We start from the raw sequence: 144,179 nt of genomic DNA, 5'->3' as shown, positions 1-144,179 counted from the left end.
GCATTTGCCTAACATAGTAACATGTCATGCATTTTAAAGCACAATTTCAACCACAGTGTCCAATTATGAAGTTCTATTGCAGGCAATCTATTGTCTGTTTTGAACGTAAACATACAGATGGTAAAGAAAATGGTTAATAACACACTAGTGAACATGATTGTAAACGTTTCTTGTATTGTGTTGGTAAATTGGTAAAGCATTTCATTGTTTTTAAATGCACAAACAAGAGCACATTGGTGAAACTGTCCTATTAGTAAATACCAAATGAACAAGAGGTGTAGTGAACTAGGGTTAAGATTAGAAAACAGTTGCAAAGAACGAGAGGGCAGCCATCTTGGGAATAGAAATCGTGCAGTAGAATGCAGGAATGTGTGCTGGGGGACCCCTGTGAGGTGAGAGAGGTTGCCCACATGGTACGGCCTCGCTCAGCGACCCACAAGACAATAAAGACACACACAAACTTGGCTCAGTGGTATGGCCCTGAAGACCCTGTGCGGTCTTCCCCCATTTATTAAATAGCCTCCGGACACACCTTACTGGAGGGAGTTACAGGGTGTGTTTTCTGAGGTGCAGAGCCCCAATCAGACAGGTCCGGGTGGAACACGACAGAATGAAAAGTGGTAAAGACGGCCCAGTCCCCTCCCCAAACACAATGAAATGAAAGTGCAGATGAGAAGAAGGGAAAAGAGGAGTATGTGGTTGTCTCCCCTTCAGAGAGAAAAAATGAATCTATGTTTCTCAACAGAATACAGAGCTGCAGGGTTTTTTCTCAAATGATAGGTACAAACTAGGAGAAATTCACTGTTTTGGGTATGCCATTCTTTGGGAAAATTGCAAAGAAGCTGATGTATTGAAAAGGATTCTCTGGAAGTCACTTTTGGCCACAGTGACATGGAGGAATACTGTATCATGTTTCTAGTTCCAGGATTTCATTTGACAAATGAGTGTATTCTCAGTTTTCTCTCAGTCTTTTCATTCATAATTATCCCAATTTCAGTAACAAACTTTATTAACAATGATTTTTAAATGGAAATCCCAGTAAAACAAAAGAAAGCATTGACAATCCTAATGTGATGCATGTTAGTCCTAAGGACATTCCCATATTGATTTGATGTACAGTGTATATGAGTGTACATTATTGTTACCAGTGCTTAATTTGTAAAATATGAAGTGCAGGTGCTCAAATGTTTGTCGGAGGCCACACCTACTTTTATCTGGCTCCACCCACTTCCTTTACTGCCCCCACCCACTTCCTATATTAGCTACACCCACATCTTCAACTGGCACTGCTAAAAGTCAGATGTAATATATACCGGATCCGAATTTCAGCTAGGGAGCCATCCTCATAGTAAGGTTTTGATAGGAGGTTCCCCTGCCCTGTGAACATTTTGGAAAAGATTAACTGAAAAGTGCATTTAAAGCACAATTTTGGAATAAATTAGCTAAAATCACTAATGAATTGAAAAGGGACACTTTCAGTGCTGTATGTGCTGATTTGGGGAAAGGACACTACTGGGGTAGGGTATGCCATTTTTAACAGAGTCTATGAGTTCTAAGGTACAACTTTTACATAGCTTATGTGTCAAAATAAACCAAAGTGTTGTGAAAACACTCTAAACAGATAAACTGAATACCTTCATGCAAAATTCTTGAATGAGTCAGTCATGGCACTTCCAGTGGCTGAATGTGTATGTGGCTATTCAGTATAGTTGAGTATTCTGTTAGAGAAACAATTGAAAAAAGAGGATTCTCAATTGGGATTGTTACTATAACTTAGTCCCCTGCATCTATATGTGCATTTATTAGACATTCAGAATAGTTACAAAAACATGGAACTATGCAGTTCTGTATCACACAGACAAGACAGAGAATAGAAAAGAGGCTTATATTCCAAGTATGACTTTTTAATTAAAGACTTGTATCTTACCATAAAACTCAGAAAAATGTAATCTACACCAAAAAGTCCTAGAGCTACCTAGGCCAAAGGAATCGGTAATGGCGGGGCTGTTTGAATTTGACCGTATTTCAAGTAAGTCATACCTAGTATTAGTGCAAAATGGCCATAGTGCCATATAAAATATAAACATATGAAGACAAAATTATTTAAAATAAAATATGTAAATGCAAATAAATATGTTCTAAAATGAAAAACAAAAAAGCAAGTTAAGTCTTATAAAAATAAAATGAATGATATAAAATCGAATAAATATAACATCCAAACAAAGAAGAGACAACTATAACAACATATTAAAGAAATTGGCAACAAACAAATACAAATAAATAACCTATATATATATATATATATATATATATATATATATATATATATATATATATATATATATATATATATATATATAACGAAACCGTTATTCACAAATCTTTCCTCCCCAGAAAAGAATAGCGCCGAGTAAACCCAAATTTCGTGATAATTCCTCAGTGATTTATTTGTGCAAGTTGTTGGCAGCCATCCGCCATGGCGCGTTTCGCCTCCAAAACGAGGCTTGATCACATGACGTGACAGTGAAACAGACAAGGGTATAAATATTCCAAATAGGGGCGTGGCATATAAGGCTTCATTTAAAGTGAAAAGTTCATAATTAAATCATTTCACCTTATTCTAAATTTGAAACATGATTGACGGCAAAGTGCCCAATTGCTCTAATCCCACATAAATTGATACATAAAATTGAATGCATCCTAATTATATATACATAGTTATTTACACATAAATATGAATATCAAAAATATCAAAAATATATATCAACAATATCAAAAGTATATATACATTATTCCATAGAAAACATATAAATATATATATATATATAAATATCAAAAATATGTTACTCTATAAAAAACGCATAAACATATACATTAAAATTTCATGTATATACATCTTGTGGGAAAGATTTCAAACCGTTCAAATCAGTCGGCTAATGCACGATAATTTATAATTTTGTTAATCAATTTCCTGGAAGTGCTCAAGTGAGCAACTCATCCAAGAAACAAGGGAGAAGCCATCGCCTAATCCGCTTATATTCTTTTTACAAACAACCCATAATAATAGCTGTGAAATGTGAATAAAGTGTCTAAAATAAAGTGCTGGTGCAAAGGATAAAAAAAGGATTTCTAATGATAACATCATTATTATAAAATCATTTCACAGAAAAGATGGAAGTTTTAGATACCGGAATTTTGAAGGTTCATACTTTTCTATTATAGCTGAGCTAGATTGTTCTTAAGCATCAGCAGAGGTATGTCTAACTTCCCTAATCAGAACAGAGTCAAAGGTGACTATACGCACACAGCGAGGAGAAACACATGCAATCAGCTAGTAAACCTGTTATCAATTGTATCAGAGATAGACACATTATCATAAAGCAAGCATCATAATTCCTTTAAGCAAGTGTGTAAGTCTTCCCGGTCATTGAGTCCTGCTGGGCTCTTGCTGTTCATCTCTAGGATGTATCTAGTCTCCAAGAGGCGTAATTTGCCCTCTCTATCCCCTCCCCGTTTTAAGGGTAATACTGTGTCAATCAGATAGTATTGGAGACTGCTAGGGTCACTGTTATGCAATGATTCAAAGTGACGTGCTTCCGGGTAAGATTGATCCTTGCCAGTTATTGCTCTAATGTGTTGGAGTATACGTTTGTGTGCAGGGGGTCGCGTGCTACCTACGTAATTTAAGCCGCAGGGGCACTGCAAAACATAAATTACAAACTCCATCTTGCAGGTCAAGCGTTTAGTGATGGGTATGGGTTTTTCCCTGAATGGACTCATATAGTGAGTTTTATTCACTCCGAAGCGACAGGCTTTGCAATAAGCACATTTCCTGAAGCCCTTGTTCAGGGCCTCCCATGTGCCGGACAGGGCTGTCTCCAAGTTGTTGTTAACTAGGGCATCCGCCATAGTAGGAGACCTACGAAAGGTAATTTCTGGTCTTATGGAGACATCTCCTCCAATTATTGGATCCCCCTTTACTAGGTTCCAATTCTTGAGGAAGATCTTCTTAATTTCTGAGTGTTGCTGACTATACGGGACTATGATTCTGGAGTTAATGTTAGTGTTATCGGGGTTTGTTACTGGTTCTTTGGTTTTAGGAATTAGGGCCTCTTCTCTTGTTTTGGCTCTAGTCCGTCTGATGGCTTTATCCAGAATGTTTTCTTTATAACCCCTTTCTAGGAAGCGATGTTTGCTTGCTAGTTGTGCAATATCACAATCGCTGTCTGAGCTACAGATTCTCCTCAACCTAAGCATTTCCCCGTAGGGGATGCTGTTGATGAGGTGACACGGGTGTTGACTTGTAGTGTGAAGTACTGTGTTCCCCGCTGTCTTTTTCCTATGTAATCTAGTCCCTATTTTGTGATCTCTAACGAAGACCTCTACGTCCAAAAAGTTTACAGAGACATTGTCTATTTGAGAGGTAAATTGCAAATTTAAAGAGTTAACATTTATCAGTTTTACAAATTCCTCTGCACTGGATCTCGATCCCTTCCAAACTAAGAAGAGATCATTGATGTATCTCAGATACATCATAACATTTGTTCTCATCATTTGGCCATGTAACCCCATGAGGACCCGCTCCTCCCACAGCCCCATGTGCAAGCACGCGAAGCTGGGGGAAAAGCAGGCCCCCATGGCCACACCCCTCAATTGTTGGTATATCTGTCGATTGAAAACAAAATAATTCTGCTCCAAGCAAAGTTTCAGCATGCCTACAATCATCCGATTGTGACCGGAACAGTTCTCAGGACGTCTGGATAAATGGTGCTCAGCGGCTTTTATACCATCGCAATGTCTTATCGACGTATATAGGGAAGTAACGTCTAGAGTCATTAAAATGTAATTGTCATTCTAAATTACTCAGTTTGCAAATGAAGTCTGTTGTGTCTCTCACATAAGAAGGCAACATTTTTACCCATTCTTGTAAAAAGAAGTCAATGTACTTTGAAATGTTTTCTGTGGAGCTATTTATTGCCGATAAAATAGGTCTTCCGGGTGGTGTTAATGAATTCTTGTGAACTTTCGGCAATGAATATAAAGTCGGTATCACTGGACAGTCTTTCTTTAAATATCTGAATTCGTCATTTGAGATTAAACCCCCACTCCTCCATGCCATCAATTTCGAATTTTGTTCCGACCAAGCCTTTTTTATCGCTGTAAGATTACTTTTCTTATAACAATCCGGGTCTCCTAGTTGTGATTCAGCTTCTTTCACATAATCATCACGGTGCCAAAGGACAATATTCCCCCTTTGTCCGCCTGTTTCACAATTACATTTTTGTCGGATTTGAGTTTTTCAATCAAGTTATTGTAACATTGATTCTGTCGGCTTATGATGGTATGTTTTTTATTGGTAGTGGCATATACTTTCTTTAAATCTTTTATAACAAAATCCTGATATAAATCCAGACTGTCATGTGTCATGATTGGCAAAAAAGTTGATTTCTTTTTGAAGGAAGTGTAGCCTAAAGCATTGTCAGAATATGTGCCAGATATCAGGGGCTGTATCAAATCTTGACCCTCTTGTTGTAAATCCCATATGTCGTTCAGGGTTGTGTCTGCTCCAGTTGTGAGCAACGTGGGACTTTGTACAGCCTGATTCCTTTGTTTTCTATATGGTTGCAAACGATGGTACTTGCTTAGTTTTAGTTTCCTGATAAATCTGAAGGTATCCATCCTCAGATTCGCATAATTCATATTGCTCGGGGGACAGTATGATAGTCCAAGTCCCAAGATCTGTTTTTCCTTGGGAGTTAGAACAATGTCGGTCAAATTTATAATTGCTGTTGGGTTAAGGCTTGTGTTTGATTCTGAAATCTGTTCCATTTGCCTCTGTTTCCCCGATTGCCCCTCTTCCCTCCATTCATATTTCATCTGGTGGCACTTGCGTCGTTGGAGCCGCTTGTTGTTGGCCCTTTGCCGTTTTGTTTGGGGTCTCCTTTCGATTTTAATCTCAGTGTGTCCCGGCGACTTTCGCAGAGGAAATTTACCTCCTGCGCCATAGACAGTTTGGTAAACCCCGCCTGCATGTTTTCTCTTCGATCATTATCCGAGTCGCTTTCGGCAGCTGAACTGAGATCCGTCGAGGAAGCAGATGCAGTAGTGCCTTGCCTTACTTTTTGACCACCTTTGCTAACCTGCGCCTTAATGTTGTCATAACGGCGCGCAAAGGTAAAAATTTGTCCGTGAAGATAATCAAGTCTGTCCCGCTCAAATTTAAAAGTTTTTCTTTTCTTTATCACATCTTCCTCTTTTGCAAGTCTTGCCATCATTTCGTCCCTCATTTTGGTTGTTTGATCTGTATTGTCCATTATGGCAAATTCCGCTTCCACAGCCTCTATTTCAATTTGTAATTTCACCCTGTCACTGTCAGCATATTTGGCTAGAATGCCCATCAAGCGTGCAGAGTACTCCAAATTGGTCTCAGCCCATTCAGCCATCATAGCTGGGTCCGGGCTCTCATAGCTCGGAGCCAATGTGCTTCTGAGACCTCGTGGGACACGTTTAACTGATAGATAGCGAGTCAGGGATTTATGTTCCCACCACTTTGACTGCTCGCATTTCATGAGCTTTTCTAGCTTCCGAAATATTTCTCTCACGTTGGGGCCACTTTTACCGCTGACATCATGCTCCGAAATGGGTACAAGACTTGCCCCCTCCGGATTTTCCACAAACATGTGGCCCGCAACTTCCTCTCTGCGTTTCAGCATGTCAGCGGACATATTGGCTTTCAATGGCAGCGTTTTTTTGGCATACACTGAAGAAACAAGCAGTCTGCGCTCCTTTAAAGTATACAGCGCTGATTGCTAGACACTCTCTCCTCTGTGACTTTCATTCACTGTCCTACCTGGACTCGGCTGTCAGCAGCTTCCCCGTGAGTAACAGGTCGACTCGGACTCCTTTCGTCCCAATAGGTACGTGTGTTCTCCTCACAGGGGCTCGGGCAGCTTCCTCCTACCGGAGTACAGTTTCCGATTCCGGTTTACGGATCCCAGCTTCCTGCTGCTCGATATATATATAGTACACAGCAATAATTAAATATCCAAAAAACACAGTAAAGCCTAAATATTTTAAAACATTGCAATGACACGTTTTGTCAGTTGGACTGGGCTAGCATCGATTTTTCTAGAAAAGCCCACAAACAGTCTAAATTGCTTGCGCATTCCAAGTCCTCCTCTTTCCTTGCTTTACTCCTAGTGTCATCAGCTGCTCTATGCCCTTTTGCAAGCCATGACTGAACAGAGGGGATTGGATTGAATCTCTTAAATGGTGGACCAACAAGATTTAAAAACATTAAAGAAGATATTGTTTCAGTCAGCAATGATGCTCTTGTAGATGTGCAAATAAGATTCATTTGAGAAAAGCCCCGCTCACATTCTGCAGTACTGATAGCAATAGTGTGCAAAGCCATCAAAAGCTCCTTGAACTGCCTTTTAATTTCTTGTCCTCCAGATTTCTTATACTCTCTGTACGCATGTATGGTTTCCCGACTGGCAATGTTGAATCTTTTACACAGAGACTCAATATCCCTTTCACCATAAAGAACAGGTAGCTCATCAGGCCAGTACTGTTTGTATAAAACTTTCACTTCGCTAATCAGTGTATCATACTCAGCCTTTTTGTCAGCAGAATTAGTACCGCCTGTAAACAACAAACAATGTCTTAGATTTTCTGCAAGGCTATGAAAAAACTGTCCCTGTTCAATGATTTTGTCAGTGGTCATTCCTTTGTGCAGCATCACACCCTGGAATATGTTTTCTTCCATTGCCTTTTTACACTGCGAGAAATGGTTCCCTTGTCTGTCTACCATTGCCTCAAACACTGCTATTTGCCGACAAATAGCCCGATGAGCATCAATGATTGTAGAATCACATTTCTTTAACTCGAGTGATAACTCTGATAACTCGTCAAGGGCATCATACATGAGGCCAAGATTAGCAACAAACTGGATAGATGATAAGGCCTGTGTACATATTTCAATTGGAACTGTCACGGGAACTATCATCAGCTACACTAGTAAAATGCTTGTAGAGAGAAGTATAAGCATTCCAAACAGCCTCTACTGTTCTAGAGCTTGATGCAACCCAATGAGTATCTAACACTCTATTCTGCAAAGCTGAATGTCAAGAGCTTCTGCACACTCCTTTAGCGCCAAACGGTTTTTAACAGATGTGGCAAACAGAGAATATAGCTTATCGAGTATGTTTTTGAAGTGATTTGTAGCGCCAATATCTTTCATGACATCATGAACGGCAAGTTCCAGGCGATGTGCTGAGCAGTGCCAGGCTGTAATATTGGCTGAGATTTTTTCTTGCAACCTCTTTACAACACCACTGTGACGGCCAAACATCACTGAAGCTCCATCACAGGCAACTGAAGCCAGGCATTTGGAGAGAAAGTCCTCACTTATATTAACAGGATCTTTTTTTAGAGCAGATAGTAAACTGCTTACTATGCCGTCAGCTGACAAATCACTCAGCTCAATGAGGTCAACAAAAATATTAGCTGGGGAGTCCATGGCAGGCAGCGGCATTCGCATGTACACAATTGAAGAACTTTTTCTATTTAACGCAGTGGCATCATCTAGTAAAAGACATACTTTTGGGGAAAGTTCAATAATTTTGGCAAATATCTTCCTCTTCATTTCTGAGGATATGTGGCGTTGTATGTTTGAGCAAGCTACATTGGCGTGCAAAATTCAACCCATTTCCAGTCCATTTAACTGGTGGCAGTCTATCTCCGTGTCAAAACCATACGCTGACCTGTTCTGCTTTGCTTCCTTATAAGCTACACGGAATATTCCGGCTGTTGCTGACATTTGTAAAGATTGCGCTTTTGAAGTTACTTGCAATAAAGGAATTTTTTTTTGCATTTTCTAAGATTTGTAAAGTTGCAACATGAGCCTTGCTTTGCGCATGTTCTCCAATCTTTTTCCTCAATGATTTCTGCTGTTGTTCTATATTGGTGCCATATGCCTTCACAGTAGAGTCAGCCCATTCTTTGGACAATTTCATTCCCCTGGATTTCTCGGCACCAAGAACACGGACTTGGCGACACACAGAACAGCCAAGGTTAGGGCCTTTAACAATTAACCACGGATGCTTGTGTTGGAAATATATTTTTTGGTCATGTTTCCAACCTTTAGGAAGAATGCCTTTCCTAAAAACTCTGACTGAATGTGGTTTCAGTGATATTGTGTCACATTGTTTGCTAGTGCTTGGTGTTTCCTCTGTCTCAGCAGCAATCTCCTCAGCATGATGCTGCTGCTCATCTCTGAGAAGACTATCTTGTGTCTTTTCTTCTGTAGGGGTGAAAACACTGTTGCTAGTAGTGGTGTCACTCTCATCTAGTGCTTTTGCTTGCACTTCATCTTCCTTGTTGTTCCCTTCATCCACTGGAAGTACATGGTCTTTTTAGCTAGTTTATTAGTAGGCTCCTCATCATCTTTGGGCTTACATTTTGTGAAGTAGCTTGAAATCTTCTTCTGCCCAGTGTGTGACCTTCTAGGGAATCAAAGTGAAAGAAAACACGCTAGACATGTGTGAAGTGTGATGTCAAATCATCTCAGTAATAACATGCACAATTAATATTTTTTTGCAGTTTGCTCCAAAGACATTTCTGCATCTGCACATATATTACCATCTATGACTGACTACAAGTATAATCCAAATGGATCCTTCTTTGTCCACCCATCTTCGGACATTTTCCAGTTCATACGCCCGCCCGCCCTGCAGCGCTCACTGGAAAGAGACACAAAGTCTTTAAAGTTTGCCTCACTTTTAAGCTGTGGCTTCCTGCAGTATTAAAACAAAAGCAGGGTGAGGTGGAAGTGTGCAGAGTTAGTTACACACTGATTTACAAAAAGTGTTCATTCATTGACACTCAGGGCCAGGATGGGAACCCAAAGCAGGACTGGCAAGTTTTGTTAGACCAGCCCCCATACGGTGCATAGCAAGCGAGCACAGAGAGCTTAACGACTGCTAGAGATGTTTGCATTGGGGGAATTCTCCCCTCAAGAACATTTTGTATAGAGAAAAACCAAAATGGTGCACAACATATTTTCTTAACATATTTAGCTGTATCAACTTTCAAAGCATAGTAAATCGTAAACCGAAATGAGGACCTGACATAGGCACCAAGGCCAGAAAGCATGGAAATGTGTGTCACACATAAGCATCCATTCCAAGCCATAAGGTGTGAAAATGTCACACATAAGCACCCAGGCCAGAAAGCATGGAAATCTCACACATAAGTTATCAGACAAGGAAACCAAGAAACATCAGACAAAGGAACCCAGGCCCGAAATCATGGAAGCGTCACACAATGGCACCCAGGAAAGAAATCATGGAAACAACATACAAAGGCAACCAACCAAGCCAGAAAGCATAACAACACCACACAAAGAAAGGCACTCAAGCTAGAAAGCATGAAAATGTCAAAGAAAGGCACCCAAGCAAGTGGCACTGGAACAATTTTCAGAGTGTTGGTGCTGTCCTCAATGTTACATCACTGAAGTAGTCAAATGATTGTGAAAAATCCAAACATACAATATGGACAAACATAGCAAATTAGCCTTGCCCATTCGGGCAGAGGTGGAGAGTGTGTGGTATGTTGCAGTGGAGCATTTAGAAGCCCACTGCTTGTTCAGTGGTGTTGGTGAACTCAACTGTATGAATCAAAGCTTTCCACAATCCTAAACTCACCACCACAAGTACCTCTACTTCCTGCTCTATCCAGTGCTGTGGTAGAATTCCTGCATATCGGCTGATGCTTTGGACAGTTGAATAGCTACCAGACATTGGTAGTTGTTATTTGTTCATGATATATATGTAGGAATAGTAGCTCTACGAAACAGCTGTAATGATTCAAGATGGCTCGCCATAGGTCTCTCAAGCAAAGTGAGTCCTGTGAGGAAGAGAGGTTGATAGGGACCCTACACCTGCTGTCACATTCGGTAAGCTTACTTTGGTACCTCCAGGGTTTGGCACCTTCACTTAAGGCAATCTCAGGAATGGGCTGGCGAGGTGAGCTGGCATTCCTCGAAATGGGGAAAACAGACTCACTTACCCAGATCCAGTAAACAGACCCTGCAGGGCACTTTGCAGGCAGCATGTAGGCCTCTGTTTAATGCTAAGAAAGAGTTAAACTGCAAGCTATCTCAAGCCTCTCCCAGAGAAGCTGTGCTGGCTGGCAGGGATTCTTTATTGTACTATCTGCAACAGCTGTGTGTCGTAGCTACTATTAGGTGTATATCTACATCTATGTTCGGGCTTGAGCACCTGTGCAGACTTATTTACTACATTACAGTTACACATTTGAAAAATAAACTTCAATGTAATGACATTTGGGAGTGAGAAACAAAGGCCTAAAGTATTGTAGATAATTTGGACTACAGTTTTGTTGCAGGCCATACTAGAGAAATATTTTTTCTCCGGAGCAAAATACAGTACATTTTTACCATAACCTTGTTGTCCTAAAAATTAAAAACATTGCTCAAAGTTGTTGAACAATCACCGACGTGTAACGCCCTGTTTGGGAGCATTATGTAGCGGAGTACCCAGTTTCTTTCTTTCTCCTATTTGCTTCTATTTTTCTCTCTAAATCTCACCCCCACACACACCCCCTGTCTACCTCTAACTTTGATTGTCTTTAGTTTCTATCTAGTCTACCTATCCTTCCCTCAACACCCTATCTTTCTATATATCTTTCCTTCTCTCCTCACCCATCTCTTGCTCTGTCATCTCTCTCTTGTTATGTGACCTCACGGCTCACCCCTCTTTACCTCTGCCTCTGCTTCCTACCCTTTCCTCCCTACGGGCATCTTCTAAGTCATTCGTCACCTCACCTCCCTCTTGGTACCATGCTTCGGCAGCTGTTAGTAATAATGACATTAAGAAAGTAGAGGCATGAATAAACTTTATTAAGCAAAAGTAATTCCATCGTAGAGACAGTTAATGCTGCTCTGCCATCCTCCGCCATAAATAAAAGCAAACATTTCTGTCCGTTCGCGCTTGCTGCTGACTGCTTCCACTTAGACAACTGAACTTACTTTCACTATTACACTCTTTTAGTGAACCTAGTGCTGAACAGTTCACTTCACCACTGAAGGCCTGAACATGAATGGCCATTAATCGGACGGTGGTGGTGAGCCTAAGGCAGTGCGGGTTTGCTGGCGGCAGGGCTCCCAGACTTTGCTTCCTATGCCTACCTGTTCTCTATTGCAGTTTTTTGAGTGCTGGCATTTACTTTGTCAGTCCCACCTCCCTATGAAGCAGCCCAAGTTCGGGAGTCTAGTGTCTGGTCAAAAGTTGACTCACAACTCCTGATGACACATCCCAACCAATCAGAGCCACAAGGGCTTTCATCACTAAGGGCTAAGATATATCCCACACATAGACTCATCTAAAGCCTCAACCGCTCAGCCTCCTCATGATGTCCTTCCAAGTTTAGACCCATCTTGAAGCCAGGTCCAGCCTCCACCTGTACTCCCATACTGAGCTGGGGCCTAGCCCGCGAGTAAAGGCAGTTTACAATTCCTATCACTTCCCTGATGCCTTTCATCTGGGCTGTTGCAGCAGGAGGACTATGTCCTTCAATTCTGAACAGGACCACAGTCCTGAACTCTACCACAGAGGCACTGTAAAAGTCCGCTAGTGCACCACATTACTATCATTACTCTGACTCGAAGCTTTGGCTTACTGACCTGGGCATCAACACTCCACCAGTTTTGAGCCATGACCCAGTGGCTCTTTCCCAGGCAGCAGATGCCTTTGCTTTGGAGCTTCCATGCACTCATGCACCGGAGGCTCCATGCATGGACATCTAGCTCAAATGGATGGGACTTCCGCATACTCCTGCTGGGTTTGGGAAAATGCTGCCTATGTACCTGTATGATCTCTATGCTGCCTCCTAGAGCCATCTAGGCTCTGGAGAACTGAAGTGGACAAATGAAGCAAAGACCCAACGCTAGCCACAATTCCATCTTGTTGAGCTTTTCCGTCTTCCCTTCACAGTCCGCACTGCCATAACTGGCCCCATTAATACTATCTCTACAGTATCCCTCTCATCTGGACCATGATACTTAACACACTGCTACTTGATCCACCCTCCATTGCCCGGTAGACCAATCTGGTTTCAGTCTGAAGGACACCTTGCAGGCATTCATTAAAGCAACAGCCCTACAGCCTAATATTAATAGAGAAAGGACTACCTATGATTTTCCCCTCATAGGTTCGGCCATCTTGGAGTACTGTGGCGATGTTCATTATAAATATCAGTGCTGCTGCAGTAATAGAGAGAAGATGATGAACACCCCAAGCTGTTTCACTATGTACAGGCCGTGGCCATCTTGTGGGATTGCAGTGGCAGTGATGGGTAGATAGCAAATTTGCTTAGAGGGAAATGAAAAATGACTACCTCCCAATCTGACTAGCTCCAATGTCTTAGAATCTTTCACTAACGTTGGCCATTGTTGAAGTGGAGATCCAATGAGTCCTGCTACGGCAACATCTGCACTGATGTTTGCCGTGAAATAAGAAGAGATAACGCTGGAAAATAGTTGCGCTCTACATACAAGCAATTGGTCGCAAATTTAAGCTTTCAATGATGTTTAAGGATTGCAAGGAACCGCTGCAACATTTTTCACTACTGACCTCTTGCACTTTGCCCAGACCACGCTAATCATCCATAAGCTTGACATGGGTACTTAAATATTTGGGATGATAACCACTGTAACCTGCAGGCTACAGGTCTGGTCAACAGTATGGTCATCACATCTGGTCTTCAGACAATAGGACACAACAACACTTTCCCTATGCCCATGAAGCTTGCCACATTTTGGAAGGTGTATAACATTTTCATATCCAAGTACATACCCCTAAGTCTCTCTAGGCACACAAGCTTAACAAGCTTAGTACTGAGGCTTTTCTGCATATCCACCATGCCACCATGCCCCCTAGCTGCTCCTCTCTGTACAGATGCCCTTCAGATATTCGATTTCTACCAATGCGCACACAATTGCAATGTGAAAAAATCTGTGCATGCTGCTTGCCGCGCACAGCCCCAACCTGAACCCTCGCAGATTTCCTGAACCGAAACTGATTCCATCCAGGCAGCCTGGGCCGGCCCGCAACTGCACAACATCAAACTACGGCCACTCATCATCAGAGACACTACTGCATCATCAATCAATATTAAAATTAAAAATAAACATAATCAAGGTGCCTGCCAGGCCCTGCCACACCTGCGCAGCTTTATTTTTAACCCATGAGGATTAGGCCACTGCTGCCGGCCTACCCAGGCCATGACTCACCTGCTGGCGCTTAACTTTAACTGAGCAGTAGTCTATGCCACCAACAGTGTCCACTGACCTCAACGCGGCCACCAACGTCGTCCAGGTCCCGCTACTTTGTACAGCAACTGCTGCTAGCCTAGTCACGATGACTTGGACGGTGGTGGGCAGGGCATGAGCCTGAGCCTGAGGCAGTGCGGGTATGCTGGAGTGTGACGAAGCGCCGAATGCGCGCGCATTGCAATGTGTAAAAATCTGCGCACGCTGCTTGCCGCGCACAGCCCCAACCCCCGCAGATTTGCTGAACCTGAGCCTGCCCTGAACCGAAACTGAATCTAAATCAGACCCAGGGCCAGCAGTACTTATCCATCCAGGCAGTCCGGACTGGCCCGCAACAACAGCCACCACTGCACTACAACATTATGATTAAACTAAGGGCCGCGAGCCCGCGGCCGCTCATCAGACCAATCAACATTACATAATAATTAAAAAACAGTAATCACCACGCCTGCAGCCTGCCAGGACCTGCCCTGTCTCACCTGCGCAGCTTTATGTAAATCATGATAAGGCTGCCGGTGGCCGGCCTACCCCAGGGCCCGCCCCAGGCCATGCCTTGCCCTCACCTGGTGCTTCTGCTGCAGTAGTCGTTGTCTACTCCACCGAGTGCACCTCAACGTCATCCAGGTCGGGTCCCGCTACTTTGAATGGTGGCGGCAGAGTTAAACCATCACCAGTGGATACTCGGTGCGGTGGTGAGGTGCGGCCGTGGCCGAAGGTGCGGGTATGCTGGGGTGCGCCGTGGCAAAATTAAAGCAGTAAATGAGCGCACGTTCAATTGCAAAATCTGCGTGTGCACGCTTCACTGCCTCTGCCACGCACAGCCCCAACCCCCGCAGAAGAAGACCAGCCCAGGCAAAGCCCTGCGCCAACTCAGTGTCTCACCCAAGGGGCCAGCAACACTGATCTGCGGCCGCTGGGCCGGAAGACTTGCAGTCAGTGAGAAGAAATTGCGTCACCATAAGACAGTAAGTTCTTTACTTCCATCATTCCTCCAGTCATCCTCACAAAACAACCAGTAGTACGTGTCAGTAACTAACACAGTGACAGGCCAGCAGCACCTGTTACGGACCGTACAGCAGTAGCCCACGCTCTCTGTGCCAGTGCCACTCATTATAAAATCAGATTAGTGACATGCACAAATGCGTGACTGTAGAGTGTAGACCCGACCCTAATAATTAGGTGCCGGTGCTAAGGGCCGGCAAGCACCGGCACAAATTAAGCACTGATTGTTACCTACAGGTGGTCATTTAAAGAGGCAAGGACTGAATGGGCATAGATACAGTCTTTCACCATCCAGTGGAAGTGAATTCTCCGAGTAGATGCCAAAGATAACAACTAAGTTGACACTCCACTACATTCACCACCTCAAATATGATTTACAGTGCTCTAGGCTTAACTCTGTCCAGTGCCTTCAGGAGTGTTAGCAACCACATCTTGTTTTTCAAGTGCTCATGACTCGCAGGACAGCTAAAACAACTACATTTCACAATTAACAAGCAATTACACTATGGACCATGAGGAACGAATACTCTAGGCATTCAAGATCACTCCCACCATTTGTAAGTCTTTTGCGAGTTCTTTGGCTACACAGGAGATTTAGCCTTTACTATAGTGTGTTTCCCTGAGATGCTAGGCTTCTATCCAGACTGGCCACACACTATGTTCACCCATCCAATCTCTTTGCTTCTAAATAGATGCATGTTCATGAGCTCCAGAGAAGCATTTCACCTGAGACTGAAGCATAGAGGTAAGCATGTCCTGCACCACATCCTGATAACAAGTATGCAAGGTCCTAACTTGAACCCAAGTGTCACACTGAATAATATAGTTGTTTACAGATTGAGTGAACATTCGCCACTAAAAATAGTGAGTCACCAACTCTTTCTTTGTCTAGCATGTTTTCCTACTGCAGAGTTATGAGACCAATTTAAAACCTATCTTTGAAGGTATTGCTCCTGTACATGTAAAGCATCTTTATGAAATGGTACATGTATCCATGAGGCTGGATTGATCCTTTGCTGGCCTTGTTGGACTCTGAAAAAAGGAAAAAAAAGGATCTCTTGGATGTAGGGATATAGACAGAATGCTAGGGGGATCCAGCACAACACCATCTTTCTTTACTGGTCTAGACTAAGCATAAGTCTCTCCATGTCACTTGCTGGATCTGCATGTCAGTTGATAAAACAGGAAACTAACATTGACCTTAAAATATCTCCCTTTTAAACATTTCACTGGTGGTAGCTATAACAAATGTTTATGGTCTCTCAGTGGTCTTATGAGTGGTCTCATGAAGGCAAAGCCTCCAGGTTACAAGGGCGTCTTTATGGTGTAATGTTGTTCAGAACTTGACAGGGTTCTGGAATATGACAGGATGAAGTACATCAGTGTCTGGTTTCAGTTGGAACAGAGCAGCATCTGTGGCATAGGATATTACACCTATATATACATTAAATGGTATCTATGCATTAGGATATCCCAAAATAGATGCAAAGGTAAATACCTCCTTCTAGGTTCTAAAAGCTAGTTCATGCTCTTCTCCCTAATGCAACGGCTGCACCTTTTAGTGAGTCAAATTCTAGGTCCACAATTAATGAAAAATCAGGTATGATGTGCAAAATCTATCTATATATGAATGTGATCACTGGAGATGCTGAGCTTGATAAGCAGGTTGGAATGGGTGGCATTCATGATGGCTTATAGATGATGCAGCTTCTTTGGAAGACGGTGTGAGCCAGCAAAAGGAGTCAGTTGAGTTCCAACAGGAGGGCATGATGTGGTCATCTTTCTTAGGACCCTTAATGACATGCTGCAGCATGATTAATGTGATTTGTGGAGGTACGTACAGAGTATGGGAGACTGTGCAGCAATGCACTGCCATAATCACATTTAAGAATATGAGAGCTTGAACAGCAGTTCTGGTGTTTCTTTCAGGGAGAAGTGTTTAACTTTCTTAAGTAGAGAATACTGATTCTACTTTCTCTTAGTTTTGTTTGCAGTGCATTCCTTGATGATGAGATTGATGTCAAGGGTGTATCCAATTCACTTGGCATTGGGTAAAAGGTGCATGTATTTGAGCAAAGTTGTGACTAGATATTGCTTGTTATTTTTGATGAAACACAAGCATGCTGATATGGTAGGGAAAAACGTAAAGTAAGTGGTGAACATCCAGGTCTGGACTAAGGGTCGCCAGTGTTTGAAATATTGGATGTCAGGGTCAGAAGAGACTTTAAAAATATAGCTGTGTAAATCTTTGTGTTGGCGATTTTTTTATTTTGCTCTCAGTGAGTAGAGATTCAAGGGACTCCATGTAGAAGTTGAATATAATGAGGGACAAGATGAAACCCTGAAGAACCCTGCAGGTGTTTGGAATATTCTGTACTCTGGAGATGTCCATATGAATAGGCTGGTGGCAATTTGATAGGTAGGAGAAAAATCAGTGATGGAAGTTTCCAGTGAATCCCATTCAAAAGTTCAAGTTGGGGATGAATTCTATAAGGAGATAGGGTTCATATTTATCTGTTGCTAATAGATCATCACCTATGACATGTAACATAGTTGTATACGAGGTGAAGCCTGATCTAATGCTAGATCGATAGTTGAACAGGAGATGGTTGGTGTTGCTGTGACCTTAATGTTGTATATAGCGTGCTTTTTCTATGATCTTCCTGAAGAGGGGTTGATGACTGATGGTCTGGTGGTTGTCAAGGTTTCCAGGGTCTAGTGTGTGGTTCTTCATGAGTGGCAAGATCTCTCCTGTTCTAAGAGCGCCAGTGAAGACTCCTTAACTTAGTACGGCACTGAAAATGGCATTTAGGAGTGCGTGTGGTTCTCCAAAGACATCTTTGATGACAGATGAGGTTAAAACCTTATATTTATATGTGGTAACTTTGAAGGCTTTGAGAATACCAGCACAGTCTCTGCATGACAGTCTGTAAAAATTTGAAAACGTAATAAATCTCTGCCCGCTTTGATATTAATAAATCAATCAATCAGGACATTTGTACAGCGCGCTACACACCCGTAAGGGTCTTAAGGCGTTAGGGGGGAAGGGGTGCTGCTACTGCTCAAACAGCAAGGTCTTGAGTAGCCTCCTGAAGGTTAGTTGGTCTATGGTCTGTTATAGGAGGATGGGAGGGTGTTCCAGGACTTGGTGGCGAGGTAGTAGAACGATCTGCCGCCGGTGGTTGCTCTTCGGATGCGGGGGACGATGGCGAGGGCGAGGTCGGCGAAGCGGAGCTGGCGGTTAGGGGTATGGAAGGTGAGTCGTTTGTTGAGGTATGCTGGTCTGGTGTTGTGGAGTGCCTTGTGTGCGTGGGTGAGGAGCTTGAAGGTGATCCTCTTGTTGACGGGAAGCCAGTGCAGGTCTCTCAGGTGGGGTGTGATGTGGCTGTGGTGAGGGATGTCGAGAATCAGGATTGCAGAGGCGTTCTGTATGCACTGCAGTCGTTTCAGTAGTTTGGCCGGGGCTCCCGCGTAGAGGGTGTTTACGTAGTCCAGTCTGCTGCTGACGAGGGCCTGGGTGACCGGTCTTCTGGTGTCGGTGGGGATCCATCTGTAGATCTTTCGGTGCATGCAGAGGTTGTTGAAACAAGAGCATGAGATGGCGTTGACTTGCTTGGTCATGGAGAGTGTTGAATCAAGGATGAATCCCAGGTTGCGTGTGTGGTTGGTGGCTGTCGGTGCTGCTCCTAGGGCTGTCAGCCACCAGGAGTCGTCCCAGGCAGATGGGGTGGAGCTGAGTATGAGGACCTCCGTCTTGTCCGAATTCAGCTTCAGACGGTTGTTCTTCATCCTTTTGGCGACTGCTTTTATTCCTTCGTGGGGGTTGGTTTTGGCGGGGAGAGGGTCCTTGGTGAGGGAGAGGTTCAGCTGTGTGTCGTCGGCATAGGAGATGAAGTTGAGGTTGTGCCGTCTGGCGACATGGGTGAGCTGAGCCATGTAGATGTTGATGTTGAACAACGTCGGGCTGAGGGAGGGTCCTTGGGGTACACCGCAGATGATCTTGGATGCTTCGGATCGCAAGGGAGGGAGACCGACGCTCTGTGTTCTGCCGGAGAGGAAAGGGGTGGTCTAGTTCAGTGCCTTGCCTCGGATTCTTGGGTCATTGAGGCGAGTGCGTAGAGTGCGGTGGCAGACCGTGTCGAACGTAGCTGATAGGTCCAGGAAGATGAGGGCCGTGGTCTAGCCGTTGTCCAGCAGGGCCCTGATGTCATCGGTGGTGGCGATTAGGGCCGTTTCGGTGCTGTAGTTGCTGCGGAACCAGGACTGGGATGGGTCCAGGATGGTGTTCCCCTCGAGGTAGCGGGACTGCTGTTAGTTGACAGTTTTCTCGATGACCTTCACTGGGATAGGGAGCAGGGAGATAGGCCGGAAGTTCTTTAGGTCCCTTGGGTCTGCCTTGGGTTTCTTGAGCAGGGCATTGATCTCGGCGTACTTCCAGCTCACCTGGAAGATCGCGGTCTCGAAGAAGATGTTGATGGCCTTGCGGAGGTGGGGTGCAATAGTGGTGCTGGCTTTGTTGAAGATGTGGAAAGGGCATGGGTCTGACGGGAAGCTGGAGTGGACGGTGCTCATGACTTTGATGGTGTCGTCATCGTTGATGTTGGTCCAGGTGAGCAGGGCGTTGCCGTGGGTGGTGGCCGTGGGGTCTGATGTGTCGTTGGCTGTCGTGGTGGGCTGGTTGTTAAAGCTGTCAAGGTTGGAGAGTTCCTTCACAATGTTGAAGAGCTCTTTGCTGTTGTGTGCGATGTTGTCGAGGCGGTCCTTGAAGGAGGTCTTTTTGGTGGATCTTATGAGGTGATGGTGTTCACGCATGCCGTTCTTGTGGGCTGCTTGGTTCCCCGCTGTCTGTTCATGGCACAATTTCTTCTCTAGGTTTCGGCAGTTTTGCTTGGAGGTCTGGAGGTCCCTGGTGAACCAGCTGGCAGTCTTGTTTGTGTGTCTGTTGGAGGGATTCCGGATCGGGTCAAGGGTGTTGGCGCAGTCATCGATCCAGTGTCTGACGTTGCTGGCGGCGGCATCGGGGTCGGTGGGGTCCAAGGGTGGGCTTCAGGCGAGGGCGGTGTGTAGTTGGTACTCTGTTATTTTGCTCCAGCAGCGGTGGGGATCTGTTGGGTGTGGTGGTGCGAGGTAGGCTTCTTGAAGGTGAAGTGGACGCAGCGATGATCGGTCCAGTGGAGTTCAGTGGTGTGGCTGAAGGAGACGAGGGAGATGCGGAGAAGATGGGATCAAGCGTGTGGCCGGCGGAGTGGGTGGGCGTTGTCACGAGTCCAAGGTTGGCGAGGTTGTCGAACAGGGTGGTGGAGTTGGTGTCATTGTTGTTCTCAAGGTAGAAGTTCAGGTCCCTGTGCAGGATGTAGTCCGTAGACGCAACGGCGTGCGTGCTGACAAAGTCAGCGATGGAGTTGCTGAACTGTTACCTGGGTCCGAGGGTCCTGTATATCAGAGTTCCTTTGAGGGTGGTGTTGGGGTCAGTGTGGATCTGGAAGTGCAGGTGTTCGGCGGTGTTGAGTGTGTCGTCGGAGTTGGTTGAGACCTTGAGGGTAGACTTGTGGATAATGGCTTTTCCACCTCCGACACAGTTGGTGCAGTCTCTGCGGGTCATCTTGTAGCTGTCCAGTATGGCTATGGCGATGTCGGGTGCCGAGGAGTTGTTCATCCAGGTCTCTGTCAGGAAGGCGACGTCCGGGGAGGGCATGTCGACCAGGTCCCAGAATTCGACGGCGTGTTTACGTGTGGAGCCGGTGTTCAGGAGTATACATCTGAGGTGGTACAGAAGGGAAAAAAGGCACAGCAAGAATACAAGGGGAATGAAAGGGAGAAAAATGAGCACAATAAAAGAGCAATTACAAACCAAAATACAGTGCAAGCAAAGCAGACCTACGGCCAACCAGGGCCTCGGACGCGAGACAGCAGCGGCATCAGGGGCTCAAGGGCGCGACAGACAGGTGGCGTTGTGCGGCGTGGGGAGCGACCTGCCAAGAGGGTCAAGGGTCGCTCTCCTCACCACGCAGGGGCTGCCATAAGAAAGGGAGGTGGGAGGGAGGAGCAGCTGGGAGGTGGGAGTGGGCAAATGGGAGCGGGGGCAGGGCCACAGAGGATGCAGCAGCAGGAAGCAGGAACGGTGAAGGGTACAGAAGGGAAAAAGGGCATAGCAAGAATACAAGGGGAATGAAAGGGAGAAAAACGAGCACAATAGAAGAACAATTACATACCAAAAGGGGAATGAAAGGAAGAAAAACGAGCATAATAAAAGAACAATTACACAAACAAATACAGTGCAAGCAAAGCAGATCTACGGCCTACCAGGGCCTCGAACGCAAGACAGCAGCGGCAGCAGGGGCTCAAGGGTTCGACACACAGGTGGCGCTGTGCAGCGTGGGGAGCGACCCACCAAGACAGTAACAAAGCCAGGCAAGAACTGCTTCCACCTTATTGTTTTTCATATCAATAATGCCAACTGAAATCTAGGATACAAACAATGAGATTTCAGAGACTTTGAACAAAAATTGGCTTTAGGAAATGTTGATTGAAGCATTGCAGTACTACAACTACTTGAACTCAGCATTGTTTTAGGGTATGCAAGATTCCTTTAGATACATCACCATGAGGGTTTGAACAAACCTTGTAACATGTAATTTATAATTATAGAAACTCAGTCGAAATGTGTCTCAGCACAAATGGGAATTATAGAAAATCTGCCTTTTCTGTATGGTTACCGCAGATTTTTTACTTCTGCTGGACCCTATATTTTGCTGGCTGTAGAACTCTGTGCACTTTACCTTGGGCTAATCAATAGTAAATTGCCTGTGGTGCTCCTTTCAAAACCATGGAAATTGATAGGCCCAGGATTGGCAAATGTAACATACCTATAAGTACCTACTATATGGTACAATGTGTGCCCAGGGCCTGTAAGTTAAATGTTGTTAATGGACTGCAGCACCCATTGTGCTACTCACTACAGTTTGAGTGCAAACATGACTACAGACCTTCTATTGTAGCCTGTGCCTGTGGCAGCTTAACAACTTCAATTTGACCTTTCCAAATAACCCCTTTGTACAAGTCAAAACCTTCCTTCTAAATATTTTGAAATTACATCAATGCAGGCCTTACTGCACATAAGGCAGGGTCCATGTATTTGAAAGTAGGACATATATGTAAAAGTGTATTGTCAAATATTTACTTGCAGTGAAAAAGCCAGAAAAGCTATTTTCAATGCAGCAAGGCTGGCAATACTCTAAGAAAAACTTGGGTTACATTATTACATTCAATAATGCTGATTTCGTTGGGAACCAGCTTGAAATCTAATTCAAATACTTTTTAATAGTTAGTCAAAATCCAATTTAATTGTAAAACTGAATTATTAATACCTATTAAGGAAAGCTTACTTTTAGAAAGTTACCTTTACCCTGCCTAACGCCTATTGAACATTTGCATGAGCTCCAACAGTCACCTGACCTCCAACTGTTACCTGTCAGCTGCATAGCACCTTGAAGTATTGTAAAAACTCCTCCTAGAGCAGGGCAAAGGCCTCAGTGATAGGGAAGTGTTGTTGTTCCCTTGACAGGATGACTAGTGGGTTGAACTCAGGAACATGATTAATTTCAAAAAGTCCTCGCTGTCAGAGGCTAATGCTAGCTGACACCTGGGTAGTCCCCCTCCTATGTCTAATAGCCAGACAAGCTCTAATCAGTCTTACCATCCTTTTAAATATGATAGTGTCAAATCCTGTTTGAGTGTCAAAGCCTGCATGACAGGTCTGTGGGGCTTACATTTAACACTTGGGGAATGGACACTGCTGCTTTAGTCTATCAGACTTTTCTCTGTGTGTTTATTAGGGGTACTGATTAGGGGGAATGATTGGTGCTAGATGTTGGAGGACACTAAGATTACCATAGTACACCACACAACACTGCCAGCCCTCACAGCACAAGTGTATTCTGGCCACATATTTTTGGTATGTTGAAAATAACCAAAGTAGGAGGGTTGGGCCAGGGAGATTGTACCCCATTGGTTAAGGGGTGCTGAGGAGTCATTCCCACCCACTACCTCATGTCAAGAATAAATGTGGCATCTCCAGAACACTCCTGGGCCCGAGGAAGAACAGAAAAGAACGTGATTTGCTGTCTGCTACCTCAAAGAAGCCCTGAAATGACTAGAGCTGCTCCATCTTGTGGCCAGGAAAAAGAAGTAGACTCCAAGGGCCATAAGGCTGACCTCCTGTTAAAGCTGCAGGGACACAGCAGGCTACAATAGCACAGCCGATCAGTGTCAACTGCACCTGGACTGCACCCTGCTGTTGGCCTATGATTTGACAAGGTGTGAGTCTCTGAGTGCCTCCCCTGATATCCCGGGGAATATTAGAAGTGCACTCTTTTGGTAGTTTGTGACTTCAAGAACTAAACTAAATTTCAAAGGTGAGATCTTTCATCAGGATGAACTTTGTTGATGTGTTTCCGACTCATGGCCCATCACGCTCAGCCTCAAATTGTACTTAGGTCCCAATCTACAGCAATCCCTGACTATGATTGCTACTTTGCTTCTTGCTTCTACTTAAAACTTTGTTTATGATATCCCCGCCCCTCCTTATTGGATGTTTGTCATTTAAGTTCTATTTTGTTTATTACAGTTTGCTTAATTTGTATCTTATTCAGTTTGGGTTTTCTATTGTGTTGCATTTTGACTTTATTACTTTTTTTGCACTAAATAAATACTTTACGCATTGCCCTAAATTAAATATGTCTGCTCGGTGCCATATCTACCAGGTTATTGAGCTCAGGTTAATTTAGTTACTTTGATAGTTCACTGTGAAAAAGATTGTTAGTGTTCTTTAATGTGGTTAGTCACCAACTCCAATTTATTTTCTAATTTCTTACTTTTATCACAAGGTATTCATAATCTCCATACAGGGATTGAAACCTTTTTGCCACTCGCCCACCATCTCACATCCAAACCACATTGCAGGGCCTTTTAAAACAGAGAATGGGGTCCCACAAGTTACTAACACCTGTTAAATTCAACTTTGAAAATATTGTCACAGTTTTATCAGAAATAACAGGTATTGGGTGCTTATTTTTATCACAATCATTTGAAAATCACTGTCATCAATGCACAGTCTATATTTTCCATTTGGTTGGGGGATAAACAATAATGAAGCCTTTACCAGAGCAGTAGATTGAAGAATATACCCTTTTCCCCATGTTTTCTTGAAGGCACAGGCATAATACTTAATCTCCATTAACATTAATTGGTATGTATTCCCTTGTGGAATGAGGACACCATTAATCGTGTCCATTGTGCAGTCAAACTCTCGATAAGGAGGTAGATCATCTGCACCCTTCTTGCTGAAGACATTAAATATGTCTCTAATGGCTGCTTGAAAAATCAATCAATCAAATATACTTTTATTGGATTTCATAAATAAATCATAAAATAGAGTGGAAACCACCATTAAAGGAAAATACATTAAATGTACATTTAAAAAACCTGTGACCAAAAGGGAAAAGACAAGAAGATCATTCTACGAGCAGTTGACACAGATTGAGTTAGAAAAGTTAAGACATGCTGTCAATGCAATGAAGAAAAATTTATAGACTGTATATGCTAGGGCTATTTAAGTTAATTCTCTTTTTATTGTCCAGTTATTTTGCTACAATTTTCAGGAAGTTTATGGCTCTGCAAGACAGCTGGATCACTGCGGCTTTGCAAGTTCTTATTTGTTCATTCTTTAAGAATTCCAGAAGGACAATTTTTCGGATTTCTAATAGGAAGGGGCAGATACAAATTAGATGCATCAATGACTCGTCACCTTGTCCGCACAGGTGGCATTCCTTGGATTGCCAGGACTATTTCTATTTCGGAGTCAGGTCCTTTGTTGGAAACAACCCTAGCCGCAGCAGCGTCAAATAATGCTTTTTCAGGTAGGAAAAGCGATCAAACAAGTATGGTTGAGGTTTCAGCGTCTGATATTCTTGAATCACTTTTTTTGAAAAGACCGTTTTATCTGCCGGTAAAGAGATCCTTTTGATTGCTTTGTTCCTAAGGATTTGAAGGTGGAGTAAGCTGTGAGGGTGATCCAGGCCTCCTCCAGCAGTAATGCCGAGAGGGATTCTTTCAGAACCTTGATAAATGAGTTGTTTAGCCTGACTTGGTTTTTGATTTCTACCCAACAATGATGGGCTAGAGTGTTAACTTCTGTGTGCCTCACCCTCCAGTAGTACTTCACTAGTCCACCTTGTCTGTCAGGGATCTGATTTTTTAGGCTATATTCTAATCGGATTCGAGCTTGGGAAATCTGTCTAGGGATTGAAAACACTCTCTTGAAAAAAAGTGGATTGTGCTGTGTTTAGAACTGTGGTGTCTTTAGGATTCAAGATTTCTAAGCCATATGATATGGAGGGTAGAAATTTAGCTGCAATGACTTTTAACAAGTGCCCAGTGGAGCAGCCTATGAGCTTATTTTTTAGTATTTTAAATGCGAACTGCAGTTGTTTAGCTTTCTTACGTCCTTGATCCAGGTGTGGCTTAAAATTGAGGTTACGATCTATTTGAAAACCTAGATATTTATACGAATCCACCCGGGTCAAGGTTTGCTCATCCAGTTTCCAGGTGAATTTGCGGTTGTTCGTTATTTCGGAAAGTTTGGAGAAACACAGTCAGTATCTTCGTTTTTTGATGGTTGATGGTTAGTAGGGCCGACGTGGTATACGTTCCTAAATTGGTAATTAGTCACTGAAGGCCTACTGGTGTTTGAGCTAATAAAATGATGTTGTCTGCATATTGGAGACAGGGTGTGGATATATTGCCCAATTTTGGGGGGTCGGATTGAATTCACAGAAGATGCTTATTGAGGTTACAATGTAGATGTTAAATAGGCAGGGGTCTAACACATATTCCCTTGTTTACCCCGTTGAGAGTTGGCTTCTTGTTGGTAATACTATGTCCATTTCCTTTCCTAATTTGAACCCAAGTCCATGAGTAAAGGTTAATTATGGTCTCCAGGACTTTGGATGGTGTCCCGCAACTTTGTATTTTTGCCCAAAGCTTAGCTCTCGAAACTTTACCAAAAGCCGCTTTAAGGTCGATAAAGCATGCATTAAGGGGACTTGAATTTGCAAGGGCTTGGTTGGCTAGAAGGGTGACCTCGGAGATGTTCGTGAGGGTACCCATTGCTACCCGGGATCCTGTTTGCATGTAAGGAATGAGATTTATTTGGCTGACCCAGTCCGCTAAGTCTGCCAATAAATTTGATGCATACATTTTTGCCTCTACGTCAATTAATACTATCAACCTATAGTTGGATGTGTCAGAATGAGCTCCCGACTTATGTATTGGGTTTAGAATACTTCCCCGCCAGGAGTCAGGGATAGTGCTGTAGTTATAGCATGGGAAAAAAGCGGAGTGAGAAGAACAGACCAGAATGAATGATCGCGCTGAAACAGGGCATTTGGCAGGCAATTGGGACCTGGTGCGCCTTTGGATCTTACATTTTTTTTGATTTGTAGAACTTGCACTTGTAAGATCCGCTGGTAGAATTCAGGTGTTTAAGAATTAGTGATTTAGAGACCTATTGAAGATCCATGTTTTGCGGTGCCTGGAGTTAGAATTTCATTACATAGAAGTTTGATATGTGCTCTCCAAGTGTCCTCTATAATGTCCGAGTTGTGGTGTTGGTTCCTGCCGATTGTTAGCTGGTTGATGACTCCCCAGAAGAGCTTAGAATCTCTTCTTTTGCAGGAGTAATGGAGTTTTGCCCAGAGTTGTTCGTGAAACTATTTCTTGGCCGCCTTTGTGTTCCTTTTTAGGTCTTTTCTTGCTTTTGAGATGAAAAGCAGGAGTTCCTGGGAGGAATCGGGGCTCCGAGTCCGTAGTTGTATTAGGTATTTATTTAGTTGGTGAACCAAGCTGTCCCTGAAGGTCTTCCTGTTTTCTCCCATGGGTCTGGTTAGAAAATGTATGATTTAGTTCTTAAATAAAGGACTCTCAGACCTTTATGCTTAAGGGTTAGGCTTTGAATTTCTCTAAGAGGCTGGTGCATGTGCCCATGATATCACCGATGCTGTCCTTTTTCCATATAAGGTGTTTAAGATTATAGCAGTGCATGTCTTGAGACAGCGTGTTGGCTTTAGCTGGTTTGGTGACGTTTCCTAACAGCATGAAAGATTACAGTTGGTGGTCGCTCTCTGCCCTATCAATGATTTGAAAATTCATGATATACTGAAAAAATGCATGCTGTGAATGTGTAGTCAATGGTTGAGGCTGATTTTTGAGAGATCCTTGTGTATGCCACGAGGCAGTCTGTCGGGCTTTGACCGTTAAGCACACACCTTGAAAGGGTAACCAGACAGGCCGTGCATCTCTTACCGAGGGTATCATGTAGATTACGGGCCTGTGGGGATCCTTTGGTACCTTTTTTCTGTATTGCAGTAGGTTCATATTGAAGTCCCCATACAATATGATGTTGGCGTACGGGTACGCAATCTTTAATTATCCCAGTGATGAGATTAATTGTTAGATTCTTGACCTCTCATGTTTGTTCACAATCAATCACTTCACCTGTTGTTTCCTTTTATGTGGTCATTTGATACTGAGACAAGCTTTTGAATGACAAGTAGATCATTGGTTGAGGTCTTTCCTTTTATATATCTTAAGTAGCATTTTTTTCTGACAATATACTGTAAAGAAGATAAGTGGCGGCATGCTCTGATAAGTAACTGTATTGTGTAATTGTATCAAAGAGATTCCAGGGCATATTGGGCAATGGAATTCAAAGCACATTGGGCAATGCTGTAGAAACAATTATGTCAAAATGTGCTCTTTTACGTGCCATGTCTGTGACCATGAGCAGTGATAATATGTGCTATTTAACCACGGCAGAGGTGAGAGGTGCCCAATCAATCCCTTGTATTTTTTCCTGTAAATCCGTGCTCTATATCTGAATCTGCCTTCTGCTTTGGAATTTGTGATCCATACCGCATCCCAAGGCCCCAAATATAACAAAGCCTTTATGGTAAGTGTAGTCACCATTATTGGTATATGAAAATGGCTGTTGCTTGTGACAGATGTGAATATAGTGACTCTGCTTGTCCTACTTCCTTAACCTTCTCTATCTTTATAGGGTCATCCCTATCTGATAGAGTGACTGTCTCTTTGGATGACTAAGGGCTCCATGATCTCTGGAAATTGCCCCATCATTCTTACTAGTGTCCGTTTTGTTGTACATAAATCTGTACTGGTAAATTGCTGAGGGCTGTGATAGGAGTAGGTCTTTTTACCACTAACAATAGAACATAATTTAATATATTTTGCAATCCTTGATAAAAAGTTCCTGTTTGGCCTCTTTGGCCTAATCGGCTTCCACTATCAGTTGCTAGCAGTGACTTCAATAGGAAACAAGACTTCCATGTATTGTTTTAAAGTAAAGAGTCATGTATGTGCCTGCGGCTGTTTTGTGTCTTTAAAGATAGAAGTGTGATTGCATGTGGGCAGACAACTAATGGGAATTGACAAAGCACCACTCTCGCTAGATGTCCCAGTGTTGAGTGCAACAATACCAGTAATTCTCTACTGTCACTGGCTGAGGTTGATACGGACAGTTAATTGATTAAGATGTCTAAGTAAATATGCCCTTTCCAGTTTGTCCATATTAAGGACATCTTGCATTCTCATAATATCCTGTTCCATAGTTTGCAAAGGATTCTCAGCAGATCAAACTTTAGAGCCTGACAAACTGTCAAGCTTGACAGATGGCTAAAGATCCGTTCCGAGTTTCCTGCCTGAAAAGAGGCTCTACTAGGAACAAACCTAGAGCAGTGCCAGATTTATTACTGGTGGGGTCCGGTGTGACAATGTTTGTTGGTGCCCCCCAGTGACCACCTCTACCATGGATTTCCTCACCACCACCCTTTAACAGTGCCCCCAAGTTTCCATAACAACTCTGTCTCAGATGCATTTCATTAGTTTTATAGCACCACTCAAACCAGTGTAGGGTGTCAGAGCACTTTACATCAAACACATTTCACAGACACATAGGTGTGTAAATCAGCTTAAAGAACATGTTACATAAGAAAGAGGAGTACAAGTTGTAGGACTCATATCTCATCCATACTCATAGGCAGTATAGTTTACGAGTCCTTAGGAGAAGCAGAAACTCAGAATTTAAAAAGTAACACCATGGTTGGAGGTGTTTCTTTTTAATAATAAGATTTGAATTCTGCCCAAAGGAACCTTGTTTGTAAAATTAGGATAATTAAAGAAAGGATAAAAGCATAGCTCTCTAAACTATACCTTGCAGTTTGCATGCACCTCTAATAGCTCCATGTTCGATGTTATGGGTGTAACTTATAAACTGCAAGTACCACATTGATCTCTATGGCTGAAGCAATAACCCACTGACCTTTTTAATTATGTTCACTTTGTGATCTGCATGGTGCACATTCTTTGCTTAAGGCGATTTAAGACTCTGCGCTATCTTACTCCGATCTCTCTCAAGGGGGAACATTAATCACCAGTTATCTTAATTTTTATTGTTGCATGAAAATTGCAGGAGACAAGGAACATACAGACACAACAGTTATTTCAAAAAAAGGAAAAAATATGCAATTCCCCTACGTGGGAGCCTAATCCCGAATTCTAACTTGTAAACAAGTTACCCACTCACGGAGTTAACCTCAATTCTTTCACATATCTTTAATCTATTTTTTGATATGGATATATAAAAAATGTACTTTTTATATACATTTTTAATACAACATTATACATACAAAACACAAGGGTCTAACGAAGAACTCCTATACCTTTCCATACCCATCCATTTTAACCTGGTTGCAATGAAATACATATATATATAAGCAATCCGAGGGGAGGTAATCCTTTCCACACACTGAAACAGAGGGAAGCTCCTCTTCTATTGAGTCACTATATTTTGTGAGTTGTCAAGTTCCTATATACACATTTCATTTCAGTGGACTCCTCCTCTTCTTCTGGTCAACGCATTTCGGCCCACTGAGTCGGGCCTCATCAGGACATGGGTAACGCACCACAAACAAAACCCACTCACAACGGGGCTTGTCACAACCCTGAGCATATGGGTTTGGACTCATCAGCTCGTCTGGGTCTTAGATCTGTCCCTTGCTGAATATCACCAATACACCCCTTCGGTGTGCAAGCTGCCAGGAAATATGGGGTGCAGCCAGCATCTACTAGAAAAGGCACCTTCCGTTCTTGCTGGTCATGACCGGAGCATTATGCTTTCCTCTACTTTCCTCTGTTTCAACGCAGGCAGAATCTATCGCTGGCTGCTACCCGTATTTCCCGGCTGCTTGCACACTGAAGGGGGGTGTTGCTGATATTCAGCAAGGGACAGATCTAAGGTCCAGTTGAGCTGATGAGTCCAAACCCATATGCATTGTGATAGATGTAAGCCCAGTGGGATGGATGCAATCCTTGCCCTACACAATGGACACAATGATGCTCAGAGACCATTTGTGACTTACCCGAGCAGGAGTCTGTTGCAGACTGAATATGCTTATTATCAACCTGAGAAAGAAAGCCTAGCTGTAGTGTGGGCTTGTGGATACTTCCAGGAGTGTATATATGGAAAGCACTTCACCCTCGTCACTGATCACCAGGCGTTGCTTCCCATTTTTGGAAATCCAAAAGCCAAGATCCCTTCTTGCATCAAGAGGCGAGGATTGCGACTGCAAGAGAATGATTACACTATTGCACCTAGGCCTGTAAAAGATCGAAATACAGCTGACTATTTTTCACAAGTACCATTGCAATGCCACAATACAACCTGTAGAGTGGCTGAGGCCTATAATTTCTTCATAGACATGTCAAGCCTGCCTGTAGCGATATCTCTGAAACAAATTCTTGCTGGTAAGGAACATTGATCAAGATATGCTTGCATTCAAGGATATTATTGCCCAGCAGTCCTGGAGGAAATATACTCGACCTCTTACAGTTGATTTTGAACATCAAAAGTTAGAAAACTGTGAGAGAGGAACGTTCCGCTACTCAAGAAGGCTTCATATTACAAGTTTGGAGAATTGTCATTCCTGAGAGTCTGAGACAACATGTCATTGAACTAGCACACAACGGTCATTGTGGCATTGTCGCCACTAAGAGAGCTTGTCGTGTGCCGCCTTGATGAAAGAGTTGAAAGAGAATTAAAGGCCTGTCATTTGTGCAACAGGTTATCTCCCATAACAACACAGTATCCATTAGTTATGTCTGAACTTCCAAACCAAGTGTGGGAGATGATTGCAGTTGGTTTCTTTGGACCCCTCAATAATGGACATCATCTCATGGTAGTCATTGATGGGTACTCACGATTTCCCATTGTGAAAGACCTATAATCAACCACACAAATTACATTTTTGCAATATGGGATGTCCCTTCCTGTCTTAAGTCTGACAACATCCCACCTTATAATAGCAGAGAGTTTAAGGACTTTCAACATCAGAAAAGTACAACTTTCTTTCCAAAGTCAAATTGTGTTTTTAAATCATTAATGGGTACCCTAAAGAGCGCTGTGCTAGGAGAAAGTGGCCTTAAGTCAGCATTATGTTCAGTCCTTCGAGCTTACAGAGTAACTCCCCATTCCACTACAGGTGAAAGCCCTGCCACCTTTATGTTTTGGAGAGCCATGGGAACCAAATTGCCACAACGGACTACTAGTAGATTGACAGATGCTGATGAGATCTGTGAAACAGATTCCTTTCACAAATCTAGAATGAAGAGCTATGCTGACAGTGTGCTCGGTAAAAGGTTTTCAAAGAAGGAGACCGGGTCCTGGTCAAACAAAATAGGAATCACCAGTTGGCGGCTCTATTTGTTGCTGACCCACTGCGGGTTGTGACAAGCAAAGAACATATGGTGACCGCTCAGTGTCCTGGAAAGTCCATCATGAGGGACTCATCACAGTTCGAGCACCTAGCTCAGTGTTTGCCGACTCCAGATATTCAAAGTGAGACGTGTACACCTGAGAGTCTGGAGAGCCCAACTCCTGCCTGTGCCTCACCTGTACCCAAGGTAGGCCTCGCTCTTGCTCGTCAACAACCTCACATGACAAGATCTGGAAGATTGGTTCAAGCACCTCAACTGCTTATTGAGAAACTATAATGTATATATTTAATATTTGTACCTTTCATTTAACAAAGAGGGAGATGTAGTTTCTTGTGAATAGAACAGCAGGACTCTACTGCTCCTTGATGGTCTCCGAGGGAGAATTACATATTCAATTGGGTGTGTCTGGGTGTGGTTAATAAAATGTATACTCATTGCACACATTTAACAGTTGCACTTTAAAGAATAAAGACGTGCACTACAGAGCTCCATGTGTGGTCATTCGTGCTACCGGGCAGGGGAGCACGCTATAACAACCAGTGATGGATTTACTGACTCGGCTCGTGCTAGCCGCACCCTTGATCTTCCCATGAATTCCCTCACTTCCCCACATCTACTCCAGTGTGGAATTAAAAGCACAGAAGCAACCAATAAATGCCCGAACAGTGCATCAGTTTATGTGAGAGTCTGCTTATGGATGGAGGGAAAGTTTTTCTTTTCATCTTGAGAGAGAAAGAAAAAATATTGGCGTATAACTTTGAATGCTAGTTTTCTTTTCATTCTAATGCAATAGTACCTAGAAACAGTTGTTGAAATTACCTTCAATTCTGTTGTAACGGCAGCAGTTAGAATAGAATAACTTTTACTGCATTGGGTTCTGCAGGGGGAAGACAAGCCATGATACAGTGTAATGTATGGCACCCGTGTACCTTGAGAACATTTTTCACCAAGTTTGGAAGGGGCAATAATTTTTGGTACTTCAATAAATGTAACTTTCCTTCAAGATGTTCTGACACCTCATGTGTTGAAATAAGTTTACTGTTTCAATTTTCTGGTTCAGAGAAGGGCGAGTGGGAGCATAAGTATTTTTTCATCTGACTTGCCAGGGTGTGAAACGCTGAGAACTTAATTAGTTGTTAATATGTTATGCACTAGTGTTGCGAATTAATAAGTTTAATTTATCTACAGTACACATTTTTCGAAATATATACTGTAGCAATATAATTATCCTCTATACCCAAACGGTCCTAAATTGCTGAGGATGTTTATAGTGTTAGAAAAGAGTATTTCAATTCTACGCTAAGGAACTTAGCAATATTATATGTTTGTTCCTTGCTATTTTCTTTACACAATTTTCAGCTACCTTCAAACGATGCAAGATGTGAGCTTGGCCAGGCTTAAAAAGCACTAGTGTGTGTAGGATTTATGAAAAATGCACCTGTGCAGGATTTTCAAGAACATTCGCTAACACCCATCAGGTGTGAGTCTACGAACAACATACAGCTAGATTCATCATAGTCCCGTTTTGCGAGTCCTTAATAGCGATTATTAAGGAATCGGTATTAAGGACTTGCAAAACGGGATTCATGTAGGAATGGCACAAAATATAGCGATTCCTACATCATCCTTATTTGCGATTAGCAAATTGCTGATCGCAAATAAGGAATAACTTCCCATTCATTCCTATGGGCCTCCATATGGATGCGATTTCAAGGGTGCCAGGGGTGTCCAAAGGACACCCTGTAGCACCCCTGAAATGCAAATTTACACAGGTGTTGCGCACACACATGTCCAAAGACATGTGTGTGTGTAACATGCAACTGAGAAAAATGCACTAAAGTGCTTTTATCTTTTTTTTTCGATATTTACCACGAAGTCAGATGTCCTGGTAAATAGCGGCCAAAAATTGAGAATTCCCAATTTAAAATTGGTTAATGAATTGCATTTAAGGAATCTCAAATAGAGATTCCTTAAATGCAATTCCTCGCAAATATGCGATTTCGCAAATAGCGATTTTTGCATTTGGGATGATGAATCCCAAATGCAAAAATTGCGCTCGCAAAAGGCCAGATTCTGAGAATCTGGCCCTTTGCGAGCCGATTTTTCGTTCATGTATCTAGCTGTTAAACCATAGTGCCCTTACTTGTTGCAATGGAGGGCTGTGCGTTAATATGGTCTAGACCAACGACAGAATATTTCTCTGTCACAATGGTACCCCCTCCAATGACCCATTCCTCACATGTTTCAACTCCAGATTAGTATCAGAGTCTCTCTCTGTGAAGGGTCGATAAGGGGCACAGCAGTAAACTTGCAGAGAAGCATACAAGGCATCTCCCTATATGCATAGCATGGCAGCGTCAACATTCAGCAGTCTAGGGACGACAAAGGCGAAGAAGTAGACTTGCAATATAGCATTTATAGGGAATTCGCTTAGGTGAAGTGTGGCGATGCTGGCAGGCCAGTCAGTGAAGGCAGAAGTTACTAAGAGTTGCAGAGCTGTAAAGGGTCAGAGAGTGGGGATTCAGAGAGGAATCTCCTGGGCATAGTAAGGAGACCAAACATAGTCAACATCCAAAGGTTGTCAGGCCATAGGGTACTCTCCAGATGGCAGCCGCTGCATGTGTTGGTGTCTTCTTGAATGTACACTCCTAATTGTTAAGGGCCTGTCTTTTGCATCACTATCTCTTTTTCTCTGTGATTTTCCTCCTAGGTACAAATTGTCTTCTATATTTAGAAGTAGATGTCAGGTGGAAGAAGAGGGACCTATAGTAATATTGCTTAGAACCTGACATTTGGCACAGTTGGTGGTGTGCAGCTAATTCTAGTCAACTCTGACTGTATCTACTAGTCAGGAATGTATAGGCTACTCAACAAGATATATATGATTAGGAGGGGATTAACAATGTATATCTGCACTTCCTGACAACATTGGTTTGCTATCTGAGTATCATGTCTACAATTTAGGATCCGTAGCACATTGACTGAGGCCTAACATCACCATCGGTCTCATGCTAGTCAGCCAAACTTTATGCCGATGCTGGGTGTATCACTGTGACCCCAATATTGCCCAAGACGCTTGCTATGCAGCAGTGGCAGTACGGTCTGGACGGTTCTCATGTGAGCAGGGTCAAGACTGATTTGCATATGGTTGCGTCAAAAGTGGAATGGCAATGGGGAGCAAATGAGCAATGGATGTAACCCAGATATGTGACTTGGAGTGAATGTTTGATTTGTTCAGCATTCTGCCCATCATCTGTTCTTTTGCGTTTGTCGCCCTAACTGGGAAGGGTATACCCAGATGTGGGTCCTGTGCTCGATATGCTTCCTGATAAAAGCTAGCCTGGCTGATGAGGGGTGATACTCCAAAATCAGTCCCAGGATGCTTGTTTCTGGTGCAGGGCGGGCCTGGTCTGGCAGGTTGGGCTGGACTGTTTTCATGGGAGCAGGCCCAGGACTGATTTATAGCAAACCAAACAAAGATAAAGTCTACACTACAGGATTAATTAAGCTGGCTCACTAGGAGTCCATTGGGATATATTTAGCAACGAACAAGGTAACCCCATTGCTAAACCGATTTTTGCGTTCAGACGTAATAAGAATCTCCGCAACCATTTGGTGTGTGGGAGAGTGACGACCCATGGAGAACTCAAGCAGACTGGAATTTTCGGTTTACCTCCGATAGAGGGCAACAACTGCTGTGGAAACTGTCACGCCTGTGCCCACTCCCTGACAGGGAGCAACCTCACAATGGGAACTGCAGCATTAAACTGAACAATATGAGCAATTGTCGTTCAGCTAATGTTATCTATGTCATTCTATGTCCCTGTGGGCTCCCATATGTGGGAGAGACAGGGCGAGAGTGCCGCATTAGGCTGGGCGAGCACAAATCCAATATCCGCAATTCCAAAAGTGGGGCCCCACTGGTATCACACTGGACTACGGCTGAGCACTCTGAAATGGACCTGAAATGGTCCATCCTTGAGAAAGTTCGGGATTTGCCGGGTGAGGATGCCACCTCCGTCAGGAAAAAGAGGGAGGTTTTTTTGGATTTTTTTTCTGGATTCCGTCAAATCAGGGCTCAATGATCAATGCCCATGGGAAACCGCTATACTGTGAGCTACCCTCCCTATAATTATCTTTCGCTGAGACTGATGTCCGGGACCTCTGGTTGCGTAGGCTCTTGCAACCGATATTGTATCTTATTCATGAACCTACATCACTGCATTCATGATCTAACTATGGTGTTGAGCCATTAGTTGGGCTGTCCTCTCTGACTCATATGTACGAATGTACTATTTTAGCGAGGGTAAGAGACTAGCCGCTTTGTTTTTGTCCTAATTGATGCTGGTGTCTATATTAGTTTCAGTACGAATATGTACGTCATCCTCCTCTGCTTTTCTTCTTATCACTGGTCTTATCATTTTCCTCTTACCACTGTTTTATCTTACTTGTTTATTGTCATTTTTCGGGGTGAGGTGTAAACAGCGTAACTCTCTGTGAGTTATGGCTTGCGGACCTTGGCTAATCTTACATTTTCTCCGTCGTTTCTTTTTTTCCGTCGGTAGATTTCTCTGCTGGCTACGGGTGTTGTGCCATTAGGAGAGATTGTTTCCCGGCTCCCTGATCATCTTGCCTCTCATGGGCGGACTCGGTCTCTTACTACCGAGCTACGCTGGGCGATAGGATTATCCGTCTAGTTTAAATTAATCCTGACCAAATTTTCAGGTTTATCTCTGAGGTCCAGGCACACGTGACTGCAGACAGCCAGCTGGAATGCTACTGGAGGCGTGGTACGCCTATTTAGATCCGGCCGTTAGCGGCTATGTTTGTTCTGAGAACATACTTGCCGAGACAGGAGTCAGCCTCTAGCAGCGTCCGTAGATGTGAGCGTGTGCACGAAGGTAAGATTGGAGCTGAGGGGACATTAATAATCTGTGCTTTGAGTCGTCTTGCATGAGCACTCCTAGGAGTCTTTCTATTAAGGGAGGGCCGTTTCAATATTAAATGTTATCTTTTTCGACTTAGGGCGTTCCTGTCAGGCGCCTCTTATCCCATGCTTATTTAATCTTAATGCCACTCTGTGCAACTATCGCTTCCCTGGGGGTAGCTTTATTTAGCAAAAGAAGATTAATTCCCTCGTGCCTTCTTTCCCGTATGAGTTTGTTTGATTATTTGGGTTCCCGGGCCTTACCTGTAAGGCGCTTGATAATATTCCAACTTCTTAGGGCGCTAATGGGTGTCCCATATGTTGAAGACGCCCCTGAACCTAAATGACTTTGAGCTTGAGTTTATTCCTTTTTCTTTTAAGAGAGAATCTTGGAGTCTGCGGGCTTAGAATCAAGTCTTCAGATCGCTTGATGAAATCGTCTCCGAGGACATAAATTGAGCATTTGAAAGTTGGACTTTGTGCACACTAACTCTCTGGTATGTGCTCCTTTGTTTTTGTGTCCTATATACTGTGAGCCTTCTCTTTGTGCGTGTTGCGGTTGGCCGCACTCTGAGGTGACCGACCTCGAGTGATAACGAGTTAGGCGTCACACTTAGGGAAAGGCTGGGTCGCTTTGACTTGCGATCGTATGTCGAAACCTGCACCTTTCTTAAAGTGATTTTGTGCAAATCTCTGGGTTAACTGTTTAAACAGATTCTTTAACGATACCCCTACTGAGGCCTATCATAGTTACTGTTCTCGCATGGTTTCATTGTGTTCAAATAGGCTTTAGGAATATTTATCCTAATACATGCATTAATACCTTTTCACAGACCGTCGGACAGACCGCCCGCTGTACATGGGGCCCTTTACCTAACGAGTTTTACTTCTCGTGAAAAGCTGATTCCTTTATCCATCCCTCAAAGAGCGCACTAGTGGATCCAAGTGAGTCTGGGCTCGACTTGAAGTAGTCAAATAATCACTGCGGGTGACTCCCATCTCTCTTGGTTGATTTGATTTATTATATATTATTGTTGGTTGTTTGTAGGCATCCTGTTTTTAAGGACAGAGAGAGGCTAAAGAAACCCCCGCCCTCTCTGATGTGATGATTGATATCGGAAGCTTCAAAGAAACCCTCTATTGTTGAGATGGCTTCACTGTTGTTTGTTCTTGGATGAGGTAATTTATGATATATGCTTTTGGATGAAGGTGAATGATGAATGTGTGATTGTGCACTGGGAGTTAGATCTACTGGACTTTAAGGGAACCTGCGGTTGGTCTCTTCCCCTCCTAATTTATGCAGGTCCTTTGAACATGCCAGAATAGGGCACTGAAAAATGAATGAATGTTGCGGGTGATAGCTTGGTGTTCCTGAGCCTGACCTTCGGGCGATATTCAAATGTTTTATTGACCTTTATCATTTTGTGCAATTTTGAGCTCACTGCATATATGACCACAGTGGACATATAAGGATTGGTACATTAATACAAATGATGAATAATGCTTTGTTATATCCTGTGTCTAAAAATATCGATGGAAATGTAGCAGAATATATATGTGATAATAATTAACTATGATAGTTTAATGAAATTTTGTCTGAATATGATCAACATTGTAATTGGTCGTTCTTTTGTCCACCACAGATTTGCCGTTGCGTATTATTTATTGCCCCCCCCATTTTCCTCGTGTGAATGCCCTGATGAAGGTGCGGCAGTAGATCTGACCGGGCACCGAAACGCACGTTGGCGTTAATTATCTCCTGTCCTGCCTCTACGATCTGGGGTCTCCAGCGTTGTGCTGAGAAGACTCTGCAGGACCGGTTCTACTTGTCACTCTGGAACTACATCGAGGATCTTGGATGACTGTTTAGTTTGATGTTTGAGTGAATGTGTTATTTGACTGAATGATTGATTTTGAATGTGTGAGGAGTGTGGTTCTTGGGGCTAGCTTAGAGATTTTATGAAATTCTACTGTGTACTGTGAATCACCTTTTAAGTATGTTTTTGTAAATCAAGAAATGATAATAATGATCCGCAGTTTATATATAAAAAACAAATAAAATTAAAATAAAAAACATGTTGTGTTTATAACTGCCGCACGGCTGATTCTGTGGTTTGGTCCTAGAATATGGTGAGCTCAACTTTGCTAAATATATCCCAATGGACTCCTAGTGAGCCAGCTTAATTAATCCTGTAGGGTAGACTTTATATTTGTTTGGTTTGCTTCTTTTCCCCTGCCTGTCTGCCTAGTATCAGTATCGGGGGGACCCTTCTTGTATTGGTTACTTTACCCAGCCCTGTGCTATGGGGTGGGTGTGTGTGCTGCCGAATGCCAGAAACCCGTGACTATACCCGTGAGTTGAGCGTTTGGAGTGTGTTGTTATCCTTTGTTTGACATTGCGTCCTTGTGAGATTGGCTGGAATTGACTAATCCTAATAGAATTTCTATTTTGTTAACGACCCTGCAAGATGGAGAGTATTAAAACTTTTGGGTTCACAGATGAAGATTTTGCCCGTATGATCGGTGCAACTGAGGGTGCAGGCAGCCATTTCACCCTCTCAAAAGGAATTAAGGGTGAATGGAATAAACTGTTGAACCTTAGAAAGAAATCTCTTCGTACTGAGGCGCATGCCAAATTCATGCTTGATTACCTCAAAGCAGGTTCTTTCCCGATTGGTCTCAGAGTGAGAAACATCCCTGGGCTATTTGTAGAGTTGCGCCATTTCTTAGAGAAATGGGCACTTATATCCAACAGGTGCTCGCGCGACTACATGATGCTGATTATAGAGACCGCCCGCGAGGTGTTGGCTACTTTAGCCAAAGAAATTGAGGAGCTAGAGGAGAAGCTTAAGAAAGAGAATCAGGTAGATTTAGGCAAGCAAAAACCAGAGGAGATTAGTCTTGAGATTGACTCTTTTGCGGAATATCTCATCAAACGGAAAATGGAGAAATTCAAAAAAGATGTCTGGTTATTCTCTCAAGAAAAGGCATACCCCTATTTAGCACCCCAGTTTTACACCAATGCCAATAGTGGAGACCGGTATCAGGGTAACCCTCGAGGTGGGAATAGGAGAGTTCAAACTTTTTCTGACACTACTGACTCTGATGGTGAAGGCGGCCCTAATAATGATCCTGACTATAATGGTGGGTTCCACCAACGCCTAGATTCGTTTGATAGATCTAACAGTCAGGATCATTTTTTATCCAACCGCAGAGGCAAGCCCAGATCACGAAATCGGACACCTCAAGTACCGAATTTTCATCAAGGCCAAGGCCAGGGCCGTCCTCAGAGGTATATTCAGACCCGGAATACGCAGTATTGGAGAAGGTGAGTGATATTCCTGTATTTAATCTGTCTGAAAGCCATATATCGGAAGAATCTATGGCTCTTCTGTCTCACGGCCTTTCTTTTGTCCCCTCGGTTAGTCTTAATCGGTTTGAATTAATGAAGGACATCCATGCATTCTTCAGGAAAATTCGTTAAAAAAAATTCTCTCTCTCTAGACCAGCATCTGAGGAATCTGACAATGCCTCTGGCTTGAAACCCCCTTCTAACTTCACTCCCAGCCTAGATGTTCTTGGGCCGGAAGTGGGAGTGTTTGAAAAGGCAGTTGTCATTAAGCTTGGCAAACTGTTGAATTTTGTCCCCCATCCCGGTTACAATCTTCCTAGGGATGAGAGCATGGCCCTTAAAGAACTATGTGGCAACCGTGAACTTACCATTAAGCCTTGCGACAAAGGTGGGGGGATTGCAGTCTTTAAAACCAGCACATATGTCAATAAAATGAACACCCTTCTTTCCTCTGACATGCACTATCATTGCATTATGAGGTGCCCCGAACAGGCCTTGAAACGACGAATCTTTGACCTGGTTACCTCTGCGGTGGATGATGGTCTGATTTGCACCAATGAAGCAGAGTATCTTACCCCCACCTTCACTAGGATGCCAATTATTTATGGCCTCCTCAAGGTACATAAGGATTGTGCTGATCCTCCGATGTGCCCTATTGTGTCGACGATTGGGTCAGCCACAGAACCTTTGTCCAAGTATATCGACACCTTCCTAAAGCCCTTGGCGTGCAAGCTTAGGTCGTACATCAGAGATACAGGTCATTTTATCTCTAAAATTGAGGAACTGTATTTTGATCCCAAATCCGAGTTTTTGGTCACTATGGATTTGGAATCTTTGTATTCTAATATCCCTCAAGAGGGGGCCGTGACGGTCCTGGAAGACATTCTGAACAGACAAACTGACCTCCCTAATGCCTCGGTCATTTTGAACTTCCTGAGGAGTGTATTGGGAGAAAACTATTTTGAGTTTGACAAACAATACTTCCATCAAGTGAAGGGGGTTAGCATGAGGGCCGCGTGTGCCCCCAGCATAGCGTCTCTCTATATGGGCCATTTCGAAGAAATGAACATATATAATGAGATGGCCCCATTCTATGAGAATGTGCGAGCCTGGTCCCGCTTCATTGATGATACTTTTAATCTGGAGCGGGGACCAGGCTCTACTGGACGAATTTGTCGCTTGGATAAATGCTGCTGACCCCAATCTTCGGTTTACGGCCAATGCTAGCAGTGAGAAAGTTGAGTTTTTGGACGTGTGGGTAAGACATGAGGAAGGACAACTTTTTGTGTCACTATACACGAAACCCACTGCCAAGAACACATTACTGGAATACGGGAGCTTTCACCCCCGGTGCCAGAAAGACTCAATCCCATTCAGTCAGTTTCTTAGATTAAGGAGGAACTGCTCGAGGATGAGTGATTTTCTCCAGCAATCGGATGTCCTTAAGTTAAAACTACTTAAACAAGGATATCCTCGCCGCCTTATCAGGGATTCGTTCAAACGGGCCAGGTACTTTAACAGAGACAGCATGTTTCATGACCGGGATCGAGCCAACCAACAGCGATTGGTATGTATCACCAAACATTCCAGTGCCAATAATAAACTAAGGCAAGCTGTGAACTCGGCCTGGAATATCTTGAACACTAACGAACAAGGCAACCCCATTGCTAAGCCGATTTTTGCGTTCAGACGCAATAAGAATCTCCGCAACCATTTGGTGTGTGGGAGAGTGACGACCCATGGAGAACTCAAGCAGACTGGAATTTTCGGTTTACCTCCGATAGAGGGCAACCACTGCTGTGAAAACTATCACGCCTGTGCCCACGCCCTGACAGGGAGCAACCTCACAATTGGGAACCGCAGCATTAAACTGAACAATATGAGCAATTGTCGTTCAGCTAATGTTATCTATGTCATTTTATGTCCCTGCGGGCTCCCATATGTGGGAGAGACAGGGCGAGAGTGCCGCATTAGGATGGGCGAGCACAAATCCAACATCCGCAATTCCAAAAGTGGGGCCCCACTGGTATCACACTGGACTCCGGCTGAGCACTCTGAAATGGACCTGAAATGGTCCAACCTTGAGAAAGTTCAGGATTTGCCTGGTAAGGATGCCACCTCCATCAGGAAAAAGAGGGAGGTTTTTTAGATTTTTTTTCTGGACTCCGTCAAATCAGGGCTCAATGATCAATGCCCAAGGGAGAACGCTTTATTGTAAGCTACCCTCCCTATAATTATCTTTCGCTGGGACTGATGTCCGGGACCTCTGGTTGCGTAGGCTCTTGCAACCGATATTGTATCTTATTCATGAACCTACATCACTGCATTCATGATCTAACTATGGTGTTGAGCCATTAGTTGGGCTGTCCTCTTTGACTCATATGTACAAATGTACTATTTTAGCGAGGGTAAGAGACTAGCCGCTTTGTTTTTGTCCTAATTGATGCTGGTGCCTATATTAGTTTCAGTATGAATATGTACGTCATTCTCCTCTGCTTTTCTTCGTATCACTGTTCTTTTCATTTTCCTCTTATCACTGTTTTATCTTACTTGTTTATTGTCATTTTTTGGGGTGGGGTGCAAACAGCGTAAGTCTCTGTGAGTTATGGCTGGCGGACCTTGGCTAATCTTACTTTTTCTCCGTCATTTCTTTTTTTTCCGTCGGTAGATTTCTCTGCTGACTACGGGTGTTGTGCCATTAGGAGAGATTTTTTCCCGGCTCCCTGATCATCTTGCCTCTCATGGGCGGACTTGGTCTCTTACTACCGAGCTACGCTAGGCGATAGGATTATCCGTCTAGTTTAAATTAATCCTGACCAGATTTTCAGGTTTATCTCTGAGGTCCAGGCAAACGTGACTGCAGACAGCCAGCTGGACTGCTACTGGAGGCGTGGTACGGCCTATTTAAATCCGGCCGTTAGCGGCTATGTTTGTTCTGAGAACATACTTGCCGAGACAGGAGTCAGCCTCTAGCAGCGTCCGTAGATGTGAACGTGTGCACGAAGGTAAGATTGGAGCTGAGGGGACATTAATAATCTGTGCTTTGAGTCGTCTTGCATGAGCGCTCCTAGGAGTCTTTCTATGAAGGGAGGGCCGTTTCAATATTAAATGTTATCTTTTTCGCCTTAGGGCGTTCCTGTCAGGCGCCTCTTATCCCATGCTTATTTAATCTTAATGCCACTCTGTGCAACTATCGCTTCCCTGGGGGTAGCTTTATTTAGCAAAAGAAGATTAATTTCCTCGGGCCTTCTTTCCCGTATGAGTTTGTTTGATTATTTGGGTTCCCGGGCCTTATCTGTAAGGCGCTTGATAATATTCCAACTTCTTAGGGCGCTAATGGGTGTCCCATATGTTGAAGAAGCCCCTGAACCTAAATGACTTTGAGCTTGAGTTTATTCCTTTTTCTTTTAAGAGAGAATCTTGGAGTCTGCGGGCTTAGAATCAAGTCTTCAGATCGCTTGATGAAATCATCTCCGAGGACATAAATTGAGCATTTGAAAGTTGGACTTTGTGCACACTAACTCTCTGGTATGTGCTCCTTTGTTTTTGTGTCCTATATACTGTGAGCCTTCTCTTTGTGCGTGTCGGGGTTGGCCGCACTCCGAGGTGACCGACCTCCAGTGATAACGAGTTAGGCGTCACACTTACGGAAAGGCTGGGTCGCTTTGACTTGCGATCGTATGTCGAAACCTGCACCTTTCTTAAAGTGATTTTGTGCAAATCTCTGGGTTAACTGTTTAAACCGATTCTTTAACGATACCCCTACTGAGGCCTATCGTAGTTACTGTTCTCGCATGGGTTCTCTGTGTTCAAATAGGCTTTAGGAACATTTATCCTAATACATGCATTAATACCTTTTCACAGACCGTCGGACAGACCGCCCGCTGTACATGAGGCCCTTTACCTAACGAGTTTTACTTCTCGTGAAAAGCTGATTCCTTTATCCATCACTCAAAGAGCGCACTAGTGGATCCAAGTGAGTCTGGGCTCGACTTGAAGTAGTCAAATATTCATTGCGGGTGGCTCCCATCTCTCTTGGTTGAGTTGATTTATTATATAATATTGTTGGTTGTTTGTAGGCATCCTGTTTTTAAGGACAGAGAGAGGCCAAAGAAACCCCCTCCCCCTCTGATGTGATGATTGATATCGGAAGCTTCAAAGAAACCCTCTATCGTTGAGATGGCTTCACTGTTGTTTGTTCTTGGATGATGTAATTTATGATATATGCTTTTGGATGAAGGTGAATGATGAATGTGTGATTGTGCTCTGGGAGTTAGATCTACTGGACTTTAAGGGAACCTGCGGTTGGTCTCTTCCCCTCCTAACTTATGCCGGTCCTTTGAACATGCCAGAATAGGGCACTGAAAAATGAATGAATGTTGCGGGTGATAGCTAGGTGTTCCTAAGCCTGACCTTCGGGCGATATTCAAATATTTTATTGACCTTTATCATTTTGTGCAATTTTGAGCTCACTGCGTATATGACCAAAGTGGACATATAAGGATTGGTACATTAATACAAATGATGAATAATGCTTTGTTATATCCTGTGTCTAAAAATATTGATGGAAATATAGCAGAATATATATGTGATAATAATTAACTAATATAGTTTAATGAAATTTTGTCTGAATATGATCAACATTGTAATTGGTTGTTCTTTTGTCCACCACAGATTTGCCGTTGTGTATTATTTATTGCCCCCCCCCCCATTTTCCTCGTGTGAATGCCCTGATGAAGGTGCGGCAGTAGATCTGGCCGGGCACCGAAACGCGTCTTGGCGTTATTATCTCCTGTCCTGCCTCTACGATCTGGGGTCTCCAGCGTTGTGCTGAGAAGACTCTGCAGGACCAGTTCTACTTGTCACTCTGGAACTACATCGAGGATGTTGCATGACTGTTTAGTTTGATGTTTGAGTGAATGTGTTATTTGACTGAATGATTGATTTTGAATGTGTGAGGAGTGTGGTACTTGGGGCTAGCTTAGAGATTTTATGAAATTCTACTGTGTACTGTGAATCACCTTTTAAGTATGTTTTTGTAAAGCAAGAAATGATAATAATGATCCGCAGTTTATATATAAAAAACAAATAAAAAACATGTTGTGTTTATAACTGCCGCACAGCTGATTCTGTGGTTTGGTTCTAGAATATGGTGAGCTCAACTTTGCTAAATATATCCCAATGGACTCCTAGTGAGCCAGCTTAATTAATCCTGTAGGGTAGACTTTATCTTTGTTTGGTTTGCTTCTTTTCCCCTGCCTGTCTGCCTAGTATCAGTATCGGGGGGCCCCTTCTTGTACCAGAACTGATTTATGTATGGCTGGGTCTAAACTGGAATGGCTTGGCAAGCAAAATAAGTAATGGATTTACCCAGATCTGGTGGTGAATATTTGATTTGTTCAGCACTCTGTCCTTTATCTTTTGTTTTTTTCATATGCAGCACTATGCATCACCATCAAATTTTCACAATGTCCATGTGCCACTGAGGAAATTACGCAAAGCTCTATGATAATTTGTAATGAAATGCTTAATTTGAGCCAGTGGTTTCCAATGCTCGGCACCAGCACTTAATTGTCACTACCGGTACCTATGACAGTCTGCCACATGGTGAGGCTATTTTTTAACTCAGAGATGAGCACAACAACTGTCATTTATTCATTCAATATACATTAAGAATTACCAATACCTGCTGCCAAAGCAATTATTTTAACTTTGGGGGTCGTGAAATTGTCAGAATTGTCAGAATTGTAGTTCTGCTGTTACTGTAATTGACAGCGGCAAAGGGCAGTGCAAGCGGAAGTGGCCTGCTGACAAGAAGCTTGGGGCCTTATTTATGAAGCCCTGTGTCACTTTCCTTTGCTGTTTCGTCACTTTTAATGATGCAGTGGCGGCATAAATAATGCGTCATGTTGCACGAAATTTAAGAAAAGACGCATCTAGGGAGATGCGTCTCTTCGTAATCCCTTCGTGACATTATACCTGCATCAGGTATAATGTATCCAGGGTGGGCATTCCCCTGCAAAAAGGGTCACAGGAGTGGCGCAGTGAAATCTATAACATTTCACTGCACCACTTCTAGGACGCGAATGCATCAAAACCTTATGCCTGCCTCTTAGCAGGCGTAAGGCTTCCCCCATGTGAAAAGAACATTGCTGGAGTTGCATCACCCTTCTGACACAACTCCAGCCATGTGTCAGCTTTGACCCGACAGATGTCAGTAATACTGATGTATCTCTTATTCGTGGCTACATGGTGTGTCATACAGGAAATATGATGCATCGATGGAGTCGCAAGGAGGGCAAACTGGGAATTGTTACACACAGTGATGCAACACTTCTCATAAATGAGGCCCTTGGTACTTATTTTTTTACAAATTAAGCACTGTAGTGATGGGTAGATTTCCTTGACGTAAGCCTACTGTTTTTCGCATATACTGTAATGTAATTTCTGGGATAATAATTCTTTCAATAGCCAGCACTTGAAGCTAATAGAACCTGGGCAGCCTTCACCTGTCTTTCATGAAGTCATCAGTTTATGTACGAAGCATACTGACTATGCTTAGCAGAGCTGCATTTTTCTTCTTTGTCTTTTCATTTACCTCTCAAGCCGCAGTGCAACTCCGTCATCTCAGGCCTTCTCCTGCTACCTTCCTCCAATCTGTAGTAACATTCCACCTCATATCCGACATGCTGTTTTGCTGCTTCACTGCAGAAAGTAGCTGCAACCCTAACTCTTTAAAGGACATCTCATCCGCCATTGATAGGAGCACCTGAAGCCTCACTCGCGGATATCAAGTGAAGAGAACCCCTTCCCTCACTATAATTTTTTGTCTTAAAGTAAAGTTAGAGAGATAAGAGTTAAAGGGATAGTGTCCATCTTCTCAACACTGGATTTTGTCATAAACACACGTTGAAGTTAAACACTTGGTGTAAACAGAAAAATAGGAGTTGGTGATTATAAAAGGAGATCCCAGTTTTTCTGGTATTTATGTTTTTGACCTTTACCTTTGCATTTATACATATTTATTTTTTCCTCGTCTGATTGGTAGTTATTCTTATTTGATTTTTGATCAATAAAAAAGTAGGTAGTTATAGTAGGGACCTAGTTTCTATAGGATAAGCGTTTTTTCTTATCCCAATAACTTTGGTCCCATTTTGGTTGTCTGAGTATCTGTATGGGTTCTTGAGTGTCTGTGTGGGTGAGGGTGTGTGACTCGGAGCAATGATGTGTGATTGGGTGATTCACTGGGTGTATGGGTTCAAGAGTGCATCTGCGAAGGGCTGTATGGGTGGGTGAGGGTGTGTATGGGTGTGTTGGTGAGTGAATGGATGTCTCAGTGGGACATGTGTGAGTAACTACATATGTGAAAGGCAGTATATGTTAGTATCACAGTATATAAATTAACTATATGTGAGAGTGAGTGATTATGAGAGTGGCATCATTGATTGAATAAGAGAGAAAGTATGTGTTAGTGTATGTATGAATAAGTGAGCTTCTTTTTGTATGACTGTATAGGTGAGTAAATGGAAGTGTGATTTATTTTTACATGACTTTCTAGGTGTGTGAGTAAAGCTATGGATGAGTGGTGGTGTGTGTCTGTATGGGTGTATGAGTGCATATGATAGTGCTGTACTAATGAGTGACCGCATGTATGAGTGACTGTATGGGTGAATGAGTGGATGTGTGTGTAGACCTAGGAATCAGTGAGTGGGTATGTAGTAACTGGTATTGGTGTGTCTATGGTTTCGATGATGGTAGCCTGTATTTTAGAGTAGGTGTATCAAATGTTATATTAGGGTGTGAGGAGGAACATCCAATTATTACATGGATGATGTCATCAGTAATTTCGGTGATGTCATTTGAGATGTCATCATTGATGTCACTGACCATGTCATGAATGATGTAATATATGACGTCATCAGCAGTGCATTGCAGGGGCACGAGTTGTAGTTAGCTGAACTAACTATAACAGCCCAATTTCTTTGGTTTTGTATGAGTGAAATGTCCAACTAATTATAACGTCCCTGAAACCTATGTTTTTTTCATTGAATTTCTAAGGTTTTTTAAATGCTAATTTCTAACTATAACGTCCCTGAAACCTAAGTTTTTTTTAGTGAATTTCAAAGGTTTTTTAAATGCTAATTTCTAACTATAACGTCACTGAAACCTATGATTTTTTCAGTGAATTTCAAAGGTTTTTTAAGTGCTAATTTCGAACTATAATGTCCATGAAACCTATAGTTTTTTTTTTATTGAGGTGTCAATGAGTAGTCTCTGGGCAGTTAGAGGATTGTATGGGTAGTGCTCAGGGGATTGTAGCAGTGCCTGGTAACTGCCTGGGTCATTGCACGAGTACATCGGTGCTGACTTGATGATTAGACTACTGCAGGGAGAGTGCATGGTGAATTTATCAGTGCTTGGGTATTAGCGGAGTGATTGGATAAGTGCATAGTACTGGCTGGGTGATTGGAGGAGTGCAAGGGTTGTGACAGGGTGATTGCTGAACTGCATGGGTACTACCTGGGTTATTGAAGGAGTGAATGATTAGTGTGTAGGTGATTAAAGGACTGCATGGGTAGTACACATGGGATTCTAGCAGTGCATGTCTTAGTGTCTGGGTCATTACATGAGTACATGGGTACTGACTGCATGATTAGACTGCTGCAAGTAGAGTGCATGGTAAATTTATAAGTGCTTAGTTTACTGCATGACTACATGGGTAGTGCTTGACTGATTGGGAGAGTGTATTGGTTGTGCATGGGTGATTTAATAACTGTTTAGGTAGTGGTGGAGTGATTTTATGAGTGCTTGGACACTAACTAGATGATTGTACAATATGGAATCAGTCAGTCATTACTCAAGTAGCTTTAAAATCACCTCCTCATTACCTTTGCACTCAGTCAGGCACCTCTCAATAGTTCACTAAGCATACATATAACTGTATAAATACAATCAGAACACATAGATGAGTCATTTCATATTATCTAGTTAAGTAGCTAAGTACAACATGCCTGCAAGGCGAATATGTGGCTGTTTACTTTTGACTTACTTATTGACCATTCTATCTACAAATATGTGACATCATTAAAGTATGACTCTCAACAGACTTAAGAAAGAAGGCTAATTAACAACACTGTTTATGAGCATTTTTAAAACCACACTTTTATTCTACATCTTCACCTTTGTATCTAAAATTATATGACATCATTCAAATATACCTTTGTTTAGACTTCAAAAAGAAGACTAATTAACAGCACCTTATTTCACAATTCAATCTTAAAATATGTGGCATCATTTAACTTTACCTTTGTACAAACTAATAAATAAACTAAATAATAACACCTTGTATGATCATCTTTCATTGCATGAGTACATGGGTAGTGACTGAATGATGTGAGTACTGCAAGGAGCGTGCATGGTGAATTTATAAGTACTTGGAAATTGGCGGAGTGATTGGATAAGTACCTAATACTGGATGGGTAATTGGAGGGGTGCATAGGGAGTGACAGGTTGATTGCTGGACTTCATGGGCACTACCTGGGGAATTGAAGGAGCGAATAAGTAGTGTGTAGTTGGTTAGAGGACTGCATGGGTAGTGTACAGAGGATTGTTGCAGTGCATGTGTTAGTACCTGGGTCATTACATGAGTACATGGGTACTGACTGAATGATTATAGTACTGCAAGGAGAATACATGGTGAATTTATAAGTGCTTGGGAATTGGCGGAGTGATTGGATGAGTACATAGTACTGATAATACCAAAAACAACAGAAGAAAATACCTTAAGACAACACTCCACTGAATGTGCTTAAACACCACACCCATCGAGCACAGGCATCACAGGACATGTGACCTTGCCAATAAAAAGGGTTGGGCGCACGTGCTCGAGGCCATTTCCACTCTCTATCTGGGTGTGTCCATTTGGTTATTAGTTATGCAGGAGGGCCTAGGGACCTACCACATCACATTCTCCACAGCAGGAAGTGACATGATGGCATCTGCTCCACGATATTCAATCATAAAGTGCCCATGACTTGAGGTGCACAGAGTTGGTGGCAGCCGAGGCACTTTGGCTTACACAGGCCTACCGCCACATGGCGATAACTTGAGGTGCCCCGAGTTGGTGGCAGCTGAAGCACTTTGGCCAAAACTGGCCTCCTGCCACATGACGATGACTTGAGGTACACTGAGTTAGTGGCACCAGTGCTGAGCGGGTGTGCAGCCTGGATGATGCGTAGGCCTCAATACGCCATCCTGGCTATCAAGACCTGATTTGAAATGTGAGCTCAGCTGGACCGCGCGTACGGCAAAGGCAGCTGGCAGTATAGATATGACTCCTCTGTGCTGTGCATCAGGATGCGCTGGGGGCCTGTGCTGCAGAATCCAGCAATGGCTAAGAAAGTTGCTCCGGCACATGGTGGGCCCTCTTGAAGATATGCCAGTGGCGGCAGGCGAGCATTGAGGTCTGGGTGTGCAGGGTTGGCCAGTCATCACTGGGCAGCGGACTGGTCTAGGGAGCAGAGCTGGGGTGCTTGCGGCAGATGTAGGAATCATGCACACTGTCTGGGAAGTTTGCGACAACATTAGTGTACAGGCCCTGGTGGTCCAGCTTTGCCTGCACATTGTTGGAATGCGTGCGGTTTCTGTTGCGGTGATTGTGTGCAGTGTCGGCAGGGGGCACAAGTAGTACATGTGTACAGTAAATAGCCCCCAACACGTGCGGGAAGCCTGCTATGGCGTGGTTACCTTGCTCGGTCTCCAGCTGTTCCTGCGCAGTGTGGGTGAAGTGAAGATGCAGGTGTCAAGCTGAAACGAACCATGATGCTTACAGGTATGACAAATTGTGCATGATGAGACCGTATTAGAAGTTCGGGTGGTCGTAAACTTCCTTTTCATTCCTACGAAGGTTACGACCACACAAACTTCTGTTACAGTCTTTTTGTGCAGGATTGATCATACCTGTAAGCATTCCGGTTTGTCAAAAGTGCAATACATTGTACCAGATTATGTTTGTGACCATGCTAATGTTTAACCATTGTCACCATTTATCCAACAGGTTTCTGAATACGGACCTTTGGAATATTGAATGTTATTGAGATTTCCAGGACAATCTGCAGTTATTTGGATCCACAAGTTGCCCTGATGATGTTCCCCGTTTGGAATGTCACTCGTTGTTTAATGTTTTCGTGGTGTTAATTTATGTTTTCGTAATAAAGTACTGTTTTTCCACTACTGTTGACTACTAGACTTCATGACCTGGCGCAAACACATTTCAGAAACCACATTCTTGGATCTGGAGAACAGAGGCACAAGGCAAAGGCTGGGGTTGCGGTTGGTTGTGCAGGAATACTACGAATTGGGAAGAGCATGTGATGCGGATACAGGGGTCTGCAGTTGCTTTTGTGGACATGCATCCAAGACGTGTGAGGAAGTTTCATAGGGCTGGCTGTGAGACTCCTTCGACTCTGGCAGTTGTTGGTTGGAAGGTACCAGAGGCCAACAGTTGCAGCACAGAAAGCAGCTTTGGCTGCGGAGGCGTATTGGTTGTCCGCTGTGTTGGAACCTTCAGCCTGTGGGCAATGTGGCAGTGTGCACCAACTTGAGAATGGGGTGATAATTCTTTTGCCACTTTTGCTGCGCTAAAGTGCTGATAAGCCACGTTAGCAGTAGGAATTTAACAACTGCCTTTTACTGGTGTATAACAGGACGTCTACCTACAGTATGAAAGGGAGCTCATCCCAGAGCCCCATCTGAATTTCAACACATGTCATGGAGCTACTGATCATGCAGCTCTGACAACCAAGAGTGCCACAACACCCACCGCCACCACTCCCAGGCCCCCCTGGACCACCCCCCCCCGACTACCAATGAGGCAGCGGGGAACAAGATAGCAAACCTTCTAAAAATGGCATGGCTCCTCAGCCCCACAATAGCTGAATGTTCGGAGAGGTGGGAACCAAATATGTGTGAAGGAGACAAGTCACCCATTAATAAGAATGCACACAATGCCAAGTGTGGTTGTGATGTGCTGGACAGACCTCACTATACAGAGCACAGACCTCTCCATGTAGACATATACTGCTGGTGCTTGTAGTGTTGTAGACAGTGGATGCAACCATGTTACCTCAGGCCGTGGGGAAGATCTCAGTCATGTAGCTTTGTCGTCAGCCCCTGTAAGCGTAAGAGGAGTGGGCTGGTCCGACGCACGCCGCTCCAGCGTAGGAGTGAGAATTAATAGGTTGGTGAGCTCCCTGCAAACCCAGCGGCACAGCACCGCGGTGTTATGTCCGTGCTGACTACTGCCTTCGATCTACACTGCGGACAGCAGGGCTCACAATTCAGATCGAGTTGTGATCGCAGATGGCGCACTGCACTAGGCAACAGACGTTGCTACCAGGGCGGCCCGCCATGACCATGCATCATCGCAGGCTGTGCACCAGCTGAGCGCCACAGGTGCCACTAACTCAGTGCACTACAAATCACCGCCACGTGGCCTTATTAAGGCAGAATTAATTTGGCAAAAGACATTGCTCCCAGTGCGGCCTGCCTGGACCACGCATCATCGCTGGCTGTGCACACGTGGAGTGCTTCAGGTGCCACTAACTGTACAGCTCAATTAAACACCACATGGCTGAGGGTCCTTGCTGACTGCTGCCTCCGGCCTACACTGTGGTCAGCAGGGCTCAAAATTTAAATTCAGTCTTGATTCATTAATTGCACAGTCTAGTAGGCAACAGACATTGCATCCTGTGCGGCCCACCGGGACCATGCATCATCGCTGGCTGCCCATCCGCTGAGCTCCAAAGGTGCCACTAACTCAGTGCTCCACAAGTCACTGCCACATGGCCTTATTGAGGCAGAATTCAGTAGGCAAAAGACATTGCTCCCAGTGCGGCCCACCCGGACCATGCATCATTGCTGGCTTTGCACACACTAGTGCTTCAGGTGCCACTAACTCTGTGCAGCTGAAGTCAATGCCACGTGGCTGTGGGCCCTTGCTGACCGCTGCCTCGGGCCTACACTGTGGTCAGCAGGGCTCACAATTCCAATTCAGTCTTGATTAGTTAATTGCAGAGTCCAATAGTCAACAGACATTGTATCTAGTGTGGCCCGCCCAGATGATGCATCATCCTGGCTGCGCACACGCTGAGTGCTTCAGGTACCACTAACTCAGTGCACCACAAGTCATCACCACATGGCCTTATTGAGGCAAAATTCATTAGGCAAAATACATTGCTCCCAATGCGGCCCGCATGGACCACGCTTTATCGCTGGCTGCACACACGCTGAGTGCTTCAGGTGCCACTAACTCTGTGCAGCTCAAGGCAATGCCATGTGGGTGTGGGCCCTTGCTGACCACTGCCTCTGGCCTTCACTGTGGACAGCAGGGCTCACAATTCCAATTCAGTCTTGATTAATTAATTGCAGAGTCCAATAGTCAACAGACATTGTATCCAGTGTGGCCCGCCCAGACGTCGCATCATCCTGTCTGCGCACACGCTGAGTGCTTCAGGTACCACTAACTCTGTGCAGCTCAAGTCAACGCCACGTGGCCGTGGGCCCTTGCTGACCACTGCCTCTGGCCAACACCGCAGTCAGCAGGGCTGACAATTCCAATTCAGTCTTGATTAATTAATTGCAGAGTCCAATATTCAACAGACGTATCCAGTGTGGCCCGCCCAGAGGACGCATAATCCTGGTTGCGCACACGCTGAGTGCTTCAGGTATCACTAACTAAGTGCACCACAAGTCACCACCACATGGCCTTATTACGGCAGATTTCATTAGGCAAAATACATTGCTCCCAATGCGGCCTGCATGGACCACGCATCATCGCTGGCTGCGCACACACTGAGGGCCTCAGGTGCCACTAACTCTGTGCAGCTCAAGGCAATGCCACATGGGTGTGTGCCCTTGCTGACCACTGCCTCTGGCCTACACTGCGGACAGCAGGGCTCACAATTCAGATTGAGTCACGATTGTAGATGACAAGTCCAGTAGGCAACAGACATTGCTACCAGTGCGGCCCACCCGAACCAAGCATCATTGCTTGCTGCGCACAGGCTGAGTGCTTCAGGAGCTACTAACTCTGTGCAGCCCAACTCAACGCCACGTGGCTGTGGGCCCTTGCTGACCCCTGCCTCCGGCCTACACTACAGTCAGCAGGGCTCACAATTAAAATTCAGTCTTGATTCATTAATTACAGAGTCCAGTAGGGAACTAACTTTAACGTCTCTAAAACCTGTGCTTTTTCAGTGAATTTCTAATGTTTTTAAAATGTATCTTTGTAACAACAAGATTGTACTCAGAAGATCCAATATTTTGACAATGTATTCCATATATATTTCATCTTTTGTTCCATACACTGACACTGCGGTCAGCAGGGCTCACAATTCAAATTCAGCCTTGATTCATTAATTGCAGAGGCGCTGGCTGTGCACACACTGAGTGCTTCAGGTGCCACTAACTCTGTGCAGCTCAAGTCAACGCCACATGGCTGTGTGCCCTTGCTGATTGCTGCCTCCAGCCTACACTGAGGTCAGCAGGGCTCATAATTCAAATTCAGTCCTAATTCATTAATTGGAGAGTCCAGCAGGCAACAGACATTGCATCCAGTGCAGCCTGCCCGGATGATGCATCATCGTTGGCTGCGCACACGCTGACTGCTTCAGGTCCCACTAACTCTGTGCAGCTCAAGTCAATGACACGTGGTTGTGAGCCCTTGCTGACCGCTTCTTCTGACCTACACTGCAGTCAGCAGGTCTCATACATTTCCAATCCAATCCTGACCTGCAAAGACACGCCATCATCGCTGGCTAGGCACACGCTGAGCTCTTCAGGTGCAACTAACTCTGTGAATCACAACTTTTAGACCCTTTATGATTGACTTTCGTGCTGTAGACACCGGACACAACAATGTCACCTCAGGCAACAGGAATATCCCAAACTGACATTAATAATTTCCTCACATGAGCATGCTCATCTCTGGTGCTCCTACCTCAGTGCACTACAAGTTATGGACCCTTTACGATAGAATCTTTTGTGTGTGATTTAAGATCTGGTGCCCCTACCTTAGTGCACCACAAGTCATAGACCCTTTATGATTAAATCTCTGTGTGTGATCTGATGATCACTGTTGTAGTTGTTGCCAGTACCAACCATTCCCTGAGGGCTGGCTTACACTAACCCCATATGTATCCAGCACAGGCGTTACTAGACATATGACCCTGGTAATAAAAAGGGGCTGGGCACACTTGCCCATAGCCAGTTCCACTATCTATCTAACTGTGTCTGTGCAGAGCTGCGTATGCCAGTACAGCATAGGGGTATGCAGAATTTGCCCAGGCTGGCTGAGGTTCAGTTCTGGACTCGACAAGGGAGTAACTAATGCATGTGTTTGTGTTTTAGTATCGGAGCCACCTTGCACATAATCGACAATGTTGCAATGTAGCATGCATCGGGAGGGTGGGCTCACACAAACGGAGAAATGATGGAGTGCAAGACGCTTGGGGTCTTGGCTCATACATGCTAAGTGTTGTGTGTATCTGTATTGCCGCATCATTAGCCACAGGCCTAGCCCTACTCACAGCACAACTTTAGCCAGGTATGAACTCTACATCTGTGTCCGCCCTATCCTTACCATAGGCCTACACTCAGGTGGCTGCCCACCTTCAACGGCCAACATCAGTGCGTTGTTGTCAGGCTTGTGGACATGCTCTGAAAAGCATGACAATGGTGTGCCGTAGGAGTGCAAGTGATGCAACCACGCAGCGCACACAAGTAAAGAGGTTCAGAGGGAGGAGCAGCTGTGAGGCAAAGTAACACATACTAATGCTGCACATTTGCCACATGCAAGACATGTCAAACATGAATCCCGCCCTGCCATAGCAAACAGCAGTGTCCCATGGGTGGGAACCTCAGGCCATTGCAGAGGCCGGGCCTTGGGGGGTGGGGGTCCCCAGGGCCACTATGGGCTCCAGGAGGGGGGCCGCGCAACCCCTCTTCCAACATTTCTAAAGTCCCGGGGAGGTGGTGGTCCCAAGGGCTTGTGGGTCCATAACAGACCCCCGAATTTCAATTTTAAGTGCCCCGGGGAGGTGGTGGTCCCCATAGCATGTGGGGAGGGGCTCATCCTCCCACACACATAATTTTTATTTTAAAACAGAGCCCCGGGGAGGTGGTGGTCCCCGGAGCTGCCGGGGGACTACGCCGCCCCACAGTTTATTAGCAAAGCCCCGGGGAGGTTGTGGTCCCCGTGTCAGCGTGTGGAATTTGGGACCCCCACACAGTTTTTTTTGTTTCAGCCATGGGGAGGTGGCAGTCTGGGGTGGCCCCCGCGGGCCCCCTCAAATTACTTGCTGAGTGCCCCTGGGACCTGGCCCACCCGGGGGCTTTGAAAAACAAAAAGCAGCAACCCGTGCTTGTTTTTTTTTTCACAGCAGGAGACACGCAGACTTTTAATTTATTAATAAAAAAAGAAAATTAGGGGTGCTCAGGGGTCCTTATGGAACCCCCTGAACAGGCCAGGGTGTTCCTACTCTGCCCCCTATTCTTGTTTTTCATCCTTTTTTCCACAGTTGTCTTCGGACTCAGTAACCGAGTCACAAAACGGCTGCCAACACTTCCTGGTTTGGAGTGTTGGCAACCAATCAGAGTGAAGCTCGTGCCCGGGAGGTTGCTCAAACCCTCCTCTGTGCTCAGATATCGAAACTTTCTTTTTCTAATTTCTCAGGAACTACTGAACGGATTTACACCATTTAAAAAAAGGCTCTTTCTGAACCAAGACCTATATTTTTGCCAAATTTGGTGTAATTCCGTTCAGCAGTTCGGGCTGTAGCTTTGTCTAAAGTTTCCTATAAAAATTAACATGGGGAAACGAGTTTTGGGACTCCCCTTTTTTCACAGCCCCCGCTTGACGAATCACCCTGGAACTCTCAAGACAGAAGCTGACCGAAGCTGGCCACTTCGTTTGAAAATTTTGCGAAGATTCATCTACCAGCTTCAAAGTTATTGGGAAAAGAAAAAAAGCTTTTCCTATGGAAACTAGGTCCTAACTATAACTACCTACTGGCGACCGCCAGTAGATAATCAGGAAGCAAGGAACGCTGTATCCTATATATTGAGCACCCTACAACACCAGTGACACTCTGAATCTGCCCACCTTAAATGCCTGTTTTTCTAGCAGCATAGAGTTTGCACAGTGACATCCATGGCAAGCTGAAAAATGCCAAAATCTTTTTACCAATCCAGCACAGTACCACAGTTTTGGATCTGTAAAACACCATGCAAGCCAACTTCAAATGAATAAAAATATCCTTTAACACTTGTGTTTCACTCTAGTTAGAGCTCATCAGATAGGTACAGCTTTGTCCAGACACAAGGGTGCAATCAGTATGTGTCAAGATAATACCCTTGCAGGCTTAGAGTGTCAAATAAATTATGCAAAACAGGAAGGAAGGAACGCTGGGGAGTTACCAAGTTTAGGCATAGAGCAGCTCCTAGATATGGAGCACCCTACTATACCAGCGACACTCTGAATCTGCCTAACTCAAATGTCTGTTTTTCTAGCAGAAATGTAAGCATAGGATTAGCACAGTGTTGAAAGTGGGTGCTGTAAACTGTGTATACCCTATGCAGAGACTTCACCCTGTACCACACGGTTTTCAGAGAGCCATGCTCTCATAAGGAATCAAGCAGATCTACATGAGTAACTATTGAGAGCACACAGTTGTTTTTCTTATGTAGCAACTGCCATGCTGAGACAATCCCTCAAAATATCCAACTTTTCTTACAATAAATTCTTGGTATCTACTACATAGAATAGTTGCCTGCAAAAACCAAACTACTAGTGTCCAACAAACTGGACCCAATTTATCAATGGTCAAGTGGCCACGGTGTTAGAAATATACAGACATTTTCATAAGGAGCTTTACACACCTTTAACCCATTAGGAGCACAAGCATTTTGTTAACACACCCATTGACAGAAAAGAATATATGCAAAATTAGGTAGAGAAGTAGGATGGTACTTACCTGACTCTATGTAAAGTAAAAAAACAAAGCAGCACACTCATTGGATGCTGTCATAAGTGAAGTCATCAATTATGTCATTGGAGATTTCATCTGTGATGTCATAAATTATGTCATAGAACATGTCATGAGTCATGCTCTATTACTTACGGGTAATCTTCATTACTCTGGGTCCCATTGTCCTTGTCCCATTCATTAACAACGTGGAGATAATCATCTCCCGACAGAAAAAAGGCCAGAGGAATGCTGGGACCTTAACCCTGCCCCTCCCACCGGGAGTACATCATCAGCATTCTCCCTGAACAACCAAGCCCACATAGGAATGCCGGCTGTCCGGGAGGAAGTAGAGTATGAATGGGACGAGGACAACGGAACCCAGAGTAATGGAGATTACCTGTAAGTAATACAGCATTACCCCCAGGTCCCTTATGTCGCCGTCCCACTCATTAACAACGTGGAGAATACCAAAGCAGAAACCCCGGCCTTCCAAACCCACCAGCACACCCAGGAAACCACACCAAAGGCAGCAACCCGAGGGAATCAAAAGGGGGGAACCACAGGAAGCAACCGGCCAGCAACCAAGAACAGAACAGCAGGGACACCAACAAGGACCAGAAACACAGCCAAGGAAGACAGAAGTCCAGAGCCAAAACAAGGCCAACAGGACATGACCAAGGGAACCCACTGGAAAAGGCTGACAAATCCAGAACCACCAGAAATGCACACATGACCAAGCAGCAGCACCGACAGCAAGCAAACCCCAACCACACCGGAGAAAGCAAAGAAAAGAAGTGAAGGCCGGCCAACAGGAAGCAGGCACAACCACCCAGACCAACTAGGAAGGAGGGAAGCACCGGACAGGCACCGGCCCCCACCCCCAAACAGAACGACCCGGCCACCAGAGAGACCAGAGGGCAAAGCCCCCAAAACCTCACAGAGGAGGCCTAGACCCCAGGAAAGAATAGCCAGCACCACCAGGGCTGTCAAACAACAACGACCATGCACCCAGCCCAGAAGGCTGAGCCACAGCGAGATCCCAGGAACCTGCCAAGAGCCAGACCCCAACCAAACAGAAAAGGACAGGGAAAGACCCTAAGACTAGAAAACCCACAAGGTCAAAAGCCCCACAATGAAGGAGGCCGCAACCCGAACAAAGGCCGAAACGAAACCCCAGAGCATCAGGAGCAGAGGAGGCCGACTCCAAAGGCCACAAGCCAGAGACATCTCCAGAAGACCAGGCAGACAGCCGACCAAGCAACAGAGAGGCCAGCAAAGACCGGAGACGAACAACCCGGAACCGCACACAAACTCCAAGGCCAAGCATCCAGAAGTGCAGGCAGGAGCAGCGGGGCGCACAGCACCCCCAACCAGGAACCAACCGGGCCCAACCCCACCCAGCGCCGGAGAGATGACATGGGAGAGGTGTGGCGCCGCGGCCAGGGCGACTGACGCTGGAATCTGGGGACCACGGTTCGATCCCCAGCTCCGGCGGCAGGTTAGCCCAGCACCATGTGACTCTGGGCAATAGCTCGCTTAATCTTCCCGACGGCCCCCCAGCGCCTAGAGACCCTTACGGGTGATTGTGCGCTTTACAAATGTGGACTTTTTTTTTACAAGAACAGGACCCAGCAGGGACGAAAGGTCGCAAGCCAAGAAACCCCCCACAATCAGGGCAGCAAACGCAAAAGGAACCAGGGAGCCAGGACCGAAGCCAAGCAACCCGCCAAAGCAGGAGGACACCAGGCCCAACCGCAGCTGGAAGAAGCCCACACACCGCACAGGCAAAGGGAAGGGAGACCCGCAGCCCACAACCGCCAGACCACCCAGGATGTGGAAGAAAATAAACAGAAGCATCCTCCAAAGCGGAAACAGGAGGAAGCAGAGAAGCCAGAGGCCCAAGCAGCACCAGACCCAGACAACCAGCAGCAAGGAGGGCAGACCCACAGCGGCAAGACAAACACCACCAAACCACACCCCCAACAGGAGAAAGGGGGGAGGGAGGAACACCAAACAGCAGGCACACACCGAGCAAAGCCACCCGCACCAGAAAGGACCAGGGACGACAGCCAACACACGGCAGAGAGGCGACAGCACAGCCAGCAAACCAGGGAGGCACAGCCCGAGGCTACTCTGAACCAGCAGTAAGCCGGCAGGTAAAACAGGCCTGAACAAGGCCAAATGCAGCCCAGGGCAGGAAGCCACCAGGCCAACAGGGGAAATCCGAAGCCCAACAGCAGCCAAAGGAAACCGAGCAGGACTAGGCAGAAAACACTGACACCCAACCAGAGGCGAACCAAGCCCGGGAAGAGAACAGCCGGAAGGAGCAGAGCCAGAAGGGGCACACCAGGGAGTGGCTGAAACCACTAGACCGCCACACCAGGACACCCATAGAGCACACAGGCCAGGACGCAGAGCTGAAGAAGGCAAGCAACATTTGCCGAAAAGCCCACAGGAGCAGGAAAGCCCAAGCGGCTCCCCACCCAGGCATCAGCCAGGCCCGACCCTGCCCAACAATGGAGAACAAACAAGACCAGGAGACCCCAGGGAGCAACCCCCCCCCCCGAGCCCAGACGTATCGCCAACAGGGAGAACCACAGAGAAGAGCGTAAACTCAGCACCAACGACCAGGATACAGCGCCAGCGAAACAGCCAGTTGCAAACAGCAGTGGCACGAACCCAGGACAGGAATATAAACAGGCAAGCCGCCACAGGGAACAAACACCCGGGGGGGAAATGGGAGAAAGAACAGTGCCCAACCACCCCCAGCCCAAGGCACGCCATCATGCCAGGGCAAGAGGATGAAACAGCCCGGGCACCAGGCACACCGGGGGACGAAAAAACCCCCAACCTAGAGCCAACAGCCAGGCCGCGAGAGGGTCCCACCACCAGCACCAGAGACACAACCCCCGAAAGGAAGCGCACTGGTTGGAAACGCAACCTGAAGAAAGCAGGGGGCCGAACACCAGCACCAGCCACCACACAGGAGGAGACAGGCAGGAGCATCCAGCAGGCAGAGGGCCCCAGAAGGAGCAAACAGCCACAGCCCAAGAAGCACCACCGGTGGAACCAGGAGGGCGTGGACAGGACCCACTGGAGCCAGCCAAAGGAGCGGAGTGCAGCAGAAACAGGGGAACACAAGGACAATGCCAAGAAGTCAGGAATAGTGAGCAGCCAGGACAACAGCAGCCGGCATGGCAGAGGCAAGCAGCTGGAGACAGCACCAGCCAGCCACCACGAAGCAAACCAAAGGGAGAGGACAAGGCACCCACACCAGGAAGCCCTAGGACAAACATTGGTAGCCCCAAGCCACCTGAAGCCCCAGGTCGCACAGGACCCAAACCAGGAGCATCCACGGGTCGCACAGGTGAAGCACACCATGACAGGGGCCGTGGAATGGAACCACCCAGGCCACAGGTAGCCCAGGACTGGCTCCACTCAATGTGTCAGAAATTATCCAACACACTTGAGAAAACTACACCACGTGGACTGTCATTTGACACAAACCGCCAGGGCTAGCCAAAGGAGCAGGACCCCACCACACCGACCCCAACACATACCTGCGGACACACAAAAGGAGGCACGCAAAGGAGAACAGCACAGTCAGAAAGGAGGAAGCAGGGGAGAAAGATGCAGCATAGCGCAATCAAACCCTAGAAAACTGCGGGCAACCCCACGTCCCATGATGGAGAGAACCAAAACAGCTACAAGCCGCGCCGCCATGAACGAGGCCAACCATAGAGCAAAAGACGAGCAAGCGAATGGAACAAGTCAATGACACATCCAGCCAGGGCCGGCAGTGAAGCCCCTGGAGCACAGTACACCAGAAAAAACACAGCGGGCACAAGAACAGAAAGGCACTGGGAAAAGAGCGGCTCACAGAGCACCATATCAAAAACAAATTGCCAGCAAGGGATTTGTTTCACACTCTCATAAGCAGCATTGGGGATCTCTATTGAAAAGAGTTTTTAGATCCTAGCTGTAAACATCAGTTGCTGTATTATATTTAAAAAGTCCAATTATTTTGGACAGCGCAAAAATCACAATGTAAGGCTACCATACTAGCCAAACAATAAAGAGAAGCAACACCAAAGGATTATGTATCAAAATTGTTATTATTTTGAAGCAATTGTAAGGGTTATTCATCAGTTATTAGAATGAAACATAAAACATTCTAATGTACAAGGAAAACATTCATTGGTCCAACAGTACAAGAGAATACGTCCCAGCTGTTACATATAGTACAATGACTACTACTAAATTTGCAGTAAGGCACTGAACGCAAGGTGTCAACAATAGCAGAAGTGGACGTGAAGGTCGACATCATCAGGACGAATTGTTGGGTATTGGCCGATGACCCCTAAAAAGTAACATAATTCATCAATCAATGATAATGTTCGATTTGTGTTGCAACAAGGTTAACAAGGTAAACATTCAAATTTGTTACTAATTCCATTTCCAAATGTAATTAAAACAAGAGAGATTGAGGCAATTGCTCTACACTCAATATCAACAAGGACGGTGTGGCGTCACTTATACTTTCAATAGTTTAGAAAACATTTCATAAAAAAAAAAATCAATTTACAATTTGGCAGAAAGCTATACCTCTGTGCTACGCATGAGCATGTATGCAAATATATATTACTTCGATTTAGTGCAGTGTAATGCATAGACCTTATGGCTCCAGAATGGGCCCAGTAGCATTTCTGTGGCATTCCTGTATTTAATCGTGCACAGGGTCAGACTTACTTGTAAAAGCAAGAAGGGAAGCCCGCTATAACCAACAGTCACGTTTGAAGGATTTCATTAGTTTGATTTAATTAGTAGCAGGTTTTCACTATAAGAGACAAGATAATCAAAGTTGGAACTCCTTTCAAAGAGAAATGAGACGGAAACGGTGTTATGTAACCCAGATGTTAATTACCTAAACAACTTCACGGAGGTTTCAGGATCGCGATACTTCGTCTCTAGATCACCGTTATATTCATGGAAAATCTCTAGAATATCTGTAGATGCAAACAGCATGATTCACTACGCTTATATAGACATAGTGAACAAAACCAACAAACAGCTTATCATATTGTCAAGTCATAAATCTGATAGGGCACAGTATAAGATAAACTGGTCCATATGTTTGCTCTATCAAGAAGTCAGTATTGTGCATACGTCACATCAAGCAACCTCCCGTGGTTACCGATAAAGTTCAAAGTGTTTTACATTAACTAATAACGAATGTGCAGTGTCATAAGACACAGTTCGTTCACTCAATGATATAAACGAATCATAAAAATGGATTCATCTCGATATTATGTAATGCACTGCATAACCGTATTATTGATATTACACGTGGTTACTAGAATCGAGTGAAACCTACGTATGGCAGTATTTACTTCTCCATTACACTGCATCAGCATAAGTGCATCAGTTATTAGACAACGACTGCTGAGCTGCCTAGATGAGTTAAACGAGTGGTACCTATATTGACATACTCAGTTAGCCGTATTAACGTATCACAGAATAGCGTCAGCAAACGGCGATAAAGTAAATACATGTCGACAGTCTCCAGGTCTAAGTACTTACTCGCTTATCTGTTCGCTAAGGTCGAGAAAGACGTGTTTCTGCCGGTCAATTCACGGACAGACGATCAAACTAACATGTCCGTGAATTGACCGGCAGAAACACGTCTTTCCATTTTTATGATTATAATGATGAAATCAAACCAATGAAATCCTTCAAACGTGACTGTTGGTTATAGCGGGCTTCCCTTCTTGCTTTTACAAGTAAGTCTGACCCTGTGCACGATTAAATATAGGAATGCCGGGGGGCGCTAGAGGGCGCCGGGCAAGATGGCCGCACTTCTGTGAGGCTCCGCCGGACTGCTGTAAAATCCTTCATTTATCCTCACAGGTCTGCCTCTGCTCCACGCGAATCTGGCATAGGTGCGTGTCGGAATCCAAGCGGTTCCACTGAAGGCTGCACGGGAGTCTGCTGGCTCTTCCGATCATACGTGCTGCTACCGGAGCCTCTGCCGAGCATCGGACTCGGGCATCGGGAGCTGGCCTGCGGAACCTGGTGGCTGTCTGTCCTTTCTGAGCGTTGCTGGACGCGGGGAGACGCCGCGACGTGTGGTGCGGTCCCTGGAAGACTGGGAGACAGGCAGCAACGGTGGCGGCGCTTGGCCCTGCAGCGGAGAGCGGTGGCGGACTCCGACGCCTGTGACCGTCTCCGCCGGTAGCGGTGAGTGGGGTGGCGGCTCAGGAAAGTCTGGGGCTGCGGAGGCGGTACTAGGCCGAACTGGGCCGCGCTTTGCGACCTGCGGCCGGCGGGGGCCGGGAGCGGGCTGGGAGGGCTAATTGGCGCCAATTATGTTGAAGAGGCCATATGTGTTCACTTGCTGGAGGGCTGAAGGGCGACTTTGAGGTCTGGAACTGCATCGGGGGCAAGTGCTGAGTTGGGGCCCATTTGTTTTGGATTGAGTCTGCCGCTGGTGGAGAGGCCCACGTGGTACAGTGCTTCGTGCTCTCGGACGCTGCCTCTACTTGAGTTGTGGCCTTGGTGGGTTGCCTAGGCCTGGACTGCGACTCCTCCATTGGTGCCTGTGTGTAGTGGCCTGCGTCTTTGTGCTCTGTCTGTCGGTGGGTGCAGACATGGGCAGAACGGAAAGGAATCAGCCCAAGATTACCTTTGAGGCCAAAAAACCAACGTTGTCTACTGAGCCGCCATCCACAGACGCGCCGGGGGCGTCGGGAGGTGCACCGACCTTAGAAGCCACACTGGTGGCAATGCAACGGACATTGCAATCTATTGAAGGCACTATGGAGGCAGTCACTCACAGACTGGATCACATGGCCACGCAATTTGATCGCCAAAATGAGCGTATGGGGGAGGTCGAGCAGAGGGTTTCTGCCACGGAGGATGGCCTCACCACAGTAACAACCAAGGTGTTCAACATGGAGAAGGTGTTAGCGGTCATCCAGGCTAAGAATGAGGAGTTGGAGGGGAGGTCCCGACGCAATAATATCCGCGTTACGGGCTTGCCGGAGACCACCAATGTGGGCAGACTGGAGGACTACATGGAGAAATTACTGATTGACATATTTGGGGCCGAACTTTTGTCACGGGTGTTTATAGTAGAACGTGCACATCGCTCCTTAGCTAAGAAACCGCCGACCGGAGCACCGCCGCGCCCCATAATTGCCCGCATACTCAATTATAGGGACAGGGATGTCATTTTGCGTCTTGCGCGGGAAAGAGGATCTATAGAGCACCAGGGCAACAAACTTGAATTCTTTCCCGATTTTACAGTGGCAGTGCAAATGGCGCGGAAGGAATTTGCTGCGGTGAAGCAACTTCTTCGAGCGGAAGACATCTCGTATGCCATGCTTTATCCGGCGCGTTTGCGAATTGGGGCACCTGCTGACAACAAAATCTTCACTTCTCCGAAGGCAGCCATGGACTATGCCAAAAAACAAAAAAAACGCAAACGAGAAGCCACCAGGCAGCAAGTAGGGGAGGAAGAGATGCACGATGAGATTATATGAGTAACTGTCCCTTGCACGAATCACGGGACGCCTTGATTATCTTGGTTGGGGTGGAGCTCCTTGTCGAGGTGTTAATGCTGGCCTTGGAAGGTCTACCTTATTTCACTTTTGAATCACTGAGGGATGGATGTGTGGAGTTCCCAGACTTTCCGTGGTTCTTATGAATACGCTGGATATTGCTGCATGTTAATAATGTTGACTGCATTCGAGTTCTGAGACTGCGAGGTCAGCTTTCTCCCTTTGCGCTTGAGGACGCCAACAGTGCACTCTGGAGGGGTATGGTCTATTAGCAGGCTCTTTTGATATACTACGTCCTCTATCACTGGGTTTCTTTATCACATTAGCAGTGAAATGGCTGACTCTGAAATTCTGTGGACACTGCGACCTATTGGTTGGAACTGGCACGGGCTGAGTTGATCATGGTCACACTACTTGCAGGGCAGAGGCGGGCTGTTTAGCCAACGAATCAGTCCTTTCCCGTTTACTACACTAACGGGAACTAAGTGCCTCTACGCCCCCACGTATGGGAGTACCCCACTATTTTTTGGATGTTGGGTTGAGGGTAGGGAGTTCGGGGAGGCGGGGAATGCTTTGGCAGGTTGGGGGAGCTGAAGTGGGTGGGGGGTGGGTAGGGGATGGTCAGAGATATCAGGACTGGGTCAATTGGTCAATTAGCGGCAGCTGGGAGGTCTGAGGGATGTACGTGAACTTGGTTACATGGTGTATGCCTGGTCTATTCAGCTATTGACTACTAGCGAATGTTTGGCCTGCTGTTGTATACTTCATAGTCGCATTACGGGGCTGCACTTACCTTATGGGCTGCACAATCGTATGAAGGATGAGTGCTATGGCTGAGGGAGGCAAGATTACTTGGATAACGTGGAATGTGAGGGGTTTGAATAGACCACAGAAAACGAGGCAGGTACTGGCTTTCTTGAATAGGCATGGAGTGCAGGTGGCCTTCCTTCAGGAAACGCACCTTCGGGGGAGGGCAGCTGAGACAGTGGCTCGACAATGGGCAGGCACTAAATTGGCCTCGACATATTCCTCGTATGCACGTGGGGTAATGATTCTAGTTTAAAAAAATGTACCGTTTGTCTCCTTACATGAGGACATTGACAGAGAAGGGCGCTATGCTATTTTACATGGGCAGTTATGTGGCACACTGGTCACGATGATTAATGTCTAAGGTCCGAATGTGGATGACCCTGATTTTTATGTTAACTTTAGGAACAAGGTGTATGCTCTACCACCCTCGGCAATAGTGTGTGGTGGGGATTTCAATGTGACGTTGGATGCGGCATTGGACAGGAAGGAGGATCGACCCTACATGCATAGGAAAGCGGGGGATGCTGTGCGAGATGGAATGATTGGGCTGGGTTTGGTGGACGTGTGGAGATTGGGGAATCCAGGAATACGAGAAGGTACTTGTTATACGTCCGCACATGACACGTGGTCGCAGTTGGACTACTGGATGGTGACTAAGGATGTTAGTGGATGGGTGATGAAAGTTAGACATTTGCCTCGAACGCTGTCGGATCACGCACCAGTGTATATGGAAGTATGGATGCCGATGCATGCCCCAGCTCCCTTTACGTGGCGCCTTCCGATGGGGGTCCTGCAAGACCAGGTGATGCGGGAGGAGCTGCGTACGATTATTGAGGACTATTTTGACAGAAATGTGGGCTCTGTGGATACTATGGGTACGGTATGGGAGGCCTTTAAAGTCACCATACGGGGTGCATGTTTGGGGATGCAGGCAGGGGTGCTCAAATCATTAAGAGGCTCAATGGATAGGTTAGAGCGGGAATTATTGTCCCTAGAGCGCCAACAGGAACAGCAACCATCTAACATACTACTGGCCGATATTCGCACTAAAGTTACTGAGTATAATGATTTAGCAGAGCAGGAGGTTATGTTCTTATCTAAACGCACGAACGCACGATACTATGGTGAGGGAGGGCGGCCGGGTAGAGGTTTAGCAAACAGAATTAGGGAACCTTGGGCTAAGCATTGTACTGTACAGGAGATTAGGGATGGAGAGACCACGGTTACGAGTGCGACGGGTGTGCTGGGGTGCTTTGTGAACTATTATGAGCGGATGTATGATTATAGAGAAACAGCTGAGGAGGAGGACATAGCGAACTATCTGGATGACATAGCCTTAGTATGGCTTTCGAGGGGGCAACAAGATTTCTTATCGCAGCCAATTGCGGAGGGAGAATTTAGGGATGCCATTGCTGCTTTGCCGAACGGTAAAGCTGCGGGGACTGATGGTTTACCATCCGAATTTTATAAAGAATATGTCGATTTGCTACTTCCTCGGTTGGCACACGTACTGGAGGAGGCGGTGGAACAGGGACAATTGCCAGCAACGATGAGAGAGGCACTGATGGTAGCCTTGCCTAAACCGGGCAAGCCCCTGAATTGCTGTGAGTCATATAGGCCGTTGTCCTTAATGAACACGGACGTCAAGATCATTGCCAAGGTGCTAGCGACACGCCTGCGCCTTGTATTGCCGAATATGATACTGCCAGACCAGTCTGGTTTTGTACCTATGCGCTCCACGGCACATAATTTAAGGGCGCTGTTTGCAGTTTTACATCTTCTTAAACCGGACCTTGCTGCAGTGGCGGTACTTCTAGACGCTGCAAAGGCGTTTGATTCTGTAGCCTGGCGCTATATGATTGCCATATTGCATCGTATGGGGGTCCCGTTTTTTTTCACGACCTTGATATCTTTCCTGTATACCAACCCGGTAGCGAGGGTACGGGTTAATGGGCATGTGTCGGCGCCATTTGCAGTGAAGAGGGGAACTAGGCAGGGCTGCCCCCTATCGCCCTTACTGTTTGCTATCCTGATGGAACCACTGGCATGTATCTTGAGGCAGCGGTATGCAGACACGGCATTACGCTTTCCTCTCAGATCCCTGGCTGCATCAATGTACGCCGACGATATGGTGTTATACGTGAGGGAGCCGGCTCAAAATTTGGAGGGTATACTTAGAGAGTTTATTAGATTTGGGCGGTTTTCGGGCCTGTCCATAAATTGACTGACTGGTGTGAAAATCCATTATAGTCTATTATTTGGGAATATTTACACTATCTGTTCATAATTATCACATTGTTTGCATCAATACAGCGGGTATTAAGTAAAAGGTCACAAGATAATATTTACACAGTCTGTAAAGGTGTATGGTACTCTATGAAGAGTGTCTTACTAACCCTTGATCAATATTTCAGCTAATGACTAATTATTTCTTCTCAGAAAATATTCAGCAGGGTGTAGATTATGTGGCAGGGTTGGAAAATCCATAATTATGTAGAAAATGTTGCAGCCACAATTTTTTTAGAGTCAGTATCCCTGATTATCTGCCATGATTGCATTACTGCATCACTGCTCAACTTGGTATAACGAAATAGGCAGAATAGGCAGAATTGTAAAGATTACTAAATTCTACTGAAATGTTAGATTATCATTAGCAGAGCATAGGGATTGCATTAGTGGGAGTGCAATTTTATAAGCACACCAATTATTATATTATTATTATTGATTAGTGCAAAATGTTGTTTTTCAACGGCCATTCAGTGCACGCATATCTTTTTACACTTGTCAGGCAGTGCATATGTCATGGAGAAATTTCTCTGGGACACTGCAATTTAAGAAATTGGGAAATGTTGGTGCAACATTTCACTACAACCGTGCAAATTAGGTATTACATGACAAGATTTATATAAAAGTACGGGGCATATTATCAAGGAACGCCGTTAATATTATCGCCGCTTTGCCGCTAAAGCGGCGATAATGGGCTTGATAATATGCCCTTGAGAATTCCAATAGAAGCCTATGTTCTGGTGTTAACATGGGCTTCTATTGTAATTCTCAAGGGGCATATTATCAAGCCCATTATCGCCACTTTAGCGGCAGTTTCCTTCTGCTAAAGAGGTGATAATTTTAATGCCGTTCTTTTATAATATGCCCCTTAGTTATTTGCAGTGAAAAACTTTGCGCTTCTCCTACATGATAGGCGTTTACAGCATTCACTTATACAAATTTTACCAAACCACTTACAACATTAAATTGATATCAGCAAAGAAGGGGATTCTTAGGGTTGGGCACCTTCAGTATAATTTACCAGAGAAAGTAAATGAAGTACAATGAATGTAGGTCCACAGTAGTGGCTCATAGTGGGAGTCCTGCGGGGCGGTGGGGCAGGGCGGGGAAGGGGCAGGGTGGGGGCCAGTAAACCACAGAATACAGCCAAACGGAGGTAAGTACACAAATAAATAAATAAAACAAATTACATTGTGCATGCTGCATCACCATTTGGCGTTGCAGCGTGTGCATTGTAATTTGTTTTATTTATTTATTCATGTACTTACCTCCTTTCAGTCGTATTTCGTGGTTTACTAGCCCCCACCCTGTCCCTCCACTGCCCCGCCGTACCCCCCACAGCACTCCCACTACGAGCCGCTACTACCTGAGTTTATCCTTTGTCACTTGACCTATACATAGGGTCAATCTAAGTTGCAACTTGAAAAGTAGAGTTTACTCCACCTGTATCATAGTGGGAGTGCTGCGGGGCGGTGAGGCAGGGTGAGGAAGGGGCAGGGTGGGGGGTAGTAAACCACGGAATACGGCCAAACGGAGGTAAGTACACAAATACATAAATAAATAAATAAAACAATTTACATTACCCCCTGGTCCCTTACGTCCTCGTCCCATTCATAAATATATGGAGATAACCATCTCCCGACAGAAAAAAATGATCAAAAGAATGCCTGGACACTAACCCCGCCCCTCCCACCGGGAGTACATAAGGGGTACTTACCCAGCAGTCTCCCTGTTCTTTTTTCTGTCTGTCGACAGTTTGGTCTGGATGCTGGTGCTGCTCCTGCTGGGCTGGGCTTGGGTGGCGTACGATTCTTCTCGTCTCCCCCCCGCCTGGCTGCCTGGCTTCGCGGGCGGGGTTCCTTGGTCTGCCACCTGGCCTGCCGGGCTTGCTGGGTGTCAGGCCTGTTACTGGCTGGGGAATCCTGTTGGCCGGCCCTTTGCGGCTGGTGCGCCACCTCCCGAGGGTTCCTTCCGGGTCGCTGTGCGTGTCTTCCTGTGGCCTGGCCGGGTGGAGGATGCGCTGCGCTTTCTCTTCCTGGGATTTCCGATGCCGGATGATTGGAGTGGGGGCCTCGTTCCTGGGGGTGCTTCGGCCCCCGCTCTGGGTGAGTCCCGCATAGCGGTGTTTTTTTTTTACTCGCCCTGCCTGTCTTTGTTCTGCTGCCTGCCTTGTTTTTCTCCCCTTGCAGCTCGGACGTGTGTTCCTCTGCCTCCGGTTCTGCCCCTGTCGGGTGGCTGGGGTCCCTGAGCCTCGCTCCGCTGGGATGGCGCAAAGCCGTCTCACGCTGGTTTACAGGCCTGTTTTGACCCGCGCTGTTTTGCCCGCCTCTCTGGCTGCGCTGGCTGGTTGTGGCTTCAGGGATGGTGTGGCCGACTTTGCTGCTGGGTTGCCCGTTTTCCCGGGGCCAGGCCCTTTCATGTCACCGGCCCGGCTCTCTGTCTCAGCGGCCACCTGCTCCCGGGCTGCCTCGGCCAGCCGAGAGAGGGGGGCCTCCCGGAGGCGGGTCTGGCGCAGCCAATCAGCAGCTTGCGGCAGCTCCCCTGCCTTGGCTGGGGGTCCTCTGTCCTGTCTTAGGGCGAAGGTTTTCTTCGTTGTCGAGGGTTCTCTCACCTGGTGCGGGCTTCTCGCGGCTCCCTGTCATTGCGCCAGCTGTTGGTGGGGTTTGCTCAGTGCTGCTGCTCCCCCGTCATGAGGGGATTTTTCGTTTGTTCTCCGCTGTTGCTGGTCGCTCGCCCTGCTGTGTGCTGCGATTAGTTTGGGCCCCATTAGCGATTCTTTGCGACTCATGCTTCTCTTATTTGGGTGTCCTCCCTCGTGAGGGGGGGGGCTCCTCCTGTTGTGGTGCTTGTTCCTGTCTTCGGGGACTTGTCTTGTGCTGCTAAGGGTGCTGGCTGCTGCTGGGGCATTCTGTGTGTCGGGGCCTCGGCTCTTACATGGAGTTGGGTGTCTGTCATGCACTTTCGGGCTTCCCTATAGCACTGGCGATGGGCGCTCTTCGATGTGCGCGGGTGCAGGGTTGGTCTCTGCGCTGGTGGTTCGTTGGCTCCATTGCTGTTTTTGCTTTGGTGCCTTTGTTTTGGCCACTTTGTTGTTTGAGCGTGGCATTGGTCTGGGTAGCCGGGACTTGGACGGTGGCTTTCCTGCTCTTTGCTGGTGCTGCAATTGCTGCGTGTCCTCCTTGGTTGTCGCCGTGCTCTGGACGTTCCGTTGCGCTTGTCCTTCTTGTTGCTGTCTGTTTTGGTGCCTGGTGTCCCATGTTGTTCTCCCCGCCTTTGCTTTGGGCGTCTCTCGTGTTTCTGCCTTGCTGTAGGGTGTGCTGTGTCTCCATGTGCTCCCTGGCAATGGTGGCTCCCACTTTTGCTCCGTTTCGCCCTTCGGGGCTTCATTGGGGGCTGTGTGTGCTGGCCTGGAGGTTTGCGCCTTTGGTGCGGTCTCTCTTGGTTCCCTGGTCGTGTTTTGCGACTCTGGTCCTGGTTTCTGCCTTCATGGTGCCTTTTTTGTCTGGTGTGCTGTTGCTTGGTGGATTTGCACTGCGATCTTCTCCTTGTGCTTCGGGGCTGTGGTTGTCTTCTCGGCTCTGGCGTTGCCTTCTTGGCTGCCTGTGGCTCTCTGTCGGGTGGGGGCTTTGTTTTTGGTGGTGGCCCTTCCTGCCCTCCGGGTTTTGGGGGCTGTGGCCTTTTAGCTCCCGTAGGTGCTCTGTGCTTCCCCGTTTCTGGAGGGGGGGGTCTTTGAGGCTCCATTCCTCCTTTTTTGCTGCGGTCCCTCTCTGGGTTTCTCGCTCCTGGCCTGGCCTTGGCCTTGCCTGTGTCTTTGGGTTGCTGCTCTGGGCTCCCGTGCCTAAGAGGGGTTCTGCCTTTGCTGGATTGTGGGACCTGTGGCGGCGGTGCCTGGTTGTTTCGGGCTTCCTGCTGCTGTTCTGCCTCTCCTGGTCCTGTTTGGTGTTGCCTTGCCTGCGCTTCTGCGTGTGCTTGCGATCACGCTTGTTTGTGCTGATTTTCGCCAGGTTCGCCCTCTGGCCCTGTCGTTGGGGCTTGGTGCGGGTGCTCCTTTGCCTTGCCCTGGGCCGGGTGTTGCGGTCCTGGCTTCCGTGGGTTGTTGCCTTTGGCCTTTCCTCCCTGCGGTTGTCTTCTCTCCCCGTTGAGGTCTCCCGATTGGCTTCCGGTTGGGCTTGTTCCCTCCCCGGGATCCTCTGACACTGTGTTGCTGGTCTGACCTCCTTTCGGGGTCTGTCTCCCTTGTGCTGGTGTGCTTGGGTTGTGCTGGTCGCTCCTCTCTGGTCCTCGCTGCTGCATGGTGTTCTGGGAGGCTCGCCTGCTCTGGTGCCTTGGTGGAGTTTGGCTTCCCCTGGGGTGTCTTGGGTTGGCTTCTTCGCCTTCTGGCTGGGCTTCTGGTGTATCATTTCCTCCCTGCTTCTTCGGGTCTCGTCTGGGGTCCGTGTTGCTGCTGGATGGGCTTTGTTTGCTGCCTGGAGGGATTCCCCTAGTGCGGTTGGGGTCTGCTGGGTCTCTTTGGCCTGCGGTGTGTTTTCTCTGGCTTGGCTCGCTGTGGTGAGGGCGGGTGTTGTCCCTTCCCTTTCTGGTGGTCCTTTTGCCAGGGTTGTGCCTCCGCTTTCCCTGTTCTCCTGTTCCGGGGGCGTGTTTCGGTCTTCATGGTCTGCGGGCTTGTGGTTGCTTCTGCTCCCTGTTGGCTCCTGTTCTTGGCTGGTCTGCGGGGCGTCCTGCTTGGGTTTGCCTAGTTGCACTTTTCTGCTGTTCTGGCCTGCCTGTTTGGACCTGGCGCTTCTTGGCGGGTGCCTTTGCCTGCCTGTGGGGGGGAGGGGGGCTGGTCCCTCTGCTTTCGGGTTCCGGTCCCTTGTGTGTGGGGTGTGTTCCTGCCGTTCTGGCGTCTTGGTTCTGTTTCTGGCTCTGGCTCCTGTTTCCCTGCTTACCTCCTCATAGGTTTCGTTTGGGCACTGCCGGGGCTGTTTGTTCTGGGGCCTGTGCTCTGCTGGGGCCCTCCTTTCATTTGAGCCTTCCCACGTTTTGGGTTTGGCCTTCGGGTCCTGCGGGTTGCTTGGCCTTGGCTTCCGGGGTGTGTCTTGGGTTGCCGTTTTTGCCCTGTTGGGTTCGTCCCCTGCGCGTGCCCTGCCTTGGGTCGTGCTGGGCTTCCTCGCTGGTTTCAGTTTGCTTCTGTGTTCCCTCTCCCCTGTTGGGTTGGGGTTCCGTGCTGTGCTGTTTGGCCCTACCCCGCTCCTGTGGGTGCTCTGGGAGTTGTTGGCCCTCGGTCTTGCTGCCCTCTGTGTTTTTTTCCCCGGCCCTCTGCTTTGGCTGTTTGGGGTCTTCTTAGCCTGCCCTATCTTGGTTGGGCTTGGCTGTGGTTGGTGTTGGCCCCTTTGGGTTCCCTTGCTTGGTCTTGGCTTCGCTGGGTCTTTTGTGTGTCTGGTTGCTCCCCTCCTCTGTTGTTCGGGGTGTGCCTTCTTCGGGCTGTTGCTTCCTGCTCCGGTTTCCTCCGGTTGGCTGGGGCTGTGTTCTGGGGTTCCTGTGGTTCCTCCTGTTCCCTTTCCTTCTTGGTGTTCCGGGTCTCTTAGTCCTGGTTGGTTGCCCTTGTCGTTTTTTGGGGCTCGGGTTTCCTGGGGGTGATGGGTCCCTTGTTGCCTTGGGGTTTGCCTCTTTCCTGTCCGTGGGCTCTGTCTCGCCTTCCGGGTTGGTTGCTGGTGGTCTGGCTGCTGTTGCTGGTCCTTTCTGTTCGGCCTGCTGCTCTTTGGGTCTTTCCGTTTTTTTTTCCTCTGGTCGCTCTGTGTTCGTGTCTGGTGCTTCCCTTCTCTTCTGGTTTGGTTCTTCCCTTGGTGGCCTTCTCGGCCCCCTCTTTCCAGGGACCGCCTTTTGTTGTTCTTGGCTGGGTCTTGGCGTTTCTCTGACCCGCTGGTCCCCTGTGTGCTTCTTTTACTTTTCGGGGCCGGGTTTTGGCTGGCTTGGGCACTCTGTGCCTGCGTTTGGCTTTGGTTGCCCGGTTCTGGCTTCCTTGTCTTGTGGTTCTTGGCCTGTTTCTTCTTTGGGTGGCCTCCTCGTGTTTTTTTTTCTTGCCTCGGTTGGCTGGTGTGTCCGTCCCCTCTCCTTCTCTGGTTGGCAGTGGGGTGTTCCTGCTTGGCCTGGTTGCCCCCTGTGGTGGTAGTTCTGGTCCTCTGGTTGCTCCACCGTTGTTTTGGTTGGGTGCTTCCTGGTTTGGTGGGGCTCCTCCTTGTCGGGGGCCCTGCTTGGGGTTTCACCGGTTCTGCCTCTTGCTTCCTGCGGTTGCTGCCTTGGGGTGTTTCCTGAGTTGGCTCTGTTTGGTTTGGGAAGGCCGGCTTTTCTGCTTTGGTATTCTCCATATATTTATGAATGGGACGAGGACATAAGGTACCCGGAGGTAATGCTCTATTACTTACCGGTAATCTTCATTATTCCGGGTCCCGTTGTCCTCGTCCCATTCATACGCCCCGCCCTCCCTCCCGGACGGCCGGCCTTCCTGTTTTGGGCTTGGTTGTTCAGGGAGACTGCTGGGTAAGTACCCCTTATGTACTCCCGGTGGGAGGGGCGGGGTTAGTGTCCCAGCATTCTTTTGATCGTTTTTTTCTGTCGGGAGATGGTTATCTCCATATATTTATGAATGGGACGAGGACAACGGGACCCGGAGTAATGAAGATTACCGGTAAGTAATAGAGCATTACGCACGCTGCATCGGCATTGCAGCGTGTGCAATGTAATTTGTTTTATTTATTTATTCATGTACTTATATCCGTTCGGCCGTATTTCATGGTTTACTAGCCCCCACCCTGCCCCTCCACTGCCCCGCCGCACCCATCCCACAGCATTCCCACTACGAGCCGCTACTGCCTGAGTCAAATATTTATCCTTTGTCACTTGACCTACACAGAGGGTCAATCTAAGTTGCAACTTGAAAAGTAGAGTTTACTCCACCTGTATGTGAATCACTGCAATTATGCTAGAACAATTAGAATACCTTATTTCTTTCGTCATATATTCGGAGTTCATTCCTCTGCATCTCTTTTGATGGTCCAGCTTTGTTTAGTGTTTTTTCTCCGTTTTTTAATGATTTTAAATCTGTTCTCCACATAAATAGGGTTTTGTTAAGTTGTCGAATAACTTTCATGCACGTTGTGAAGTCATATTGAAAATAATATTTTCAAGTGAGTGTCTTTATTAAGGAGCAAAAAATGAGTTCATAGTAGTGTAATATATTACCTTTAAAAGACATTATTTAACAAAAGAAGTGAATATTTTCCAACTTTGTGTAGGAGAATACCTTATTTCTTTCACCCCCACATCACCTATTCTGAGCTCTTTCCTCTGCTTACCCTTTGGGGGACCAGCTTTTTTACATTTTTCCCAGTTTTGAAATGTTTTTAAATCCGCACCCCAACATAAATGAGGTTTTGTTAAGTTGTCAGGCAACTTTCATTCACTTTTTGAAGTCATGTTAAAAATATGTTTTTCAAGTGTCTTTATTAGGAAGCATAAATTGAGTACGTAGAAGAGTATAATATATTACCTTTAATAGACCGCTCACATAAGATCCTGATTCAAAGGGCTCTGTATAACATCTATAGAGAAGAGCGAGAAAGGAATGAAGTTAAAAAATGCACAGTTGCAAAGTATATGGGCTATTTGGAGCATTCTGCTTGTTACCCCACCCCGCCCCAGAAATACCTTTGTTTAAATCTTGGTAGATGGAACAGGAGTTTACTGTTCCGTTTTCGGGACGGGAGCATCGTAAATTTGTTAAACTTTCCCTTGGGTTATAATAGACATCTGGAAACATTAAGTTGTCCATGTAACCCGACTATGAAACAAAGTCTAATGCATTTTATGTTTTTTTGTGGTTTTTATAAAATGTTTACTGTTCATTACTTAATGCCATACTGTCGGAAACATGACTGGTCGGATTTTAAGATAGCGTTGAGGAATTTATTAATGTTAGGATCAGATGAAATAATATTTAGAGTGAGCTGTTTCCTCAAAGCTGCTGTTCGCTCACGAGCTACTTTGCACATTGATCGATAAAATTTGCACATTACACTTTTGCACTTTATATCACTAAACAATTTGCACGTCTGTTATTTGCATATATATCTGCCTTGATTTTAGTTTTTGTCTTTGCATTATAATTCATAAGTCGTCGCTATTTTTAAATGATCGGATTTTTATAAATCACACATACTGTTTTTTAATATGTATTTGCATTGTTGTAGAGCTGGATAGACTAAACTTCGTTTGTTTATTTTTGTATTCATTGTCATTGTCATTGTATTTGTTATGCACTTTTATGGATGATATATTCTGAATAAAGATCTTTGAATTGAATTGAGAGGGTCAATCTAAGTGGCAACTTGAAAAGTAGAGTTTACTCCACCTGTATGTGAATAACTGCAATTATGCTAGAACAATTAGAATACCTTATTTCTTTCGTCATATATTCGGAGTTCCTTCCTCTGCATCTCTTTTGATGGTCCAGCTTTGTTTAGTGTTTTTTCTCTGTTTTTTAATGATTTTAAATCTGTTCTTCACATAAATAGGGTTTTGTTAAGTTGTCGGATAACTTTCATGCACGTTGTGAAGTCATATTGAAAATAATATTTTCAAGTGAGTGTCTTTATTAAGGAGCATAAAATAAGTTCATAGCAGTGTAATATATTACCTTTAAAAGACATTATTTAACAAAAGAAGTGAATATTTTCCAACTTTGTGTAGGAGAATACCTTATTTCTTTCACCCCCATATCACCTATTCTGAGCTCTTTCCTCTGCTTACCCTTTGGGGGACCAGCTTTTTTACATTTTTCCCAGTTTTGAAATGTTTTTAAATCCGTACCCCAACATAAATGAGGTTTTGTTAAGTTGTCAGGCAACTTTCATTCACTTTTTGAAGTCATGTTAAAAATATGGTTTTCAAGTGTCTTTATTAAGAAGCATAAATTGAGTACGTAGAAGAGTATAATATATTACCTTTAATAGACCGCTCACATAAGATCCTGATTCAAAGGGCTCTGTATAACATCTATAGAGAAGAGCGAGAAAGGAATGAAGTTAAAAAATGCACAGTTGCAAAGTATATGGGCTATTTGGAGCATTCTGCTTGTTACCCAGCCCCGCCCCAGAAATACCTTTGTTTACATCTTGGTAGATGGAACAGGAGTTTACTGTTCCGTTTTCGGGACGGGAGCATCGTAAATTTGTTAAACTTTCCCTTGGGTTATAATAGACATCTGGAAACATTAAGTTGTCCATGTAACCCGACTATGAAACAAAGTCTAATGCATTTTATGTTTTTTTGTGGTTTTTATAAAATGTTTACTGTTCATTACTTAATGCCATACTGTCGGAAACATGACTGGTCGGATTTTAAGATAGCGTTGAGGAATTTATTAATGTTAGGATCAGATGAAATAATATTTAGAGTGAGCTGTTTCCTCAAAGCTGCTGTTCGCTCACGAGCTACTTTGCACATTGATCGATACAATTTGCACATTGCACTTTTGCACTTTATATCACTAAACAATTTGCACGTCTGTTATTTGCATATATATCTGCCTTGATTTTAGTTTTTGTCTTTGCATTATAATTCATAAGTCGTCGCTATTTTTAAATGATCGGATTTTTATAAATCACACATACTGTTTTTTAATATGTACTTGCATTGTTGTAGAGCTGGATAGACTAAACTTCGTTTGTTTGTTTATTTTTGTATTCATTGTCATTGTCATTGTATTTGTTATGCACTTTTATGGATGATTTATTCCAAATAAAGATCTTTGAATTGAATTGAGAGGGTCAATCTAAGTTGCAACTTGAAAAGTAGAGTTTACTCCACCTGTATGTGAATCACTGCAATTATGCTAGAACAATTAGAATACCTTATTTCTTTCGTCATATATTCGGAGTTCCTTCCTCTGCATCTCTTTTGATGGTCCAGCTTTGTTTAGTGTTTTTTCTCCGTTTTTAAATGATTTTAAATCTGTTCTTCACATAAATAGTGTTTTGTTAAGTTGTCGGATAACTTTCATGCACATTGTGAAGTCATATTGAAAATAATATTTTCAAGTGAGTGTCTTTATTAAGGAGCATAAAATGAGTTCATAGCAGTGTAATATATTACCTTTAAAAGACATTATTTAACAAAAGAAGTGAATATTTTCCAACTTTGTGTAGGAGAATACCTTATTTCTTTCACGCCCATATCACCTATTCTGAGCTCTTTCATCTGCTTACCCTTTGGGGGACCAGCTTTTTTACATTTTTCCCAGTTTTGAAATGTTTTTAAATCCGTACCCCAACATAAATGAGGTTTTGTTAAGTTGTCAGGCAACTTTCATTCACTTTTTGAAGTCATGTTAAAAATATGGTTTTCAAGTGTCTTTATTAAGAAGCATAAATTGAGTACGTAGAAGAGTATAATATATTACCTTTAACAGACATTTTTCAACAAAATAATCGAAACATTTCCAACTTTTTGTAGGAGAATATGCATAAAAAGTATTTGACAGATGTAAGTGGAAAAGAAGGCCAAAACGCTGAAACTAATTTTCTCAAAGTTCAAAAACTCGGATTTTTCACAGTTACATCGGAGGGGCTTAGTCCACTACCGCTGAACGCTAATTTACTCAAATAAAATAAAAAGCCTATTGGCAAATAATAACTTACTTTATTGCAGATTCTGAGGATTAATGTAAACAATGTTATTGAAATATTCATCCAACTAAATTAACAATAGAAAGTGCACATTTTCGTTAAAAATGAAAGTACAAATTTACATACACACTACTGTTCGGAGATCTTGAAAATGTGTAAATGTTATTCACATTTCTTATAAATAAGATCATAATATTCCAAATGTGTAGATGTTTTAGAATAAAAAAATAACCTGCAACAAATGTCCCAATACATCTTCACGTAAAAAAAAAAAAATGCCTTTCTTTTGTGATTCTCAATAATCTCTCCGCTACATCCGAGATCTGTGTATGATGAATTTTCATCTGCGCCTGCTCCTCCTATAGAGACCGTGGGCCTCATTTAGAGTTTGGTAGAGCGTTAACCCTGGCATAAATCTGTGGGAATCTCACCCCTGTAAACCTGTGGTTCGGCACCTTATATAAAATAATGTAAAGTGTCAGATTTCTTGCAATGCAGCTACAGTTGATTTCAGGTACAGAGCTGTACATGAGAGTGCATTACTTCTGAATACTTTTTTCCACTTCGGGACCACCTGTAAAAGCCTAGCAGCCCTGAACAGGAAAAAAACAAGAATGACGCAAACTCCGAACTCAGGGGCACATTATCAAGGGATTTATCTCTGCTTTTTTGGCTTTAAAAGCCAAGAAAGCGGAGATAAAATTATCTCCCTATTACCTAGCTGTCGCTAACACCAGTTAGCGACAGCTAATAGGAGATAGCGACCATCTTGGGCCCCGCTTTGCATATCAGAGAAATTTATCACTAATGACATGCAAAGTGGGCGTGCCAAGATGTTACCGACTGGAAACAGTCGCTAACATCGCTATCTCCTATTACCAACTTTTGGAGATATTCGCTCTAAGTGCGAATATCTCCAAAAGCTAACACCTGCCCTGAGCAGTTCTTAGCCATGTTATCCAATGGGAGGTGGATAACATGACTAAGAGCATTTGCTCGGTAATGCATGAATATCGCTGACTTTTCAGCGATATTCATGCATTTCGGCCGATTTTTATTGCTTAGGAGATAAACCTTGATAATATCAAGGCTCCTAAGCGATAAAAATCGTCGCTACACGGCGATAAAATTATTGCCGCTAAGTCAACCTAGCGATAATTATCGCTAGTTGTTGGTAATATGCCCCTCAGAAACAAGAACAGCTTGAAAAATAAAAAACGTTCGCTGAGCTAGGCCCAGACAATATGGCAACTGCTCTACAAGCTGATTCATTTTGCATGGAGCTGCAGCACCCGTTTATGCATTGAAGTCAATGAGGTCCGCCAATAGGGGGTGAAGGCAATGGTCTCTGCTCACCTTGCTGGTCGTGAGGGCCACCTGCCTGGGTAGAAACAACCCTTCAGCTATTTATTCTGCCTATTTAAAGTTGACTAAAGTCAAGGGGGGCTTATTTGCAAGCCTGTTGTGTTGCCGGTGCGTCACGTTTATTGACGCACTGGCAGCTCAGTTGGCTTCCCCATATTTACAAGACCATGTAAAGTAACCCTGCATGACTTTTCATGGCCTTGTAAATATATTTCTCTTTCACGCATAACTCTGCGTGAAAGGGGCGTTCAATGGGTGTTGCTGTGGGTGTTTCCAGGCAACAACCATGGAACTTGACGCAGTCCTTGATTTACAACATTTTGTAAACTTGGGTATGCATCAGAATCAAAAGCCTCACAAGGGAGGCGTAAGGAAGAGCAACGAGGAGAAATATTTTTATTTCTCCTCATTATTTCCTCTTTTTTGTGTGCTCATTCTGCCGCACGCACATAAAGAGAAAAATGCCTTTAATGATTGTTTTTGTTACAGGAAGGTGTCCCTACCTGCACAAAAACATTCATCCCCTTAGCATAGACACCCTTGCAAAATGACGCAAGGGTGTCTGCACTGGTGCACAGCTGCTGTTTGTGCGCCGGTGCATGGGAGAAGAACGTGAACCATAGGATAGGGTGCATTCCTGCCCTTTTATTTTGTCGCACGGCAGCCCAGCAGGAAGGCTTGCTGCTCTGCCATGCGTCAAAATATTGCAAATGAGGCCCAGGGTACATAGATGAATGCCTGAGGATCTGACTCCAGACGACAGCAATGTGCGACTCACAGGAGATTAAGGGGCACATGCATCAAGGTAAATTGCATTTGCATACGGTGCGAATCGCAAAATTCGTCCGTTTGCGAATGCAATTTCCTTTTTTTGGATGCATGATGTTTTTTTATTTTTTCGCAATTTAAGGAATCGCAATTATGTTGCGATTTCTTAAATTGCGATTGCATTTAAGAAAATCCAATTAGCGATTTCTTAAATGCAATGCATCACACTTTAGAAATTGCGAATTCGCAAATAGGGAGAGGTAAATTACCATGAAGTTCACCTTCATGGTAATTTGCGAAAACTTTGAAAAATGCACAAAAGTGCATTTTTCAAAGTTTCATTTTACAAGGGCTTGTGTGTGTGAAAAATGTTCTTAAAGTTAAATTTCAGGGGTGCAGGGGGGGTCCTTTGGACCCCTCCTGCACCCTTGAAACAGCATTCTCATTTTGCGATTCCTTAATTGTGAATCGCAAAATGAGAATGGCTTCCCATTCATTCCTACGGGCCTTTAGGCCCATAGGAATCAATGGGAAGGGATTCCTTAATTGCGATTCGCAAAATGTGAATTGCAATTAAGGACATTTAAGAAATCGCAAAAAAAAAATCGATTTCTTGATGCATAGCCGTTTGCGATTTCTTAATTGTGATTCCTTAATTTTCGCAATTAAGAAATCGCAAACGGCAACAATGATGCAATGTGGCCGTTAATTTGTCTTTTCTGACAAAATGTGTTACATTGAGACCTTAAGCAAAAACGTTTGCCTTGAAAAATCTCACTGTACTTATTTATTGGCAAACTGAGGGCTCTCCGATTCACTGCTCTTTCATGATTTCAAGTGAGGTGTGTCATTTGTCTGATTATAAAAACATTAATAACTACAAATATGTATGTATAAAACTAATAAGCTTTAACAAACGAATTTGAAAGAGCCACCCCAAGTTAACTATTATTAGTCTATTAGACAATGCTACCATTCTAACTCTTGTGAAATGATTGGCAGCGAATGACAGTTACGGGTCATAAAGGATGCCTAGGTAATTACATTCAGCAAATGAATACACTCTATACATATCGGTTGACCAGAAACTATTGATTTGCTTTTATACAAATTAATGTCCAAGTGATCCATCACCGTATATTAAGTATGGCTGAGAAGCGTCCTTTGCAGGACCACTGCTGTGAGGTCTTGTAGTAGCGGGTCACCAGAATAAAACAACACAGGTATCTTGCTTGGACATACCCGGATTGGTGGTAGTATGCGCCAAAGGTTCACAAAAATCTACTATAAAAATGCAATATTGTTTAAAATCTGAAACCAATATATTCTATTGTTATATTACTACTGCTTACCGATGTAAATTATCGCCCAGGTATTATAATGTAATTATGAAAGAATATAAACCAGACTGGTCAGTGCACCTATTGATATTAATTTAGACCACAGCCCTGAGCAGGGCAGATCTACAAAAGTCTTAAGGAAATCTACAAATGCATAATGCAATAGTAACACCCATGCATGACAAGGCCACTGCATTATTTATCCAGTCAAGAACTTTTTTCAACAATATACAAATATTTTCCATGAGTGTATTCACACGGGTAAAAGACAGTGATTTCCTGGATCTCTTCAAGGATGTTTCCATGATTGGTAACAACTGTAGCACCATACCAAAAGTCAGGGTAAAGTCTATATCAGAACTCTGACAGAATGTGTCATGTCACAGGTGAACCCGTTACTGTAGTCTGATTTTATGATAAAATCCTGGACCACCCTCAGGAAAAGTAGCATAACTTTACTTTACCTATAATTTTTAGAATTTGGGATCAAGAGTTATTATAATCCAGGCAAATACAGCACATTTCCTTGGGGAAGCATTATAAAGCAATGTATACTGTGAAATAGCTATCAATAGCTCTGTTTTTCACTGTCTTTCAGGCATCTAGATTAAACAAGCTTGTCAGGTTTTCTGATTATTATCAAATACAGCCTTTTGCTTACCCTCCCCCGATTCTTATGGCACTCCTATTTCTTGAATTTCATTATAGTTTGCTTGCCCTTAACAACTAACACCGAATGACATTGTCCATGCTTCCTTGTGCATCACACTAACCATATGAAAAATAACATCAACAGGATCTCCATCAAACCATTGAAAATTCTGGCATTCATATGTTGGGGAGGAAATTACATTCAAACTTTAGTGAAATGAGAAAACCAGCATGTGACACTTTTTGAGAGAAAACTTAAAAACGTTCATGTTGTACTTGGCCCTTTTTGCAGGATCACCCAAAGACTTTTTGCCTTATTCATGTATTTTGTATGACCTGTTGTTTGTCGTTTTATGACTCTGGCACTTCACCACTGCATACACAATCCCTGTACATTGTTGCATTGGATTGATGTTTCCATGATTTGCTGCTCTGACTTACTAGTCAGTCCCTAGTATGGTGCACTGTGTGTGCATGGGGCCTGTAAATAAAATGCTGCTAGTGGGCTGCAGCACTGATTGTCCCACCCACAGAAGCAGCCTTTAAAATGTAACTCCGGCCTGCCATTGCATTCTAGTACTGCCATGTCGACTTGGCAAGTGCACCCACTTGCCAGGCCCTAACCTTCCATTTTGTTACATGTTAGTCACCCCTAAGGTAGGCCCAAGGTACCCATATGGGCAGGGTGCAGTGTATGTGAAAGAGGACATGCCCCGGTGTGTGTGGCATATCCTGATAGTGAGTTACTGCCAATTTCGTTTTTCACTATTTCAAGGCCACCTGCCACTTTCTCCCATAGGACCGAATGGGGGGGTTTGTTTATAACATCTTATAAACATAACTGGCTCTAGGAACAAGGTAGGAAAATATAGTTTAGTATGCCTGAACTCAGAATGTTACGATGCATCTTTTAGTGAGGGTGATTTTTACATTCAGTTTTTTAAAATGCCACTTTTAGAAAGTATGCAGAAAATAAGGAGTTAGGTCCCGGGACACAGGGTCAGCTGGACCATAGAATAATTTATAAAAAGAGAAATGCTGGCCCTGCGATTTTTGATAGCTATATTTTGAGCAACAAACCAGTAGACTACTGGTTTGAAGGTAATTTTCCAAGATTGTCCTCTGGCCATCTAGGCGCAGGCTGTCCTGACCATTATTATATTGTAATTTGGTTCGTTGTAATTTTCTAGAACCGAATCTACATTGATTGAATAAGATCTCTTGAAAATTGAAAACCCGCTGCCAACTTGAAAATAAAGGTACACGTTTTCTAGAAAGTCTTGGTAGGGGGCAATGTATATAGGGGACGAAAATGAGGATTGCAAAATCTCACTCATTTTCTTTGTACATAATTTTCAGAAGAATAATACGAGAAAGCCCTGATGAGAACTTGCCAAATGCCAGAGCGAGTTCGAAACGCGTCGGCAATAGCAGAAAGGAATTGGCAATAGCAGAAAGAATTCAAGTTTATTTATCAGACAATTGAAAATTTGTATTTGTTACAATTCATTTTGTTTTCTTTTCCTTACTGCAAATAGCTTCATTGCTTAATACTACATAACGACTGATGCTTCTCGTATGACCGTATTTGTATATTTATGTACACTAAATGATTGGATGTCATTTTGTTATATGTATTCATGTATTTTTGTTAAAATTCTTTGTCAAATGTTTTTGTATAAATTGTATGTACGTAGTGTTTTTCTCATGCAATCAATGCTTTAACTTAATGAGATTTATATGAAAAAGTAAATGGTTTAAATAAATTCGACCATACAAATCATAACAAGGATTTGGTTTGTTGCTCAAAATATAGCTATCAAAAATCGCAGGGCCAGCATTTCTCTTTTTATAAACTTTTAGAAAGTAGGTATTTTCTTGCCTAACCATCCAGTGTGCCTATGCTAGGTCTGTATATTGCATTTCTGGCTTTTCCATGACAGGGACGGAGAGGGGCAGTGGCTGGGCTGAATAGACCTGGGCTGCATTTAGAGTAGGGGGCGGAGATTTCCTTTCACCTGAATGGGCACGGTCTGCCTTCAACAATGCTGTCTCCACCTCCTACCAGGAAGCTGCACTAGTGAGGACAGAACTGGTTTTGGCTGGTTACAGACAATCTATGCCTTCAGAGAACAAAGGATTTGTGTGTATAAAAAGAAGGGCCCAGACCCCAGACCTTTAGATCACTTCTGGGAAATCAAGAGGAACCTTTGCCAAGGAGAAGAGCTGGAGAAGCTGAGGAGGAATACTGCCCCTGTGCTGTTTGCTGTCTGGTGTTGGCCTGCAGTGGCTACTTGCTGCCAAGGGAAGGAGAAAAGGACTTTACTGCTTGCTTTGTCCACTTGCTTGAAGAAAAGATCTCCAAGGGATTCAACTGAGGTTGCCCCCTGTTCAAGAGGTCTCAGGAAGAGCACAGACCTCACCATGTCTGTGGGCACCGTCTCTGATCTGATCTCTTTGCAGAAGAAAAGGGTAACCAACTCTGTCAACAAGTCCATCGCAGGATTCCGTGTCGTGAGAGCACCGCCAAGAGCAACGCCTCTCTTCGCAACGCAACCCAGGTCTCACCAACTCCGTCAATAAGCCGCTGCTTGCACCGTGTCCTGTGGGCACCGCACTTCGCAAAACTTCACTACATGCTGCAAGGACGTTACTGACTCCACCGCTTCCCGACCCGAACATCCACTGGCTCCGTCGCCGCACCAGGACCTGCAAGCACGGCAGCGAGCATTGTCCTCACCTTTCAACGCAAGCCGTGGTCTCACCAACTCTGTCACGTCGTGATCTCATAAATCCCACAATGCATGTCAACGTGTATGCATGCATGTATTTTCAAATTGCACCATGAGATGTGTCATGAGCCTACAAATTCCATAATGCTTTTTCATTGTGCACGCATGCACGTATTTCCAAAATTGCCGGTGGATGACTATCATTCATGCGGGTATGGTTGTGACAAGTGGTACGGCTTTACAGTAGTGATCTTTTTAGACCTGTGACTCTTTTGGGTTTTTATGAAGTTTCGGTACTTTCACCGGTGCCTCGCAGGCCTTTGCCCACACGTGCAGGCGTGGCAGTGTAGCATTTCACAGCCGGCGCCTGCGTTGTTTTCAGGGTGGTTTTTCCATCCCACCTGAGGCTTGTCCAGATCATTTGATGACAATATAAGAGCCCGAAGCCCCAGGCAACACTCACCTCAGGTTACATGCTCAACTGGAGTCGGAGTACCGACGGAGAGGAGAGTGCTGCTTGATGGGGTCCTGGCTGTTGCTATGTACTTTTTGTTTCTCGTTTTCCAAGCCGCCCCAATAGCAACACAAGTGGGCTTACTGCTCTTTTGGAGCTTAACAGTTGGGGTCTGAGAGTATCAGTTATATGGTTTGGGTGTTTATTCCGTCTCTAAACCTGTTCCCCCCTGTTGTGTCTCTAGAGACATTGTATAATTTCAATCTGAGGCTTGTATACAGTTCAATTTACGTAGAAGCAGAGGGGCATACTCACTGGGTGTATGCAGTCTCTTGCCTCTTTGGTTTGACTGTCTACTTTGAGTAAATCTGAGCTAATAAGGGCCGGATTTAGTTATACTTATGTAGGTACATTTAGAGGTGCAATCTAGTGGACTCTGTCTTACAAGCCCTTTCACCAGGTGGGTCTCTCCTTTGGTCTCCCTGCCAGGGCTGTGGTCTCCCTTTGGTCTCCCTGGCCTTTAATTATGCTCCTGAGTGCATGCCTACCAGTATTCTCCAAATTGGTTAAAATGCTTCTGGACTCTGATGATAGGACATGGTTTGTTAATGACATTAACACCGTTTTTTTCAGAGTGGTGCCCCCTTCCTCAGCTGTTGCCAGGCAGAGGTGGGGTTACTTACCCAGCAGTTGCGGGTAAGCCAGTTTCATTTTCTTTATCATTACAGAACTACATTGTTTGTGTAGCATACCTAGGAATGTTTGTATGTAAACTGTTATTTGGCTTCTTTCCTTATTATAGGTAATTCTTCCCTATGGAACAGACGGTCTGAAAATAATGTCTGTTTGAGTATCCTTTGTTGTGTTCACTCACTTAAGCACGCAACACAGCAGCACCACCTTAGGTCCTGATGAAAGCCCAGCCCACATATGGGCTGTTAGGCTGAAACATGTTTACCATCTTTTTCCACCGTACCAATGCTGTTTAAATCCATACCGCTGGTGCACTGTTTTTTATCCTGGCAGTGGGTGTATTAGAATAAATCATACTGTTGTATGCTCACTAGCTAGTTTTAGTCTCACCTTCCTCACTTTTGTTTATTGTTTTGTGCTGCGCCCTCATTCACACGGTATTCCTCTTCATATGTGGATTTAGAATATCCTTTTACAATTTAAAACATCCCTGAGCTCCTACCTCTCAGAGAGGGGGTTGTAGCCCTCAAAGGAACTAGGTGTTTCCTTTGGGAGGAGAATCCCATATGATGAAGCAGGTCACCTCTGGTGAGTGAGGGATATCGTCCTGAAAAGGGAAGAGCCCACAGCTATTTCGGTGGGTTGTAGCCTTTGGTTCTATGTTGATTTCTGCAGTTATCATTTAGTAGTGGTTCACCACACATCTCCACTATTTTTTGTTGGTTAGAACGAAGTATTTTGTACAGTTTTGAATGTAATCATTGGGGATATAATCCTGTGTGGTCTTTAAATTCCTTAGGGCCCTCCTGCTTCGAACTTTTTTGTTTGGTAGTCAACTACAGGAACACCCTGAAGGAATATCACCAGCTCATAAGATCCACAAAGCGAACCTTCATCAAGAGCAAAATCCACACCAACACTACCAATGCCAAAGAACTCCTCAATGTCTTACAGCAGCTCACCAAACCCCCCCCCCCAGCGAAGCCACGGACATCACACCATCCCATAGACCTCTGCAACAAGCTCAGCTTCTGCTTCCACCATAGAATCAAGGCCCTCTACGACAACTTCAGCGAACAGACCCCGGACACCACCCCCCTCCCCACAACCAGCCGTCCATCACCAGCTGGAATCCTGCCACCACTGAGGACACTGCCACAACCATGAAGAACACCCACTCAGAACCTCCCACGGACCCCTGACCACCGCACATCTACCATCGAGCCACCACCGCTAAAGCACCCGAACTAAGCCGGACCATCAACGCCTCCTTCCAATCCAGCATCTTCCCCGATGGCTGGAAGCAGGCAGAGGTCAAACCCCTTCTCAAGAAAGCCCTCAGCCAACCCGACAGACCTGAAAAACTATGGCCCATCTCTCTTCTCCCCTTCGCTGCCAAAGTCACGGAGAGACTCGTAAACACCCAACTAACCATCTTCATCGAATAGAAGAACGCCATTCTAGACCCTTTCCAATCCGGAATCCTGCAGCAACTACAGCACAGAGACCGCCCTCCTCACCGCCACGAACCACATCCGCATACTACTCAACCAGGGCCACACCATGGCACTCATCCTTCTAGACCTTTCCACAGCTTTCAACACCATCTCACATCGCACCCTCATAGCCAGACTCCACATTGCCGGAATACGAGGAAACGCCCTCAACTGGATTCGATCTTTCCTCTCCAGCAGAACCCAGAAGGTCAGACTCCCACCCTTCCTCTCCGTACTCACCCAGATCACCTGCAGAGTACCCCAAGGATCCTCGCTCAGCCACACGCTCTTCAACATCTACATGGCCCCCCTCGCCACCATCATCAGACAACATGGGCTCAGTAGAGTATTCTACGCAGACAACACCCAGCTCAACCTCCCCCTCATGAAGAACCCCGAAGACACCAGACTCTGCTTCCAGGAAGGAATGAAGGATGTCGCAGTCTGGCTGAACAACAGCTGCCTCATGCTCAACTCGGAGAAGACTGAGGTCCTTGTCCTTGGCCCCTCCACCTCCGCTTTGGACAACACCTGGTGGCCCTCTGCCCTTGGTCAGCTCCATCGGCTCCACTTGCGTCCTCCGCATCCTCCGCAAGACCTTCAAATGGATCCCCCCAGACCAAGAGGGAGAGAGGTAATCATTAACAGGGACTCAGTTAAAAAGTATTGATTTATATTTTTGATAGGCATAGTAACACTAAAAGAATTCTGGTAGAGTGTCAAATGGTTTCCTATCTGATGAAGTTAAAATATATGACAGGGACTCCTAACTTTATTACTACTAAACTAAGACAAAATCATAACTTTAGGAATTTCGGTGTTCACAAAAGGCATTTAGTAGTAGTAATGTTAGAAGTCCTAACTTTACTACTACTACTACTAAATGACTTCTGTGAATACCAAAAGTAGTAAATTTAGGATTTTATCTCAGATTAGTTCTGTGAATTGGCCCCTTAGAGTTTGTGTTTGAGTGATGCGCTTTTGTAGTAAAGTTGAAGTTGTTATTGAGTCCGAAGTGGCCTAAGATCCTGGGATATATTCCTACGAGTGGTCTCAGTTTGGCATATACTGATTATGACTGCCTGCTGTGGTTTTGAAGGTGCTGCATGTGAGACATCGGCCACAGTACCGTTAAGTGAAGGGAACTTTTATTTGTGAAATTGAGTAACCACAGTCATTATAATTGTTCTTAGTGCACAGGGAATAGTTGTAACGGTTAGATTGAGATCACGCTGGTCGAGACTTCACTTAGAGTATGTGTTAGAGAAAATAGATTGTTGTATTTATTGAATCTTCCAAGTGAGTGGAGTCCATATTTTCTTTTAGTGGAGCAGACAGGGGTTTTAAAAAACATTGCACTTTTTTGTGAATATTGCTTAGTAGTGAATGCACACAGAGAATTATGAAGGAGGGGTCGTTGCTGCAAGGAGTGAGGTGACATCACAAGGTGCAGCGCCGGTATTGGTAAGTTGGTGTAATACCTCACTGGGATAGGTTGACAATGTCGTAGAGTGTTATGCTGGTATTGGCTGGTTGAAACTAAACAAGGAATTGAATGTCAACAGTTGTGAAGTGAATTATGTCTAAAGGACATTATGAAATATTGGGAAAAATGAAGATTTTGAACAATTTTAAGAGTTTGATGCAGGGATATGTGCCCGTGCCCACTAGAGAAGACGTACCCATAACACTGAGGGTACACCAGCTTTATACATGACACATGTACTTGTACATAACTTGAGAAAATATGAATATATCTGTATGAAATCAAAACCACCTCCAACACCTATGCAATTTGAAGCTCTTAGTGAATCGGAACACGGAGTTCATCAGAAGGAGAAACAAAAGTTTCAGGGAAGGTACAACAACACTTTAAATCAATATGTTGAGACTAGATTGGATGCCCAACAGAAAGCTTGGAGAACAGATATAGTGGAGGGAATTCGCAGTTATCCTATATTAGTTGCAGAGATGGAAGAAGGAAAGATGAGAAAGGAAAAGAAAAAAATATATATTTCTGAGACACAGACTGAAGATAGTGAGAATGACATTGATAACACAATTAATTGATTATTATTAAATTGTCCAACACCTTATAATGAAGATAATTCCCAAAATATAGCAAATTCTTATGTTGGGAAAATTCCTGATGTGCCTGCCATGCTGATAAGTCCGACTCCACATAATATTTTCCTCAGTGCATACCTACAGCAATTTATGGGGCTGGGGTTTGGGGCATCTCAAACTGCTGTAATATGCAGAATGAAGAAAACAAGTTTTGTTGTAAGCTTTTAGGGGCCCTAATTTCCTTCCCTCAATATGTGTGTCATAGTGAACTAATTTTACACTATGGTGAAGATTATATCAGAGCACGGCCTATTCTATTCTGGTTACCTATATGGAAAAACAAAGAGGCGTCCCTTCCCAGAGACATTATAGCAGATTGCCTCAAATGTGAGAAAGGTATGGACATCCCATGGCTAGCAGGGGTGAGAACTAGTTTGTCTAGGGCTAGCTGTGCATAAATTTTTGATAGTTCAGAGGATCTCCAAACAACAAGCAAAATGGAAGTTCAGGCTGCACTATACAAGTGTCACCACAAGGATAGCCATAGAGGCTAGTAAATCGAGTGTGGCTTTGTTTCTGAACATTGAGAATGACCGCTCCCTGGCTGGATATTTGACTAAACCCATGGGCCGCTGGCAGTGTAGACTCCTCTTTCGCCTCAGGGCAGGCACTGTTAAGTATGTATTATGCTTTCCTTTAGGATTTCGTGCTAACCTTGATCACTCTCCCTGCCCCTGTGATGGACGCTCCGGCCAATCATTATTAAATTTCTTATTTATTTGTGAGTTTTACATGAAATATACAAAGCTCATTTTACTCCCTTTTTTTAAAAGGCGTTCATGTGTAGATCAGAGAGAAGAATATATGACTCTTCTCAAATTGGATGAGGATGAGTTATTGATTTGTGTGGGGGCTTTTTTGAAAACCCCTGTTCGAGCTCCCAACTCGATTAACACTGAATGATTGTATTTTAATAGTTTTGTAATGCACCGACCCTTTTATGTGCCTCTCCCTTAATGTATTGCTACTTTGCATATTATATATATCATTGTATAATGTGTTTTCTTTTATGGATATGTTTTATCCAAATAAAGTTATGATGATGTAGATGATGAGGGTTATGCTGGTATTGACTGGTTGAAACTAAACAAGGAAGTGAATATTGACATTTTCAAAGTGAGTTATTTGTAAAGGACGATATGAAATTTTGGGAAAAATTAAGATGTTTTTACTATTTTAAGTGTTTGATGCAAAGATATGTGCCCGTGCCCACTAGAGAAGAGGTACCGATACCACCCAAGGGTACACAAGCTTTATACATGACACAGGAAAGAGGATATCACACATGTACTTAGCTTGAGAACTAGACGAAATATATTGAGAACAATTGTGCTTTAGCTTTTCCACATACCACCTCTAATACCTATGCAATTTGAAGCTCTTAGCGAATGGGAACAGATAGCTCACCAGAAAGAGAAACAAATGTTTCAGGGAAGGTACAAAAACACTTGAAATCGATATGTTGAGCATAGATGGGATGCACAGAAGAAAGCTTGGAGAACAGATATAACTTAGGGAATTCACATGTATCTTATATTAGTTGCAGAGAAGGAAGAAGGAAATATATGTAAGCAAATGAAAAACTATATTGAGAATTTTCAGTCACAGACTGCCGATAGTGGGAATGAAATTGATGACAAATTCTTAAATGAATTATTATTAAATCGTCCACCACCTTATAATGAAGATCATTCCCAAGGTATAGCAAATTCTTATGTTGGGAAAGTTTCTGATGTGCCTGCCATGCCGATAAGTCAGACTCCACACAATCTTTTCCTACCTGCAAACGATATTAGAAGAAGACTTGATACAAACAATCAGACTTTGCTAAATGCTCCGGATGCTCTGAACACTCCAGTAACAATAGGTCCAGTCCTCCCATTATACCAATATGGGAGTAGGGAACAAAACATCCATACTTTGGCCGTCCCTGCTGGAATGAGTGGCTCAGTTCCTAACTCTATAGACCTGAGAGCAGGACAGACAAAACAAGAGTTATTAATTCCCATTCCAGCTAACATTCCTAGTGGGACGAATGCCGGTTCAAATGCACATTCGGCGAACTACTTCAAGTAGGAGGTCTGGACAAGCCTTAACTTCACAAGTACCTGAAAATGGCATGGAAACCACACAACAGGGAACCCAAACAATTTCAGGAAGAACTCTTCAGTTGGGATCACCAGATTCTGGCATATCCCTTTTACCATCCACTCCTGTTACAGATGCAGAAGGACAGAGTGAAGATTTACTTGAGAACACACCAGAAAAGCAGTTAGGCCCTACACCTTGAGAATTTGATGCTTGGATCAGAGATATAGCTCCTTCTATATATGATAGGAAATATGAGCTCGTGGGACTACATTTTTTTCAAATAATGTAATGATAAGACACTTGATGTGGCAAAACATAAGGTAGAACTAGAAAAAAATGATAATGGGAACTATAAGTCCTGCTAGGATAGCTACCTATCAAGATAACAAACTACTGTTCGTATGCAAGGACATTACCAGACGTGCTTGAAATAGGAATGCTAAAATTGCTATTGATTGACCTGAGATTAAACCCACTAGAAGTGCGCGTACTGGTGCACCATCACCTGAAATAGGGAAGAAGTACAATCAGGTTATTAACTATTTGGTGGGAAAGATCTCACCTAAAGAGATCGTTTGGGTGAAGATTGACACAGGAGTTGAAAGAGACAGTGCATGCCAATTATGAATGGTTTTTGCAGTCATTTAAACAGTGCAGCGGATTGGAGAATGTATCAGGCAAGGATATGAGACATTTTGTCTACTGATTTGTATAGGGGTTGAGACCTGAAGTCAGCAGCATGATCCAGCAGCATTTGATTTGGCGGCAAAGCAAGCCTACAGATGAAATTCTCTGATATGCCTAGTACTGTGGAGGTGAACTTGTAACTAAGCATAAAAAGCTGAAAGAGAAGCTGATGATAGCTCAAATGAAAGCTGCTAAGAAAGGTTACAGTGGTGCTGGTGGTGATTTCACAACTATGGCATAGGGAGATTGACAGTCGAATTCCGGGATGCAGGGAGCAGGTGGAGGACAACAGCAGGGTATGCAACCACAAGGTAGAGGTGTTTCATTCAAAATGATGAAAAAGACTAATCCTTGTCATATTTGCGGCAGATTTGGACATTGGAAACATGAGTGTCGATTAAATCCTCTTAATCAGATGAATGGACAGGCTCAACAGGTTGGGAATGCGAAGTCACAGGAAGGTAACATGGTACAGAGTCAGCAAGCTCATTGGCAGATAAATCAGAATCCAAACATGGCCCAAGCTCTGATGCCTCAAGAGAATGGTCAAGTTCAGAAATACAATTCAAGCAAGGGTTTTCACGCAAATGCTTAAGTTTATGACTCAACATTATTTTGTTCAGATTTGTGACACGGATTCCATTGTGTCCCAATGACTCTGCCTGTGGGGGCAGAAGAAATGCGAGCTTGGCGCATCCTTAGAGGAAGACCAGCGTGGTCCCTATGTGGATGGCAAGGTAAATGGATCTCCAATCTCATTCCTTTTTGACAACGGTGCTACCGTTCCACAGTGAGAAAAGCTGAAGTTCCAAACCTATTCCTCTTGGGAGAAAGAATCCAAGTCATGGGAGTTTCAAAGCAATTAATGTCCAACCCAGTAACAAAACCTATACCAGTTCAAATCGGGTCCTTTGAGGATGTACATAAATTTGTTGTGTGTGATTCAAGTTCGGTAAATTTGTTAGGACCAAACTTGTTGTTTATGCTCAATTGTTCAATATACTGAACATCGAAAGGACTCGAATGTCATACTAATGTCTAATTAGCTAAACACAATTCTGCAATTAAAGGATTATTTCCTATACTGACAAGTGATGATTTACATTTGGAACTGAGAGACAATGTGTCACCCCAAGTTTGGGATTTTACAGGAAAAGACACTGGCTTACTTAAAGATCTGGCTCTAGAATGAATTACTTTGAAGTCCAATGCTGAACTTTCTCCAATTGCTCAGTGCAATCTGAGTCCAGAAACTATTGCAGGGATAACACCATTAATCAAATCATTGATCGAGCAGGGAATTCTAAAAGTAATCATGGGGAGTCCATGTAACTCTCCTATTATGGGTTTGCAGAAACCCAAACAAAAGTATCAGATAGTCCAGGACTTGCACCGTGTTACTCAGATTGTGATTCATGCTGTCCTTTGTACCAAATCAAGCTGTGATCTTTTTTCAGATCCCACGTGAAGCTGAAGGGTTCTCTTTCATTGATTAGTGCCAAGCCTTCTTTTCTATCCCATTACATGAGGAATGTCATTTTTTGTTTGCTTTCTGGTTCTGAAATTGTTTCTTGGCATTGTGCCGAGTCCCTCAAGTGTATAAGATCTAAGGCGATTGCGGCATAATAACCTATTTATATTGCATAATGTATTTTCTTAATCTTTATATATATGTACACAGTTAAGAGCACATGTGATTGCGGCACTTTAATGAATTCAGATTGTATGCTGCATCCTTTATCACGTTTATAAAGGGTTATGTTTATGAGAGGCATATATGAATTTTATCACTGTTGCTTTTATATTTTTAGGGATTTTTTTATACTTGAGGGATACTTTCCTTTTTTAACAGTTTTATATAATTGGATATTCATTATGTATTGGATTCTGCTTTTATGACAATTTGTCGAATAAAGCTTTGATGACTGACTGACTATAATGAAAGCCCCTCCATTTTTAACCAGATCTAAAAAAAGAATCTGGAGCCATTAGTGATGCCAAATCACTCTGTCCTTGTCCAGTACATTGACAACCTGCTGCTAGCGTCAAGTACACATGAGGCTTGCATATGTTATACCATTGAATTACTGAATCATTTAACAGAGAAGAGACATGAAGTGTCACCATCCCAATTGCAGCTCTGCAAGAAGGAAGTTCTAAATTTAAGAGATCACATTCAGAAAGAGCCAGAGAGGTGTTGCAAGACACGATAACTGTGATTCAGAAAATTCAACCACCAGACACACAGAAGGATGTCCACATGTTTTTGGGAATGGTTGGCTATTGTCAACAGTAACCCTGGGCGAACTTTGTGTAGCCGCGCTACGTGAGGCTACGTAAAGATGTACAAAAACTCTGCAATGCTATGCGAGCATGCGGTGTTGCTTGTTTCCGCATGCTCGCGTTGTGCTCGCATATGCTCACAAGATGTTATAAATGTTCGGCAACGTGGATGACGTGTTTGGGAGTAATATCGCGCAAACTTCACCACGTGGTCACAAATGGGTGCGCCCATCTTGTTTTTCTGTGTTTTGAATGGTTCTGGGGCCTGTTTTCCAATCTCTTGCTCCAATCTTTTCAATCCTTTGTATTTTACCCTGTTTGTCTGATTTTTTTTATTTATTATCTACCCCTCTCTGTCCCTAAGTCTATATTTTGCATTTTATTTCTACTTTTACTGCGTTTTTTTTAACTTTTCTACTGTTTTATATTACTTCCTTCTTTACTCTCCTACTTCTACCCCTAACTTTATTTTTTCCTGCAAAATGTTTTTTTCCGACCCTCGCCCAACCCAGAACCATGCCTAAGGGAAAGGGTACCGGCTCCAAGGGCAAGGTGCCTGTGCCAAAGAGCCGCCTGCCATGTGGCAGACTGCGCCCAGCAGGGGTGCAGGCCCGGTCCCTTTTCGGCAAGGCGGAGGTGGCCGCCCTTGTTTTTTTTGTGCAGCACCACCTCCCCTTGACCTTGGCAGCAGGTGGCAGGCCTGTCTCATGGTACGCTACCCAGGACCATCACCACCGGTGGGCAAGGGTGCGCCGGGCAGTGTTTCACTGCTCTGGGGTCCGGCTCACCCATAACCAGCTGACCCACCGGTGGTCAGACATATTGGACCCGTATCAGGACCTGCTGGACATTCTAGGTGTCAAGGTCGGGGGGGCTTGGTGGGTAGCTAATACTAGTAGTAGTGTGTGTTCTCTAGATTGTGTTACTGTTATTGCGAATATAATAAGTTTAAAAATCCTCTGTGATTGTTATTCTTCTAGACACTCTCTACTAATCTTACTTGTTGTTTGCAACTTTGTGCTCGCTTGGGCTGATTATGTAAGAGTTTACTTTAGAGAACTTAAGTTAGGTAATGCTAGAGAGTCTTTAGTCCTTGCTTTGTCCTCCTATCACAAAGATAGTGGTGGGTAGGTAGTTTAGTTACATGGGGCCAGATGTAGGTAAATATAAATTACCGATTCTAAAATACCGAGACATACCGAATCGGTATTTCAGAATCGGAAAATGAGATGTAGATTAAAAAAAAAAAATCCGTAAAAATTACCGATTCGGAATCACTGAGTATCTGAAATCGGTATTTACCGAATCGGTATATATCGACTTGGTAAAATCCGAATCGGTAAAACCCATACATTCCAACGGGCCCATGGCCCATATCAATGAATGGGTATTACCGAATCGGTAGTTACCGAATCGGTAAATACCGAATCGGTAAATACCGAGTCGGAAATTCGAAACTGACAAACATGTGAGCCTGTGCACCAATCAGGACCTCCAATCACACACAATCCCAAAGGTACTGGGGAATCAACCAATCAGAATCAAGCACCCCTCCCCAGTACCTGAGACTGGCCACGCCCATGCAGGTGCAGAAACCAACAGTCAGGATAGCAGGAGGACAGACTGAGGGCAGGCTTCCCTAAGCTAACCTGTACAGCACCATGGAGAGTCAGGATGCACAGAGGGATGCTGCTGAGCGCAAAAGAAAGATGAAGTTCAGCCCTGAAGAACTGCAGGTGCTTGTTGTAGAGGTCGTCAGACATTACAGCAAGATCTTTGAGAAACAATCACTGCATGTAGCTGAGTCCATCAAGCGCACCACCTGGATTGAGATACAAAGCAAAGTAAATGCCATTGGTGTCAACCACCGGGAGATTGACTATTTGAAAAAACTGTGGTATGATCTCATCATCACCAAGAAGAAACTAGCTGCCCACCGTAAGGAAGCTGCTGCAACAGGGGGAGAAAGAAACCGAGCCCCACGACTCACCGACATAGAGGAGCTGGTGGAATCCACCCTTGAGCCTGAATCCATCCACGGCATCGGGGACGCTGACAGCTCTGCAAGAGCTGCAAAGAAACAAGGTAAGATGCAAGTACATTGTCATTAACCCATTTACCTATTCCCCTCACACACTCTGTGTGCCTACATCATACTCCAGAACAGGTTTTACCAATGTCCTGCAATGCATCATGGGAAATGTAGTCATAGGTAGATACCTCTAAGCAGTCAGCAGGCCATGCAGCAAGGGAAGCAACAGACTACTAGCATAGGCAAATGAGGGACAGGCATATGTGCTATAGTAGTGTGTTTAATCAGGGGACACAGGTGAACCACTCAACTGACACAATGTCCATGTCTGTCCACGGGAGAGTCAATGCGCAGCACAGCAAAGGATAGGGAGAAGAGGAGGGAAGAAGCTGGACCCAGCACATTACACGGAGGGAAGGACAAAGAACAGGCAGCCAAGTCACCTGAGGAGCCAACACCACCACAGCCACAGTCCCCTCTGTTATTTGGGAGTCAGGAGTCAGGAGCGGCTGCACAGTCCCCCACCCCCACAACTCCGTCCCCAGTGCTGGAAAGGGCAAGGTGCCTTGATGTGTCCCCTCCCCGCATACTGGAAATATCTGAGGAGGAGGAGGATGAGGGTGACATGGCCATCAACCCACAGGATTCAGCCGACGCTGAGCAGCTGCCCACTCCCAGAGCTGTGCGGGCCAGTGTCCGAGGACGAAGACTACGGGAGGCAGATGATGTGCGTCACGATCAGGGGGTCTTCTGCGGACTGAAGGCCACCATGGTCAAAGTCCAGCGCCTGCAGGCGAAAGCAATGATGGGGGTTCAGAGGCAGGCACGCACAACCAACAACAAGATTGATGAAATAGGCAAGGGCATTGGAGACATTTCCGAGAGCATGCAGTCAATGGCATCTGGCATTTCCGACATGACAAAGTGCATGACTGCCCTATGCGACAAGTTGGACAGGGACCATTTGGAGAGACGCAATGCTCGTGTCGATGTATGGCAGCAGACAAAAGCCCTGAACAGATTTGCAACTGCAACCACCCAGCTGTGCAGACGGTCTGTGGCGATGCAGGATGCCATTGTGCAGTGCTGCACCAATTTATCAGTGGGAATGGCCAGAGTGACCTCTGCAATGAAGCTCATGCTCGCACAACAGACTGCCACTCGAGGCGACACATGTGTGGGGGAAAGTGAGGAGTCCACCAGCAGGAGTGGCGCAAGCACTCCTGTACAAGAAGTACGTAGGAGCGGCAGGCGTCATGCAACTGAGACAGGCCACACCGAGAACATTGACTCACAGCCACAGCAGTCCCACCCTGTGGTCCGTGGCCGTAAATATTGACTATGCCCTCCACCCAAGGAACAGGTCACGGTGGTGTTAACCGTGACAACACAGTCATGGACATTTATATATTGTGTAGCCAATGTGTGCTATCATTGCACTTGCGTAGTGAAAATTAAACTACGTATGTCATGAACTTTGCCTGTCTGTGTCTCATTACTCACTCAGAAATATTGCTGTGTGACCTCTGCCCGTCTCAGTCTCCCATCTGTAGCTGCTGTTGCTACTGTACCATGGGGCTCTGCCAGTTCTGTGTCATCATCAATGTCCTCGTGATGTGTGATCTCCACCTCTGTGCCTTCCTTGGTGGCGAGATTGTGTAACATTGCACAGGTCGCAATGATTTTGCAGCACAGTATTGGGGTGTACTGGCGTGCCCCTCCGCTCTTGTGGAGGCAGCAAAACCTGCTCTTTAGGAGTCCAAATGTGCGCTCCACAATGTTGCGTGTAGATCTGTGAACCACATTGTACCGCCTTTCACTCCTGGTGGATGGGTTGAGGTAGGGGGTGAGCACAAAGGACCGCAGGACATATGCACTGTCGCCTAGGGGGGAGAAAGAATGACATTAATTGCATGTACATGATACATTGATCTGCTGTGAGTGTCATGGTGTGTCAATGTCATTTACCTAGCAGGTATCCGTTTCCAAATTCTCCGGCAAGTAGTCGTGTGTATATTCCACTATTCTGGAATATGTACGAATCATGGGTACTTCCAGGGAACTTCGCAACGATGTCTGTGATGATGCTGCCAGCGTTGCATATGACCTGTACATTGATGGAGTGCGTTGACTTGCGGTTTCTGTATATGTGTTCTGTGGCTGCAGGTGGACAGAGTGGTACGTGGGTGCCATCAATGCAGCATATCACGTGAGGGAAGTGTGCCAGTTGACAGAAATCAGTCTTGGCTTTTGCAATTTCCGCAGGTGTATCAGGGAATGAAATGTAATGCTCCATCCTCTGCATCATGGCATCAAGGAACCTCCTGAAGAAGTGGGACAGGCAGCTCTGGGACACACCACCCACTGCAGCTATCACACTCTGGTAGCTCCCGGAGGCAAGCAGGTGTAAGCTACACAGCACCTGCACATGGGGTGGGATGGCGTGGGCCCTGGGTGTTGGGTGCTCCAGGAGTGGGTGTAGGTCCCTGATCAAGTCCTGGATGGTTTGGGGATGTAGCCTGTACCTCTGGAGTATTTCAGGCTCTGTCAGTTGGAACAGTGTTATCCTCTGCCTGTACACTTGTTCCTCCCTTTGCCATTCCCTCTCTTCTGCTGCCTGTAGTCTTTGCCGCCTTGCAATGACGTAGAAAGCCGCCATTATGGTTCCACAGGTGCATTTTGGGACTCTTTTTATGGCCTTCACCTGGTTACCACCTGCATTCAATCCATGGTAAATACCGACTCATAAATACCGAATTTCCGTGAATTCTGTATTTTTGGGCTTTCCTACATCTCCATGGCCATTTTTTACCGTTTCTTATTTACCGATTCGGAAAATAAGAAATCGGTAAATATGAATTCGGTATATTCCGCCTCAACTCATATTTACCGAGTCGGAATTATACCGACTCATATTTACCGAGTCGGAATTATACCGACTCATGTTTTCCGAATCGGTAAATAATATGCTCCTACATCTCATTTCATGGATACCGGTTGGTAACGGACGAAATTACCGATTTACGGCCGTTACCGACCGGTATTTGGCTACCTACATCTGGCCCTTAGTATTAGTTGGTAATTTTTAAGCAGTCTGCGTGACGCATCCTCCATCACGTCACGTGCTGTTGAGTGCTGCTTAGTCCAGTCATTAGTAGAACTTTTTGTAGTTTGTTTAGTGAGGGAGTAATAGGCTTAGCAGAACATCAGCAGCAAGCAAGCAACCAACAATTTAGGGTATTTGAAAATGTATGCATGTGTCCTCCATCAATGCATTTTTGGGGACTAAAATAAATTCAGACTGAGTGAACATTTGTTGGCCTGTCTGAATAGGTGGGCTAGGTCAGGTGGTACTTAGGCATAGTATTCTGGAATCAGAATGGAACACTGGATTAGTGTTCACAAATATAAAAATTAAACGGTCCGCGAATTCCACGATACTACAACTCGATCGTACTAGATAGGTCAATTTTATTGCAATTAATCTTTCCAAAAATGTTTTTTTTAACGTTTTTTAAAATATTGTACTTTTTTCACACCAATCATCAATGTTTATCCCTTTCTTTATTATATCTTAAACGCTCAGCACCCAGGCGCGAGAAGACGGGGTTGGAGTCGGCGGGAGCAGCTGGAGAACACTAGGACCAGGACTGTTCCTCGACCGAGGGCTCTGCTGCTGGCCTCAGTAAGTCTTCCTGTTGTTATTAATAATTATCTTTCCCTAACTTTTACTGCACCTTATTTTTTCCAAACTATCATTTCCGTTTCCTAATTCTATTTTTTACCAAATCTTCTTCGATCTAGACTATTTGTTTCTAAATTCTTCTTATGCCTGCCTCCAACTGCCTCTGATATGACTCTCTGTAAAACTACTATTATTAGTCTGTCTGTAGCTAAGCTTTCCCAGTTGGCCACTCTTTATTTAAAAGGTTGTATTAAAACTTAGATTCACCAATAGCTCTAGCCACTGAGTCCAGTCCTTTGGGTTGGCCTTGTCTAGTCTTCTTAGTCTTGAGAGGCTTTTCGACAATTCCCATCAACAAAATGCCCAACCTGAAATTTTACTATTTTTAATAGATTAGGACATACTACTACTAGTAGTGTCTACTCTACTCTAGTACCCGATTTGTAGAGATGTATGTGGTATATGTATGTATTTTAACTTTTTTTTCCAATCTTCCTAGTGAAAAATAGGGGGAGGTGTATATGGCATCTAAAAAATGTGTAATGTTTTTTCTAGGCATACCGGCCACCAGTGCCGGGCCAGCGGCGAGGCAGGCGACGCCAGCCAGGAGGGAGCAGTGGCTGCCGCAGGGGTGGCTGAGCCAGCAGCAGTGGCGGGCAGTGGTAAGTTATACTTATATTCCTTACTTATTGACAATAGTTACACACTTGCTGCAGGGTATTGAGTAAGTTGAGAAAGACTAGGTTGTTGTGAACAACGGTTGAAGAAGACACCCTTTGCTAAGCATTAGAGCAATAGCATTAGCGTCGGGAGTAGTTGAGTAACTAATGGCCTCTTCTATCTGACTTCAACTCAGCTCTGAAAGTTTTATGGAGAAGACTAAGAGTCAGATCAGATTACCTTGATGGATGGGTTGAACGAAAAGAGAAAGAAGGATGGAAGGAGGAAGGAGGGGCGAGATGTAATATATATGACTGGCAGACAAGGATGCGTGGGATGCATGCACTGGTGGCTGGTAGGAATCAGATGCATGGGTGGTTGAAGGTTAGATGGAAGGTGAAAGAAAAGAGGCCTGCCTGGGTGGGTGAAACTGTATGGGTGGATAGCAAGAATCCTCCAGGGTGTTTCATGGGTCAAACTCAAATTCAAGCAAAGAAGGAAGGATGCATGGGTGGTGGTTGGAAAAAAAATGTTTGTTGTTGGTGAAACAAACTAAGGTTTGTTGAGAGATTAAGAAGAATGATAGACATGTTTACTTTGCATGGATGGATGCCTGGGTGGTATTCATCATAGATAGCATAGGTAGAGACTCTCACTGAATGAAGAGTCTTTGAAGAGAATGTAAAAGAAAAAGAAACCGCGCCAGAGTAGCAAAGCCAAGGAGAATAGAAGATGTATTTTCAGAATACTCCCTTGACTCACAGTAGTTTGCGAGCACAGTATAAATAATATGTAGGTGTGTTTTTATCAAGTGCCTCCTTCCGACTACGAGGCCCACTCCCTACCTATGTTAATTTATTTTTGACTGTGTCAGACTGCCATGGGTGGGCTATCAGCTGCATGGTTACACAATCAATCAAAACAAAGTACCTCAAGTCGTCCCATATATATGCAATGATCATTTGGATCAGATATCATCTGCCTAGTTTTAGTATAGTAGTCAGGGCAGGGTGAAAATGATATTGAGCAGTTGCCTTTGATGTAACAGAGTATGGCCAGTGCCACCCACAATAGAAAAATAAGATGATTGTGTGGTAGTCAGCATCCCCACATGCAGAAAGTAGTAAATAAAACTAATGTGAGTCTGCGTCACGAGACGAGTATGAGTCTTGGGTGCAAGCTGACTGAGCTGGCATGCCGGCTACAAGAAGGTTACTTGATTTAGCTAGATAAGAGAGAAGAAGAAGACTGGTGTACTACTCGAGTTAGTCCATAGTGCTAGTATAATGCCTGAAACTCGCACAAATGTTAGAGCCTGAGGAAGTTGGAGGATAGATACCACAAATGTTATGTACCATGCTTGCTAGTGCTACTGTGCCACTATGTATAGAATTAATTTGTCTTATTGTTTTGTTGGTATATTGGTTACAACAATGTTCTTTTTTGTCTTGATATAGCTACTCCTTCCGAACCAACAAAATCATTTAAACTGGACAGGAAGGAGTTGGCAGCCATGGCCCGGCGCCAGAAGCTGGAGGCCATCCGAAATTAATATCGGCAGCTGGTGGCTCTGGCAGAGGAGGAGGTAGCAGCAGCTGAAGCCTCCTCCAATGCCCCAGGCCCACGCCAGGCCCCTCGAGTGGTACGGCACTGCCGTCTAGCTGCCACCCGCGCTATATCCAGTACTGCTGCCTCCCCCTGTGGATGCAATTGCTGAGCTTTTAAGCGCTGCATGGCACGCCTAGTGGAGCAGGTAAAGGAACTGAAGCTGGAGGTCCTAGCGGTTAACTGGAGACTGCAAGCCCGCCGACAGAGAGATTCAATTGGATTGCCCCTTTTTTATTCCTTTTTTGGGTGGGCGTGCATTGGGCACACATTGGAAAAAAGTTGGAGTTATAACTTATATGGACAATTTTATTTTTGAACGGACATTGGTTGGACTATTTTTTTGGGACATTGGTTGGGGTAAGGGAGAGGGGTGGGTTAGGGGTTGTGGGAGTATTTTTTACATAGTTTATTTTTGTAAGGAGATTAAATTATATTTATGCTTAACTTTACATATGATGTAAATGTTTTGTGTGGGGTTACTCTTTTACATCACATGGTTTCCTTTGCTGCTGCAGCCAGTGTTTGATTTAAATAATCTGCAGATTTTTTGTAACATACGAGCAGATACATGCGGTACCCTCACTGAGTGACTTGTCCTACTAGTACTGTCAGTCTCTCCTCCTAGTCTATGCATTCTGCAACTGGACTCAAGGGTGTGGGTGTGTGAATTAATGAATTAATTTCCATTATTAATTATGCCTCCCCCAAACTTCTTCTCTTACCTGTGATTGATGTTTAAACTTAGGCACAGCAATGGCTGCATGGTGATGATGGTTTGGTTTCCCAAGATGCCATGGTTGTGGTGGTAGTAGTAGACACTGGCAGTAGCATTTGCAAAAAAAGAAAATGAGATAGTTAGTTGCCTGAAAGAGACTCTGGAACGAGTGGTAGATTGAAGTAGAGTACAGTACACAAGAATACTGCCAAACTATAAACCATAATGATGCTGATTATCAATGCTAAAGTAAAACAAAACATAATGGTGGCGGAGATAGCCTAGTACAAGAGCAAGTTACAAACTGTAGTTGTGTCGAGTCAATTCGACACAAGTGTAACCTTTAGCGCTGTAAAAGGAGGAGGATGAATACAATCAAGGCTGGCATTTAGTTATGATGGATTAGGTTCCTTTGGACAACAAATGTACTTGCAAATTTACTATGCATGGGTGGGCAAGCAGAAGAAGATCCTCGCCCTGCTTTAAAATTGAATCAGTGTTGCTTTCACCACATCCGCCCCAGCAAGTGTGTGATCAATTTGTGGTGTACATTTAATTTAGTCACACATCAATATAAATCACACTGCCCGGGGGACGAGGGTTAGGGTTTGATAAATGGTTTGGAAAGGGGGTTTGGGGAAAGGTTTGACAAAGAAAAACACTACGCATGGACAAACAACAAAACACTATTATGCCAGACGACCATCATATCCATAAATCTGTTAAGGGAGAAAAAAGAAAGGCATGTATGATGATGATGATGATGACTTGATGGTTAATGATAAGTAGTACTTACTAACTAGACTAGTAGACAATACAGGGCAGCAGTATATTATTAATTATTATGCAATGTGCCATTGCGTCTGCCCTCAAAGAGACCCAATTACATAAATGTTTACTTCTGTTGTACCAGGCCTACTTTTTAAAGCTAGCAAAGAAAATTAAAAAATAGCTGTAGGGATCAATTATCACTTATAGGCAGAGAGCAAACAACAACAACACACAGTTGTAACAATTGAAGAAAAAAAATGAATCAAATTATTTAAAAGATGATGCATGTGGATACTAAAGTGTTATTGTATGTTATCCTGGTCAAATTGGGGAGTTGCATCTCGGCATTCTTCTTGGTCCTCCCTTCCATGGATGCTGCATCCGTCTATCTTGGGTGCCACAGCCTACCTGGCGGATGTAGATTGGTAGGTGAGTGTGAGCTGTTTTTCTCTGTTTAGCACAGGGTAAAGGCCGGCCTGTAAGTGTCGATGGAAAAGCACAAGGGATATTTAAAAATCATGGAGAAAAAAACCTGATAAATTACGGAGGAGTGCAAACACTTTCAGAGCGGCATAGCTAAATCATGTCTATTCTGTTGTCTGTTTCCAGCATTCACCTATAACAGCAACAGGACAGAGTAGGCCCACAGTGCCCACTCAACCTTCACTTAGATTAGATTTTGACTGAGCCAGACAGAGCACACATGTCACATATACAGCAACATAACATTTTCCAAAGTAAGTAACTAAATCAATGGCATGCACAGGTGCCAGTCATACCACCACTACTACACTTGTGACTCGACTCCACCACTACACAGACATGTAGGTCTGCTGTGGCTGTTGTTGACTCGTTTACCTTTTATGCCACTCATGAAACACCCTGAGTTATACAATCAATCATCTCCAATCCTACTGACTGACTAAATATATTATGTCACTGTGGTCATCATTGTGGTTTTTGTCCAACTCAGTCTGCAGTGTACCGAGTGAGACCATAATCCATATTTAAAAATGCAATGGATCGGCCTGCAGTAGAAGTACAATTTTGTTACTAAACAACAAGAAGGGAAACATTGGCTTGTGTCACTTTTAGTGTGTAGATTAAGGTGATAGTACACAATGAATTCACTTCATGCACAAGAAACAACAACAGAAACACCAATAACTCAGAGTCAGCGTCCAATGCATGCCATCATTACCTGTTCCTTGTTCTCATCTTAAGTTAAGGGGCAGTCTCTCTCGGCTTTGAAAGGAGGATAGCTATAGGAGTCATCATGTTCCACTCTTTTGGAGGGACTCGACGAGGCAACTTTTTGTTTTACATTTTCTCCATCCAATCATCATCTCGCTTGAGGAAAATGGATTCAGGGTGAGTTAGGAGAATGGAGCAGGACTCAGAGGAGTGGACTTAAGTTAAATCACAGAGCTGCAAGACCAATATGGAAATAAAAAAGACTAGAAGACGGTTGTGATTGATTTGTTGTGATTTGAAGTTTCGAACCAGAAAGACAGACACGCACACAAATATAAGTAAAATAAGGAAGAAAGAAAGTAAGAAGTTAAAAGCCTAGTTGTCAGGGAAGTATAGCTTGTCCTCAAACTCTGGTGGTTCAACCAGAAGTAGGTAATCATCCAAGACACTACGTCCGTCACTGAAGTCGCTATCCTCATCTTCCTGCGTTGATTCATGTAATTGTAATTCGGTGGTATAAAGTGCTGATTAATTATGATCATGGTTAACCTCTCCCAGTTTTGGGGTGAGAGACTGGTCCTTTTCACTGTTCGGCTCTAGCAAAAAGGAGGCTAGTGAGGCATTAGATTGTTCAAAGAAAAAAGCATTAACTAATATTTTATAATAACTGATTGGGAGGAGCTGAAATCGATAACTATTTTTAAAATGTCTTTTTTAACTCATATATTCGCCATTACAATGTATTTTACTAATTTAATTGGTATTGTTTACAAAGGGGATGGTTAGAACTTTAATTGCTATGCACTTTATGAGCTGCTAACAAGCTAGCTTGAATAACTTAATGAATGGTATTACTATCCTAAGTGGTTCTTGCCTGTACATTTCTGTGACATTTTAATTATACTGTTTATGATGTATATTTCTTATATGTTTTGAATAATGTATGTTCTGTATACTTTTATGACCCTATCAATTAGGATCGAATAAAGTTACTAACCAACCAACCACTGTTACAATGGCACCAGTAGCATTAAAAAAAACACACTCAGAAGAGACACTTGCGATAGGGCAAGCCAGATCGTTTATCGCCAGCCTGCTGAGCACTGGCTATCGGCCCCTTTTCCCATACCAATATAGCAATAGGTTCTGATCAATGTCGACCTCTGTTGGGTCATCCAGATAGGCCTGAACATCCGCTCTATGTTCATGGGTGCTCCACTTTGCTGTGCCTCTTTTGTATTTGCATCAGCACTGGACCTAGCAAGCCCTTGCTGTAAATACCAATCCTGTGCTGATTTTACTGGGGCTGATGATCCAGTTCTTGCTGTTGTCGATAGTGTTGGTGACAGCTCTGAGCCAAACGCACTGCCTTCAGGCTCTAAAGTTGAACTTGAAGCAGGATGCCCTGCTGCAGTACTTGTTGTGGGTTTGAGTAGCGGGCCTTTAATTAACAGCCATTAATTTTCCAAGTCACTGGCACCTTAGCTATCCAAGTTTTGTACTGGGCAACATCCACTTCTGAAAAAGGAATTAATGTCTTAGTATTCAGTGCCGATTTTTAGAGTGGATCCAGAATTGTGGCACAAATGTAATGTTTTTCTGAAACAATGTGAGTTTGCACCCTTGTATTTTCAGCTAAGCGATGGGATAAGCTCTCCACCAACTCATATGCTTTATTTATTTCCTCCACACCTATGTACGCTTCAGACACCTCCTTCAGCTGTTGCTCTAGCATGTGCAACAATGGGATAGCTTGGCACATAGTACAGTCCTCCTTGCTGACTTAAAGTCTGAAGAGCTCGAAAGGAAGAAGCATCTCGGTCTGCAACACTGGTAGTGAATTGAGACCAAAATAACAGACAGTTTGAGATGCATTCTAACTGAAAGGTGAGTACCACAGACAATTATAGAAGTCTCTAGTCAATCGGAATAAAGCAATAGTGATGATGAGGTACCATCAGTGAGAAGGTCCAAAAGAGCAAAGATACAGAGTAGCAAATACACTGCACCAGAGAGGATTTACTTGGCATCAATCGATTGGGAAAAAGCATATAATTATTTTTTCCTTAACAATCCAAGCCCCTAAGAAACTGTTGTGCTCAAACTGAACTTTGCAAACAAAAGTAAGAATTGAAACCAATACAAAAAGGGATGGGAATACAAGCATCTATACGATACATGAACGGAAATCAAAAAAGTGATGTCAGTGCAAACTGTGATAAAGAGAAGCTATTGCAGCTGAAGCAAGCTCTAACTTTAATTTCTGCTGCACTGTTACTGACATATAATCGAAATTTTAACAAAGTCGTGAAGTCTGATTCTGTAGAAATCATGGATCCAATTCCAGAATCACTGAGACGCAAACGCATATGTGCATGTGTACCTGTTATAGTCTCAATAATTATTGTCATATACCTCATTATTCTAAATGTACCTTATCATGTGCATTTATAAAATACTAAACCTTACTTCTGTTCCTAAATCTTCGGTAGAAAATAATAACAATGGACTAAGCATATTAGCTGATAAAAGTTTTCATGGAGATTAGCCTACCAGCGATTTCTCAATGAATGTTTTTACTAAACTTTAGAATGAATATGTAGAGACCATGGATGCCAGAAACTGTGTAGGTGTGCTTACAGTTACTTAGTTCCAGTTCAGAGGTAGTCAATTACCATCATTTGCCTACTACATAGGAATTTTTGGCCCTGTAATAGCTAGCTTGTTTTATTGCAAAGGGCAATTTCAATATTATTATTCTAATTATGACCTAGTCTTTTCTGAAGTGCCTATAATAAAGCACTTAAATTCTGTGCCTGATACTCAAATTGAGAAGATGATGGGGGAATAGTCTAGATCAGTGATACTCAAAGTATGGGCCAGGGGCCGCATCTGGCCCGTCTGACCTTTACAAACGGCTCCTGGTTGAATAGCAGCACTAGGTTGCTGTTTACTTTACGAAGCACTAATACTAATAAATATGTTAAATAGATAGCAATCCTTTATATGCAGTTGAACTGATGTAAAAAAAGCACAGCATCTGTTCTACACCAGTTACCTTTAAGAACACTGACATTGTTTAAGACATCTTTCAACAAACGTGTAAACAAACGTGTAAAAATATGACAAAGTCCCATCAAAATTAGAACAAGCATTGGCATAGCCAATAGGTCTCACTTTTTTAGTTATGCAGCACAATATCCTTGGTGCAACAACATCAACTGTTGCGTGGCTAAATACTTATAAGGTCCCAAAGGCGAGACCTATTGGATATGCCAATGCTTGTTATTTTTTGATCTTGGGAAAACCGGGCTAGTGCCAGGAGGGTCAAGGGTGAGTGCCAGAGAGGTGAGGAGTAAATGCCGGGAGGGACAAGGGTGACTGTCAGGCCAGGGGATGAAGGGTTAGCACCAGAGAGGTGAAGAGGAGTGCCAGGGAGAAGAGACGTAAGAGTTAGGAGGATCAAGGGTGAGTGCCAGGGAGGGGAAGGGTGAGTGCAGAGAAGGGGAAGTATGAGTGCCAGGGGTGAGGGGTAGCTGCCAGGCCAGAAGGGGGAAGGGCTAGTGCCACAGAGGTGAAGGTTGAGTGCCAGGTCAGAGGGATGAAGGGTGAGTGCCAGGGAGATGAAGGTTGAGTGCCATGGAGGTGAGACGTAAGAGTCAGGAGGGTCACGGGTGAGTGCCATGGAGGTGAAGAGTGAGTGCCAAGGGGCAAGTAGTGAATGCCAGGAGGGACATGGGTGAATGTGAGGGAGGTGAAAGATATGTGCCAGGGAGGGGAAGTATGAGTACCAGGAGGGTCGAGGGCGAGTGGCAGGGAGGTGACAGTTGACTGTCACGGAGAGTCAATACCGAGTGCCAGAGAGGGAGAAGGGTGAGTGCCAGGGGAGAGGAGTGACTGCCAGGCCTGAGGGGTGAAGGGTGAGTGCCAGAGAGGTGAGGGGTGAATGAGAAACTACATACAGTAGTGAGCTGGGGTCTAGAAGGAGGTGTGGAGAGCATCACCCGGTGTGTGCCAGGCTGGGACGCACCAGTGCCAGGCTTGGGTGGATGCAAGAACCTCTGAAAGGCGGGTGCCAGGACACTCGTAACCTCAGTACAGGAGTGGGGTGCGCAGGAGAGAGTAATATCTTCAAAGAAGAAACTATTCAAAATCCTGACAACTCCCCTTTATGGTCTTGCAACCTTATGTGGAAAATAATTTGCAAATGAATGGGCTTCCGTAGTGGACTTGCAGCTTGTTACAGCAACTTATTGAGATAAAGTTTGCATTGCAAATAAGCCAAAGCTAACACAATTTGAATTAGTAACGGTAAGATTAGCAATAAATTATAGACAAGTTAAACAAGCCAAGTAAAAGGTCCAGTCATTATGGGAGGTAACACATGCAGACAAGGTGATACCAAGGAGGGACTAACAAGGATATTTACTAATCAGAGGACAATGACACAAGCCAATCGCAAATATGTGCAGGGTGTGGGCGGGACTTCAAGTGCATACTCCAATACAGCTGCCTTTAGGCTTGACCTAAAAAGCACACTTCTGCCTGTTGATATGATTCCCTACAGAAGGAGAATAAACACCACCTTTGCTGATAAATACCTGCTGTTTGTCAACTGCCAGTGTCCAGCCACCATGGAGTCCTCAGTAACCACCCCGCCAAACATAATTTGAGCTATCCAGCTTTTAGGAACATGTAATGCTGCACTTGGTTAATAAAACAGGAAGATGTCACAGTCTCAAAGCCATCAATCAAAGGAACTTCCCACCCACCCACAAATCATGCAGTGTTTAAGTTGTTGACCAAATATTGGTGTTGGTGAGGGGGTGTCAAAAACCTTTGTGCACATGGTCTACAGTGCATTGGCCCAAACAACATTTAAATTTAATGTTTAGGAGATTGAGGGAAATTTCAGGGTTAACAAAGTAGGAACGGGCTTTCACATAGATAATACTGGCTAGGTTGTCTGAAGTACCGAAGTGCAAACAAGCACTGGTAAATCATATAGGTTCAATTATCTATTCATTGGTTTTGTCAATTCATTGTGCTGAAGCTGTTGAGGTACTGGGTTTTTCGGAACCCAGTGGTGTCAGGGTACACCCTAAGACCTCAAGTACTTTCCTGATTCAGATACAGAAACTCAGAGTCTTCTAGGTGAAGTCAAAGATCGAATTTATTGGCTGCAACCAAGTAACAGGCGTCCTAGAAGTACAACACGTTGTATATTCTCAGGAGACTGCTCAATCTTACAAAGCCAGGCTTCTCTTTTTATACAAAATATTAAGCTTTAGGCAAACATTCTTGGCATTACTGTTGACCATTCACATATTTCCACTACAAAGAAAAAGCAGAGTCATGATGACAAGCCCATATTTCAGTTCGTCCAGCCCACAACAAATTACCCGGCAAGGCCCAACATTTTCATCAGATATCGGTGGACCCCCAATAAAAATGGGCACCTCCTCCTCGTAAAGCAAGACATATGTAAAGAAACAGGGACAGGTGTGAGCAAGATTAGGCAGGGTGTGTGTGCGATGAAAAGGGTTTATGGCATGTTGTGCTTGATGCTATCTCGTTTGGCCACTGGGAGAGGAACTGACCGAACAGGTTTGGCCTTGGGCAGTGGAGTCAGCTTGCCCAGGTCACAGAGAAGTCAGGAAAGGTGTACGTGTCCTTCAGACTCGTGTTTGGCCTATGTGAGGGCAACTCACAAAATGCCTGCCGTACACAAAATGGAAGCCGAGGGTTCAGGACGCAAATTATGATTTCGAGGTGAAACCGTCACTCGAATATGACGAAAAAGCTTGTACATAGTATACTAGCTATTCTCGGTCTTTTGGTATAAAAATCGTCATGCTACGACAAAGTTTATTACACGAGTCCAGAATTTTCAGAACCACACTGTGCATCAGGAAAAAAAGATATAAATAAATAAATGTATGATGACATGGCTTCTGCTGATGGGTGTGTCGTTCCCTAGGTACATGCTTGTATAGCGATATATGTATCCTTTTGCATAAACAAGCTGTGTTGTCTTCATGCTAATGTGCACTCTAGCATAAACAAAAAAGGATCATATAGTCTCTGCCGGGCTCACCTTCATTGAATATATTCCCTCGGCCCTTCTCCACCGAGTTCATCCCAGGACCGAGAGCGAGGAGGGGCGATCGAGAGAGGAGTAGGATTGCACGGGGGACCCCATGTTTTGCCTTGGGATTCCAGTTAACATAATAAGTGGCCATAGAGCGTCGGAAGTACATCTGCTGCCGAGGACAGCCATGCTGCACGGTTCATTGGGGATGTTGAGAACGACAAGTATAAACAAAGAGAGTGCAATGTCATCTTAAGTGTCAGCTGCCAGCCCGATTGAGAACCTGCCCCTCATACACAGTATTTTATTTTTTTCCTTAGAAATCGTGTTCAGCTAATTTACGGTGCCAAGTTATCAGTTTGCTTTTTATGCACAGTAACATAGTTAGTCAGTGTGATACATACAAATGTGCTTCCATCATTCTCAACGCACTCATATGCACGGTGATAAACTCCCGTGGAGTCTAGGACATGCGACGTGTTTTGTGACCCAGTGACCCACCAATGGAGCGAATATTACAATGAAGACATCAGATTCACACAAAGGGACAGGTGATCCCACACCACCACTCACCCGGTGGTATATGCTCAGAGTCACTGATTTACTGTCACACGAAAGTGGTGAAAGGCACATTGTTGCACTCTAAGATGTACAAAGCAACATGTTTTTGCACACTGTGCTTCATTCAGACGCACACATTCAGAGGCCAGAATGCTCACTGTCACTGTCTCAGTGTCACACCCGTGAAGGGACAGGCACATTGACGGTCACAGTGACACACACAGTGATACGTTTTCAAACACCACCAGCCAATTACTCATACAGGCAGGGGCACACTGACGGATATAATTACATGCACCATCATCGATTCAGCGTCAAATTGGTGCACAGAAAAACACAATGATGTAGTCAAAGACAAAACCTGCATCATATATTGGCACAGTGACACTTACTAAGGCACACACGTAGCAGCACACTTAATGAACTGAACTTGCTCACCATAATTGTACAAGTATCACACTAGACGAGTGAAAGCGTAAATGACGAAGTCAGAAACACACCTAGGGATATGTTTTCGAATATTACCCTTCATTCAAACATTCTCTCGGACATACACTGGGAGACCCGAACATGCACAGCGGTATTGTCCTACTGACACACCAGAAGAGTCAAAGGCACAGGACTACAGTTTGAGGCACTCACAGAAATAGATCTTTGCTCTCTATCATTCACTTTAACACACACAGACTGGAACACATTCATGAACCTGAAGACTCTTACCCTTCTAGACTCAGTGGTACACCAGTTGGATGAAATGCATGCAGACATCGGCCAAGCCGCAAACAGGGATATCTTTTTCTTCAGCGTCACTCTCTCAGACACATGCAAAAGTGCAAAGATACTCTGAAAGACATACAAATGTAAGCAGCATCATGCCAACTAAAATGTTTGTTCACCTATATAATAATTGATGGAAAAAAGAAAGACCTGACTTTCAAGAAGAACTTTTACAATGCAATTAAAAAAGAAAACTAGCACAATTGCGCGCCTCGCACAGCAGCAGGGGGAGGGGCCCTGCGCGATTCCCTTGTGGGAGCGCGACCATATAGGGCCTCGCGCTCCCACAAGGGAATTCCCAGACGTGCATGTGTTGCCATTGCAAGCAATGCAACGCGTGCACGTTTTTGCCCCCAAAGCTGTGCCTACGGCTAACAGTCTCTCTCCAAGCAGCGCATGAGCGCTGCGTAGGCAAGACCTAAAAAGTGTATTTCATCACCTGCAGAAGTGCTTTCACCTTAGTACATCAGTTTATAAAAGTGCAGTGCAATTATTTTTTTAAGCCCCAGTTTTCAAACATGATTTTAGAAACTTTCAAGCCTCCTCCTCATCCTGAAAACAATGTAAATAGGTAAAGTGAAATAAAACAATTGTCTAGGATCACACAGTTTGGTCAAGTGCGGAAGCTGGTATTGATCTTAGGTGCAAATCAACCACAAGATATACATGCGTCGCTTCCCATACACCCAACATGCACATACTACACCCCGACCGCCACCATGCTGGCATCAATGCGGCCCTTGGTCTCACCATAGATTAACTTTTTGGCCCCGGGGGAAATGTTTGCGGATACCCATGGTCTAGATAATATCATTCGTATAAATATTAGAGGCTGTGATTTACAAATAGAAAATATCTATATTCCATTGAAGAATGCTAGAGTTGTGTAAATGGTGAATTCTCGTGTTATGAATTTTACTGCTAATCGTTCTTTATTTTCATTTATGTGTATGCATAACTGATGTAGAATCAACCAAATCTAAACCAACTAAGTTTATTTGATATTTGATATAGACCTCAACTGAGGTCAATAAATACACAAATATAGTTTTAAAACATTCATAATGATACCCATAGCATCAGCTTTAAGCATTTCAAAGGTTAGAACATTTCATCATCATATTTGCAACATACTTAAAATGAAATTAATTTGATATTTATATGGCTGATAACCGATGAATACATCCGATAGGTTTCCCAGAGCTTAAATCGATCGTTTGAAAAGGCAAGGTTGTACTTAAAGGTAATAATTCATAATATCAGCTTTAAATATTTATAATTTTTTAAACATTATTGTCATGGATTTTAAAACAACTTTAGAAAGCTCTTTAACAATATATACAATTGATAACAAGCATGTTCATCCGGCGGTGATTTACAGAGCTTAATTATATTTTGTATAGACGTAGCATTGCATCTGATACTCATAGGCCTTAAATATCTACTGCTGGCTTCAACTAGGGTTGGGTTAGGACAAACTTATACAACATGTGTTAGAGCGTGTATTCCTCCCTCACACAGATCACAAAGCCCAGTTGTATTTTCAGATTTGTTCCACTTTGCTTTATACCCTTTCAAAGGGAGGATTTCCAGACTCAGTAGAAGAATACAGCGCCATACCCTATGATCTAATGAGAAGTTTGTGTATTTCTCTGGGGATTTATAGTCTATAGTTTTTGCATTTTCTTTTAGTGTTTTATTTGGGTAGAATGCTCGATGTCCAGATCGATGCTTAATCTTGGTACCATATTTTTTTAAAAGAGCTTCAAAAGTGCTGTTGTCCAGGATTGTAAAAGTGCTGCTGCGCAGGGAGACTAATTAAAAACTATATTAAGATTCTTATTAAAAGTGTATCGAGACGACTCTTCTCCTAAAGTTTCCGATTTTAAAAAATGCCTTAAGGAGCCAAAATCAGCATGCAGAAAATGATAAGCCCATCTTAATATGTTCGAGATAGCACTTGCGTATGTGCTGGCTAGGGAGAGTTCAAGGCGTAATGCTTGAACCGGGACAGCTTGATTTACTCTTGTCAGTTTCCGTATGGAATTTCCTTCTCTTGATTTTACAGATTTCCAGGTTTTTATGTGTATATACTCTAGACCATACGTTAAGATGGGGAGATCTTCATACAATAAACCACCAAAAGAGGTTGCAAATGTCTATTCCCAGAAGAGGAATATAACTTCAGCATTGCTGCTACATGGGCATCTGCCTTTCGACCTATGTGATGTAGGTGGGAATAATTCTGTAGAATTTGGGAGAAAATGCGACCAAAACAAGTATATTCTTTCACAGATTCTAACGGTTTTCCCCCAATGTCCAATTAAATGGTAGTGGTTGCCTTTTTCCCTCAAAGGGTAACAGTTTAGTTTTGGAAATAATTGGGGTTCAGAAGTGTCATCGAAGCGCCGTCCTCAGGATCTGCGTGAAGATTGTTTATTTTCCACCTCCAGGCAGCTCCAACTAAGAGAAGCTATAATAGCACTGAGGATTGGAGAGGCAAGGTGAGGGAAGGGAAGGAACAGTGGCGGCTGGTGACATTTGAAATCGGTGAGGCGTAAAATTGGCGGTGGAGAAAACATACAGGAACAAAACAAACACCACACAGTACAATACAACGAATAGAAACCAACCCCACATGGAAATATACTACAAATATCAACTGTACTGCACTTAAACCTGCAATGCATATATATTAGAAACAAACATAATACCACCAATAAAATCCTACAACTAAGTACCTGTGTAGTGTGAAGGAGAGATAACACCTGAGGAGTATAGAAAAGAGGGCATGTCTGTTGCCAGTGGAAGAGCCGTAACCATCGTGAAAATGATGTTGTTTCTGTAATCATGAAACTTAGACCCAATTCCTTTGCTCAGTTTGTGGTAAAGTGTCACACATAAGTCATGAAAATAGTCACTATTCATTCATGAAAGGCCACACTTAAGCTTACTGCAAACATGTTAATATCATACACAACACATACACTGCTGGGGTCTAAAGCGCCGTTCTGCAAACACTCTCTAAAAGGCGGCCTTGGTGCGCTCTGTCTAACTCGCCCACCTCTCCTGAGCAGGCTGTGACTGCTAGAGATCAGGCTTTCAGCAGGCCGTGAACTACAAACACGAGGCTTAGGCGGAGTGCAGTACTGTGCTGTAAAACAGTGACGAGCCGAGTGCTTCCCCGACCCCCCCTCCAAAATACAACAGAAATATTTGATTCTTTCACACAAAGAGCTGCATTGGATTTACGTTGCGGCATAAAACTAATGCAGAGCGCTATGTGAAAGTATGTATGTATGTATGTATTGGTACTCTTTTATAGCGCATGTCTGTCACCCAACGGGTATCCTGGCGCTTTGACTAGAAGGAACCTGCCTCGCACCATGCTGACTAGTGAACTAGTGAAAGTGAACTCAGCATATTCATAAAGTGATCACATATTTTAGAAAATGTTCATTTCGTGAAACCATCATGCAGTGTTAGAGGCTTAGCTTATGAGTAGCTTCAAATAGAATGAAAACAGGTATTACAGCAAATTTTGCCTGCAGCGGGCACCAATGCATTATTTATTCCATACCTTGCAAATAGATATAAAGGGTAAATTTACGCGGTGAGAACTGCCCAGATTTGAAAATGTGGGATACTTTTTCAGCTGAATCACGCTAATGAGGGCCACTTTCATTTTAATGCCCAGATGTATCTGCTGTGCTAGTCCGACCCTGGCTGTACAACGTATTCCGAGTGAATTTATCAACACATGACCAACTGAGGGTGGTGTTGTGAAATGCAGTGACATTATTCTAAATCGTTTTCTAGCGTTGAATACTTCTTTGCACCGCTGCACAGCGCAGACACGGAATGAATCCATGGCGCCCTGTACCTATAACTTTACAGGTACTGAACTCTGACCTGGCCTGCCCATCAAGTTTTTTTGTGCTGACTTGTCCATCGGGGTGGAAAATGATAGACACGCTTTTCCGCATTCTTTTACTATAATAACCCGATAAGCCACATTTTGAGGTCAGCATGGAAAAAGCACACCTCTCGATTCCTGTTTCAGGTGGTAATGGTATGCAGCATTTCAGACGCCAGAAACTATCTGTTCTGCTACGGTGACAATGCTGAACATTTACTTAAGTATTTACATGCGATAATATAATAAAATATTATATAAAACTTACCTTGGCTTCCCGCGCTGACTCCCGAGACTGCAGACTCCCGTCTCCCGCCTCCCGCCGTCCTGGATTTTTTAAAATTTGTCTGACGTCTGGGTCTGGGCTCTCGTCAACAGGGAGGCTGCAGGTAGCCTCCCTCCCCTCCATCGCAGCCCGCGCTGTGATTGGTTTGGCCGGTTGCCCCAACCGCGTCATTTCTCTCAGTCTGTATGCTGCAGAACAGAGAGTGGGAGGTGGCAGGGGGGAGCGGCTTGCCCACTGTTGCTAATACTGTCTGTTTGGACAGCCTCTCAAGCTGCCCAAACAGTTAGTATTAACAACAGTGGGCAAGCCACTCCCCCCAGCCACTCCCCCCTGCCTTCGAGTAACTCTAAACCAGGAAGTTCCCAAGTTCTGCTATCTCGCCGTGCGAGAAGGCAGAAACAAATGGTAGTTATAAATAACTATAATTTGTTTCTGCCTTCTCGCACGCGAGAAAACAGGGGGGGGCGGCGCCCAAACGCCCCAATGGAGGAATTGCCACTGGGAAGGAAGGGGGCTGCGGGGAGGGAGATCTGCAAAAGAAAAGAATAAACACACAGAATACCAAATACATAAAGGTTAGCCACCCTTTTAAACCAAAGTCTTAAGTGTGCTCCGAAATCCGTTCCTCAATGAAGCACACAACTACAAGCATTAAAAAACAAGTTACACTGGATTCTAATGGGGGCTTGTTTCTGCAGATTGTTGTGTTTAGCGAGATATTATTTTAATCACTAAGAGGAAAAGAACATTCCGAAATAAAGTTTAAACATGCACGGGCTTGATTACTTTACAAGCGCGTTCAATTCTACATGTTCACACTACATGCATAAACATGAGTGCACACTAGCCCGTTGTCATACAACTTTGGACTTTAGTTCAATCTTTAATAATAGCGTTCTAAATGAAATGCCCCCATAGATAAAATAGCGTGCTTGTTATGGTAATCACAAGCGCGATCAAGAAACTGCCCAAGTAACTAAAAAGAACTCGCCTTCAATGAAAGTATACTGTACGACTAGGATTGAGTGCAATACGCACTGCAAGCTTATCAGGGACAATAATAATAAACAAACGCTTTACCGTGCCGCAAGCGGAAGTACCTTGACGGCCGGTATAAAATGACTGAAAGATCTCACCGTTAAGACCGGGCCGGTCTTACCTTGCCTCTTGCTGCAGTACTTGATGCAGGGGGGCAGAAACAGCTTTAAACAGCACTGCGCCACTCCTTCTGAAGCAGCACCAAAACACATCTTCTTCAGCATGGGGATCCTGAATAGTAAGCACCGAGATACGTGCTCATGCTGACTCATAGGCAGTCAGCATTCAAAATGGCCACCACCTAAGACTTCTGGGACATGTAGTCCCTTTGAGGAAAAACAGGGAAAAACATACAAGGAAAAACAAAGAGACACTCATAAACACCTAGGAGACACCCATGCCTATATTATCATTACACATAACAAGCATTAAACAGTTATAAGCACAATTATACAACAAAACAGTTATAAGCACAATTATGCAACACTTCAGTGCCTAGTGCAGTGCCACCACCAGCAGAACCGCGGGGCAGGGAAACGGGCCTTTCCAAATGGCAAATAGGGTAACTGGCGACAAGGACAAGACCACCACGGCGCTGTAGCGCCAGAAGGTGGGGCGGCCCTAAACCACGCACCGACACGTTAACAAGAAGTGGAGGAGTGGGGCTCAATGGTTAGAGCAGCAGACCCTGATGCAGAGTTCTGACCAGGGTTCGATTCCCGCCTCGGCGGGGTCTCAGGCTCAATTTCCTCGGACCTGTTAATTCTCGCCTCTGTGCCTATTCTAATCACGGGCCCCACGCTGCAACTCTGGGCAATAGCTTGCTTAGCCTCCACACCGTCCCCAACAGTGCTGAGGATGCCTGGCTTCACCCTGGGGGTGCCCAGGAGTGGACACTTCACAGGGAAAGCCAGGAGGGGTTCCACAGCGGTATGAGTATCAGTGCCAGGAAGCCGAATAGGTGACACCGCAAGGTGACCGTCTGGTGACTGTGCGCTCTATAAGTACCATGACATTTACATTTACATTTACATCTGCATGGCCACTTAGTGCATTAAGGTTTCTTTGGAGCCCTATCGGTGTGAGGTCTAAAATCACAATATCGTCCGTGTACTTTAAAATGTGTATGTCACTCAATGCCAGTTTCGGAGGGACATTTTTTACTTGAATAAAGTGCTGTGGTAAGTCGCTTAAGTAAAGGGAGAATGGGAAGGGAGCAAGGAGACAACCTTGTTTAAGACGTTTAGCGTTGGAATTGGTCTAGTTAAACCCTTTGATCCCCCATTTGAACTCTGCACCATGTTTCTGTATGGAGAGATATAATTATTGTAAGTAGATCTTGAAGGATTTCCCACCTCACCAATTTCTTCCAGAGTGTTGGCCTGTCCCTACCCTATCAAAACCATAGTAAATCAATTAAAGCACAATATACAATTTGTGATTTTGACACAACATATTTGTCAAGTATCATTTGTAGAATTGCAATGTTGTCTATTACTGAATGTTTTGGGTTGAATCCTGCCTGGGACGTAGGAATAACTCCATTGAAAAATGCCCAGTCTTCAAGGTGGTCCAAGACACAGGCTGCAAATATTGTTCTCATTGCGTTGAGTAGGGCTATTTGCCGTTAATTCTTTGGATCTGTTCTGCAGCCTTTTTTTAGAATAGGAACCATTATATATCTGGAATATCTCCAGTTGAAGAACAGTAAAGAAATACAGGGTATGAAAGTTGCTCCACTCATCCGGATTTCATTGAAGGACCTTAATCGGGATCTCATCCGGTCCCATAGCTGCCGTGGATCTTGCGGCCTTTATAAGATAGGCTATTTGCTTAGTTGGTGAGGCTATTACATCAGTATTTGTCTGACCCTTTCCTTGAGACCGCTGGTACCATTTTTCAGCCTTCTGTGAATTAGGTTTATACTGGTTAGAGTTGTGTTTTTCCCAGGCCAATGCTGTCACTTGAAGGACTTGTGCTGTTTTCCTTATACCCATTTGTTTGGCAGCTAGGCTCAAAAATACTTTGCTGTTTTTACTTTTTACTGCCAGTTGTACATCTATCCAGTTTTTATCTTTTTCATCCTGTTTTGTTTTGCTTTGTTCAGTTGACATATTTTTTTCAACTTTTTGATTTCTTTGTGTCTTATCCCTGAATGTATGAAAAACTGCAACTAATCAGGCTATTTAATTTTGTTGATTCATGGTCTTTGTTCTTTCTTTTGTGAAGGCTCCTTCTCTTTTCCTCCCTGTTAGAATCTTCCTGAAGAGATGCGACTACCATGGTTACTATCTCTTTATAGTTCATTATCGGGTTTATTTATTTATTCAGCTGATCTAAGGGCTTAGCTAAGATTGTGATGTTCATTCTCTCTATTGCTTTGGAATTCTAGATGATCCTACAGTTTTTATGATCTACATTGGCATGACCATTCAAGAAGCCTAAGGACCATGGGGTAGTAGATTGGAGTGAAAGTTCTATTTCCAGAGACAAGGGGGCGTGACCACTCTCGTTTATACCCTGTACATTCAGTGATTGCACTTTCTGAAAAAAGTAAATGCTACAGATTACATAGTCTAAAAGAGATTCATTATTTGTGCCTGATCTAGTGTATGCAGCTGGGATATCCCCTTCTACTCTACCATTTAAGATTACTCCATTCATTGTGTTGACATGAGAGAGTAGTAGTTTCCCTCATTCATTAGCTTTTATCTTTGTGGGGAATAGTGGCTTTGGGATAAAACAGGCATCCGCTTTTTCACAATCTCCCTCTTTATCCAGTAATGCGTTAGAGAGTTTACCATTGAAATATTGCTGGTGGGAACCATTTTTGGGCTGTTATTGTTTCAATCATCTCAAGTATTTTTGCTAACTGAGAGTCGTAGCGAGGGCCCGGTGGTATATAAACATTGAAGATTAGCAAATCCTGGATGATGTGCACACTTTTGTTTAAATGTATAATCTTAATGCACTGATCCTTTTGTAGATGTCTGGAGAGCTAAAGCCAGTGGGCGTTCGTTCCGCTGTCTGGCGGCGAAACTTTGGAACTCACTCCCGGCTCCCATTAGAGCTATTCCGAATCATTTGGCGTTTCGAAAAGCCATAAAGACCTGGCTCTTCCCTGTTTTTGCTGTCTAACACTCGGTTTCACTTCCAGGCTCCTGTTTTCGGTCTCTGGTCGCGCTGGGGCAGCCATGCACGTTACAATTCCGAAATAAATAAAATAAATAAATAAGGTAATTGCTGGGAAAGCTGCTGAGCTCTCTATCTAAAAAATAAAATGGCTAAACCTAAATATATTTTTGGTATCTAAATGCGCATTTTGCTAAAGAAGGCCCTGCCAATTTTGGGAACTATTGTGTGTGTGAATGTGCATCTTGTCAAAGGGCAGGATGCCATCACTCACTCTGATGTTATCCAATTGATGAGGTGGGTTGACCCATTACCCCATTCTGCATGCTGTGGTGAGTAGAAAAAACGAGAAGGACAAAATAACAAACCTATGGATGAAAAGGGCTGACTTAAAGCGTCTGCAAGTAAGTATATAACACATACATTGTTATTAAAATCAAAAGATATTGGAACACAAGTTTGAAAAAATGTTTTGCAGAAATGTATATTTCATTCTCTACAGAACAGAGAAATGCAATCCATCGCTTCATTTGTCGGACAATTCTTTTTAATATTAAGCTATGACATCCTAAATGATTTTCCCCGTTTACGTTCTGTTAGCATTGGGCTTCTTAGTATATCATTATTTTAAAAGCCTTATCTAGAAGAGATCCCTAATACAGGACTCTCTAAAGTTCTCATGACAGATTGCTGCAATGCTGCTCTTGACTGATCACTTCAGCGCAATTGGATAGTCATATGAAGTAGCTCCCAAGAATGCAAACAAGTACACAATAATAGACAAACATTTTTATGACGAGGGGGTGTGCACAGCAGTAGGATGACTCATATTATCAGCATATTTCATGTAAGCCAATTAAAAAGCTGATATATTACCCTGACTGACTGAGATATGTATTGTGACTCAGCCTGGTTTTTGGACTCGAAACATATGCAATGCACAAAAAATGTAATGATGAAATTGTCTATCATTCATTTTTATTACATGATCGGAAATGCTTCACTTTCTAAACAGTGATGAACTCATTATGAGCGAGCTATATTTGGAAACATAGTACTCCACCTGGTAATTTTTGTTAAGTATTGATATCGCAAAACACCGCCACATTTCCTTGGTTTTACCTCCCCATTCTGAGTTCTGCACCAAGAATGGGGGCGATTGTAGTAATACTGCATGCGCCCCCTCAGCTGAGAAACAAAACCGATAATTAGTGTGTTTCTTTCCACCAGTCTTATGCGGTAACATGTGTGTGACAAAATATTTCTGCCAACATTGTAAACACAATTTGGGTGCAGAGCACAGTTTGTACTAAACCTGGCCTACTGCAAATGTCAGAATGAGGTCCTAGATTGATGCCATACATTACAAGTTTATGCTTCAAGCAAAATGTGTTTGCCCTGGAGCTGATGTCAAAAGAGGTGCTAAAGCACAAATAATAAATTTACCAGGAACAAACATTAGTAATGTTATTAGTCATTCTTGATTATTTTTTAGTCTAACCCGAAAAAGTGAGGGCCCGTACAGTGAGATATTAACGACAATGTAATAAAAAACGATTACTGTCCTGATGTTCCACACATGTAACTTGCTTCCGTTCATCATCCAGCCTTCTATAACTGGGCTTAAACATTCCACGGTACCCACATCAGTGAAAAGATAGAAAAGGAAAATCACCCACCTTCCTACTTTTAATCAGAGTTCAACAAGATACACAATAAAGTCACAACGTAGGAAAAGCAACAACTTAAATTATATTAGTCCTTGAGCTTCCCATGTGAACACTGCATTTAGAGACCAGCATCCTATCGATAGCTTGCTCCTGAAGAGGCTTCATCCTCAAAAGCATGAGTGATACTTTGGTTCCTGTCATTTGAGCAATCAGAATCTTCCTCCAACTCCACACACCCATTTGTCACTGCAAAATGTTTCATGTTACAAACTCATTCATCCCTTATCACTAAAAGATTGGTTTTGTTTTATTTTTTAGAAATTATATCAGTAGCTTAAACCTGCCCCCATCCCACATGCTTACACGCACCTCTCCAACACCCTTCCTCTTGTGCATGATGGTTTCCTCATTTCTGTACACAACTGAAATGTGATCACCTACAACCACTGTCTACAAACTTTTCATCCACCCTCGGCAGGATCATGGTGTCAGACTTCTTTCCGTTCAGAACCACTGAGGAAATAGCAGCATGATGGTAATTGCCTTCAGTCTTTCCCTCATCTTCAGTATTAGATTGCTTTAATCAGCAAACTTTAGATCAAAAGAACTCATCAATTTTCAGAAGTGGCCAACTGAACTCTATTATATTTCGGGATAGAAATCAGAAATTACTTTCATTCAAAACAACTATTCCATGAATGTAATCAGACTGAATCTAGAGATATCTGCAGTTATGAGGATCTCTGTTGACTTAAAAAACATGATCCAGAATATGATGCTAACGACTAAGGCAATTATGGTAAAACATACAGTACCATATGAGTAGTGGTTTCACAACTGTAGCCCTAGTCAGGCATTGCACACAAGCCCTGATAACCTGCTCAACCTTTTTACATGTAAATCATTTTATTGGTTTGTTCCAGTACAAACATAAAAAATGCAGCCAAAGCTATCAAAGTACAAAAATAACATTACATTTCAGACAGTCAATTAGGTCTTTTAATCCTACATAAAACAAGTCATCGCTTTGGAAAAGAAACACCAAATCTAAAACTCTGAGCCCCAACGGCCCATAGGGGTAGAAAAAGAAAAGCAGAGGAACAATAGAACAAAATTCCGATTGCTACACATTGAAAAACAAGTAACGAATTCCTAGTCCCACTTTCCCCTCTCCTGGATAGCAAGTGTCCAAAATCCACCTCGTCCCAGTATTTCCCTAGCCTTCAGATGGTCATTCTAGGCCACTAAAACCATATACAGATACATATACTGCAAAGGTCAGTCTGTATCTGAATGCAATACAAAAAACCTCTTGCAGAATCAGTCCACCCAAAAACATAGGGGCATATTTACAAGAACTTAACGCCGCCATTGAATGATTTTTTTTTACGTTAGGGCAGCTTTTTTTCAATCGCCTTATTTACAAAGTGCCGCTAACTGTGGTAAGCAGCACTTTTTCAGCGTAAACGGGAATTTTCAGGATTGTGACTTCTGTTAGCGGGACTTAATGAAAATGAGATGCAAGGTAGGCGTTACAGTGAAAAAACTACCGCTAACCACACTTTGCGATATTTACAATAAAAATCCCGCCCGTTGATAAAACCCCAAAATGACCGCTATGTCCAGTTAGCGACAATTTTTTTAGACCAAAAAATAGCTGGTTTTAAAAATGGTGCAAACACACCACTAAATAAGGAAGACCATCCCAGACCCTCATTGGTAATTTCAAGAACGCCATTGAGTAATAATCTTGCAACTTGGAGCTCCAAAAAGACCACCACAGAGGCAGCACCCCAGAAGAGAGCGGGACTACCGCCAACGGATCAAACTCATACACCTTGAGCTAGAGGAGGTGATAGCTCATTACAGGCTAAAAAGGTCATCCAACCTCTGACTACTCAACCACTTAGTGCCAAGGCTGCATGCCTCATCCCAGTGCAGCACTAACAATCTTCCGCAGACCAAGATACCTGCTGTGCTGCACATGTTGGCCGCAGTCGCCTTTCAGCCCTCCACTGACTTGGATGCCATCATCAGCTTGACGCCACAGACCCAAGCTTTCAAAACAAGGCGCAAGAATTGCTTGCCAACAAGCAAGGCTTCTATGCCATTTCTGGTTGTCCGCATGTGTTGGGGGCAATTGACTGCACCCATGTGCAACTTGTGCCTCCTGTGGACACTGCACACATAATAGGAACAGGAAGCACACATACTCAATGAATGTGCAGGCGATTTTGGACCACCTTGGCCTGTTCATCAATGTTGTTGCCAAGTTTCCAGGGAGTGTGCATTACTCATACATCTTCCACCAATCTATCATCAATCAGCGGTTCAAGAAAGGCACCTATGGAAATGGACTGCTCCGTAAGTACAAGCGGAAGCCACCACTCACCTCAAGTCACCAATCATGTAGCTCACCTACATGTAAGAATGCACATGTAGCAAATTGAATCAGACATACATTGTAACTGGGTCAACTACTTTACACAAGCACCTAATGCCAAAGAACAACACATATGTAAGTAGGCCCAACAAGGGAGTAGGCTAGAAATACTCTTACAAACCACTAAGTGACTCTCGGAATATAGATCTAGCAAAACTCATCATACAAAAATTGCAAGGAATAATTGCAGCATGTGCCACAAGACATATGTTTGTGCTGTGCTGCATTCATTTTGAAACAAAGACACATGCCAATTGTACACCAAGATGATAGATCACCCTGCTATCCCCTGCAATGGTGCACAATTAGCTGACATGCATAAACACGGGCACTCATGCACCATGGTGCAAGGGTGCCTGTGTCATGAGGAGGAAAGTATTCCTGCATGAAGGGACACCTAACTGCACACAAACAATCACAAAAGGTGATTTAGCATTACTCTGGGTCATGTCAGAATGTAGCATTCATAGAAAGAGCATACAAAAAAATATTTTAAAAAAAATTAAAAAAAGAAAGAGCATACAAACAAGAGAAATGTAAATCTCACTCCATGTTGCACAGCCCTACGCCACCCTTTGTGAGGTGTAGCAATCTAATACATTTCCAGGGGGGAAATTAATACCAGATGAACAAATGTAGCCAAATAACTGTGTGTTGAGTGAGAACACATGCAATATCCATGGGCTGATCCCAACATGTATACAAACAGATTCAAAGTTAAGATATGCCCAAAGACATCAATAGACATTTTTGTTGTATATACCTGTCCCAGTAAGTCAAGTGCGCCAGGTAGCAGTGCTACTGTGACTCAAACAGAGACCCACCTGGGGTGCAAGGGGGAATGTAAATAATGAGTACAACATTTAGCAACCAAGTACTTATGGTGCCAGCTATCCTCAGTACAATAACTCACACTGGTGTATCTTGCTGATGCACATACATAGTAATGTGACAAAAGTCAAAGAGACTTCTTCACAAGACCCATGCGCCACTGGTGCCTCATTTATGATATGTGCACATATGACGAACTGTTGGCGCAAGGGGCCTGCAAATATCCTCAAAAGTGTTCTAAGGGGCCCTGACAGTTACAACATGTAGGTAAGAACCAGGACCTGGCCAATGGCATCATGGTGATATGTAGGTTGTAAAGTACAGGCAATTTAATGTCAGTGCTGTGGGTCAATTGTATGTACCACAACATGATGAAGTAGAAAGTACAACGCTGCACAATGGACACAAAGCCCTTAGCGGGTGATGAAATGAAAATGCTTTGCTTACGCATTGTTCTATATAAGTTAGTATTCGCTGCACCATTTTGTGTTCAGAGGCCATTTTGAATCAATATCGAAACTAATCCCTTCCTAGCCTATTTCTCAGAAAAGGTGTCTGCTGAGTTTTATTTCTCCAAGGTTGGGTTTTGCTTCATTAATGAATAGCCTGTTCTTGTTAGCGCATACCTTTCTCGCTAGATACACGGCCCTCTCCCACTAGTCTGGAGACGGGCCCGCCTGCAGTAGCCTTGGACTCTGCAACTTTGTCAATATGAACACTAAGATAGCTTTTTTCCTTTGTTTGCATTACTTTGCAGCACCTGCCTGGAAAATTCCTCTGTGGGCGTGTTTCAGCCCAGTTAAGACATGTACTAAATGTATCTTCACGTTTGTGGACCTCCGTCCCTCTGCAGAACTCCTTGGAGACCGGTCAGACCTGGGCCCACTCTAAGTGTACTCTGAATAAACAGATATTGGTTTGTATTCTCTACGGTCTGACTGACTCTTCATTTCTGTGGAAGGCTGCGATCTGGTCATTAGTGAACTGAGTGACCCGAATGGGGTCACTTCCTTCAGTTGGCGCCCGAACAGGAACTCCTTCAGGTGAGTGACCCTTACTCTTCCATGGACAGGGAGAGAAGAGGCTATTGTCATGTCGGACTGATGGATCAGGGATACCTGTAAGAGGAGCATTGATTGCTCGCATCTGCCCCATCTGTCCTGCCTGATTGTGCCTCGCCCAGTGGTCATCCCGACTGGAATCCTAAACCGGGAAACCCTTGGATCTGACTGTTTAGTCTGAATAGTGGCCTCCACATCAGGTGAGTTTGTTTTGGTTTTGTGTGGATATCGTACCTTTTTGGTATGCATGTGGTACTGTCTGAGGACTGTCTTTGAGGACAAAAGCATTTGCATTGCTGTGTCAGACATAAATAGGGAATTTGGCTTATTTTGAAAATGCCTGGTGCCAGTAAGTTGTTTTCTCTGTGCTGTCTTTGTTGTTCTGCAGATGCTTGATTAGAATAAGCTCAGTCGGTGCCTTTTGAAGGCACTCCTAACTTTGATATGTATGTGAAGCATGGTCTTGGCCAATTATGTTTCATACGATATGGCACAAATATATGTGGGACAATGCTGAGTTGCAGTGGCCGTTGACAGGCACATTTGATTAACAAAAAATTGGGTTCTTACAGGAATGGTTGTCCCTCAGAACATGGCAGAAAGAAGCTAAGCAGAGACGAATGAAGGTGGAGAAGGATGCATGAAAGGGGAGAATGCAGACACTGACTCAGAAAGCTGTAGCATATGATAAAGAGAAACACGAAAAGGGAAAAGAATTCGAAGATAGGAAGTTTCGATTGCATATTGATAAATCGTATTTGTCTCAGGAGGAAAATAATACTTTCGTGGAAGAATGGTTGTATTCTCGACCCCCCCCCATAAGTCCCGCAAAGGGTATATCGCACTGTCCCTGCGTCATCACAGTCACCTGTTACAATTGTTCCCTCTGTCCCTGTATCTACTGCTGTTGCCTCCTCCTCCTGCTTTGCCTTTGCCGTCTGTGGCATCTGTGACTCTTAGTTCCTCAAGTACACCTGCTGTTTCGGCATCCTTGTCTCCAGCTCTCTCTCCAGCGGCACACCCGCCTGCAGCTCTTTTACCCAGTGCCATGGTTCATCTCCCAGCATCATTGGGTGCTGAGACACCAGCACATGGATTCGAGGATAAGAATTTTGCAAAATGTAAGGAACGTATGGGTCCTTTCATACCATCTTCAGTAGGGGATGAGGAGAAGAAAGCAGTAGCCGATCAGGCCGTGCAGTGGGGTTGTAATGCTACTTAGAGTGTGGAGGACGTTTGGGACGTGATGAAAGATTATGAGCCCTTTGTACAGAAAAATGCTATTAAACACATGTCCTCTATGTTGATTGGCCTCTGGCAGCAACACCTTAAAGATGATGTGCCACAAATTTTGTTTGATATTAGAGATCATGTGTATGCCAGTGGTTTGGATCCAGGCCAGGTTTTAGGGAGCTTCACCCCGTTGGTTGCTTATAGAGGCAGGTTGCATGAAAAGAGTCCCACAACGGTGTCTAAGTTTCGGATAAGAGAGGTTCATCCTATATGTCACCTAGAGATACCAGAGTTAACAGATGGGAGAGGTAATGTCACTTGAGCGGGTGTAGCAGCCCGGTTTCAATAAGGTTGTTTTTTTTTCCTGTGGAAAAGAAGTGAAGTTTGATCTCTTAAGACTGTAATGACTCTTGTTGATATTTAAATGTTTTTTGGTCTTCTTGTCCCTGTTGATATCTGAAGGCAGGTTTATACTCAGGATCGTGCTGAGAAAGTGGGTAGTACATGGGATCAAATTAAGGCATGGGACCAAGCAAGAAAGCCAGGTGATAAGCCTGAATGAATGAAATAAAATTTATATTGCGCAACTAAAACCCGAAGGCATCAAGGCGCCTAACAAAACAGATCAAAACAGAAAGGCAGAACACAACTACAAATATGCCTTCGCAAAAAGCCGGGTTTTCAGAGCCTTTCTAAATGACTGCATGGTGGGGAGGGACTTAAGTTCCACCGGAAGAGTATTCCACCACTTAGATGCCAGAGTGGAAGAGGCTTTGCCGCCCCATTTAGCTCTACGAGTGCGTGGAACTGATAACAAAAATTTGTTGGTAGAGCGCAAGTTCCTAGTGGGGCTATAGAGGGACAGGATGGATCCAATCCCAGTAGAGCTGCCTCTAGCCAAGGCCCCGAAGGTCATACACAGAGTTTTAAAAAGAATCCGATCTTCAATGGGGAGCCAGTGTAGCGATTTTCTGGCGGAGGTGGCCGAGGCACGTCTGGGCAGATCTAATACAAATTTGGCCGCCTCGTTCTGGACCATCTGCAAGCGCTGCAGCAGACCCTTATTTAGTCCCGCATACAGCGCATTGCAATAGTCCAGACGGGAGCCAATAAGTGCGACCACAACTTGTTTTCTCGCCGGCTGAGAGAGATAGTGTCTAATTTTCCTCAGTACATAGATTATGCCCCAGCAGGTTAAGACTGTTCTATTGACCTGTTGACGCATGCTGAGGGTAGGATCAATCAGAACTCCTAGATTTTTGGCCAATGTGGCAGGGACAGGTCAAGCTCCCAGTGAGTCCGGCCACCAATTCGCCGACCATATCTCTTCCTTTCCTCCGAACACCATGACCTCCGTCTTCTCCCCATTTAGCTTCAATGAATTGCAAATCATCCATTGAGCGACTGCCTCCATGAAAGATCTAAAATTGGAGGCAGCCAAGCTGGCCGGCTGGGAGAGAGAGACGAGGATCTGGGTGTCATCGGCATAGGAAACTACCTCCATCCCGAAAGATCTAATCAGTCTGGCAAGTGGGGTCACATAGATGTTGAAAAGGGTCGGACTTAATGCCGACCCCTGAGGGACCCCACAATGCACAGCCAGGGATGGAGATAGGAAATCCCCCAACATCACCCTCTGCTCTCTCTGGTCGAGGAAGGAGGTCAGCAAACGCAGGGCAGACCCCTCAACCCCAATCTCCCTCAGGCGAGATGTTAAATCCGAGGGAGAAAGGGTGTCGAAGGCAGCCGTGAGATCTAGCAGGATCAGGAGGGTGGTCAGGCCCTTATCAGCACGTGTGCGGATATTGTCCAGCACTATGGTGAGGGCAGACTCGGTGCTATGTTCCCTCCTGAAACCATGCTGCGAGTAATCCAGCTGACCTGAACTTTCCATGAAGCCCGCGAGATGCTTATTCAGATGGGTTTACAGCATCTTCGCCGGAGCAGGGAGCAGTGAGATAGGGCGGAAGTTCTTTAAAGCCCCAGGGTCGAGAGATGGTTTCTTAAGCAATGGCTTTACCACTGCCCTCTTCCATTCCTGAGGGAAGATGCTGTCCCTCATAGCCCTGTTCATAATCTCAACAAGCGGGGGCATGAGAGATTCCCTGCACTGCTTGAGGATCTTAAGCGGGCATGCATCTAATGGGGAACCAGACCTAGTTTTATTCAGGAGATTCTGTAATTCCTGAAGAGAAAGAGGAGGAAAGAAGGCAAGGCGCCCCAAGGAAAAGTTCTCAGCAGGAACTGGTGCAGAAACAGAGGGGACAGAGGGCTCAGTAATAAAAGTCCTCTGCAGCTCTAAAGCTGAATAAATATCAGCGATCTTAGACTGAAAGAAAAGAGCTAAGTTGTTACAAAGTTGCTGAGAGGTAATGACAGGGTCCGGGATCTGCAGGGATGTGAGAGAGTCAACAATCTTGAAGAGCTCTTTCGGGGAGGAGAGTGAAACAGTGAGAGCCGTAAAATATTCCTGTTTCACCCTTATTACCTCCCCCTTATAGCCCCTCAGTAAGATCTTATGCGCCTCTTTGTCCCTTAGATCCCAGCTGGTATGCCAGAGACACTCCTGTCTCCTTACTCCCTGCCTAAGGAGTCTTAGGTGCTCAGAGAACCACGGAGCCGATGGTTTTTTCCTCGCCGAATAACGCAACCGGGCAGGAGCCAGTTCGTCAAATGCCATAGTAACGGCCTTTTCAAACTGCGAAACCGCCAGATGAATGTCTTCCTCTTGAGTGGTGGACATACTAGAAATCCAGGGGGCAAGGGAGCTATTAGAGATGTTTTTAAAATTCCTCCGTGATTCCATTTTACTCGGGATCTTTTTGTTCCTGACAGCAATCAGACAGGTCATTTCAATCGGTACAGCAAAGTGATCTGACCAGGAGAGAGGAAGGGGGTCCTTTACAACCAACCTACCATCATTAGAGAAGACCCCATCAAGCGTATGGCCCGCTTGATGGGTGGCACCTCTCACGAGCTGATTCAACCCACAGGTGGACATGGCATCCAGCAGGGAGAGAGTATCACTAGCCTCCAACTTCTCTAAGTGATAATTCAAATCTCCCAAGATCGTTAGCTGTTCATGGCCAAAATAGGGTTCAAGGATGTGCAGCAGTTGTTGTCCAAAATCAGCTCTGGGGCCGGGGGGACGATATATCAGGATCCCATTAAATGGGGTTTCGGAGACGCCCTTTAGAGAGAAGTACAGGGCCTGGAAGTTATCCTGAGAATCCGATAAAGGTAGGGTGTGACAGTGAAAGCTGTCTTTTTAGAGGATAGCCAGCCCTCCTCCTACCCTGCCTATTCTATACAGCCGCGCCAGAAAATAGCCCTCTGGAACTGCCTCAACAAGATCTGGGCCAGAAGAATCCTTTGCCCACGTTTCGGTGACAAATACCCACGAGGGCCTTGTATCTAGCACAAACTCTTTGAAAGCAATATTATGCTTGATTAGCGAGCGGGCATTAATAAGGAAGCCATCTTCTCTCACAATACTGCCTCTTTTGTTGGTATAGTATCCCGATGGGTGGGGTGACGGAGTGAGGCTGGAGTCCCCAGAGCCCTCAAAAGAACACCCGCAACATAAAGGGTGAGGCAGAGATACTTGCTTTACCAGGCCGTATCATCGCATATATGCATTCTCTTATTCCACCGCAGAAAATCGATTGGGACAAGTTAACAGCGTGTCACCAAAAGAAAGATGAGAGTGTGTCTGACTTCTTCACTCGATTTGAGGATGAATTCCTGGATTACAGTGCACAGGATTTGTCTGCTGAAAGGAGTTTTCGGTTGTTTGTCAACAGGTGTGTTTCAAATGTACTTCCTGAAATTAAGACTCGTTTACAGGCATCTGAAAGTACCTGGTCAACTCCTTCCCCTTCTGTCATTTTGAATATGACTCAACATTATGAACATCAGGGTAATAAGGTGAAAGAGAGGACAGAGAAAAAGCATAAGGAATTAAAGACAAAGGTGTTGTTGCAACAGGCATCTCGAAGGAATGGTAGAAGATGTGGTGGTTATGCCCAGAAGTTCCCACGCACTAGTAGGCAGCCAAATACTGCAACTTTGGGGCCAAATTAGTGTGCGTATTGTAAGGAGGAGGGTAATTGGCATAGCGAATGTCCTGTGCTTCTGCAGAAAGAGGCGGTCCCTAGACAACAAGGCTCTCGAGGAAGGGGTCGTGGAACAGATGGGACTAATCGGGTTCAAAATGCTGAAGCCTCACAGGGTCCTTCTGCTAATAATTATTTTGATGATTCCTGTGATGGGCAGTATTACCATGATGACTATGATACGGATGAAGTGACAGGAATGTCTCACAACTAGGACAGCCACACAGAGTGGGGGACCAGTTCTGATACCTGTAGACCAGGGTGGTCCTTATGTTACGGCGGAACTGCAAGGTTCGGATAAGGGATTTTAGGTGGATACAGGTGCAGCAAAAAGTTCTGTTTCTAGAAATGTGGTCCCTGGGGCGGCTCTGTCTGGCCATACAAATGATTTGGTAGGTATTTCAGGTATACCGGTTGTGAGCCCCATTTCACGGTCCCTTGCATTGACAATTGGTCCCTTTACTGTGGATGCTCCATTTTTTTTAGCTCTAATTTTGGTGAGAATCTGATGGGTTTGTATTTGATACAGCAACTGCATGCTAAAATTTATTGTTCTCCAGATGGTGCTTATATGACGATGGGCCCCAATGTTTGCATTACCTAGTGTATGTCTCACCCCCTTCTCATTGAATTTGCTGGAGTACCACCTGCCTTGTGGGGACGGGTGATACAGACATCAGATTGTTACAGATACCACCTGTTTCAATACTGGTGAAAGATGACTATGTTCTACCTCTGTTGGGCTTGGCTCTTTTTGCAGGGTGATCCCTGAACTTTTGCCTTCCTCATGGTATTGTTTCTGACATGGTGTTGGTGGTTGTAGGACTCTGGGTACTTTACCACTGCTGTCCAGTGTAAAGTGCATGTGCTCTCTATGGTAAAACATGGTAAGATTGGTTTGCATCTGTTTGGCTAATTTAATTTACCTGTCAGTCCCTTGTAATGCAGTACCCCAGATACCCCGGGCAAGTAAATTAAATGCTACTGATGGGCTTTCAGCGCTGATTATGCCACCCACCAACGTAGCCTTTCAAACCTATCTCAGGCCTCTGCCATTGCAGTGCCTGCAAGTGCAGTTTACTGCTGCTGTGACATGGCACATAAAATGGGTGCTACGTCTGTGACCCCCTTTTACCACATATCAGTCACCCCTAAGGTAGGCCCTAGCTAGCCCTATGAGCAGGGTGTAGGTAAAAGGTAGGACATGTGCCTTCACTGTGTGGCATGTCCTTGTAGTGACAACCATTTTGGTTCCTCACTACTGGGAGGCCACCCTCTCATAGGAATGCATTGGGGATTCCCTGATAAATGTTTCAGTGGTAAATCCTGATCTGGGAGGAGTAGAGTGGTCAAGTTTGGAACAGTTGGAATAGTGGTATTAAATGCTGCGCAATGACGTTTTCCAGATTTGTTATCTTTATTTTAGAAATGCCACTTTTAGAAGTGACCATTTCTGTGAGCTATGTGTCTTTGTGCCTGTCTGATTTATATTGCATGTCTGGCTCTGGAGTGAAGGGGGCTGGGTGAGTCAGCACTAGGCTGAATAGGCCAAAGTGCATTGGGAGTGGTGGGAGGAGTAGCCCCTGAGACTGAATGGGACTGTGCCTGCCTTCCACAATGCAGTCTCCGCCCCCCTGTGGTGTGTTTGGGCCCAGAGCCTACACTGACAAAGAGGGTGGTGGTGCACCTTTAGAGAAAGGTGCGAGTGCCCCCAGAACTGGTTTGGACTGGGCACAGAGCCCTCAGCAGGGGGAGAACAAAGACACTAAGGAGTTTAAGTATTGGGGCTGTGACCCCATGAAAATGGCCTTTGGGTGCTTACAGGAGCTAGCGGGCATCAGACTGCTCGAACTGAAGAAGAGGACTTCTGTGTTTGCAGGGAACAGCCATTGTGACTTTGCCTGGGGTGCTGATATACTGAAGGGACTGCCTCCCTGTCCCAGGGTCCTGTGTGATGTCCTGCGCCCCTGTTTCTATTCTTTATGGGCAAAGTGTGGTGAAGCACTTCCACAAAGGAGGTTGGGAGCGCTGGAGAAGTTCAGCCCCTTCCTTCTTCCTGAAGACAGCGAGTGCATGGGAAGGAGCTGAGAAGAATACTGCCCAGACCCAGAGAGGATTTACAGGAAGCAAGTGGTGAGCTCCTGTACTTTCACTGCATGAGCCCAAGGGATGGGGCTTACTCTGCCCGCATTCCGGACAGCAACGCTCGCTCCATTGATGCTGTGCAGCATGTGGGAAGCTGCTTGAGGTGCCTGCCAGAAGAGGGAGGGGGGCTACCGGAGAAGCTCCCCCTTCCCCCGCTACCACACCTGGTTCTAGGAGTTATCAGCAGCCAGGGCTCTATTACAAAGCCCCGGGCTGCATAACGGTGCACCAGCAGAAACAGACGCAGAGCCGTTGGAAGCCAGGCAAAGGCTTAGCCTGGCTGTGGGTGGAGCTCCCCGCATGCAAGAAGGAAGCCTGGTTGCAGCTTGCCATAGTAACGAGGGCCCGTGAACCGAGTCCCCGCGGAAGTCAGGCAGAGTTGCTGCCTGTTTGCGGGCGGGGCTCCCATGACCACGAAGAGAGCCCCGCGTGTCTTCCCAAGCTGCCGGAGGCGAGTGGAGAGCCCCACAAGCCCCCCCAGGAGACCAGAGAGGCTAAAACTAGTGCAGGCTGAAATGACTGAACCTAAGCCTCAGGATAGCTCCACAGCCTTGCGGGATTCTTCCTTCCGCCTCTTGCCCCCTGCCTGTTAGAAAGAGAGGCTTAATCAAAGAGGATTAGCTTAAGTTGACCAAAGTGTTGCAGTACTCTAATTAGTTCTGTCACGGGCACCTTGTTGGTGTATTCATGAAGCCCTCACCCACCAACCTAGTTGGTGGCATGCTTCATCATCGGGCCCACCCAGTGACACCTAGTATGTCCCGGGTGTGCTACGACGCCTGATTACAGCGGAGCTGGTATATTGCTGAGAGTGCAGTGAGTGAGGTTGAGTGAGTTGTGATTTAAAACGGCTTGGTGGTGGTCCCAGTACCCGAGGGTAAATTAAACTTTAATAACTGGGCCGTCACCAGCGGTTAAAAGTAAGGCTACAGGACGCGTGAGGGTGGCGAGTTACTGCCCCCTGCGTCCTTCAGATGGTCGACATGTTTCAGCCAGTGCCTTAGAGTATTCTGGCTTTCCTCAGGACCGTTTTTTAAAAAGGTGTGGTGAAATAAAACAGACTTAGTGTTGTGGTACAGACTATGTGATACACTCACTAAGGCGTTTTTCTATATGTGAGAGGGGGATTCCCTTCTCATGCATACGCTTTGGGTTATTAGCCAAGGCTTCCTGGAGGGAAGCGGTAAGGGGATGACCAGTCTTTCTGGTCAGTGCCTGCCTTGTACCTGTTGTCCCGCCGTCGTCCTACCGGAGGTACCGATGATGAAGCATGCCACCAACTAGGTTGGTGGGTGAGGGCTTCATGAATACACCAACAAGGTGCCCGTGACAGAACTAATTAGAGTACTGCAACACTTTGGTCAACTTAAGCTAGTCTTCTTTGATTAATCACATATAAACCCTCGGGGACACGGACTAGCTATCTAGTCCTCTCTCTCCCTCTTGTTACACGCAGAAAGAGAGGCTTGCCTCGAAGGGCGGCCGGTCTCACGGAGGAGACCGATATTGAGTGAAGGTACCGTGCAGGGGGTACCTCTGGTGGGGATTATGTAAATGTATGTAAATGTACATGTATTTATATAGCGCAAATCACCGACCCGGTATCTAAGCGCTTGCTTAGGGAACCCGTCCTGGTATTCCCCTGTGAGATACCCCGGCAGGGTATCCACAAGGTGAAAGCCAGGCATCCCGCCGCGAGGGGCCGTAGTGGAGATTAAGCAAGCTATTGCCCAGAGTCGCAGAGTGTGACCCCGTGAGTTGAGTAGGCACCGGAGCGAGAATTGTCGAGTCCGTGGAATTTTTGAGCCCGAGACCCGCCGAGGCGGGGAATCGAACCCTGGTCCACGGCCGATCTCAGCTTCCGGGTCTGCCGCCTCTAACCACTGAGCCACGCTTCTAGAATATCCCGGATGGCTGCTGCACCTGGTGTCAGTTTGCAGATGCAGGAGATCACATGGGGTCTCTCCGCCAATGGAGACATTTTTATTTTTAGGGTCTAAGGATGCTTACCTGACTGAGGCAGTGGCTACCTACGCTGTGGTCTGGTCTAAGAACCGGATTGCAGTGGCCCACACCCCAAGTGTATTTGAGGTATGGGCTAAGTGGCACTATGACTGATGTGTGGTACTCCGCACAAGAGTAAAGGTGGGCGAGATGTGCTCCGGATAGGTACTGTGGTCACTCTTGTCTTGCTCAAGTGGCTATAGTAGGTGTCTTATGGTGCAAGTGCCCTAAAGAAGAGCGCTGGTATCATGCTGATGGCAGTGCTCAGTGAGTAGTGAGAGCACCTTATGAGTAGTTACGGTGGTGCACTGTGGTTAAGGTTCCTTTCTCTAATGCATTTACCTAAAGGTGTGGACTACTATCAGTGGGTTGTGGTGCATGGGTGATGTGAGTGCTAGATACCCTGAGGGTGCACTGTGGCTGATGATGTTTTATATAGTGTGTTGTGCCAAGTACAAACTTTCCAGTTCGTACTGGAGATCCTAGTTCTAATGGTAATGACAGTGGTCTGTTTGGCCTTGTAAGTGTGATTGATTGATTGAGTGTACCTAACTCCTGTAAAGTCATGCTAAGTGCCAGATGGCACAGTGTACATAGGTGATTACGGCCTAACGTGGGTTCATAATGTGGTTTATACCTAATATGTATGCCAATGTGACTTATGCATAATGTGTTTATGCCTAAATGTGAATGCCTAATGTAGTTTAGGTACAAGTGTTTATACCAGTGGTTACTTGTGGTTTACTACTTACCTGTTCCTATGGTTCTGACAGTGGCCCGATCAGCCCTGTCCTGTATATAATCCCCTGTAAAGTGATACCTAAGTGCCAGTTGGTACTGTGTATATTTGTGATTAGGATCTAATGTATTTATGATAATACAAAAGCAATTTTGTTATATAACCTTGTGTGGAGTTTCTTTTGTGGTGTGCCTGGTGTTTCGCTGCTGTGTGTGTGTGTTGTGCCAATGCTTTACACATTGCCTCTGGATTAAGCCAGACTGCTCTGCCAAGCTACCAAGGGGGTGAGCAGGGGTTATCTTTGGTGTGTAACTCCCTTGACCTGACTAGAGTGGTGGTTTCTTCTTGGCTTAGGCGCTTGGCCTAGCCAACCAGAAATCCCATTTCTACCATTGGTTGTCAGCGGTGAGGGTAGGACTTGCGTTTGCGCAGTACCACAGTGACTCATGGTTGCACTTCAAAACTCTGCATTTTAAACAATTATGTGTTTGGGGATTTCTCCTGATTTTAATATTTCTCCTTGCAAAAGTAATTTTTTTATTGTGTGCTCCTGTTGCAGCCTTTTACACCTAGGTCTCTGTCTGGCTGCTTGATTGACTGCTGGAGTTGTTGGGGCGTACCTGGACCTTTTTGCTCGCCCTACCACCACCTCTCGCGGCCCCCGCTCCGCGGGAGCCGCTCGCCTGCCAGTATTTGTAGTGCCTCATTGGGAGAGTGCACGGGACCGGAAGGAGGCGCCTAGGACCTTGAGGTTTGCGGGACTGCGAGGACCAGCGAGCAGCGCGGCGGGTCATTAGCCGCAGCTGGTCCTCTTCCCGCCCCCGTCCTTCGCCTGATAAAATTCCCCACCTCTGCTGCATACCTTGGGCTGCTTGATTGACTGCTGGAGTTGTTGGGGCGTACCTGGACCTTTTTGCTCGCCCTACCACCACCTCTCGCGGCCCCCGCTCCGCGGGAGCCGCTCGCCTGCCAGTATTTGTAGTGCCTCGTTGGGAGAGTGCACGGGACCAGGAGGAGGCACCTAGGACCTTGAGGTTTGCGGGACTGCGAGGACCAGCCAGCAGTGCGGCGGGTCATTAGCCGCAGCTGGTCCTCTTCCCGCCCCCGTCCTTCGCCCTATAAAATTCCCCACCTCTGCTGCATACCTGGTGCTGCTTGATAGACTGCTGGAGTTGTTGGGGCATACCTGGACCTTTTTGCTCGCCCTACCACCACCTCTCGCAGCCCCCGCTCTGCGGGGGCCGCTCGCCTGCCAGTATTTGTAGTGCCTCGTTGGGAGAGTGCACGGGACCGGGAGGAGGCACCTAGGACCTTGAGGTTTGCGGGACTGCGAGGACCAGCCAGCAGCGCGACGGGTCATTAGCCGCAGCTGGTCCTCTTCCCGCCCCCATCTTTCGCTATTTTAGTCCTGCCCCTTCTGCGCACGTGGGACGCACGCAGGCAAAGCCCGGGCCAAGGGCGGGCCCGTTTCAGCCCGTTAGAGACCGTGTAAGACCGGACCGGGCCCCCCCTCTAACCCCCCAGATTGCAAACTGTATGTATGCTCTAGCTTCTTCAAATTGCTTATGTTGAAAATAGTTTTTAAGCTTATTTATATTTGTCCTTTTGAGAAAAGGTTCTCGCCGTATGTTTTTTAATTGTGTTAACTTTAAATCAATATGTCCACACAAGGAAGTAGGAGCAAAACAGCTGCAGGAGGGACTCAATTAATAGGCCACCTAGACAATTTTATTACGAGGTCCAACTCCTTTATAGATCAAAGCATCTCACTCATGGAACGCAGAGTGTCACAAGATTTGGCTCTAGCAAAAAGATCTTCCCTGGGCCAGCTGGCGACCGCTAGAACACCTGAGCAGGTCAGGGGCCCCGGTCTGATAGAGGTTAGTGCCAACATACACACCTTACCAAACGTGGTGGATTTATCCGCTTCACATATTCTATCTGACACGCAGTTAAGCCTGGAGCTGGAAAAGACTCCCGATTTAGCCCTGATTACTACCCCAGAGGATACGAGACAGCAGAGGGGAAGGAGGGAGGGTGCGGTGCAGAAAAAAAGGGATAAACGGGAAAAAACAAAGGATACCCCTAAGACATCTAAAAATCTGGGGAATAAGTCATTTCTAACCACAGTGAGAGGGAGGAAAAAAGGGCACACGGAGCATTCAAACATCGCGCCAAATGAGACCCTGGGACATGGAAGCCCAGAGACACTGGTTAATCTGGCGGGGGGACCAAACGCAAACGAAACTGATAGTCAACGCCTAATAAACATGGGTGAGGTACTTAAACGCTATCTTTCTCCCCTAGAAACCAGATTGCTACACATTGAAAAACAGCGAGCGGAAATAATAACCCTCGTAAAAAAAACACTTGTTGGTGGAGCACTAACGAAAGGGGGAAACAAACTAATTAATAGCAACTCAGCAAGCCCACAAGTAAATAAATTAGTGGCTGTAGAGGTAAATGCTCAATCGAAAACCCCTAATATAACTAAAAAGAACGCCGTAGAAAAGCCCAAAGAGCCAACCAAGCAAATTAGCCAACAGGGTAACATCCCCAAGGCCCCCGTCCCAAAATCGAACAGAGATTGGAACAGGGAAGCTTCCAATGGCAGCTCTGCTGTTAACTTGCCCCCCGAGGCTAGCCCTTTTACGGTGGTAATGACAGGTGTCCCTGAGCTGGCTAACCCCAGAGAGGAACTCACTCGGTCACTAATGAACAAGGTTCACCATTGGCTTAATGCGAACCGACCATTACCACCGTATGGGTCGAGCAAAATCTTAATGGCCCGTAGGGCTACCTGGGTGGGTCATGGAAGAAAAACAATTCAGGGTGATTGTATCCTGATTAGTTTTGAGGATCCTCACACGGTGGATCATATTTGTTCTTGGGGGACTCTAGATAAAAATGGAGGTATAGAAACCAAACGTCTCTCTTTTTTTTACCCGCCCAGAAAGCGTTTTGGCACAGACTATGTAGGGAATTGGAATGGAACGAATCTTCAAGATTGGGGATGAGACTGGGAGAAGTGGGGAGTTAATCTCAACAGAAAACCCACCAGGGAAGCAGCTTATGAAGGGAACTGGAATGGAAGGGGCTATCGAGTTGGGGGAGGAGACTGGGAGGAGCGGGGAGGTAATTTTAACAGATACCCTATTAGGGAGGCAGCGTATGGGGATAGCTGGAGAGGAATCCCGACCACAAACAGGTATAGCTGTTTGGAGATGGTCGATTGACCATCACCAACAAAGGACTCCTCGACTGGCCACTGTGATCAAATTGTCCCCACCTCCCCAGCGGCAAGTCCTTCAGCAACTGACCCACAACTCCTAAAAATCATCCATTGGAACATAGTGGGCCTTCGCCCTAAGGTTGAAGATGGAACTGCCCTGAACTTTCTGCAGCAGTATAATGTTATCTGTCTGCAGGAGACATGGTCTACAACCGAGCTACACCTAATAGGATTCAAGACATACTTCACCCCAGCACTGGCAGGACCCATGGGTAGGCCTAAAGGAGGACTGACCATTTTTATAGCCAATACGATACAATGCCTTAAAATAACGGTAGTGCAGCTGGATGTAAACTATCAGCTACTCCGTCTCTCTTTTAATAACAAAGAGACTATCCTTCTTCTTAATTTTTATAACAACCTTTCGGAGGGACAGGTCTTGAAGGTCCTGCTTAACCTGCAGGATAAACTCTCGCAGCTGACGCAGGACCATGGAGACGGAGTAAGCGTAAGCGTAGTATGGGGGGGGATTTAACCTTCACCCCTGCCCACGAAGTAGTAGTAATATCTGTCGGTTGGTGGACGAATATGATAGCCCCATCTCCCATTTTAACCATTCTAGCCTGGGATCGTTTTTGAATGAAGCACTTACAACATTAGGTCTTATGATAGCTAATAAAGTGAACGCAGTTTCACATCAACTTGAACCAACGTTCCTGGGGAGGGGTCATGAAACAACAGTTGACTACATTTTATTGTCAAATGTCCTGGCTAATAGAGCCAGGAGCTTTGAGGTGTTAGTCAACACATTAAGTGATCACTCTGCCCTCAGTCTCGATTTGTACTTAGTACATTCCCAGCCCTCCTCACAATGTATATTAAGTGCGCTAACCCAGAACACTCTGCATCTGGAAAAGATAAATGGATGTTCCCTAAAATGGGAAAAGGTGGACCCGGGGATTTTACAGAAAAGGTGATAAGAGCAGCCTACCCATCTATTCTTGGATGCCTAGATCTAGCAGCCTCAGAGGAGGAAGTCTTAAGTAATTTGGCGGTAATCCTACCTAAAATCAAGGATTTACTGATAGTAAAGACCCAAAGAGATGAACCCAGGAAAACATGGTGGTTCAACCACAGCTGTACGGCTGCGCACACAAAATTAAAAGTAGCCCTGAATAAAGCAAATAGAGATCCACAGACTATAACTGACCTTAGAAAAGAATATAACAGTGCACGTAAAAAGAGGAAGAGTGAACTAAAGCAAGCTCTATGGGATCAACTCCATAAGAGCTCCACAGAGAAAAACAGTAAGGCTTTTTGGAGAGTGGTAAAGTCCCCTTTTTAACAGATGAAACCAAGCTCCCAAGAATTGAAGTAGCGATTGATGAATCAGCCTGGGTGGACCACTTCTCGAAAATATTTCAGAAGGGCCCAACACAGATAGGAACTGACGTAGCTGCAACGAGTAGCCTTCCTGCTATTTCATACCCCATTATGTTAGATTTTGACATTTCTGAGGTACTATTGGCATTAAATGCCAGTAAAAACGGGAAAGCCCCAGGACCTGACGGGGTCCCTGTAGACCTATTTAAATATAACACTGATCTTTGGGCCCCATTGCTGACCAGGGTGTTTAAGGTAGTCATCGAGAAAGGGCTGCTGGACTCCTGGACCAAATCCATCATGGTCCCCATATTTAAAAAGGGGGATCGGCAGGAGGTATCCTGCT

General features: G+C 44.7%; 1 long non-coding RNA gene across 1 annotated transcript; it reads right to left on the bottom strand.

Moving 5' to 3' along the window:
- Positions 1-62,646: 62,646 nt before the first annotated feature.
- Positions 62,647-64,155, bottom strand: LOC144753374 (uncharacterized). Its single transcript, XR_013594321.1, has 4 exons — positions 64,086-64,155; positions 63,430-63,511; positions 63,255-63,342; positions 62,647-62,865 (listed from the first exon to the last, which is right to left on the bottom strand). It is a non-coding gene; the product is annotated as an uncharacterized LOC144753374 (long non-coding RNA).
- Between the last annotated feature and the right edge of the window lie 80,024 nt (positions 64,156-144,179).

This window comes from Lissotriton helveticus, chromosome 5_1, assembly GCF_964261635.1.
Source record: "Lissotriton helveticus chromosome 5_1, aLisHel1.1, whole genome shotgun sequence".
Lineage (NCBI taxonomy): Eukaryota > Metazoa > Chordata > Amphibia > Caudata > Salamandridae > Lissotriton > Lissotriton helveticus.
This window is presented reverse-complemented; position numbering and strand designations above follow the sequence as displayed.